The sequence below is a fragment of the Pseudopodoces humilis genome, chromosome 4 (assembly GCF_049639895.1).
Source record: "Pseudopodoces humilis isolate 2021_Gansu_Grassland_sample_001 chromosome 4, ASM4963989v1, whole genome shotgun sequence".
Lineage (NCBI taxonomy): Eukaryota > Metazoa > Chordata > Aves > Passeriformes > Paridae > Pseudopodoces > Pseudopodoces humilis.
The window spans coordinates 9,931,150-10,063,972 of record NC_142203.1 but is presented as its reverse complement, the minus strand read 5'-3'; the positions used below and the strand labels follow the sequence as shown (position 1 = coordinate 10,063,972).

General features: G+C 39.1%; 2 protein-coding genes across 4 annotated transcripts in view; one reads left to right on the top strand and one right to left on the bottom strand.

Moving 5' to 3' along the window:
• Positions 1-7,214, top strand: part of RGMB (repulsive guidance molecule BMP co-receptor b) — a 16,018-nt gene extending 8,804 nt beyond the window's left edge. The window contains exons 3-4 of one of the 2 annotated variants that reach the window (XR_001332157.2): positions 1,610-4,964; positions 6,217-7,214. Coding sequence is in view for 1 of the 2 variants with exons in the window: in XM_005533040.3 (XP_005533097.2) it covers positions 1,610-2,278 (669 nt within the window). In the remaining variant the exon portion in view is untranslated. Of the gene's footprint in view, positions 1-1,609; positions 5,150-6,216 lie in introns of those variants that run through there. The other variant, XM_005533040.3, reaches the window with a different exon arrangement.
• A 7,408-nt stretch (positions 7,215-14,622) lies between these two features.
• On the bottom strand, positions 14,623-69,153 carry CHD1 (chromodomain helicase DNA binding protein 1). 2 transcript variants are annotated; one of them, XM_005533043.3, is made up of 37 exons: positions 69,056-69,153; positions 67,029-67,238; positions 50,176-50,380; positions 49,130-49,234; positions 47,759-47,826; positions 46,372-46,521; positions 45,787-46,064; positions 43,269-43,494; positions 42,300-42,400; positions 41,850-42,028; positions 40,687-40,814; positions 39,886-40,102; positions 39,158-39,247; positions 38,105-38,295; positions 36,829-37,017; positions 36,349-36,511; positions 35,787-35,939; positions 35,225-35,296; positions 33,380-33,529; positions 32,679-32,827; positions 32,350-32,446; positions 32,160-32,255; positions 31,048-31,224; positions 30,747-30,907; positions 29,381-29,422; positions 28,528-28,658; positions 28,003-28,141; positions 27,136-27,286; positions 26,014-26,136; positions 25,507-25,644; positions 23,040-23,303; positions 22,494-22,634; positions 19,604-19,782; positions 17,852-17,948; positions 17,586-17,643; positions 16,468-16,678; positions 14,623-16,259 (listed from the first exon to the last, which is right to left on the bottom strand). In XM_005533043.3, exons 2-37 carry the CDS (start codon positions 67,079-67,081, stop codon positions 15,896-15,898), a joined length of 5,436 nt encoding a protein of 1,811 aa, XP_005533100.1. In that variant the 5' UTR covers positions 67,082-67,238; positions 69,056-69,153; the 3' UTR covers positions 14,623-15,895. The 2 variants fall into 2 exon arrangements, with proteins under 2 accessions (XP_005533100.1, XP_014117038.1); XM_014261563.2 differs by lacking the exon at positions 23,040-23,303.
• Between the last annotated feature and the right edge of the window lie 63,670 nt (positions 69,154-132,823).

Genomic DNA, 132,823 nt, shown 5'->3' with positions numbered 1-132,823 from the left:
AATCACAAAGCTGTGGGGGATCTTTACAGCAACCTGGGCACTTGTGCTTTTTCTGGATTTTGGGCATAAGCATTCCAGCTTAGCTCTGGTTCACGGACATCACTTTACCGACTTACTTGACTACAGATGGTTTCAAGCTGTATAGCTGATACATCTCATGCTGTATAACTGATTAATTAAAGAAAAAACATTGAAAAATCAGCAGTAGTGAGAGCATATGAAGTCAAAATAGTAAGTATTGTCTGTGTTGTGAGACAAACACTGACAGAGCATCAGCCATCTGGGATGAACCAAGTATTGAAAATAAATGTAATATTGTTTAGGGTATGTCTGCATACTCCGAAGAAGAAATTGTTGCAGTGGGAGGAGAGAGGTGGGAAGACTCGTGCCTTATACAAGTGGTATAGAGAAGTGAGGCTAATGAGGACAGAGGTTTAATTCAAACTGTTTGTAACTGCCTCCTGATTTAACTTCTCACTCTTACTTTAAAACAGGCAGAAATAAAAGTTGTGCCAGAAGTGTGATGGTTAACTGAAACTAAAATCTGAGGTTGCTGATTTTATGCCTAACGTTGGTTTAAAAATCCCTTCTGATATGTTTTGAAGTAATCTGAGTGTCTTAAAAGACTACTTAAATCATAGACTGTACCTAATTTGCTATAATCAATCAATGATGAAAATAATTATTAAAATATCTATTCTTGTTGCAGAATGTCTTTTGACCTTTTCAAGAAGTCATTCTCCTCTAGTCACTCTTCTTCTAAAGGAAGTAGCATATCTGTTTGTAATATTTAGATGTGAATTCTCATTCTGAATTTTGTTTTAGGAAAAGCTGCTAGACACTCCAAACTTGGTCTGCCTTACAGCCTTAGTTATTCACTTGAAGTAAGACTGGAGGACCAGGTTTTTGTTTTGTTGTCACTTACTCCAATAAGTAGAAAGGTTTAAAAGACTAGTTCTAATTAAAAAAAAAAAAATATTAATTGCTTTATGCTAATGATTTTGATGTTGAAAGTCACTCATTGTTCAAAGGCACATCTTTGGGTATCTTTCAGTCTTGCCTTGTTTCTCTGTGGGCACATTCCTAGCACCGTGAACTTGAAGTGTCAAATCTCCCAATTCCTAGGACTAATGTATCCAGGATCCCTATGCTGTTACTTGCCTAGTTGTTGTTCTTGGTCCTGATTATACCTTCCACTGATTTTGCATTGTCTCATTCTGGTTTTGCCTTCGTTACCAGCATTGTAGGAATTACTCTGTCCTTAGGCTTCTACATCATTGCAGGATGCATGCCAAAGGGTTAAGAAGGTGTCAGGCAGGAGGTCGTTGTGATGCCTAATAAAATAAAAAGTGTTTTCCTTTCCTGACCTCAAGGCTGTTGCCACATGCTAATAGTCTTGCTTACATACCAACATGAGAACAAATTTAACGTTTGCTGTCCAGTAAAATACTGCTTTAAGCATGTGTACAATCTGTTTTCCGTAGGCATGAGTTGTGGACAGCTATCAGGTTTTAAGGTAGTTCCAGATGTATTCAGTTACAAAATGGAAAAGGGCTTGAGATGATGATTTCTTTCCACTAACTTTGCTGCTTTTTCCTCTCCCCCACAGATAACTATTATCTTCAAATCATACCAAGACTGTACAGACCAGAAAGTATATCAAGCAATGACTGATGACTTGCCTGCAGCTTTTGTTGATGGTACAACAAGTGGAGGAGATGGGAACACCAGGAGCTTGCACATTGTGGAGAAAGTCAGTGGCAAATATATTGAGATTCATGCTAGGTACATCGGGACCACGGTGTATATCCGCCAGCTTGGGCACTACCTGACCTTGGCCATTCGCATGCCCCAGGAGCTGGTCATGGCCTACGAGGAGAGCCAGGATCTGCAGCTGTGTGTGAATGGCTGCCCTTCCAGTGAGCTTATTGATCAGAGTGGCCACCTGCCATTGCCTGTGATGGGAAAGCTGCTTCCTTGGGGTGCTGTAGCTCATCCCCGGTCAGGGTACACACTGGAAGCAGCTACCATGAAATGCCATGAGAAGATGCTTGTGAAGGACATCTATTTTTACTCCTGTGTATTTGATCTACTCACCACTGGTGATGCCAACTTCACAACTGCTGCTCACAGTGCCTTGCAGGATGTGGAGGCACTGCACCCCAGCAAAGAGCACTGGCATATCTTTCCCAGGAGTGGAAGTGGTAGTGTGGGCAGGGATAGCAAATTCTTCGTCAGTCTTGGACTTCTGTGCTTGACTGTTGTTGTGTGTTTGTAGGATTTTTTTTGTTTAGACTGTAACAAAATTTTGAAATATATATTGTCATAATATATTGAGTAAAGATGAATATATATGTATATACCATGTATATGAAGGGATGTTTTATCTTGGGGCATACTCCAGATTGGATGTTAATTGTTTTCATGTATATTTGATTCAGTATTCTCTGTATCTATTTGTTTTACAGTTGTTGAAAAGTTTTATAATGTCCCTGCACTGGGACCTGATAAAAAGCACTTTATTTTTTACATACTAAATATCTAAGTGTGTATCTGAGTAACTATGTATTATACATGAAATACTCAGTGCTCTCTCTTCTCTAAGTACTACTTTGATTTAACACATTTTTTTTAACTGAATTAGCTTGTGGGTTTTCCCAAGAGACCTTCAGTTAATGTCAAACGTGTATATTTTGAAGCTAGTGAATGGTCTCTGAAGAGACTGGAGAGAACTTAAACTTAAAGGGAATACCTTTTTTTATTATTTTTGGGGGGTTTTTTGGTTTTTTTTTCTTTTTTTTTCTTTTTTTCCCCCCTCTCTTCACATGCCCTCCAGTTGTCTGTTATAGAAGGCTACAGATTTATATATATATTTTTCATGCTTGGAAACTCCACAATGTATCATTCTTTGCAAAATGTTTTAGATGTGGTTCATCAGTATACCAGTAAGTATTTGTGCGTATGTAAAAGAGTGGATGTGCAGTGTGTAAATATTTTAAATTATTATAATAGAAGAATAGTTGCCACCCCCTGCCAAGGAATGTCAGTAAGGTGGTATAAGTGACCCCTGGTGTGGTGCACAGAAATTGGGGGTGTAGACCACGTACTGGGCAGGTAATCCATAAATAAATTCTCAGTTTGTCTCCTAGCCAAATAGGATGGATAGGATATTGGATAGGAATATGCTGAATACAGTTGTTATACTTCTTGAAGATGCTAGTTCCCTTCTGCTAAATAAGACATGTAAATTTATGACCAGCAGCTGCAAACCAGGCCAGTTTATTGAAAAGACTGTGTGTGGGAAACTAAGAGGAGGAATCCCTCAGGATCCCAGTTGTGAAATTCCTTTGTAGTGTTTGCAGAGACGTATAAGAACTTCAACACATGGGTTTGTGTTGCTGCTGCATCCCTCTTGAGAGGCATTATAAAAATCCTCTTTTCATGTTATTGGAGAACTCTCAAACCAGAAGAACCCTGGAACAGAATTTTTTTTTTCTATAAAACTAAAGAAGAGGTGGTGAAATTGGAATATGATACAGAAGAGTCCACAAGATTACAGAACTTAGTGTAACAAGATGATCTGCTAAGTACATATGGAGTATTTCAGCTGCAAGGTTAATCACACAGTGTGAAGGTAAATTGAAAGTGCCAAAACTTAAAAGAAGTTATGTCAGATACATTTCTGAAAGAAATTCAGACCTAATAAACCTAATCACAACTGTGAATGTTGCTTTGCTTGTGTTACAGCTAGAAGTTGAAGTGTGTGAGAAATAATCTTACCTGGAAGATGTATCAGTGAAATAAGTTGTGGAAATTGCTGTAGAAAGTAAAAGGAGTTTTAAATGTTTATGTTTACTGTGCACAGAAGGCAGCTGTCATACCTGTGGGAGCTTACTCAAAAGTGTCAGTCTCATACTACAAGCTCTGCAGAAGGCTGTGTAATGTATTCACAGCCATTACTCATGCTGTCTGTTTGCTGGCCTTTGTCTTAAGCTGCCCTTGGATATTAGTGGCTTACATAAAAGGGTTTTTTAAGTATCTGCTAGAGCACTCCTAACCATATGGTAACAGCTTTGAACAGATAATGATAGTTCTCTGTGGTTATGGAGTCTGACAACTTCCTTAGTAAGCATGTTGCAGGACTGGCAAAGACTGCCTAATTTTTTATTTTGTGTGTACAGAAGGCTCCTAAATAAGTATATTATAAAAAGAAATAGTAGGCTTAATTGCCTGTCAAACCAAAAATTCCTTTTTTCTTCCTGGAAAACCTATCTGGAAGAAAAACCTGCATAGAGCGTCTGTTAAGTGGAACATAACCAGAGAGTACACCTTTTGTTCTTATGGTCAAGCTACAAACCATCATTGCATTTCCTTTCAGATTGCTGCTATACTGCCAGAAAATAGAAAATTATTATTACTACCATGCATTTGTTTTAAGAGTTTTGAGGCTGTGCAAGTGTCTGTTTACTTATATATGCTCCGAAGTGAAGCAAGCAATTCTGCAAGCTTTGTGCGGCCTAATGAGAGTTTCATTAGTGGACATGTTTTGAAAAAAAGCCCAGGAGTCTCATGGCTTTCTTCTCTTCTGAAAAGAGAAACACAGTGCAGTTTAAAGTCTTGCATTCATTTTCTTCATGTAAGTTCAGCTGTGGTCTTTTACACTGAAGTTTTCATGCTTTGGTTATTTAATACCCATCTATGTCTTGACTGATATAAATTCTTTTCTGTCTTGCCCTGCCAGCTGTTGAAAACTGCCATCTATACAATGTTCGAACACGACTAGTAATGATTCTGTTTTTTTAAGCAGGTATTCCGTGTTTTTTACAAGATAAGCATTCTCTGTATTGTGCTGCTACTTCACTGTATTCAAAACAAACGGATTGTGGGGATCGGTGTTGTCGATTAGGTTTTATAGTCCGTATTATGGAGAGCAACACAGCCACAGATCAAGTACAAGTATACAGGTAAATTTGTGATGCTGATGTAAAGCAATTGCATCTGATCTGATTCAGAATTCTTTTTGTTTGTAACTAAACTTTGTTGAAACTAAAAGCTGCTATTAGTAAATTAACTGTGAACAAACAGTAAGATTGATTATAGTCTTTGCAGGGGTATATATCAGAACTCATTAACTATATATAAAAAAGTATGTCATGGAGTGTGTCAATTATTTATAGGAATTATTTTACACTTGTTTTAAAGCTTAATTTCCACTTCCGTCTGCACTGTAACAATAAGAAGAGTACTCCTTTATATACACAAAATATGTACATGTAATTGATTTAGCATGTCCTGAGGGCTGGATCCACAAAAGTTCTGTATGCCTAGTTTGTGTGTGAGGTATCCAAATCCAAAACTGAGACACACAGTAAAGCCTTTTCAGCTTGAGCCCAGATGTTTCTCTAGGATCTCTAATTCTCTTCTTAGTCCAGTAAGCCCGCTTAAAGAATCTGTATTTAACTACTGAGCAGAGAAAATGAAAGCAGTTCTGAGGTTTGTACCCTTACCCCAGCCAGAGTCATATGTTGGTCATCTGCCTGGTTTACTTGCCGGGCTTTTTGGGCAGGTTCTTGACTTACTCACTCATGTTTGGCAGGTGATGGTGGAGTTGTTTAGAGTATAGTGGTGTAAGCATTTTGGAGTTTGTGAGAGGCAAGTTGAAATTCCTTTCTGCCTTGGTCTTTCACATCTTGTGAGAGTAACAGCTGGGAGCTGTTATTGAATAAACACCATTTAGTGGGGGTACAGGGGGATGGCTTTATCCAGACTTGGGTCCAGAGGGTCTTAGGCGCCTCAAAAGAGGCTGGAGGCATACTTCAATGCTTGAGAGGTATTTCACCTAAATTCAGCAAACTAAGCCTGCAATCTGCCTCTGTAGTTGTTGGAGTGAATGGCAACATTTTAGATTGGATTGAGTTATCTTCTGGAAATGCCTATTGTTATTGTCCATGAAAGGAGGAAACAGCTATTTGAACAGCTGAAGTCGGGTGAAACTGGTCCAGCCCTGACGGGTACACTTTAAATTCCAGCCTAGGTTCATACCCAGGGGCAACATATGTTCACTAGAGACAAGCTGCCTGATCTAGCACTTCCTGCACAGCTCCATGTCTCCCAGACCTGGCTGATGGGATCACCTCGGCCTGGGAAAGTCTCACACCAAAACTAGGTCTTGCCACTAGTCTGAAACCTACGATGTTTGATTTCTCTTGCAAGTAGGACTGAAGAAGGCAATGACACCACCCCATCCTTGCTGTATTGGCCCCTTCTCCCAAAGCACTCCATGTGGGTTACATGAAGGGTGGAAAAGAGAAATGAAGATACTGAAGTCAGAGAGTGAAGAGGAGACCAAGTGGGTAATGTCTTCGTGGTAGTGCTTCTAATCGTAATTTTGGTCTTTAAATCCCAGACTGTTTACATTTTCCAGTGAATGATGTAACGTGTATAACAAGTGTGCAGAGGAACAAGGGCTGCATATTCTAATTAGAGTATTTAATCTTGTAGGCTTTTCTTGGATGTGTCCTTGCTGCCATTACCATACAAATATTTTACAGAAAGCAAAACAGTTTCAACAGCTGAGGTTGGCAAAACCCTTACAATACCCTGCAGGCATATTGTTAATGCATTTGACTAGAAAGAGACAAACTGTGAGAATGAGATGTGTAAACAAAGGTTTTTTTACCTACTTGGGTGACTGCAATAGTTACCCTGCTTGGCTTACCATTTTTATCTGGCAGTGATAAAAGAGCAAGTTGCTGTCCTTTCTCAGGAAAAATCTCTTGGAAGTGTATGAGACCTGACTTCAAAGAGTGTATAGGAATTGAAACCACTGTATAGGTGGGGTATGTCAGAGGAATAACTTTCTGTAACACTGCCTGTACAGACATCTCAGTGGTGGCAAACCCGTGTGGGCAGGTCAAGTTAAAAAGTGATACACCACCATCTGTGATACCATCTCTAATCCCTTACTTCTGACCTTTGTTGTGCCAGTGGTTTGGCATGAGCTGCCTTCATCTAATTTTTGCTCCTTCAGGTGCTGCCAAGCATCACTCCTGAGCTTGCTTAAAACACCATGAACTAATTCTCTGTAAAAATAAGTAAGTTGATACCCATCCATGAGAGAGAACTGTTACCAGAACAGGCTTTTTAGGGGGAAAAAAAAATTAAAATGCTTTTGCAATTATAAATCCCATAAAAAGGCCTTAATCATTAAATTGTGCCTTGCACAGTAGTGTTTGGGATTCTTTGGAATGCTACCATTTCAGAATGATTTTTTTTTAATGTGCATGTAAAAAAGTCTCACCTTCTTGCAAATGAGATGAACTTTATGTGTGTTAAAGAGATCAATAAATAGTCCCATTGGGAAAGCACAAACACCTATTCCTTTATAATAATTGGTAAAAAATCAGATGTGCCTGTGTTTATGGAAATTACAATCTTCTGCCCTTTCTCAGCAATTAGTCAAGGCTTCTTGGCCAAAAAATACAAAATCCTGTAAGGAATGACCCTCTGTGTTTGAGTCTTTGAGAGCTTTCCACAAGTAGGCTTCTCTGTTCATTGACAGAAGTGCTGGACCATCAGCTAACTCCTTTTAAGACAATGGATGACTTTCTGACTTTCTCTGGATGCATTGTTTTCCAGTTTACTCTGATCATAAAATCTCACAATCCTGATGTTGCTGATTTGTGGACAGAAAGAGAAGACCCCTGAAAGTGGAAACACTTTCTACTTCAGCGTTTAGACTCAGATAAAAATCCAAATGTCATAATTATTAAAACAAAGCCAAATAGAGCTCTTTCCAAAAATGTGTTAGGATGTTGCTTCTACATTGTCTGCTGAGAGCAGAGTGTGTAGGGAAATCTAGTTGTGCATATATGAGAGGATTTTGCTCTCAGTTTTCTCTAGCTCAGAGCAAACAGCTGTCAGCAGCTGGAGTACATTACATGATCTTCTGAATATTTCTTCCCATTTAGTTCTACCAGGAAGGGTTCATTTCCTCCAGTGAGAGATGTGAACCAAAAGCTGGGTTAGAGGGAGAATGAAGTAAGGAGGTTCACTTCAAAAGTGAAAATCTTACCAGCTCTTTCAGTATTTAGAAAAGATCAATTGTCTGATAATTATAATGCAAACCTTTAAAATCAATATTCTATGTACTATCCCTGTGGGTAAAAAATAACCACCAGAACCCTGCAATCTAAAAGCAGTTCATTAGTCAAATGACAAAAAATCTCTCAGCTTCAACTTTGCTTAGAGGATATTTTTACTGGCTAGTTAAAGTGCCAGTAGTTACATGGCAATTGGTTTAAGGCTTCTGGTGGAGGCCTTAAAGCAAGGGCTGCTAATTGCAGTGTAATTGTGGGCAGTAGGATTATGTTACGTGTTATGTTACCGTGACAGTCATTAGTGAAGCTTCCCGAGGTAACAATTTAAGCAGGGGTTTTTACCACTGATTTCCTGTCAGTGGGGTTCTTTATTACATAATGTATATGGACCACTCTGTACATAGAGAGTCTCCTTGATTTTTAGTTTGTGGATACAATTTTCTTCTGTGCCAGAGTGTTCAGTGGTTTAGAGACTAAGAAAATTAGGAATTTCTCCATCTCGCCTTTTCACCTCTGCTGCTTATGCATAGAGTCAGCCTTCAGTATTCCACTCCTAAATGGGGAATACAATTCTTCCATTCTTCATTTATTTGACCCTTACACATAACTTTGAATATGGGATTATTGTGTATCACCTTTGAAGCACTGCATGCATGAATCTCAGACAAGCTCTTTCCCCTACATGTGACTTCCAAAGCTTTTTTTCAGACTCACAACACTCACTATTAGCTGCATTTGTCTACAAAGGGACACAGCAATGCTTGTCACTTCATTACTGATTGTCTTATGCTACCAAGGGGCAGCTGAGTTGAAGTTACCATTTCCTCTCTAGGTATCCAGCAGTGGGCTTCCCACTCTACACCCACAAATGTGATTTTAGCAAGCAAATAAGCATCCTACAAGAGAAATTTCACGTGTGAAGTCAACACAGCCTTGTGTTCTCACTTTTCTTATATTGATTTTTTTCCTTGACAGAAAAAATCCACAACATAACCTTCTACACATGGATAAACCCATTTCTGGGATTATGTCAAGAAATACAAATACAAGAATTACAAAAGGCTATTATCCCTGCAAATTAACAAACTCCAGTTTTTGCAGATGCGCTTTAATTTTGAATATCCACAAATCCTGGGACCTAGTGAGTTGCATCTCAAGATCCTCATCTTTTGTATTTGAAAAGCCATGGCTGTCAGGTGAAGTCTGTAGTGACTACATGCTCCATGAATGTAGAGAGACACCCAGTTTTGATGCTTTTGTCTTAAGGTGTGATAACCTTCACCATAATGCACAAAAAAGTCCTCTTTGCACATCCTTGTTTGTGTGGGCTGGGCCCCCTTCTGCCCTGTTTTGTTGGCACAAGGTTTCTCCTGTCCATGTCAGCCTGAGCCCTTCACACGTCAGTCCAGGTCACAGCTTCCTCTCTTGATGCTTGTGAGAAGTACTCTCTTGCTGATAAAGTTGAAAGAGGACAAAGCCAGCAAAGAAACATTTATTGATGCAAACAAGTCACCTGAGTCAGATGCATCTCACTGAGGAGGCACACCTCTCTCTAAAATGCACAAAGGTCTGTACCCTTCCTCAACCACTGGTGTCCTGTCCCTTTTTCCTGTCAGGGAAATTGCTGATTTAATTTCTGACTACCCACAGTGCTCCCTTCCCCTCCCCTTTCTGTCCCTCTAAGTAACAAGCACTGATTAACTCCCCTTTTCCTTGCCTCCCACCCCGCTCAAGCGACCTAGGCTCCTGCTAGCTACATCTTTGTCTAAATTACATAGGTATATATTCTTATGGCTGAAGCAAAACATTATTTTATCTCTCACATGGTGGATCATCATCTGCCCACTTGCTGTTTCTAGTTCAAAACTCTTCTTACCAGTTTGCGCAGACCTGACAGACATGAGAAGCTGTTTTGGCATACTCAGTCACATTGGACCAACTACCCAACTTGATGTTCAAAATGGGCCTGTGCTCAAAAAAGCTGAAGCTTTAATCAAGACCAGCTGCAACAGTGGTTGTTGACCTGTACCATCTATCTGCTCCTCCTCAATCTCCTCTTTCACTGGCAAGTGGCACCTCTGGGCCCTGGCATCCCTGGTCCTCACTTCCAGAGCTACACACTCATTCTTGCTCTGCTCCAGGTCTCCCCTGGTATAGGGAAGGAGTGAAAAATAAGGAATGTTTCTTATGTTTTGCCTCTTAGAAAATTAAGGTTTGAAAGTTGAAGTGTTGAACTGCCTCTAACAAAAACTTTAGAAACTGCTTTATTTTAGAAAACTAGGCATTCTGCTTCAAGTCATTCAGAGAACTTGTAGTTGATACATCAGCAGAGCAAGTAATAAGCTTTGAAACATCAGACCATCCTGCACACCAATGAAGCCACCTTCAAGGAAGCAAATAAAGTCATGATGGATGTGACCAACCTGCCCCCTTGTCTAAATTCTCAACAAAGTGCCATAGTCTTTGCTGTCCTTCACTGTCCTGGCTACTCCTACAAAGCTGTTCATCCCTCCCCGTCCCCACCCCTGCTGGTCTGGCCACCTGGCTCAGCTCTCCTGCTGGATTGCTGGCCAATTCTTGGAGGAACTCCACCAGGGAAAGACCTATCATGCCTGATAAAGATCTTCCCCATGCACTCTGCAAGCCGTGCTGGACGCCTGGTAACCACTTTCCTGTGGTTTTCATAATTATTCTTGGACATTTCCTATTTTTCTATCTCCTTTCTCTCCTTCCTTCATGAGAAAAAAAGTGAGTTATCTCTTTTTTTCCAAACATCCAACCTCGTTTGTATTTTAATCTCACTTTAAGATATGTCTAGAACCTCATTCCTTTGCTCAGTTGTGGATCAAAGCAAAACTCACCTCCCCTCATCTTAAGGAACTGGAACATCTGGCTGTATGGTTCTCGAACTGGCCAAGAAGTAGAGAAGCCTTACCAGCCTCCCCACAGTAGTGCTGTGAAGCAGCACATTTCCTTTATCCTGACCCAGGCCAGGTGAGGTGACAGGAGGGGACCTCTGCCGCCGTCTGTCATATTAACAACTTCTTTGCAAGCAGTATGAAAAAGAGATGGAACAGTAAGTTCCAGACAAAAAGACTAAAGAGAATTTAGGACTGAGGATCTATAACAGCTTTGTTATGGAGAGTTGGTGCCATGGTAGTTTTATGTGTTGCTCAGTCTTTTACTACATTTCACAGTTCCAAGACTGGAAAAGGATGATGATTTAGTATGCTTATACAAATCAGAGCTTTCAAGTTTGCTGTGCTTCTTAGTGATTAAAAAGAATGTCTAAGTGTCATTTGGTTTATACAATATTGGTAGCCACTTATTAGTGCTAGAATTAGGGAAACCCAAATCCAGTAGCTAATTTTAAGTGATGAGTGAGATTGCCTTCCAAATGCTTCAATTACATCAGCAAATACTAGCTCTGTTGCAAATAAAACACAGTGGAAGCCTAAGAGTACTGCAGTAATAAAAGCTGATTATTTTCTCTCATGTGATCAATGTCACATGATTTTCTGCTGTGATTTCTGGGTGGTTTTTTTTTCAGAGAAGAGACTGGCCTGATGAAAAAACCTGTGTCAAGTAAATAATATGTAATGTCCAAGTGTGTTACTCAGGCTTCAGCCTTAATGCTTGAATTCAATATAGATCTAAAGTTTATATGTTGAAATGTCTTGCAGTAGCAATTTCCAAAGTCTTCAAGAAACACTGAGGGTGAAGTTGTGGGGTGGAAATTTGGGGACTGCACTCAGTACCAGGCTGGGCTATTCTGGTTTGAATAGCAGGGATCAGAGGGACTTTCAGCACCCTGGGGCACCATTTCCTTCACAGTCACCAATCTGGCATCCAATAAATACTTAACTGACTCCCTTCATAGGCATCCTACACAGCTGAGGCTGCAGCCTTCCAGCAATGCCCTTCTTTTTGTTAGTGCAAACACGGGCTCAACTGTGGTAATGCCTCAATCTCAAGAGGAGTTTTTGAATAGGTTTCTGAATATGCTACAAATCATTTAAAAAGCAGAATTATTTTGTTATGCAAGGTTCAGAAATAGTTATTTTCTTTTCAACAGGACAACAGCAATTCTTATGTCTTTATGCAAATTAATAATCACCACTAAATTTCATCTTTTATCCCAAAGCAATTTTTCACTTGCTAAAAACTCTAAAAATACAAAAAATAAAATAATTACTAATAAATTGGAAGGGCTATGGGCCTGGAAAATACATGCTAGAAATACTGGTTTTGTGTTGGCCATATCCAGATACACCATGGGAGTTTAAGGGAAAGGTGGAACAAAAGGTACTTAACCATTACTCTGGTGTTCTCAACTAGTATCTTAAGATAGGTAATGGGAATGGAGGAAAATAGAAAGTTTAAGAAACAAACAATTCCATGAACCTTATCTTCACTCTGCTCCCATCAGTGTCCCACACAATTATATTCATTAGCTACTACTTCTGGACTGTTTCAGAAATAAAAGATTCAGCATAAAATTTTAAGAACTGAAATTTAAGGTGTGGGCACATATAGTGTTGGAAGAATGAAGACAAAGTGACATACCTGTCCCAACACTAGAAGACACCTTGTTTGCTACAAATGGATAACTCATACCAGGTATTGCTGGTTTTAATATTATATACTACTCTCTAACAGAAACAAGGAATTGTTTACATTTATTTCTGTGTTAATTCCTGAGTAACAGTGATGTAAATTCCTACAAAAAAAGAGCTTTTGCCACTGACCACAACACTAGGCACAACACTGGAGATGGAAACAGCTCTTTAAAACTGCTTATACCAGAGTACCTCCCTGGGATTTTATATTTTAAGTGGAGCCCTGCAGCTCCCCTACACAATTAGGGCTGTGAAACTGACAAGATGTGTTTGTGGATGAGGGGCTATCACACAGGGACAAAACAAACCAATCAAGCTTCAAAAGAGCAAAGATACTTATTCTAGCGAGTCAACGTCTCAAAGGGAGGCCAGGGTACACTTCTTTCGTAGGAGTGTCATGTTATCACCTCAGGAACTGCCATCCTTGGTGCCCTAGTCTTTTCCAAGTCCTGCTGTGTATGGTTAAAGACTCTCAGAAACCAGCAACTATCTGAATGCTGCTCAGACACCACCACATCTGCAGAGAGGATCAAAAATGGGGGAAAACACAGAGCAACCACAAAAAGGTAAATGATGAACACATCATCACCCTCCACAACTAACAGCAACCAGAATATGCATTTCTCTGTCCTTAAAACTTTAAGAGCAGTAATATGGTTTATAAACTGCTTTTGCATACTTAACAACAGTCTAGTGTTTTTGGGTAGGACCAGAATGATACACTAGAAATACGTAACAGGATTAAGATGGAAGCCTTAGACTCCCATGCATGGTAGATGGAAATGCTGAAGCCTTTATCAATAGCCATAGGAGGACTTCTCTTGCAGTCTTCAGAATTACTTCCAAAAATCTTTGCTATACAGACAGTGATAGTATCTGATGGATGCTTTAGAACTGGACACACTCCCCAAAGACTTTTTATTACAAATGAGCCAAGGAAGGCTCAAATCTCCATTTTGAATGAATGACATTTGCAGAGGATATGGGATTGAAAAGTAAGATACACCATAACAGGTGTTACCAGTTGATGAAGGTACTTTCCATCATCAAACTTGAAATACTTACAACATAATGGAAACCAGAGGGGAAAAAATTGAACTACTGCAAATGTGATTTGTGTATCTGTCAATATGATTGAATAAAAGTTACAGTTACAAAGCGTAAGTAGACTAATGTCCAAAGATCCACATCATGAAACCAATCGTCTATTTCAGAGACCTGAGGTACCTCAGACCAGCCATATCATGTGAGGCCAGTGCTGTATCACAGCCAGCCACACTGATGGAGAACCAGGCTCCGTGGGAACGCCCTGTCTATGCTCTAGGGTGCATCTGTGTGCTTCCCAGCCAGGAAGAATTGTGTCCGTGGCTGGAGATGCTCCAACTTCTGTTTCCACCTTTGGAAGTGGAATGTGCATGGTAGTAACCACAAATAACCTTATCTGCTACCTAAACACTGTTCAACAATCAAGCTTGAAAGCAGAACTACTCAAACCCCTCAGATCCTGCCAAGGTGAAAAGTTACGAAATGAAGCAGCATTAATTAACCAAGTCCCAGCCTACACTAAATGAGCTTAATACTTAATATGCAGCAACTCTGCCTATAGTAAGATCCTGAGGGATACTCTGTGGACAGATCATGGCTCTATGGTAATGCTTTCATATAAACCTGCTTAATTAGAAAAAATACTCCACATTGCAGGAGCAGAGAAAAACTGGAGCAGCATATGCAGCTCCTGCCACATGATGCCAGACTAGGTACCTCCTCTAGTTATCACCAGGATTAAAATTCAGTACTTTTAATGTTTTTATGATAAACCTGGGGGAAAATAACACTGCATAGAAAAACACAGCAGAAAACTACAAGACCCGCGTATCCTTTTAGTTTAAATTTAATTTGTCAGATAGAAGTTATTTATGTACAATCAGTGTGCATTGTAACAATTCTGTCAATAAAGTCATAATTCAAATCTTCTAAAATATTAACTACCTGCATAGCACATTTGACATTATTGCCCATGTTGTAGAGGGAACATATGAATTTACAATTAATTTTGATTGATTTAGATACTGAAGTGTTCAGGAATTTGACACACCTCCTTTAAAACCAATGCACCTGAAAAGCCTTCCAGAGCACAGTTTAGCTAGATATTTCTTACCATTTCATTACAATCACAACACCAACAGTTTAATACGGAAAAAAGGCCCCCTCCAAAAAAAAAAAAACACCAAAAAAACAACCCAAACAAATAAAAACCCGAAAAAACAAAAATAAACCCCACACACAAACCCCACCACCACCAACAAAAAACAAAACTACAAACCAAAACATGTATCTAAAGTATCCAAAAAAGGGAGTACTAAATGGAATAAAGTTCCCTTTCCCCATTTTTACATTCTGAGCAGTGACTCCATCCAAATCTTTTATTGAAACATGTAAGTACACTGATTTTGTTTCATAATTGTGACAGGAAGTCCTGAGTTGGTGGGGAAAGGAACATTAAAAAAAAAGCCTGAGGGGGGGGAAAAAGCTCATTTAATAAATTTACAACAATTTACAGCCATTGTTTGTGTTTTGCTTTTTTTATTTGTTTGTTTTGTAAAAAGGCATTGTAACTGATCACAAACAGGAGAAATCCTGACTATTTTACAGTTATAGGTACAGAATTTAAATATTCAAGCTTGTGATGAAAAGCGGCAAGGTGGTCGCAGTGTACAATGTAAACAAGTAGCTTTGGAAAGTGAACAAAGTCCTTGAGAGTTCTTTACTAAGAAAAAAAAATATTCTCCCCATTCCCTCCTGAAATATGAGCACAGGTCAGTGTTTAAAAGTTCGTTTACAAACATAACTTAAAACATTATCAGCCTCAAACCACTCTGACATGAAGTTTTATAGTAAGATCCAGTCTGAAATGGGCAGTGTTGAGGTCCCTGTAAAAGTAAACATCTTCCATTTCTTAAAAAAAAGTGCCACAGCATTTGCAGCACAGTGCAGCATAAACTTTAAATACAAAAATATTTTTCTTCTGTTGGGATAATAGACGTTGCATCCTGGAAAGAAGTAACAATACTGCTACTGATAGAATATCCCGTCTGTATCTTTCAAGTCATGTAAGGCAATTACTGTGTTAATTTACTGTATATGGCTAAAAGAAGGTCCAGAAAATATCAGTCTTTGTTATGTTTTCCGGCTACTCCATGTATGTTCAGGTGTACTTCTGTGATCTGATGAATGTTCAAATGGAGATCTGTGACCTAGGGGAGATCTTGAACCGTAAGGAGACCTCTGATCCAGTGGTGACCTTGGGCCACTACCTGAAGCTCTGTGGTCCATTTGCCAGTCTGAGTGGTATCTATAATCTCTGGGAGATTTATGATGGCTGTACTCAGAAGAGGAACGGTGATCTGAATGTATCCTGTGGTCTGAGTGGGAACGGTGATCTGAATGAACCCGGCTGTCTTTTAGACTCCCTTCCAGGCTTGACCTGTGGTCTCTGCTCCTGTAGTCATCCAATTTCCTATGTTTACTGTCACTGTAGTATCTATAAAATAAGAACTTATTTGTATTAGAGTTACTAGTAACACATCAAAAGCCACAATTATGTTAACTTGTCAGATCTGTATTAGAGAAAGCTTACTTGTTGCAATTCTGCATCACTCAGAAAATATTCTTTGGTGCTTCCTACAAGCATAACTACAAAAACACAAAGGGAATTCTGACCAAATTTCGAAATTCCTCAAGAAACTCACCTGCTCTCTTGTTTGTAATGATCCCAGTCTCTGTGATCTTTTCCATTGCTGAAGGCTGAATAGGGCCTTTTCCTGGAGTCACATTTCTTGTAAGCATCTCCCTGATGCCTGTCCTTATGGTGATCGTGGTATTGTGACAAATGTCTATCAGAGGAGTAGCTGTCCCTGCTACTGTCATCATGGTTTGTATTCTCCTTCAGTCTTTCCACATCTGTTTAATAAAGCAGAGGTTAAAAGCAAGCATCGTAACATTTTTACTTCACCTAATTCAAACACAACTTCTACCTGTCAGCCGTAAACCAGTGTTCAAAAGAAACAAGATCTAAACAGCTGAAAATCAAATGCAGTAATGCCAGTGAACAGAAGAAAACCTCAGAATTAAGAGGAAAGCAAGCTAGAACGTAGATGCATAGGACTTGGAAACTGAACTTCTCAACCTGTCCATCCAGTCTATGAAGCTAAGTGTCCAAATGAGCAGGGAGTAGAGGGTTCTTTGAATAGAGCAATTTTAGACGGAATGGCAGGAACTGCCTCTCTAAGAAGGGATGGACTTAGTATCAGTAACAGTTCTAAAGATACACCTTGTTAGCAAAAGAATTGCAGTGGTGCTCCTAAATACCATGATTGCTGATTTTAAGTCCATGACAATCAGTAACACAAGATGAAAAAAAATCACTACTTTCAAAAAGGCAGGTGTGGGAACATGTGGGGAAAAAAATCAGTGCTATTGTCAACAATAAAAGACAGCCCCTGTAAGCAATAACAGACTGTGACTGACTAATAAAGTGCTTTCTTACACCACAGTAATACTACAACAGCTATGAACAGTCATGGAATTTCCAAGAAGTTTACAGGTTTTAAGTAGACCTCTTGCCCTCTCCAAAATTTAACACAAAAATTGTTTCTTTATTTTTTTAAAGGACACTCAACCTGGTAAGTACCAGCTTCACTCTGCTGGATTTCACCAGCAAATTAGTGAAGCTTTTCAAATTAGCCTATCTCTGTGGTGATAGTGTGGTGATTAGCAGTGTGGACAACAGACCCAGGAGACACATGAACTGAAATAAACATGAATACTTAAGGTATTTAACACAAGAATATACTTGGAAGTTTCTTACCTGGATTTCTAATTACATGTGTATTCACATTGCTGCTAATATTCTGATCGTTGTGTTGCTAAAAAAGACAAATACATTGGTAAATGTACCTACTGGTAAATCCCAAAGTTCATTTGAATACACTGGAAAAATACTCTAACATATACTGCAAATACAAATACTACTTGAAGTGTATTTCCATGTTCTTTATAGTCCTCTAAATCTAATAAAAGTTATAATAATTAAAATATATATTTGTGTATTTTGGAAGGATGTGAAAATACTACCTGAGACTCCTGACGTTTTTTGATTGCATGTTTATATAGTTTGTGCAGCTTTCTGGCATCAAATTCTGTAAACTTAGAGACAAAAATCCACAAATTTCTGAAGAAGAAGAAAAGAGAAGCTGTAATTCTTCTTTAAATTTCTTCACATCAGAGTGTGAAGTGCATAGTCAGTAATATTAATAAGAACTGTTAAATTTTTGTGAAATTTTTATTAAAAACATAGCTATCAGTTTATATATATTGTAAAAACATTGTTTGTTATAATTATTATAAAAATTTGCTTGAATTCTGAGTATTTACCAGTCTGTAAATAAAAAAATTAAGTACACAAAGGAAGTAAAAATTCTTTCAAACTTGAAATCTCTTACAGCATGAGACACTTGACCAACAAAACTCATTATATTAAACCAACAGCAAGAGAAATTTTCCACAGACTTTGAAAATCTGGTCAAGGCTTTTGAAACCAAGTAAGAACTGTGGAAGAGAATGGAAGTCATAGGGAAATAAATCTATGCCTAATCTGCGTGAAGGAACCAAAGAAGAACAAAGTCTTTTGCTGTCAAGATGCCAAAATTCTGAAGAAAATTCTTCCTTCCATGATCACAGGTGAAGTTTTTTTAACAGATACTGATTTTTTTATTTTTTATTTTTGTGAAAATTAGAGGTGGAATGCTTAAAAGAGCCTACAGAATAACAGTGTTCAAAAATATTTGAAGTGTGGAGGCTCAGGAAGCAACAGTATGCTTCTTCACTGTGGTTATTTAAACATGGTAATTTCTGTCCGGAAGTTTGCACGAGTAGTAAACCAGTCAATGGTGTGTCTAATGAAACCATTTTAACTTAATATAAACTACATTACTTATCAAATATAGCTGAAATTTTATTTATCTATACATAATACCACAGCATTATTACACTAACAGCTCTATTACAAGTTTCTGCTTAAAATAGTAAAATATTTGCCAAAATACTGTAAATATCATGGATCTTGTTTTTGTGTCTCAGATCACTTTATCTTCAAGTAAAGGAAGTAAAATCAGCAGAAGTATATTACACTAACAGAATTCTTCAAGAAAATGCAGCACTTAAGAATTTGATACATGTAATCACAGGATGTACCCTCAAGCATAAAGACGTTAGGTGAACGTTCTGACAAAAGTCAAATTGCTTTAAGAACTTATTAATGAAATACAAGATTAGTGTATTCTTTTTGGTTCAGTTTATAGTGCCACGATATATTCCCTCACTTTTAAAGTCCATCTGAGTACATTATGATAAATACATTTATCAAGTCATGATTAACACATAATAGGTCATTTAATTTTAAAGTACATTTAAAAAAATAAAGAATTCTGCAACTTGGAATCATACATGCAACACAATTTTAGAACTGTGTATTTTCAACACCTTTTTTATTAAAAACAGAAATGACCTGAAGGTGATAAATCAGATCTTTAAAGGTAAGAATGGTTTTAACTAAGAACAGCGATAGTGACAAGTCCCTATCATTTGCTGTCAGTGTTAAGCAGAGAGATGTCTCCACCCTCTGGACAAAATGCAGCACTTTGCATCAATGCTTAAAGTCAACCCATTACAGGTCAGAACAACATCTATTAACAGACTCCTATTTAAAACATTGGAAAGATGCAAGAAAGAGAGAACAATAAAGAGGAGAAATAATTAAAACCTATTCTTCTCAATGAAACCAATTGTCAATTTATCTTTCCCAAGTAAAACAAGAAAATAACTTACTTTCTCCATTGTTTAATTTGTTCAGGATTTGTGTACTCCTTTAGACATTCAGTAATATGATCCCCAATTTTAATAAGACACTGTCTAGTATGTTCCAGCTGTTCTCTTTCAGAAAGGCCCTTCTCTGGTCGATCCAGCTGTTTCAATGCTGCCTTAACAGGTCTCATTCTTTCTTTGCACTGTAAAATGGAAAAAAATCAATGCATCCATTCAAAAGAAAAAAAAATTTATTCTAAAGCATGATCCAGCTTTTACTGTGATATATAATCACAGGTGAAGACAATATTGTTAGAAGTCAAATGAAACACAGGACTTCCTCAGAGGTCTTAAAAACGTTTTATGTTTTCTTTGGAAGATTATCAATCCAACTGGAAAGTCACTTCTCTATGAAAGCATTAGACTGTATAAAATGCATGTATCAAGGTGCTAATGTGTGTATCTCAAACACTAGCAGCCGAATAGAAGTGAGACCACTGCAGTAGGCTTATATGGAAGGTCAGGGACTGACATGCTGATTTTCATTCCAAGTGTGTAATTGATTAATAAAACTTTGTAAGCTTTTGCAGACCCTCTCACTTTTATTGTTCCTTTACCTCACAAGTATCCAAGAATCTAGGGTGATGCTTTTCCCTTAAGGGTGGAACACCACACTAGAATTCGAGAAAGCACTGATTTAATATATTTCTGAGGAATTTCTGAGGAAACAGACTTCCTATTACTGTATTTTACAATTAAAACTTTGAGCACAATCACGTAGGATAAGACTTATACAAACTTAATGTCAAAATTAAATGTGAGAGTGTTCAGTACATTTCAATCAAATACTTTCTGCAACCACTACACTTGGCATTCAACAAAGGATCAAAATCGCTTCTCTGAGCATTTTTTAAACCTCACCCCTATGCAGATACTAGCAGAAGTTATGTAACTAGAAGTAAGCTGGTTTGAGTATAGCACCATAAAGGTTGGAAACTATCTCCAAGGATCATTAGACCCAGACTTTGACTGAACACCACCACTTCCATTAAACTATTTCAACTCCCACATCCAGTTGTTCTTTTGAACACTTCCAGGCATAGTGACTATCTCCTCCCTGAGATAGGCTGTTCACTGCTTAGTCATTTTTTCACTGAAGAAATCTTTCCTTACATTCAACATAAGCCTCCCCTGAAACAACCTGGGGCTGTTTCTCCTTGTCCTGTCACTGGTTCCCTGGCAAAGACTTGACCCCAACGTGGCTACAACCTCTGATCAGGCAGCTGTAGAGAGAGAAGTCTTCCCTGATCCTCCTTTAGGCTCAAAAACCCCAGCTCCCTCAGCCACTCCTCCTAATACCTGTGCTCCAGACCCTTCCCCAGCTCCATTCCCTTCTCTGGACTCACTCCAGCACCAGAATGTCCTTTTTGAACTGAGGGGCCCAGAAATGAACACAGCACTTGAGATGTGGCCACGGGGAATGCCTACGCTAGCCATAGATAAAGGTTGTGCAATCTTGAATTTTTGTATTTTGAATCCAATGTTTTAATAATAAATCCAGTTGGCATGGTTTAAATTGCAGACACTTGCTTAGTCATACATCAGACTCCAATAGCATGGTAAGCATGACCACATACCCTCCTTGTCATCAAGGGCACAATCAGTTACGCCTGAACAACATTTCCATTTGAATGTGCAGTTAAGTATGTTTAATTAGACTGCACCTGACCATGGCATAATGATAAACACAAATCACCTCCTTCCTCCATTCCTCCCTGCTACACACTACCAAACCTAGAAAAAACAAATACCTGGAATAGAATGAAATGGAATATCACTATTACCAGGTAAACATCTAAGGTCAACTCAGAAAAACTGGGGAAGCTGTCCCACTGCCATCTCACGCGACAAAGCAATTAAGCATCCAGTTTAAATACTGTACTCTCCACAGATTTAAAAGCTCCTTTTAAAGGACAGCTTATAGAGTGCAATTCTTAAATAAAGAAGTGATCAGAAACATGTAATTGCACATGGAAATCAAATGATTTTCTGTCATTAGCCACACAGACAAATCCACTTGCATCACTCAAAGTTGATGCTGCAAATCACATGTAAGTTACTTGGACTGTTTAGAATAAACCCACATGGACAGTACTGCCATACTCATGAGAATTCTACTGTGCTGTCACAGCCAGCACCCACAACAGACCAGACATACCCGGCTGAAAAAAACCACAGCTGTTGAAACCTGAAGGACAAAACAACCACAGCTGTTCCAAGTAACTCACTGATACTTTTCCACAGGCCTCAGCCAACATATAAAACTTCATATAAATTGTGCATGTGCATTTTTTTTCTCAAATACTAGATCTCTTCTTGTAAGTAGTAGTGATTAAACAGAATTCTTCTGGTGTCAGAGACATTACCTCAGCAAGATATTTCGAAGTGCTTTAGCATTGTTTTTTCCAGTGTTTACCAACTAAAGCCTGTAACACTTCAGAAGGGATGTGCTGAAACCTAGTTTTTCTTGCTATCTTTCAAAGAAGAAAAGCATATATCATATGGTGAAGCCAAAGACTCCATCAATTCCAATTACGTTTATTCACATCTTCTCTTTAAGAAGCAGGATATACAAGTGATTCTTGAGGATAAATCTTTAGAGCTCATTCTCAACCTATTAATCCTACAAACTACTGGATAAGTTTTTATATTATCCAAAATAAACACAGCAGAAAAACAACTGCTAGAACAGAGTCAAAAATTACTTTAGTATGCTGTCAATAACATTCATTGATCCAAGACTCAGCAAAAGATCACCTGTGTTACTGTGCCAAGTAACAGTATCAAGAATATCAGCAATTGTCCTAATTTAGACTATTAAGTATACACACTAATTTATCAAAAGGGGACTTACCACACTAAAAGTTTTCTGATCTAGTTCTTCAGATTCTTCTGATATAGGAACTGGTTCACTAGATGCAGTAATATGAACTGGAGTATCCAGCAATGGTATTTTTTTAGTTTTTTCCTTATTTTCCGATTTGATTTCATTTATCTAAGAACAAGATACAAAAATATTTAAGTACATTTTATTTTGGTCCTGCAATTATAACATATGACAATCCCCATAACTACTTCATTCTCATCAATATGTAAGAATAAAATCTATGCTGACATTCAGTGACAGTACATTTTACTTCCTCTGTGAAATGGAAAAGGAAAATAAGAATGTTTTGCATACATTCGGTGTAATTAAGAGATATGTCACTGAAGATGTACTTCCCCGTTTCAAATGCCCATCCTTGTAGTTTCAGGTAGTAAAAATAAAGCTTCAAATGACATAAAAGACTTTTTAATTAAATGACAACTGATCCAATCTAAAACACTTTTTCATCTCAAAGTCATTCACAGAACCTGCTGGCCTTCTCTAGCACTATATAAGATAAGTAAACCTAGTTACCTTCTCTTCCTTTACTTCTTTTTCTTTCTGTGTGGATTCTTTTACTTTGTTTTCTCTCTTTTCTTTAATATCCTTTTCTTTCAATTCTTTCTTATCCTCTTTTTCTTTTTTCTCCCTTTTCAAATCCCTCTTATTTTCCTTTTCCTTTGTCTCTCTTTTTTCTTCAGCTTCCTTCTTTATACCAGTATCTGGCTCAGGCTTTTCTTCATTTTCTTTTTCTGCTTTAAATTTTTTATGCAGATGTTTCACTGAAACAATCTCATCCTGCAATATGCAAGCATATATGTCACATCAAACTGAGTTCCTATCTATACAAGTTTCACAGCTATCAGATTAGAACACTTTTTATCTGTGCACTTTTTTATTTCTGGATGTAGATTTATCAAATTGCCTCTCAAACAGAACTGAATGCAGTTGGTAAAGAAATATGAGAGCTATGCACTCACTTTCTTGATGTGACAAAGCAAGTACTGATTTGGCAGAGGCAGCAGTTATGAGAAACTGACCATTTAACTTAGAATAGTTTGAATTTGGTTCCTTTAAAGGCTGTTAGACTGAAGAACTGAAATCTAAAAGGAATACTGTCTTGCAAAACTGACCTGATTGGTCAGAACAGACAATGTGAGTAATGGGAGATGTTACAAGTCCTCTGATCTAACTAGCTTCATCCCAATCCCATATTAAACACTTACAGGAGAAGGTAACAGAATCCCAACTCTGTCTTTTCCAGAACTGTTCATTCTACTAGGCTTTAAAAAAATATTTAGTTACAGACTCTCTGTTAGGTGCCCATTTAACTGTTTGGAGGTGAAAACAGTATTACTCATTGTCCTTTAAAAATATTCACTGTGAAGGTCTGAGATGGAAACTAATATCCTTTCAGACACAGAAAAATACTATAAATAAAGCATTATTATAACATAGGTGGAAGAATCATTATCATGTTTGAATTTATTTGAACATACCAGAAAGTCACATACAGAAACTGCTTATCTGATGCATAAAAACAGATGAAAGACTTCTAGTACTTGAACTGAACAAGTTGCGTAAGAGGTGTAAAGTTATCCGTCCAACCAGGGTTGTGTTTTAGTATTTAGGTATCATAGAAACCTTCTATCAAAAATCCAATGATTTAAAAACTTTGCTGATAATTCTAGCACTAAAATAGCTAAGTTCTAAATACTGAACACAGTATGGAATCTAAGTAGCTAAAGCCAGTTGTTTAGGAAGGTTGTAGTACACAGTCCAGTTTTCAGAAATTGTTATTCAGTGTCCAAAAGTACTGAAGTGATGAGTACCTGCTGTTAAAAGAGAGGACAGCATCCTAGGCAGTTTCACAAAACATAGTTAAACTGTCAATAAGCTGGTGGCAGTGTCTTCTCTTTTGAGTGGAGATGAATATTAACATTCATTTTTAAAGTAGTCTGAATTAATTTGCTTAGGTTTAGGGTTCAGTTGTCCCCGTCAATTTACTGGGAGCTCTGGCAACATTTACAGGTCTTAGTCTTACATTCTAGGCAAATTATTGTAGCTATGAACACAAGACAATCTACACTGAATTTTTTTTTTATTATCCGCTTCACATTTTATTCTTCATAGTACAATTTAAATACATACACTGAAAGGGTGTATGTACTACTATGCATGTGCTACTATTATTTTTTCATAGATTTATCACGGTTTTCTAATGCTAATTTTAACTATGTATTTCTTTAAGTATTTTTCCTTTAGAACAAGCTGTTAATTACAATGGCTTGCGTTTGCTTTAAACCAAGTAGAGAGTATTTCATTGATAAATATATAGAGAACTGCAGTGACTTATTTCAACTGCTTTCAAATTAGCTGTGACATGATCCTAAACTTCATCCAGATTTTTATGTCTACTGATTTTGCTATGTGATACATGACAAAAATAAAAAGACACAACAAAAGCATAATACTAAGATTAATAATTAGAAGTAAAAAAACCCAGCAAGGTTAGTCTTTCTGAAAAATGAAAGCACAAGCTTTCATATGCAAACCTTGAAATGTAATTTTTTATGCTGCTCATTCTAGTTGAGCTTTTCCTCAGCCTCAATAAAAAACCCTTTACCTTAAGAATCATTATCAGTATTTGTAACAAATGAGCAAAACCCAGTAGTTTTACAACTGTGATTTGCACTTTAAGTAAATACAGTGCTAATGACCTCAAAGATTGTTGAAATGGAGCAGTATCACTAGTATCATTAGTAATTAGACATTTTTGTAACAATTTGGAAAACTCGTAATTCCTAATTTACTAATTTATCATTAAATTGAAATAGATACAGTCTTCCATGTGCTTGTACTGATGCAACATCAACTGTAACGGCCACAGGAAAAGCATAACATTGAAGTGTTTTAATTTTATTAAGCTGAGCAGAAGATAAAATACAAATTGATACTAACAGGAAGAACTGAATAGACATTTTTATTGCGTGTAAGATACCTTGTTATTCTCATCGTCATCTTCATCGGATTTTTCAGAGGGTTGGGGTGAAGAATCACTTTTTATTTCTTCTTTTAATTTTGCAGCCTTTAGCACCTTATTCTTCTTAGTTCTTGTTTTCCGCCTCTTTGAATTGCCCTGAATGCAAATTGATCTCTTTAATCGTGTCAACTGACAAGCATCTTTCCATTGTATTTGCAAAGTAAGATTTGGTTTTACATCAAAGAGAGAGTTCTTTTTATTTTATTTATTGCCACTAATGACCACCACTTTACTCAGGATCAGAGACAGAGCTTAGTGCAACAGAAGAAAATACACACAAATAGTAAGAGAACAGTACAACATGAAACTTGCAATGAATATCCAGAATTCGTCTTATGTACTACCATCAGCAATAGAGTAATACTACACAAATAAAAAGTGCAGAACTAAAAAATGAAAAGGATCAGGTAACACGTCCATAAGGATATTGTTTTACCTTAGTAATGAATGCCACATTTTACTTACTGCTCCAGCAAGCCTTTGTGCTTCCTTCCTTGCAAGGTCTTTATTCAGTAATTTAATGAGGTAGTCTGCACGGGTCTGTAACTGCTTTGCCTGGGGTTTCTTATCTGGATCATCAGGCAAAATCTGAGGAGAAAATGGTAGCATCACAGTTGTGAGTACAGATTATCAACTTTTAGAAGTTACCCTGGAGCACACAGAACAGAAAAAGCTGTGTGAAAGGACATGGTAAACAATCCACTCCAACGATACCTAGTAAATATGTCAGAACGTTTAAAGCAAAGGAAAATTTCTTAAAAGTTTTCATTTCTCTCCAATGAAACCAATGCAAGCAACCAATGCAGAGCCTCAGAAATTGCGTGCGAGTTTAAAACCAACTCAAGAAACCAGCCTCAGATTTCTGTCTCCACCCTGATATTTCATCTAAGAAAATCCAGGCACCTGTACCAGTCAGTCACATAACTCCTGGCTCTGACTTATCCATTTTCTAAATGCAGCAGCCAAGAATATAAATACGTGGTTTCAAAAGCCAGACAAAATAATGAAAGGCAGGAGTAGGCATCATTTTTATAAAAATTTGGACACAAACCTAGCACCTCAAATCCCAAACCTATAGGTTGTTGGCACTGTCACAAAGTTTACTTCACCTCATACTTCTCAGTATTTGCTGCTGCTATTGCTAAGAAGCTACTGCACTAATTCTAGTACAGCCACTCTCAATGTTGGGAGTGGAAGACAGCTTCAGCTGAAGAATATGTTGATTAAGTGGGGACAGAGAAAATAAATTAAATCTCTAGAAAAACTTCCCTTCTCAAAAGATCGAGAATACAAAATTAACAGAATTGGAACATCTGAAATAAAGGAAAGGACTGAAAAAAAAAATCAAATGACACAGGGCCAACCATGTGAGAATATGAAAACACAAGTGATTGCAAGAATGCATGCTTCAAGACCCCAAAATGTAGTAATATACCACAAGAAGAATATGAAGCATGTATGAAGTACAACTGATGTATAACATTTCTGCAATTTAATTTATCATAAATTAAGCTCTTTTAGTAATGCTACTTAGCAGCATCAATACCTAAGCAAATTGTCCTTGATAAACTATTGTAGATGACATACCTTCTGTGTCAAACTGAGATCAGGATCCATTTTTATCATTTCCCAGCTGCCATAACCATATTCATAGATGCCTATTAACAAATTGGAATCATCTTCCTTACCCCAATCTATATCAAAATGGGCAGCCTTAGTGTGGCATGGGATGACATATCTAGAAGAAATATATTAGAAAGACAAATAAATGATTTTTACATCTGAAACTTAGTAGAGGGGGAAGGGAACATACTAAAAGTAATGTAACTAGATTTATTTGCTCTGTTAAGATGCTGGTATATTTAAGAAATTATTCCAAATATTTATCATAATATTTTCTTAGTATTTCTATAAAAAGTTACTGAAATTAGCACTGGAATGTGTTTTAAAGCTGATACAAGACTAAAATATGAAGAACAGATATCTGTAGCCATGAGCTGTGTAACAGAATTGGCTAGCCTCGAATAAAAGCAAAAATCATCATCCAAATGTTCTGACTAAGTGGATAGTTTAGGAACTGCAATACACAAGGTGGCAAGTTTAGAGGGTAGGAACAACTACTTTTACACTTTGATACCCCTCTCAAGCAGAGATGACACATTCAGCTCCGCAGCAAGCCTCAGTCTTAGTCCTAATTATTGGTAGTAACTGAACACAATTCATATTGAATACAATCAACAAGTTAAAGCTGTCACTGGCTTCTGTAACAGCCTGAACTTCCGGCAAATGAAAAAAAACCTAAGTACAGCTGTGGAGCAGGTTACCACTGCCAGCTCTTAAAGGGGCTAGAGGGACAATGCTTTATTTTAATAGAGTGTTTGAGTTATAATAGCTAGTAAGACTTGAAAAGTTTTCTGCACTACTGCTCCTTAAAAAATATAAAAAAATCAGTACCTTTTTCTTTCTTCTGGATCTGAAGGAATGGATTTGTGCAATGGTGCCAATTCTTCCTCATGAGAGATGACTAACTTTGCATTTACTTGCACTCCTGAGATTCGGAATGTTGGGCCTTTAACCTTCCCAAGTCTACCTCCTTAAAATAAATGACAAAGGTATTAAAATATTTACCTTTACAAGTAACATCAGAAAAATGTAAAGAAAACAATTATATCACATCACCTTTTCTTGACCAAATGCTTGAATTAAATGCTTCAGAACTAAAAAGCCCCTACATAAAAGGAGTACTTCTAAATTTAACAGCAAATAAAAAACCTACTGCACTTTTCAGTGGCAAGTCATACAGAAAGAGGAAAAAATCATCTTACTATAACCCTGTTTTTTTTAAATCATCCACTACACACCCCAACGTTTTTGTTCATATTTCCCAACAAATCTGTTTTCTGTTATGATCAGAGTGCAAGAGTAATTCATTCTTCTTGACATTTTCCACTGTTCCCTCAAGCCCCCTGAATACTGTACCTGCTCGCTCTTGTCCAGATGAATTATCCTTTAAGGCTTTAATGCATCCATTATGTACAAGCTCTCCCAAACGTCTGAGATCTGTCTCTGATTTATCAACTAGCTCAGCATCTCTAGCTACAGCATCTAACCTGTAATAAAAAAAATACTCATTTTTTGAAACTCTGAAAATTTGGCAGTTGTGAATGACTCCTTCAGACTTCAAAACTAAAGCAATGATCACATAATTTATCAGTCACCAGGATTTCTATTTGGTGTAAAATTTTGATCCAAGAGAAAAAGCCCCAAATGATTTAGGTATGAGGACAGTAAAACAAGAATTGTAAAGAACCCTACCCTAGTGTTACATTATTGCACATTTCTTCAGAAAAGAAAAGGAACCATTAAATCATACGTACATGTATATGTATCATATGATCATATGCACTACAAGTATTTCTACAGATTAGTATTTTTAAGGATGGGAAGTTTTTCTTAAAATAGGACTAATGAAAGAAGCTTAAAAATGACAGTTGACAATAGGTAAAATGCAAAATTAACTTTGACAGTCAGAGTGGATAAACTGATAGGCTTTCAACAGGCTTATCAAACATGACAAGTGAATGATTATTACCAATGAAGATTAAACAAGTCAGCAGATAAATATGAAGGAATCATCTCTCCAAATGGCAAGGTCTGTTGTGTGGCTGTCTGCACACACACCATACATGAAAAAATGGAAGATACTACACTAAAGTCACACTATATTCAAGAAGATGTACCTCCCCTACTGCCTAAAGTTTCATGGTACATTCTGATTTTTGTAAAAAAGAGATTCCAAGTTGCCACACAAATAATAATCAAACAAATTTACCTCTCAAGAGGGCCACCAAATTTCTTGTAACTCTTGATAAACCTAGTAACAGAAAATAATTTTGCCATTTAAATATATACTTAACAAACAGCATTTGTTTAAAAGTTGTATTGATACAACTGTTAATCTTAGTATAATGCTATGCGGACAATGGGAATAAAAAATGTAGAGAGAGCAGATTAGCTTCATATGTTCAGATAACTCAAAATCATTTTATGGGTTTAAGAACTGATAAAAATAAAACAATAAAGATACAGTTTACTTCAGAAATTACTTTATTAATTTCAAAAGACTGAGAACTCCACAGCTGTATGTACCTAGAAATGAAAACTGAATGTGGATTTACAGTAAATTAAGATTTCAGACATTATGTTATGTGTAGTTATACAGTTATTAAAAAGAGCAATCTCCAACAGGCAATTGGAAGATTTTGGAAAATGACATGAAAGATACTTTCTATTGAAATATCTAAGCAATGGAAAGAAACTATAGATACTTGGAGGAGAAAAGAAATTAAATAAAGTAAAAATAAATAAATAAAAAGAAGAAAGAAAACTTCCTAATCAAATTACTTGTGCAAGCACAAGAACAGTCTTGAAAAAAGTATCCATCTGCCTTGCTGTTGGATGAGATAGAAAGCCAAATAAGATCTTTGAAGTTATTCCTCAAGAAAAATACTCTGAAACTTTACAGCATTTTAGAGAAACATGCATACTTAAATTTTAGAAGCAAAGTAGCATTTTACAACCCAAAAATGTTAACCAAAATAATTCCTCCTTCTTCTACCAAAACAGTACTTCAGCAAATAATTAGCATACACAGAAGGGACTAAAGACAGCACAAGCTTCAAATGGGATTTTTAATTTTCTCAGTTTCAAAAAAGCAGGATCTAAAAATTCAATTATAGTGCCAAGAAGTTTAAAAAGAAAACGAAATCCAATCAAATTATTTCATTTGTCATGAAATAGATGTAACATATTCTTTCAGCACCAAAGGTTTTAGATAAATTGATGGAAATCAGATTATTCTGCTTGTCTCTTTGTAAAATCACTGTCAGTAATCATCCAGTGAAATGACTCTCTTCAAAGAGTGTAGGAACTAAAAAATTTAAAACTAATCATAAATATTTTTCAAACCTAATTTTATACCTCATTAAAATGGATTCAAATTCTTGTTACAAATTCTTGCTTGTTCACTATGTCAGCACCACAAGGTAAAAACATTAAATTCCTAGAATAAAAATATTTCAAGCAACTTCAGGCAAAATAGATTACCAGCTGTAGTTTTGAGACAAATAAAAACATTATTAATAAATATAATTGCAATTTCTTGCCCCTTTAAATATGCATGTCCTCTTATATCTTACCGCCTGATCTCTGCATCACTAAATCCTTTAATATTTTCTCGAGGAATAGTTCGTGGTCTTCCACGTTTTTTCGGCCTTTTTCTTTCTGAGATGGAGTCACTATCAGATCCAGAGTATCTTCTACTCCTACTGCGCCTCCCTTCGCTGCCATTGAAGCTAATCTGGAATTCCAGAGCAAACAAGCTATGTAAGTAACTAATATAATCAAGTTTTACCTGCTCTGCCAAAAAAATGCATTCAGAAAATGAAAAAAAAACCCCAAACCTCAAAAGCAACAGAGTCAGTAAGAAACAAGAGACACCTGTTTTGCACAGTTTCTCATCCTTGGAAGCATGTATATTTCTTCAAGTTCTTTCTGTCTTTCCTCCTCTTCTATTCTTCGCCTCTGGACCTCTGGAATGATTTCTTCCCAATTTCTTGAATTTCTTTCTGGTTCCAACTCAATATCATCTTCATCCATATTGGAGAAGTTGGCCACCTTGTACATCAAAACGTAAATACTTTCATCAAGTCAATACTTAAACAATTCGAAAAAGACTTATAGACTTAACTACTACTTTAGGAAAACAAAGTTACAGACGCCATATTTTATGCATTTATACATATAATATTCACATATTTTACCTATTTTTATATATGCTATTCTTTCATATATATAAAATTTATAAATACAGAATGTTTCATGAAACAGTCTGTAATGAAAGTATTTTTATTCATTTAGGAAAGACAGACTCCTTTCAGCATGGGATATGATGAGATATAAGGAGAATCACGCCCCTCACACCTGTATGATTGTTGTTTAACTTCCTTTAAAATAGGGTTAACAACATCTAAATCCCTGATTTAATGTGAAACTATAATAACATAAAACTAACCAAACAGTAATACCATGCAGATACCAAAATATGTTGTGAATGAGTGATTAGCAGGAGAGCTATTTAATAATCTCCTGAACTAAACAAATATATCATGCTCTGCATTTTTTTTTTCCCACACATAATACGTTTAACTGATAAGATTTAAAAATACCTAGCATTCCAAGTTTACTTCAGGGCTATAAGCAACTTGGAGAAATGATCAGCTAAGAATCACAAAGAATATATCGCATTTAATGATACTATAGCTGCTTAATAACAAAGGCAGTAAATAAAACACAAAATTAAAATTCTAATAATTTACACATTTATAAATACATCTCATTTTATTATCAAAATACATAATGTATTTTTAATTGTTTATATTGATGGTAAGGTACCATGTATAAGCAAAAAAACCTTTTACTAGGAAGTGATACAGAGCTGACTGACTGAAGTACCTATTTATGAAGAATGAAGAGATAGCTACACAGAAGATAAATATTTCTGTTTAAAAAGGAAGTATAATTATGGCAGGAAGGAGGGAGCAGACCCATACCTTGAACTGCGAAAGCAACTCATCTCCTACAGTTAATGGACCTGGCTCATTTTCCCGAGTTTCAGCCCTCTTCAATATTTCATCTATATCCATTTCCTAAGGATAAAAAAAAAGAAGTTTCTCTTTACAATTAAATAATTCATACATATTTTCACCTGTTTTATCTACCTAGTCCAGAAGTGCTACTTACTTGAGGCTCCTGTTCCTCTCCTTCAGGTTCTTTAAAAAGCTCCTCAGCACCAAACTTCAAAATTGCTGACAACTCCTCCTTATTAAAAGGTGTTGAGCTGAAATAAATGATATTTCAGGAAACACATTTTAACTTATTAACTTGGAAAAGTTCTTTATAATCATGGGACAATTAAGTTTTGTTTTTACTGTTCAACTCTTAATATATTTGAGATACGTATTTAATATGCAAATAAAAATCTACGAAGACTCTGCATCTTTTGTTTTGCCTTTCATTTACAAGTGAAATATTCTTAAGGGTAAGTTGGTATAAAAACAAACACAAGGTACCTTGAAGGAGTAGAGCCTGTATGCAAGACAGTTTTCCCTGTAGTGTCCATTCTCTGAATTACTAAATGATCTAACACCATCTTTTTCTTGGCTCGTTCAAGAATATCTTCTTCTACCGATCCTTTTGTGACTAGTCGATAAATATTAACCTATGCGTATTTGAAAATAAAAAATCTTAAAAGTAGGAATCTCAGTCTTCATTATATAACTTCCACTTTTTTCATGGGCTTCAAATATGAAATACTACTTTAATCACATTACCACAGTCTTTAGAGAAATGTTTTTCCTTATAAACTTCAGTTATGAAACTTCTTGGCACAAGCGTTGCCAGAGGCAAAGTCATACTTCTAACTATTACTGTATCTCTTCTGTAAGAAGGAAATCCTGCTGAGAACTAGAACATTTAAGCACCTGCGATGTGCCTGATGTTATTGTATAGAATGACATTATACCAATGAATGTAAGACAGACAAGTCCACAACTCTTCTCCCACTCTCACTCAAATATCACAGCTGCCACATTATTTCTTCCTATACAGAGACTTAGGAAAAAATAAATGAGCATTACTAACATTTCTGAACATACGCAGAAAGTATTGTTATTCTCATAAATACATGAGGACTGAATGGTGCTGACAGAGAGTAGACATCTGATGTACAGAACTGTCCTTAAGGTCTGAAGCTTAAACTGAGTGTGTTTACCTGTTTCTTCTGTCCAATTCTATGTGCTCTAGCCTGTGCTTGCAGATCGTTCTGTGGATTCCAGTCAGAATCAAATATAACCACAGTATCAGCAGATGCCAGGTTGATACCTAATCCTCCAGCTCTGGTAGACAGTAAAAAGCAGAAGTCCTGAAATCATAAAGCAGGAAATAGTTTTATATACAATACTTGTAATATTCCTAAAGGAACCAATATACTTTATGGAGTTTGTGGTGCAGACTACAAAATCATATATTACTAAATCCTTAACTGCTCTATGCTTAAAGCCACTTTAAATATAAAGTGAACACAGACTACCAATTTCTTTCATAAAGTTTCTGACTTCTCAACACTTTAAAGGAAGCAGTATGCCAGATGGGGATCACTAAGCAAGACATCCCAACAAAACCAGACTGGCCAAAAACCATCAAATCTTACTGTCAAAGCCTTTAATGTAACAAAAACTGTCTCTCACCCTCCCTGCCCCAAGACCTGGAAGACTAAACACTCATGTCAGAGCAGGGAAAGCACTTGAATCTACACCTAATTGATTAAGAGACAGAAGCAAAAACCTTCTGCCAAGTTCAATGCTGTTCAGCATATTCATAAGCTATATGAAAATGGGTAAGCAGCAAGGAGAAAAAAACCCGGTAGGCAATATAAAATTATTGACTCAGTCTTTCATAACTAGGAAAGACTGTAGAAGGATATTGAGACATGCAAGAAACCAACGTATGAAATCCAAGCTAAAGCAAAGCAAACAAACCAAATTTTCAGTACAGTTACAGCAAAAAGCAAGCATTACAATAAGGAAACAGCACTGAGAATTGTGTTAAAGATTTCCAGGTAGCCCGTAGTTCAGTAATACAAAAACTCTACAAAATCTCCTCAAAATATTATGAAATTTTAGGAAATAGAAAACTGTGAGCATTCTTGTTCTTGCTGTACAAATGCAGAGCTTGCCTCAATTTTAGAAATGCATGGTTTAAATTCCTCTTCATCTCAAAAAATGTACAGTGTAACTGCTAAGATTTCAGAAAATGTCAACAATGGCTATGAAAGAAATTCGAAAGAGAGTCAGGTTTTGTATTTAACATGGAGTTCAGTCCTTCTCCCCCCACAAAGCAGAAACAAGCTCAGCAGCAAGTAACAAATGCTATCCTCAAATACCAATTAAACCAAACAAACTAAACCTCAAAATCAATGACCAACCAATCAACCTCCCAGTCCCCCAAATCTGAGAGTGTAGGACAAAAGATTTAAACTGATTCAAAGCTATGGAATGATTTGCATAATAGGAGTGCTAAATAAGGTACAAATATTCCAGTTCAGAATCTAAAGAAATGCAACAGATGCCTACATACTCACAGGTTGCTTACAAAGAATTGCTAGGAATCAGTTCATCACTATTTCTTCCATGGCAAGTAACAGGTGGCAACAAATGAAGATAAAAGGTATTGTATTTGAAACAAATAAAATATGATAGTTCATGCAACGATATATGAAGTTAGTTCCACCCACTGCCAATGGATTTTTGGATGCTAACTGCTTAAGTTCAGCACTCCAGTAAACATTATTAAATTCTATAGAGGAAAAAAACTGGGGTTAAAATTCTGCAGCATTTACAGAGAAATCAGCTACCATTTTCCTAATTTACGTGTTTTCTACTTAACCTCTTCTTAAAAAAAAGATTATATAAACCTTATACACTAGACTGCAACAATGAATTTGCAACCTTATTGATACATTCCTCACTTTTTTCAGCCATCCTTTTTTGTGCAATGTCTTTTTGTACTTCTTGGGAAGAAATAAAACAGATTCCTCAGGAAAAAAAAATTACCATACCTCTGATCCTTCTGCATTAAAATGATCCAGTGCTTGTTTCCTCAATTCCCCTTTTATCGATCCATCAAGTCTCTAAAGAGATTGAGAACTACAGTTAAAAAGCATTTTTTATACTACATTCAATAGCAGAGCAACTTCAATTGTCAGCTGCCAAAACTGTTGTGTGAAGGAAAAAAAAAAGCAGCTCACGTAATTTTTAATTCGTCTGTTTAACTTCAAAATAACATTCATCACAGAGCCACTCCCTTTCTAGAAAAAGAAGACATTTTCTTCCATGTTTTTTTAATCAAAGGGGTAAAAGTCACATAATCACAAACAAAACTGAAAGGGACTTCCGAGGGTCATCTTGTCTAAAGCCCCTACTCCGCCAGGGACAGCTAAAGCATGCTGCCCAAGGTCATGTCCAAGAAGTAGCTTTTGGACCTCAACAAGAGACAGAAATTTCAGAACCTCTGGACAGCCTGTTCCATCCAGTGTTTTCATATCCTCACAGTAAAGAAAAGAAAAAGATTAATATTCAAGGTCAAAGCTTCTTAGCTGCTATTACCAGCAAGTTTTTTACCTGAAATGGGAATTGACGATATTTCAGATATTCTGCCAGGATGTCCAGCATCCTTACCATCTGTGAGAAAATCAGGACTCTGTTGCCACGTTCTCGCAGACGAATCAGTAGCTTGTCAAGAAGGATTAGTTTCCCGCTGCTACGTATTAAATGCTACAAAATCCAAGAAACATACATTGCAAAATAAATTAATCTCAACACTAATGCACACTGGGATACGTTGGACATTATTCGGAGGTTTCCTTTTCTTTCTATTACCGTGGGCAGAAAAATAAAAGGCAAATTCTAACATTCCTGAAGAATTTTACAGTTTAAAACATCCATACAATAATATGTAATTAAAACTGGGCATATTTATTTAGTCAATTCTCTGTCGATTATTCAGTTCCAATTAAGAATCAGAAAATACTTCACTATGAAAACCCAATATGCACATTTTATGAAAACCTGTTTTTCCTTAATACACTTCAATAAGTGAACTGCCAAGTGAATAATGAACTGCCAAGGCACTACAAAATCCTGTGAAAACTTTTTTCTTTTTTTTATTTAAAAGTGGCATTACCTGTAAGGCCTCCTGTTTATTGTAGAATTCATTATCATCTGGTGGTTTAATGAGGTAGCAATGGTTGCAACACTTCTTGAGTTCCATCATGATGTTCAAAAAGCCTGAGGTACTGCCTTTTGAACCTTTGCTAAGGGCTTTGTAATTCCTGGTTAAAATCCACCTGTGAAATAAGATGTACAATATTAGTAACTTTTAACCATACGTGTAAGCAAGGCAGATGCTAAGCTGTCAAAACAGGAACAAGCTAAAGAAAAAAAGCATCTCCCACAAGAGCATCTCAACACATCAAACAAAAGAAACTACATAAACAGACATTACACCAACGTAATTCCTGAGCCCTTGCTTCACAAAATTTTATTGCTGTGAAACCCTGTAGAAGCCTCAACTTACATACAGTATACAAACCACTGTAATTCAGTGAATTGTACATAAGACATATCATTGAAACAGCAGAATACACAAAGAGTTGGTACATACTTGTAGTACTGCTTCTGCAACGCGCTCATTTCCATCCTCAGAATTTGCTCAACTTTAGCAGGTAGAGACTTTTCTACATCTTTTTTAACTCTTCTCAGCAGAAACGGTTCAAGTTCTTTGTGAAGACTTGCATAACCATACTCTCTCCCTTTGCCATGCTCCTCTTCAAAATCTTCCCATGAGGAAAACCTTCAACATAATAAAGTATAAGCACAAAATGGTGACATGCTATGAATGACCTGATGAAGCAAAACTCAGGAAGAACAGTAACACAGATACAGAACATGTATACAAAGACCACAGAAATACATATACATATAGATTTCTTCCCCACCTCCCTTCTCTTTTATCAAATTTCTGAATTTTCATCTCCCAAGAAATCCCAGATATTGTGCCTGTAAACAGAGGAATGGAGTTTTCTAAAAATGTCTACAGAATGAAAACTTCTGATTCCACAAAGGAAATGCAATGTTTTTCTTTTTCTGCAAGCCACTTGTCCAGACGGTTGCAGAAACTGCAGAAAATTCTGTTACTGTATTTTAACAAGACAGCATAAAAAGCCATCTCCATGTTTAGAGGGTGTGCGGGAGAACAAAAATATACTGAAAATGTGTCTTGCAGCTTGTATGGTCTAGCTGATGTGTAGCTATTGTCTTCACAGACTTGGATAATGGAGTTCATGATCAAACAAATGAATAATGGCTACCCAACCTCAGTGGCTTTGCTGGCAATGTTCTGAGGAAATTAGTATAATCCACAGCTCAAACTAAAAAGAGCTATGGTGCTCGGCATTTAAAAGATGTCTGAGACAAACATGTGCTCTAGTTTATCTTAGGTTTAAACAAGTCAGTACAAAATCAGGTCAATGCAGTAAGCTTACCGTATGCAAAACATACAGGAAAACCAGCTATCTGATTGAATTACAGATTATTTCTCATCTTAACACATATTTGTTTTTATTAATAGTACTAACACAAGAAAGATTCCATTCTTCCTCCCCCAGAGCAAATCTATATGGTTTTTCTCTCAGGCTAAGACAAAATCTTTTTTCCAGGTTCTGACTCATACATCAATCCATTACTTTTGAGCACTGCTAAAATGGGAAAAGATGATATCTGCTGCCAGCATTACTTACCTAAAGCAGCATGAAAAGATATATGCATTTACTTTATATAGGATATTTAAGCTATCTTTCAGTACAATTCCCTACATCTACTGATTCTCACATCACTACTCTACTTTGCTGTAACAGACTTAACAAAAAACTCATTCTTACTTTTCTGGCATGATGAAGTGCAGTAAAGACCAAAGCTCTTTGAGAGAGTTTTGCAGAGGGGTTCCAGTAATAAGAAGACGATGGTTAGACTTAAAGTCAATTAAAGTTTTGTACAGGAGAGAGTCGTCATTTTTTAAACGATGAGCTTCATCAACTCCTATGAATGCCCAATTCAGACCACCAAGGAATGACTTGGAAAAGAAATGGAGAAGGTGTGAAACATGATTCAAATTATCACATTCAATGATTTCTCACATTATATAATCAAGCTATAAACCAAATCACTGCTTGGTTTATTGTAATAAAATAATAGCTATATGTTTTAGTGCTAATTATGGCTTTTACATTTGCCAGGTTCAATGAAATGCCGTGTAGTCATCCTAACAAAGCATAAATTAAATTTATTATTTAAAAAAAATGCACAGAAGTCTGAACCACATTTTTTTTCCATGGCAGAGGAAAAAAAATCATTATTGACTTCTTCCCATACAAACAAATGAAGTAAACAAAGTCAAGTAAAGTGTTTCTTCAATTTCCACATACTCTTAGAAGGATCAACCGTAACTCTGTGTGCTATCACTGCAAAGACAGTATTAATACATGTACACATATTCTGTATGCACAGTATCACAGGAAAACTATATGGGACTTCCTAGTTGTATATCATATTTGGGACTAAGGATTGGTTTCTGTTTCAGTTCCTTGATAGTGGTCTGGAAAGACGTAGAGCATGAAGTTGGGAGGAGATCATTACATAATGAAACTCTCAAGCAAAGTGCAGAAAATTAAGTGTTACCCATCTCACAAAATGGGAAAAGGCTGAAAAGCCTCACCACACATATGTAAAAACCGAAAGTGCTTAAAATAAAAAAAGCCGCCCCCCCCCGCCCCAAACAAAAACCAAAATCCCAAACTCCATACTGCTGCACTTCTGAAAATAAAAACTATCAGGCTCTCCATAAATTTAATGGACCATAAATTAAACACACGCAAGTCTAACAAGAATTCTATACTGGGGAAATTATTTTTGTCTCCCAACAGAAGGGCAATTACCTTATCCTTTAGCAAAATTTCATATGTTGTTAAGAGTATGTTAAATTTCAATCGTTTGGTCTGTGGATGCATCCATTCATGAGTTCTTATCTACGAAAAGAAACAAACTATAAGCTGCAGAAAAAATCTCGTGCTGACTGGAATAAATTTAAATACTGCAATAATGCAGATATTTAATGGCACAAAACAATTATAATGAAATAGAAGGACAACACACATATATGTAACATTTCTATATATCAATAGATATATACATATTAAAAGATATACATTTAATACATAAATATATATACATATATATACACACTATATATACACATACACATATATAACATAGAAGCATTTTTTTACTTTAATGGGTAAGACTACTAATATTAACAAAACAACTTCTCAAGAAATAAAATAAGATGATCACTAGGTTTCTTACATATTTATTTTCACTATATCCATGTAAATAATGACATAGCAGAAGACAGCTGGTTTTCAAATGCAAGACAATTTTTAATGCTGTTCCCTATTAAGCAGAAAGGAAATTTCTCACACACATTTACATGAGATCAAAATCCAAGCTTTCAATTCACATTTTGAAGACATAGGGCTTCAGCAAATATTTGCTCAGTCCCAATCAAAATATTTGAGACATGCAGATGATAAGAACATGAAGTACGTCTTGTTTATGTTATGTACAATATGTACAAGCCTTTCCAAAGAAAAGGAGAAATACTCACCATATTTCTACTAGTTATGTCTCCTAAGTAAACTACAGCATTCATCTGAGGAGCCCAGGTTTGAATCTCTCTTTGCCATGATGTCAAGGTAGAAAGTGGTACAACCAATAAGAAAGGCCCATACAATTGATGCTCGTGAAACAGATAGTTCAGAAAAGAAATTGTTTGTATTGTTTTACCCAGACCCATTTCATCTGCGAGAATACAGCTATTCCCTCTAAAACAAGAGAAAAAAAAAAAAAAGAAAGCAAGCTATTTAGGGGAGATGTGGATATGGGGAAGGTTTGGATAAAAAGAAATTATCATCTTTTGAGTACAAAACCTACTCAATAAAGTTTTCAAGATTTTGCTTCTATATATTTTGATGAAACTCATATACATTGTTTTTCCATAAAAAGATTTCCAATTCCTCCTACCCACTTAAATCAACAAAAAGGTTGTAAGTAGTCTCCTCCCTGGTCTAATTAAAAAAGTTTAACACTAATGTTGACATTCCAGAAATGTTTGTTTGGGTTTTCCCATTCTACTGTTTTGGGTTTGTTGGTTGTTTTAAAACTGTGACTTACTCCATTGAAACTAAAAGCAAAGTAATGACACAGCTTAGCTGGTTTTTATTGAGAACAGCCACAAAACAGTAATTTTTGGTACTACTTAGATCAAAACCAGTTCCTAAAGACCTCTACTTTGAGCTTACCGTATGAAAATCTCCAACTTAAAAAAAAACCAAAAAAAAACCACCCAAAAGAAAAAAAACCCCACATTTTAATACTTTACAAATGCTTGCAATTTGAGACTACTTACTTGCACCATGAGTGAGCAAGCCAATTCAACCCATTTAACTGATAATCTCTTAACTCTAAATTTTCAGATCCTCCAATGTAAGATGGTTGCTTTTTCAGTGCAACAAACCGTGGCCTTTGCTTTAGAACCTGAGGAAAGCAAATTGATCATCAGTCAATCATTGAACTGTAACTGATTGAAACTGCCAAAAGATCTTCCCACAGAAAAAGTAATAGGACGCATTTACTAGGCCATTAACGCTAATTTTTATCCATCAATGCAAGCAAGGCCATAGAAAATCACCAAAGTTATTTGCAATTTGAAACTAGTTTGATTGCTGATCTAAATGACACATGATGAGTGACATTAACTCACTCGAAGTCTTCTTTAACTACAACACTAAACAAACACATTTCTGAATGCCAGTAAAAATTCAGGGGACTGGCATCTTCAAAAGCTACTCACAGCAGTGGTATTGTCTGTACATCCCACTATACATCATTATTGGTATTCTAAAAATACTTCCAAAAAAAAGTCATAAGATGTATTTGATATGTGTATTAATAAATAAATAAATAAATAAATCAATCACATTTTTAATATTGCAACTGATGTGGTAGCTTGAACTTGGCCAAGAGCCAAGCTGCCACCCAACTGCTTACTCACTTCCCACCCTAGAGGGACAAGAGAGAGAAATGAAAAGGCAAAAGAAAAAAATTTTGAGTCAAAATATGGAGTGTACTAGGTGAAGGAAAAACACCTACCCAATCAAAAAAAAAAAGCACATAGAAAAAAAACCCAAACATGACAGAATGTGAGTCACACATCAATTCACCAGCAGACTGATGACCAGCAAATCTCCAGGCAACAGGCACCCCCTGCTCAGCCCACCCAATTTATTGTTCAGTAAGACACTAAATGGCACCAAGTACCTCTCTGGTCAGCTGGGATTCAGCTGTTACTGGTGTGTTCCCTCCCAGCCTACTCACAGTGGGGATAACACAACAGGACACAGAGAAAGCACTGTGCAAGTGCTGTTCAGCAACAACCAATATGTGTTACCAAAACCATTTAGGTCACAAATCTGAACCACAGACTGTAGAGGCTGCTGTGCAGAAAATTAACCCTACCCCAGTCAGACCCAGTACAACTGATTATAAATCCATTGCAAATTACCTACTCACCTTGCAATCTTTAAAGGGAGTGGTCTTGGATTGATTTCTGCTGAAGTACTCGTCAATGCGAGCCTGAAACTTTTTGGCAATGAGAGCTCCATCTTCCCAGCTGCATTCAGAGTAAGGCAGACCCTGCCACTTACAATAGTAGTCTGGATAACCAGCAGCTGATTTCTGATTTGAATGAGCTGTAAAAATGCACCAGATATCTGATCAGCATTTAACTTCTACAGTGTAGGAGAACATTCATTTTAGGTAATAATATAAGAGAAGCTAGACAGCCTAGCTAGACAGCTAGATCCATACAGACAGCCTGACAGCTCTTCTCTTTACCTGAAGTTTTGTTCCAGATTTAAGTTTGTGATATCAATATTTTACATTTCTTAACTACAAATACAAGAGCACTAAGAACATTCAGAATTCCTGACATTGATTTCTGTCCACAAGTTTGTAACATACCAATTATTCTTTCCACTATCTGGTATTGTTTATGTAGATCATCTGTAAGCTCCTGCTGGCAGTTGTAATATTCCACATCTTCTGGAGAAGCATTTTTCAGCCTGGAGTGGGAATTAAAATTTACAACACTTACTACACCATATACTTCTATAACTAAGAAAATTCAGCAGCTCTATAGCTCTGAATGTAATCATGCCATGAATCTTGCCTGGAAAACTTTTTTGAAGGAGCAGCTTAAAAATCCCTACTACAAAATGGCTGTGTCTGGCTTAAGTGCCTCACCATTAATGACTGAAAATACTTATTGCTGAAATTAAGTATTCTCCATTAGTTGCTTGATTATAACTGGTAGCTGTAGTAGCTGTGTCTCTGGATAAGCAGTACACTTTACAGTTATCTTCATGGAATAGCAGTCAGGGTGGCTCACTCTGTAAGAATCCATCTAATGATTAGTTGCTAAAAATCCCACCAGCATTCATTAATTACATTAAACATACTAATAAAACTGGACACCAAAGACTTGACTTTAAAATGTGTGTATTTCTTCATGTTTTTGTTCCCAAGCTTCAACCTCAGGTTTCAGCAAAGAAAGCTGAATTTTTCAAAGTAACCTGAAATGGCTAATGCACCAAGAAAACATTGATCCTTGCAGCAATTCCTGAAGAATTCCAATCAAAGTATAATGGAAAAATTACTAAAAGCTAAAATTTATTACTCATTTTTCAACATTACCCATCTTGTTAAAACTCCATTTATACCACACAGACACATACACACACACTCATCCCCCAAAAAACAGATTCAGAGGATTATGTTACTGGAACATGTTAAAAGGGGCTTTGTCTTTCAAAGTTTTGTTCTTCCCACTGCACAGACACTTGAAGTTATGTTCTCAAAACAGGTAACAGGTCTCAGAAACACAACAGAACACCTATAGTGTTTTGAAATAATTATCATAAAAAGATTCACCATCGTTTTGTTTCCTGATCCTTTTTCTTGTAATTGTCAAGCTTCTTCATTCCTTTAACATTTTGTTGCTTCAGTGTTTCCTCCGTTTCCCAAGTGTTATGGATGTGTGACCAACCTTTCCATTTAATAAGATACTGTACTTCTGCCGGCTCCTTTGATTTTTCAAACCCGGCATTTGGGTCACCATCTGCTTCAACTGCATATATTGTGGTTGCAGCACCTGTGGCTGAGAAAGAAACGACAACATATGCCTTGAGTAAGAGTGCATTATCGTAAGTTAACCAGCTAGAAATGTAGTAAAGTAACTGCTAGTAATTTGATGAGCATATACTTGGCTAGTGTCTACTGCACTCATGTCATTACTATTATTTGAAAGATTATGATGTATTAACACATACACAAGTAGACAAGAGAATCAAAAAAGCAACCCAAACTTCTACACCTAACCTGCAATATCCTATCTTTTCTCATGAGATTTTTTATTTGTTTTCCTGGTTTTTAAAGCAGTCACTAGGGAATGCTCCACACTAACGTTGCTTGTCATCTTCTGTTTGTTTGTTGTCCTGCCTCTGTTATCTTACAAGGTAAAAATTATAAAGTGCAGATTAAGTACACACTTTATTGTAACTGCAGCACACTAGCAGCAGCAAATGGACTTATTTTGGTGAGGACAGGTTACAGAATCACAGAATATTCTGAGCTGGAAGGGACTCACAAGCATCATGGAGTCCAACACTTAAGCCCGTATGGAGATCAAACCCATTACCCTGGTGTTATTAGCACCCAGCTCTAACCAAGTGAGCTAATCTCAATGGTGTTGATAAGGAAATGAGACCAGCAAGCTGCTGGAACAGATAAAGTCACAGAGAGGCAATGCCAAAAAGCAGCAACATCATCTGGGCAGGAAGAACGAAAGAAGCTTCTTTGACCACAGCAGTAACACCATACACTGGAGCAGGATATGGGATACCACGGGAGAGGGAATTTGAATGAAAGAGTAGTACAATTTCTGAAAGAGGTCAATAACTTTAGACACTAGGTATAATTAATGGAGAAAGGTATCCCTGAAGCACAAGGGGCTCAGCATTTGGTGGGGGGGGGGGTGGGGGGGGGGGTGGGTTTCATGTGTTTGTTTTTATAACTAGCAGTTTTTATAACTAGTATGGAAGAACTGGGTACTTGGGACAAGGAGCAGGCTTCACCAGCAAGCGACTCAGCCACACCAAAGAAAGCAAACGCAGGGAGGGAATGGGAGAACAAAGAATCATCCACTCCAGGAAAAGATCAGATTTGAGACCAGTTAAGGAAACTGAAAGTGCACAAGTCAATGGAACCTAACCAGATACATCTACTGGTCCTGAGGGAACTGGCGGAGGAAACAGCTATGCCACTACTGTAATTTTTGAGGCCATGGTGGTCCAGGGAAGTTCATACTAACTGGAAAGGAGAAATATAAACCTCATTTTTGAAAAAGGGAAAAAAAGAAGACCCCAGGCTCTGGGGGCCCCACCATAAGAAGGAAATGGACATGCTGGAGTACATCCAGAGGAGGCCACCAAGAGGGTCGGAACATTTATGGTACAAAAGCAGGCTAAGAGTTGGGGCTGTTATGCCAGGAGAAGAGAAGCCTCTGGAGAGACCTTACAGCACCTTCTAGTACCTAAAAGAGGCTATTAGAAGGCTGGAGAAGGACTTTAGTCAAGGACATGTAGTAGTTGGACAAGGGGTAATGACCTTAAACTGAAGGAGAGTAGGTTTAGATTAGGTATTAGCAAGAATTTTTCCTGGGGTGGGGTGAGACACCATAACTGGTTGCCCAGTTACACCCAGAAAAGCTGTGGATTCGCCACGCCTGGAACTTAAGTGCTCAAGGCCAGGTTGGATGCGTCTTTGACCAAAGTGGTGTAGTGGAATGTGTACCTGCCAATGGCAGAGGAGTTGGAATTAGTTAATCTTTAAGGTCCTTTCCAACCACAACCATTCCATGAGTCTATTATTTTTACTTGCAGACTCAAATGCAAAGCAGAATTCTAGATATTCTAGAATATCTAGACACAATTTTAGATGCATTTTTGTAGCCATTCCACACATGGTTCTTTATTTGTACTGCAGTAACTGAAATCACAATTTCAGTGGCACAGCCTTGCCAACACTGTCTTTCAATGCTCAGACAACTAGTCAGCTCTCCAATCTAGCCTATTTTCTCCACTGCACTGTACATAATTGGTACTGACCAAGTACCACTGAAGTGTATGAACAGTATCGTAACAATATGGTATGCATTTATGCAATACAGAGCTATCTCCACCTGACTTTTATTTTCTACTTAGGTATGCAATTTTTCTGTATTTTATTCTGCTATACTTGGAAAGGAATAGGAGCATTCTTATGAATATGAAAGCTGAACAGCATAACTTCTTCATAACCTTAAAACTATTGCTCCTTAACCTATAGCTGAGAATCTATTGAAGCTGCACCATGAGCTTAACAAGGATCTTCAAAACACTTTAAAAAATACCTCCTTTACGGCCAATTCGACTATCCATAAATTTCTCTATAGTTTCAAATTCATCTTCTTCAGGTTGTGGAACATCTTCTCCACAAACTTCTAGTAAATCATCAGAATCTGTCTTGGTTTCTTCAGCTTCTTTGTAACTAATGTTGACTGTTGCCTGGCGACGAGATCCCCTCTTATCATAATCATCATCATCATCCTCCTCCTCATCATCATCCTCTGATGAATCAAGTTGCCTCTTTTTCGGTCCGGCACTCTTTTTCCCACTTTTTGGCTTAATTCTTGAAGACAATAATGTATGACACAACAATGATGTGTCAAAAGGGACAATAATCATCTGTATTGTTTTCTGAATACATGTATTTAATGAATGTTCAATTACTCTGCTTTCATTTAAAGCAGACAGGAAAAGGTATTCACTAGAAAGCATGTTATTTATTTATTTGTTTATTTAACATTATCGTGTTATTTTAAAAAAATTACTTTTTTTTCTCAGTATTACTATTTTCAGTCACATGTGTACAAGTAGTAAATACTCAACTGCTTTTTAGAAATTGTATCAGAGCATTCAAATGCCTAACTTCTTACCTGGTTGGAGGTTTCCGGCTTCTGACCTTGTTTTTTGGCTCATAGTCAGATTCACTTTCTTCACAGCTGCTTTTCTCCCTGTCTTCCTCCGATTCAGAATCTGAACCAGTTCCCGATACTGACCCTGATCCTGACATTTGCCAGTCTTCACTATACACAACGAAAGACAAAACAGTAATTTCATGTTGTTGCATTTTTTTAGAACAGTTACTCATCCATGACGGATCTGCTGTAATTTCAAGACTCTCCACAGAAATAAAAATCTTGTTACAGGTATTTCAGTTGATGAGACAGAAAATTATCCTTGGTGTTAAGTAAAAAAAATGCCTAATGGAATCAGAGGGATTTGGACTAAGTTTTTTGCTCTCAAGATGTAGATTTAAAATCTAAAATAACAACAAAAATCTGGATTTCTATATATAAATTCCAGCATGAAGAAATGAGATAACCTGACATTAAGAAATCAAAGCACTTAACGAGTCTACTTGGACAGATACATATTCATCAGAAGGTGGACATGTTCCAATCAAAGTCCTATCACACTGTATTCTATTGAGTCCCATACTGTCTAATGCCTACTATGAGTCACAGTGAGTATGGGTCACTGTGGCCCACGTGAAGAATCAGCAAGTAGACACGAGAATTGAAAAATAACAGAGGCAGATTTGAGAAATCTGCAGAAAAACCTGAACTGCAGCAACTGGTGAGTGGCACTGGCTCCCATAAGCTCCCACTCAACTCTCACATCAGTGCTTCATAGCCAGGCAAGGTACTGCAAATAAGACAATTGTGACTGAGTAGCAAGATTCCCTAGTTTCTGCTTAACTGAGATTTTTTACTTTGTGATAGGAAAGATGATGCACAGTATCTTGATCCTAACTCTGACTTTCTACAGGAAAATTCAATCTTAATAGATTAATTAACAATTTAATAAAGCTTTTAATATCAAAACTATAGTAACTTTCAAGCATGTCCAAGGAAAGGAAAAAAGGAAACAAAAGCAACCCCAGAAAAATAGAAAAGAGACGCTTCAAGTGGCTTCAGCTAAGGGATTCTAACTTGAATTTGCTTTGAGAGTAGTTTCCCAATTCCACAGGAATTTTTATGGAGGGCCTCCAATTCAAAAGTGAACTGCAGTAAAGTATTTTAGAAATAAAAGCACTGATGAATGTTTTCAAACAATATTACAGACTCTTTTGCTGAGAAACTAGTGTAACAGAGATGTTAATTTGAGAATTTGTTTAAAAATTACAAAACTGGAAATGAAAGATAAAGACAAATGTAAAAGAGAATTTAAGCATTTCAGGAGTGAGGAAATCAAGCCTAAGTTACAAGCATCTGTCTCTATGATAAAAAATGTGTGCTATTACTTTGAAAAATATCTTACTCTTTATGTTTTTTCTTCTTGGTTTCACTGGATGAGTCATCTGCTGAATCTTCACTACTTGAGGAGTCCTGCAGGGGAAGGAAATAAACCAAAGCAAATTCATTATTACAAAAAGAATTAAGTACTTCTAACTAGTAGATTTTGAAAAAATACATCCATTTCTACTTTCAAATTGGAGGCATATTATTTGTATTTTACCATCTTCATGCCTTGCAGTTTAGCTGTTAGAATACTGCTATAGTTTTTGTATTTATCCATCTATGAGTACACTGTGCCAATACCACTCTGGAGAACACGACATAAAATCAGCAACTTAAAAAATTAACATTGTACCTATATAAAAACACTCATGGTGTAAGCTGCTCCACATTAATCAAGATGATGTGTCTGTAAAAATCTCAATGAGATCTCCTACCCTCAAGAGCTTTTTCACCTTCCGTATTTTTTCACATTAAAACACCACTGTAAAAATTTTTGAGAAGAGCATGTCCCTTCTCTCTGCACAACAGAAGAAAAAGCAATAACACTCTTAAAGTTAGATTTTCTTAATGCCAATCTCATTATCTTAAACTTAGTTTAGAGTAACTTCTATCCTGAGAAGTATCTTTCTGGAAGAGAGTACTTAACAGCTGTAAATTAATGTTTTAATGACATGTGATTAAGTCTTCTGTTCAAAAGATTCAAAACAGTCTTCTGTTAAATCAGACGAAAATAGGAATCCAACCAAATGAGTGTCTACTACACGGCAAAGTCTTTGTAATACAGGACAAAAAGACTGCTTTACAAATAAATTGTATTTCATAGTTCCAATCAATCAGTGTTCTTAAAAGATGTTCCTACTGCAAAAAGTCAGCATTTCTTTAGCCTATTATTTAGGTTTTGAAGTACTTGGAACACAGTCCTCATTCTTAAAATATAAGAATTCCTTTGTAGTAACTATTACAAGACTTGTAAAAATTAGTTTTCCACTTCATAGGGAATTTCTGAAAACTACAGCAGACACCTTTTACAATAACATACTGAAAAAAAAGTTTAGTATTTTTGTTTGTCTATTCAAAACTCAAAAAGCCAGTAGTACAATGTAAGTCAGTACTGTGTGGTTTGAAAATTTTGTCCAGACAACAAAGAATAGCTACATAAAACTACCACAGAAGAGTGTTACAATTCTGGGACAACTCACTTGAAAACAAGTAACCAGAGACACCTTTACTTTTCTGTATAAAAATGTCAGTTATTTGAACGCTAATTTTATAGACTCATCCCAGGCTTCTACGTACACTCACAGAATATAAGTTTGATCTATGTAATTTTATTGCAATGTGTGAGACAATGAGACAGGCACGTGTACATTTTAAAAATTACATTAATCACCTCTTCTGAAACACTGTCTGATGAGGCTGCCTTTTGCTGTTGTTGCTGCTTCTTGAGCACAGCTGATCTTTGCACAGCAAGTATACTTGGACTAGACTTCCAAAACTAAACAGGAATAGAGATGCAAGAGTCAGTTAAACATACTGAAAGTCTCCAGTTTACTACTTTCCTAAGCATCTTATAAATTAAAAAAATTCACTACAGAACACTGCATTAACTAACAATATCAAACAGCTTTTTAAAGTTGTAAGATTTCTACAAAAAATAATGTTATATGTTAATCACCAGGATAATTACTGCAACATGTTTAACATAGTTGTGTAGGTAATTGTTAAAGCAAAACTTTATAAAGTATACATTTTTAAATCCACATAGATAAATTCTTGCAGATTGCTTAACTGCTATGATTTTGTTTCATACATTAATACTTAAGTACATGGGAAAAGAAATTTAACAGAGAATCCTAAACAGTCTTCAGTTCTTGGTGTAACTGATCTATAACATTCTTCATAAATATGGTATACCAGTCCATAAACATGGGAGAGTGCAGGTAATTCTGGCCCACTGGATTGAAGAGATTATTCTACACCACTTTTTCCTGGATTTAGCTGATTTATTGACAAAGAAAGCGAACTATTTGTAAACTTGAAATTTTTATAAACTCTTTATTGATACAATGAAACTAAGCATTAAGAGAAACAATGTAAAAACAGAATTCAGAAATAACATGTGTATTTTTCTCTTCCATAAATTTCAGTAAATTAGTGCATGCTTCTGTATGATGAAATTTAGGTAAGCTTTTAACTCGAAGTACTTACAAATGTGAGAATTTTAAAAGCACAAATTTAATTACATGAGAAACTTGCCCAATGTTTAAGGCAGCAAAGTACATGCTTTCACTAACCCATTCAAGTAAAAATCTAATTAAGAACACTTCATTACCTCATTTTATTTTTAAAATGAACATTACTCTTTAAAATAATTTCAAAATATTTTTCTAGTATTTCCTTGCGACCCCTCATCGAAGGATTAATTTATCTGCTTACCTCAGATCCATCAACTTTTGGTGGTTTAGACTGAATTTGTTTTTTCTCTCTAGATGTGTCAGACTCTGATTCTGATTGAGTGACTGACTCTGAACCAGAGTCAGAGTCACTGCTGCCTGACTGGCTGCTGCTTCCGTCACTACTACTTCCAGAGCTTGAACCAGATCCAGAAGCTGATGCTGACCCAGAATCATCATCTGATCGGCTGCAATGACAAGTTAGGAGGATATTACCCAGCTGCCAAAGTAACACGATTAAAAGGAAAAAAAAAGAAAAGTCACCTTAGCTTCTCCAATAACTCAACTGTTAAGTTAGACCAAACAAGTGGGTAGCACACAAACGGAGGCAGTCGACTAAAAAAGTTGAGTTGAATAAAGCTAAAAATAAACACGGAATAAGAACTCAAAGTGTAATTAGATACTCTATGTGAAGCCAAAATAAAGATAAAGCAAAACCATTCAAATTGATATGGCAGTGTCACACACAGGAATTAAAAGTGGTAGAAATGCTTTGTAGCCACACAAACTGTAGAGTTTCACTCCCTTCAAAATACCTGCTTACTGCTCAAATGCCATATTAGCAAGTGGTTTAGTCTATCTCACAAAGGCCTATCCAATATTGTTTTCAATCTTCATAAATCAGTGGTAGTCCTTAAAACAAAACAAAAAGCTACACAGACTGTGCTCTTCTGTTGAAAGAGCAGCACAAAATTTTACCACACAGACAACTCTGAACTTGTCAGAGGTGGTATGACTTGTGCCAAAGCACTTGCCCTGGCACACACTTGACCTGTCTAAATTATGTCATCTGTATATTCATTTTATACCAGATTTAACTTAGTTAGAACACACAGTAATTAAATATAGTTATTTTATGACCATTCAAAAACTTCACTGCATTGTTTTTTCTAGAACAACTTCACAGAGTAGATGAGTTTGAAACTTTAGTAAAATTCCTCACTAGATTAATACTGCATTTCAAAGATATCTTGAGAAAGAGACACCATAGAGCAAAATAATTTTGAATTATGTACAAACTGACACAAATGCTTAAAAATCAGAGCAAACATGAAGCCTGAACTGAAAATATTAAACACAAAACTTTATCAAAGCCTAGCTGATCTCTGCCAGCACAATTAATCTGGCTGACAGTCAGCTGGAGGTGAGGTGAGGGAGAGGGGAGACTGATCATCTGCCCCAGAACATACTTAACTATTTCAAAACTGCAAAACAAAGCAAAACAAAGGAAAACGACTCCTCTGCTTTTGCTGCCACCAACAAAACTGTGCCAACAAAGAAATTAAGCTATTCATTAACAGACCCCTGCAGAGTGCACCTCTATCGGCCATCTACAACCAGCAACCATGAAATAAAGAGGGGCAAAGTGAACACAGTGAAGCTTCTTTGCTCTGCAGGGCAAGATGTGGAGAAACATGTTGCTACTGGGTTCCTTGCACTTGCTGAGAGGAAAGCTCAGAAACAACAAGGCTGCTCTGAAATTTCAAACTTCTTTCATCAAAGTCTTACTTCAGGCATGGTTCTGTAACACTAATCTCACTTGCCAAAAAAGCAGGTTACAGAATATGACACTACAAAATATCACTGGAGGTTAAATCACACCAGAAATTAATGGCACACAGTTAATGATTGGCTTCATAAGAGATTTTCATTGTAATAGAGTTTTTGCACACAAATATTACCTTACTCTAAATACTGGGTGAATCACACCTTTATAAAACAACCATATTTCTCAGCAAAGCAAAATGCCTTAAGTACATGTCAGGGGGACTACAGAAGACAGCACTAACTGTAAATGAAGATATATAGAGGAAAACTCAGCATGGAGAGACAGAAGTAAATACCAGTTGAAGTTCCATTCATAAAAAGTTACCAAAAATATGTAAATGCTACAGAACCTTGAAGGAGGGTAAAGGAATCAAGTACTTTCATGCAGGACAAGGCTTGCTCAAAGAGGACAGTAATAATGTGGATTACGAAATCAAAAATTTATGCAAAACACTAAGCCATATGGATGGTAATTAAGTTAGCTTTCCATACAGCAGTAAAATAGTTCACACATACTAACCAGCACTAACTTCACAGTGCTAACCATAGGCTCAATTGCACACAGAGACAGAAGCAACCAAAACAAAGTGCCTGTTTTCTAAGGTAGCATGGGGAAACCAATACTGGAATAAGACATCTTGGCCAACTTGCTAACATTATAGGAAACATCTAAACCAGATACAGAAGAGAATGGTGGAGAGATAAGAGAAAAGATGAAAAATAAATAGTTTACTTAGATAAGTAAGCAAGAATTACACTGATTAGATAGAATTACAGAATCATCAAGATTGGAAGAGACCGTCAAGATCATCCAGTGAACTCAGCACTATCACTGTAACTCCTAAACCACATCACCTAGCACCAGACTAAATGCCTTTTGGACATCTCCAGGGATAAACAATTGATGGGAAGTTTTAAGATGTTTGATGTTTTTCACAGGAATTGAGTGTAAGTTCAAAACCAAAGAGACTGAAATAGGGAAAATAAAACTCCAGTGGATAACGCTATTTGCTGTAGAGTTGGATGCAAAAAACCAGCTAATGCCAAATCTTATTATCTACTAAGAGATCAGCTAGTTATCATCTAAGGTCTCTGTTAAACAATACCAACACGTAAATATGTGGATATTGATGCAGATCATACAGTATTCAAAGAAAAAACACAGGTACCTTATCTTGCCAGCTAGCTCTCATCAAAGCTCTGAGTCTGGTAATGAATTCCCATGAGAAGGACCAGCAAAGTAAGTGCTATTCCATAATCCCTGCTTCTCAAAATAAATTGGCCTGATTTGGAGAAGAGCAGCCTAATACAACTAAATCACAACTCAAAGTAACACCTGACAAAGTAAAAATCTTAATTCAACCACATTACTGATAAATGCAAGACTACAAAACAAACTTGCACTCAGGAGTTAAAGGAATGGGGAGAGAAATTAGTGCAATTACAAGAAGAAAAAACAAATAATAAAGTTCACCACAACTGATTTAGAGTTGCCCTAATGATATTATGCATGAAGAACAACATAGGGTCCCTACCAGGGATTAACATATGGTACACAGAACAGGAAAAAACTGTCATATGAAATTCAAAGACTACAGCATCAATAATATTTACTAAGCTTTCTTATCCCACAGTGTTGAATCAGAACAAGGGGAAAAGACAAACTGAACAGCCTGAAGTCATTTTACAACTAAGGTAACGACAACAACTTGCTGGAACACTTATCGAAGTTTAATAAGCTATGTCAGTTTACATAAATGCATAAAATGTTTGAAATTAGCTTACAAAAAGCTCTACAGGAGTTCAAACACCCAAAGCTATTGTGATGAGCTTACTTCAACTATAATCAGCCAAATTAATTCAGTTGTGTGAAACTTGTATGAACTGCAAGTTCTGCCTCTGCACCACATGCTCCCAGATATCTTCATGGAACTACAGTGCATATTAAAAAAATTAGGTAAGAATAAAAAATAAGTCTTCATTTCTACTAAACAGCAAAAATGATCCCTGTTGACTTTCCACAGGACAAGTAACTAAGAGGCTCTGAGGGCTATCAAAGCAATGTTCCTTTTATCACGTACTTTCATAGACTGTTTCAACCTGAAACTTGGAGGCACAAAGACAGCATTGTAAGTCAGAAACCCAAAGCTCTTGTTTGCAAAGGAGGTAGAAAGTGGAATAATAAATAACCTCTGCATAAAGACAAATTGCAGATCTTTAAGACAGTATAGAGAAGCAATGTCTACATGAGATATAACACCTACAAATCCCTAATAGCTGCAACAGTCCATACATCAAAGGACCTTCTTTCCTCCACAGCAATATGAAGAATTTGAACCAACAGTAACAGTGATGGAGCACATAAGGCAAAAAACACACCTATAGTAAGAACTACAGGCTTAGGGCTCAGTTTGCAGTGTGTAAAGTATTTTCAATGTTAGAGAGAGTATTAATATTTTTCTTTCTATCTTACAAGTCAAAGATCCAAAAGAACAAGTTTATGCAAAGATAAAAATATTATACACTCCCAGATGCATACTGTCCCTTTGCTTTTCCTGTACTTAAAAAAAAAATATCTAGCACTTCCAATGATAATATCTTGTATAACATAGCAGTTTAAAGAGAACATTTTTGTATCAAGCAAAAAAAATACCACCCCTCTATTGTCTAACAGGACTAGCTATCTGTTCAAACAGAAATTGAATAGAATTTTTCAGCCTAAGAATTAGTCCTTAATTAGTTCTAAAGCTTTGCATCTACAAGGCAGACAGAAAGAATAGTTTATTATCAAGTTTTTTTTTTGTTTCTTGACATATCTCACGCAGAGCAGTTTTAGACCAATATCACACCCAGCTAATGATCTACTTCCAATGTAAATTAGTTTTCTACAAAATACCTGCAAGAAAGCAGCAGCAGGTAAGTAAAAGCATAAACCTATGTAACTTTTTCTAAAACTGAAGAAATCTGCCAAAATATGCAAATATTTACTTGGGACAAAGGGAGAAAAGTTACACGAAGAGGAGAATAAAGAACTAGGTTTTCCCCACACCACAACAAATGGAAAAGTGAAATCTATCTGAGGCGTTTTCTAGCCATGTCTCTTAAGCAGTGTCCATAATGGAAAAACGGGGCAGTGAAAATGAAGTCTTACTGAAAACCCAATGTAGCAGCAGTTTTCCATTTCAACTTCTACTCAGATAGATATTAGCAGTTTACTATATCGTCTCAATTTAAGACACAGAGACCAACGATTTCTAGCACTTTGCCTCTGCAGATATAACATCACTGGGGCATTATCTGCACTTTTATTTTTGTTTCACATGTAGTGCTGACCTAAACAAAACTTAACTATGAGTCATTCCTTCACAGTACCCCACAAGCCAGAGTGACCCTGCTTTGGTACTTAACAGAGAAACTACCTCTTAAACGCAGCCTTCCTAGTGATAAAGACACTCCATACTCCAAACCCTTGGGAAGAATACCATTAGTTACCTAAGGGCTTTATCATGCGCTAAGGAGACAGCCTTTTAGCTGCAGTATTTGCTGTAAGGTGTTCTTTGAAAGAGAAACAGCTTCCCCCTCTCCCAGCCTCACCACACGCCTGAGGAGACAACAGTGGCTCACGAAGATGATGGTTTTTAAAGAGAAGCACACAGAAGGTGTGCAAGACAACTCGTGGGGGTATGTAAAGAGTATACTGAAACTGGTATTTAACTTATTTTTTTCTAAGACAAACAAAAAAAACCAAAACAGAGCAACCCATAAAATAAAAAAAAAAAAGAAAAAAAAGAAAACCCCAAACCACAAATTCAACTCTATAAACATTCAAATATTTCATATGTGGTTTGACACTTGTAAGCTCACTCAGCCTATATGTCTGATGGGCCAGTGTCACATAAGGCAGTTGAGGGCCCTGGGGGAAGTATGTGCTCCACAACCCAGATGGGTGTGAGTGCTGTGATCAATCCATTCCTTCTGTATGCAGTGAGACAGACTGCACCTGGTCTCTGCCTGATAAGGTGGATTAATGGATAGTATTACTTAGTTTTAACTAAACTGACGCTTACAGAATGGAGAAGTACTTTAAAGAGTCCTGTAAGGAAACAATGGACTGAAGGTACTGTGAGTGCATGTGAAAAGAAAATGACAACGCTGACACTTCTACTGCAGTACAAGCTCTTCATAGGCTATATTCCAAGGTAACAATGACAATTTAGTGACATCTGACAAGAAGCTGGATTAAAGAAAATTTCAATTATCAAGACTATTCAAAATATTACTTACCAAAGTTAACAATTACTCTTACCCTATCTTGAGATATTAGCCAATGGTACCACAAAACCATCAAAATTAGCAAGACATCCAAAAACTAAAAACTAACCATCCAGAACACAAAGATAAACCTTCATTTTTTCCGGCAATGTTTAAGAAAATGCAATAGTCAATCCTGTACTTTAAAAAATGTCCCTTAATTTAATGATAAATGTTTAGCAGCCTGCACTAAGGCTATCCTACTTAAGATCAAGGGGAAAAAAACTACATGCCATAAGAAAATTGAGTTTTTGTTGCTTAAAAATAGCTAAAATGATGCATGGAAAACTACAGTGACAAACTGAAGCACATTTTTTTGTCAGCAAACAGTGCTGAAAGAAAACATAGAAAACATTCCTGAAGATTTGAAGAAACAAATTAGTATTAGAACAAATCATCCATTTCAGGAAGTTTGCTCTATAGTTGGATCAAAGCACAGATGCTCCTAACATGTCTCAAATTCGGGACTTTCAATAGCGAGGTACGGAAAAAATTACTTTTCCTAAATCACTAAAGCAAAAGTATTAGAGAAATATTTTTATCAACAGTAAACTACTTCTTAAATTAAAAAAGGAAAAAAAAAAAGGTTTAATGAAAAAAACTCTGTAAATGCAACTAGCAAAGTGTAACAAAATAAATTCATCCACTCCATCAACAATAGGCAAGCTATTGCAGCAAGGAATCTGGAGCCAGAAGAATGCAGGAAGCCACTGATGTTCCTAATTTTATGAAAACAAGTCCACTAAATAGTAAAATATTTTCAATACTTTGTAACAAGATAGGAAATGAACATAAAAAATATTTATACCATAAGAGATTGAACTGCTAAGAAGCGTTGTTGACCAGGAATATTAGTTTTGGGTGTGTTCTGAGGGTGTTGTTTGTTTGTTTTAAAAAGAAGAGTGTTTTGAATATACTGACCATTTCTGTGGAAACAATTTGTTACCAGTAGTATGCTACCGAGCAGATATTTTTGAAAAAATAAACAGACTTTATGTAACCCTTCCAAATGAAGGTGGCATTCTAACAGTGGAAAAGCAGCTGCTTTTCAAAAGAAACTCATGCCATAGAGATAGGATTTTGAAAACAGATGTTTGGAAAGGTTTCCATCATTACGTGATCCTATTACTAAAACCAATGCACATCACCTAAAAAAAGCTATTGTATTAATACACATTAAAAGATGGGAGATAAAAATTTCCACCCTTTTAAAAAAGCTTTCAAGACATTTCAATGGGTTTTGAACGCATTTGTTAAACACATGAAAACTGCAGTCCCTTCACTTTAATATGACGAAATGAGTGACAGGGTAGTTTGAAATTTCCTAAACAAAATTTAAGAAAAACCTTTGCATAATTAGCTGGTGGGTTTGAAAAAAGTAGTACTATGACTCAGTAAATGCAGTAAACAATGCACTTCTTCCCTCTGAAGCCATGTATCTTTGCTAGGTATGTTCTTCAGATGTGCTAGTCAGTAAAATAAACTTAATGAAGAACTGTACCTTCAAACCACTGTGTCACAAAATGTTAAACCAAGATATTACTAAACAAGAATATTCTTAGTATTTTTTTAGTAAGTGCTAAAAGGGTTCTTTTACCAATAAAAACCTAATATTTTCAGATATTAAATCCTTATCTCATACTTTTAAATTTTCTTTTTCTTGTGTAGGTTTTATAAGATAGATTCTAGTACAAGTATTACTACATGTATATACTTCATGAAAGAACTATATATACATTGAAAAGCATGCTGAAATATTGACAGGAGTGTGCAACCAACAATTTTGGAGACCACTACACTAAGGGATAAAAAAAAATGTAAAGGAGAGATGTCCTCCTATCTCCTTAACCCAGATATATTAAGCAAGCCTTGGTTATTAAAAATTAATATCAATCTGTAATCCCTTTTGCAGAGTTAACTATGACCCTCTTCCACATGTAATTCAGAAGTAATTCAGATTAAATCCTAGTATGCCAGATGCTAAACTTAAGAGTAAAAATGGAATTACTTAAGAAAAGCATATACATTAACACACAAGCACTCAAGGAGAGCACTTACATCTGTCATGTCCTCATAGTGAAAGGGGAACACAGAAACAAGAAACACAGAGCTGTAAAATTTCTCTTTAACTTCTCCTGCCTTTGCTCTGAGTTACAGAAATATTTACACAATTCATCCTGGTAACAGTATGCACTGCCACACTCTGAAAACACATTCAGTCCTCACCAATACATTCACCTAATGGTGAGGGTATATAAAAATAACTTTTTCTGACATTGATACTGCTGCCCTATCCAATGTCCCCTATGGTGTCAGTACCATCCACAGAGAGAATGGACAGAGCTTTTCTAAACACCCTCTGCCATCATAAACACTCTCAAGCATCTATGAAGACGTGGAAAGAAACAAACAGGAATGATCAGGCGGTATCTCTTGAGACAGCTGTTCTTTAACTGAAGCATAAACCAGTGGAAATCAACATAGAATCCTGGAAAAAACCCTAAACCAATTTCAAATGAAAAAGGTGTCTTTTGTATTGTTCAATTTTAGCACATTTACTACATACCATCTCTCTCCTTTTCTATGTCACATGGCAGGGATGTGACTAATAAAATGGGCAACAACATAGAGAACTTGTAGCACACTGCAGTGGCTACCAGCACCACTGCAAATTTACAGCCTGTTTATCAATTTTTTAAATGGAATTGTTTGAGTTTTTGAAGATCATAGGAAAATACATACAGAATTTTCAGACAGATTTTTAGTAGCTCAGCTGACATTTTCTTCATCTGAAATGGGGCACTCCAACATCCAGCTATAACAAGGCAAAAATAATTATCAGCTGGAGAGAGGTCTAAAATCTTTTCAGAGCATGAAGACAAGGTATCTCGTATTTTAACAAGTAATCTCTGATTTAAACAACTTGTATTAGCAGAATTCCAGAAATTGTTTAATCTTCCTTGAAGTGGAAAAGGAAAGGATATGTGAAATAAGAAGAAAACATGTATTTTCTGAAAATACTCAATGGAAGCTACTACTGCAAACCAAATGATAAGTTAGACTATTTCATACTGTGCTAAAATTTGACTTTTAAAATCATTGCTACAATAAGGACCAAAATCTTTCTGACAGAAAGGCACTTTACTTGCATTAAAGAAATAATGCAACAAAGTTCTGCAAAAACGGTATTAAAGTAGACATAATACCTGGTTGCTTTCTTTTTCATGTTTGCCTGTGGGATTCTTTAACTTTGAATCTTCAAAGGTACAGTCTACAAGCGATTTATTTTCTAGCCAAAGAACTTTAAGTGTCAGCTGACGTAGCTTAAATAGGGTCCGTAATTTGACCAACTTTCCTTGCAATAAGCAATGCCCATTAGGGCAAGGTAACACCACTGACTTTCTCAAAATTCATCACCTGAACTGACATTAAAAATTACTGAGATTCTGGTGTCATATCTCTAGGGGGAGGATGCAAGGAACATTGAGTATTTCCTCAAACACTGATTGGAATACTGTCATAATTAGCTGTCTGTTGCTTTATCATGCTACAAAAATACTGTCTCAGGAACAGGGCTTCTGGTTCCCTCTCTTAAGAGTTCCTTTAACAGAAAAAGGGATGCCAAGTGTTATTTCTTGACAATTCTTCCTATACAAGCCAGGGTCTTTGCTTTAGTTGCTCTGCTGGAAACAGTTCAGCAAAGCACAAAAGTGGATACCTTACCCACACTCCTAAAGTGGAATAGGACACATGGCCTAGATACAACTTAAGCAGCCTTTTCCTTTGCCAGTGCATCTGTATCTACTTTTTCTTTCTTCCTGATTAAAGCCTGATTCAAAGTGATAACTTAAAGAAAACTCCACTATTTTTAGGGCAGCACAAATTAGGATCTACCTCTCTCCCTCAGCCTTTCCAAACTTAGTCAAGATTGTCTCTCTGCAGGACAGTAAAAAGTTGGAACTCATTTTTTTCACTCAAGTCTCCTGGCAGAACAGTCACTTCACCTAACATAATCAGACAAACTATTAGCATTACAGACTTCATTCTCAGTTAACTGAGAATGTTTGTCATGAATCAAATTCATCCTACTTTACCATGTCACATTATCTCTACCCCTTCCTTGCTCTGGTCTCATACTGTTGACCTCCTCTAACCAATTTTACCTTATTGTCCAACTTGACTTTTTTTCTTGCCCTCTTCCCAGACGACTGGGATTCCAAGGAGCCAAATGGCTACAGAAATTCTAAACACTATCAAGACCAGAACAGGAAGTGCAGATGCAAACAGGGAAAAACAAGTTATGCTACATAAAAGAGGTATTAATATAATAGATACAGTAATAGAATATTTACTAAGATTAACCACTGAAGTCCATTTATGCTTTTAGGAACTTAACTCCATTAATCAAAACAAAATTTAAGTCTGTCTTCTGTATCATATAAGCCTTCTTCCCTCCTCCACCTCCAAGCAAATGATATGTATTACTTCTTTTTTTAAAAGGTAATATGAAAATGTCATTATGTGTTTATAAAGGTGCTCCTGAAAAAAAAAAACCTTACATTGCATTCACTTTGCTGAACTGAAAAAAACAAACACTCAAAAACCGAACCTCCCCTCTTCAAACTAAACAAAGACAGTAATATAAAAGACTGTCTAACAGTGGACCCTCATAAGGATACGGAAAATAGAAACAAACATGATGGATAAAGCCCTAATGATGATCTCCTTAGTACTGCTGAAGTTAGACTATTTATTCACTGTGCAAACAAACCCCAGTAACAATGAAAAATTCAGCAGTCAGCAGTAACTTTTAGTAGCAGGACACCAGCATACTCTGAAAATGAACAGCAGGTCTCAGGATGGAAGTTCTACAGAAAAAATTAGTTTCATGTATGTTGACAAACTGAGGTGTAAAGTCTACAAAAAGCGATTTCCAGGATATGCCCCTAAGACACCTTTTACCTCTAGCTCTTAATAGTTCCACCTGTACAGCAGCATGTCAAATCTGATTTGGTATGGAATTTACACACACTGAAGGAATTTGTCAGGGTTTTTTTTTTATGAACGCTGTCTCTGGGTTCTCCCTAAAAGTTCACAATTCTATGCCTGAACGCACTATTTATTTGCAAATTCTTTGAAATAAAAGCAACATAGGTTAAAGAAGATACCAAAGCAGGTAACAGGTTAAAATAAATGTGGTATTTTTTTCCAGCTCCCCCAAATAAATACCTATGCAATGAAACCAGGGAATGCTTTAGGGAAATGATGGGCTTAAAACAAGTATCCTGCCACAGAGCCATGTTTAGCTGCTTTAAAACCAGGTGCCCCGGAGAGGATCATAAAATGAGAAACTGGACACTAGGAATACAAATCCTAAAATGGAAAGCTAAACAAGTCACATTGCAAAAGAGCTGACAGAAAATTTAGACTCTTGTCTAGGGTAATAACTGATCCAAGAACAGCTAATTTAGTATCACTGATTTCAAGTGCATTCACTAGACAATGTGACCTGACTGATCTTCTGTTTCAAGGCTAGCAAGACAGTGAGTACAACTTAAGCAAACTAAAGTACAACACACTAAAAAAGAAAGAGATTACTATTGGCAGAGTCTTTGAAATATATCTGAGATGACAATGGACTGTGTCCTTTGCTGCTTGGTTGTTGGGTTTTTTTTAAACAAGACGAAGGAAGAAAAGCACTGGAATATGAAGAGCAGATTCAAAATGCACAGAAGTAACAGATACTAAATGCCAAACTCGTAAAATAGCAAGTAAGTTTCTACAGGCAAATGCTTTGTAAATAGTACACTTTTCTAGTTTTATTTCTTCAAGAAATCTTAACTATATAACTTAATTATAATGCATAAGGTAGATTTATCTTATTTGTCACTGCCAGTAAAGAACAGAGGGCACAAAGAATATAATGTTCAATCTGCCAATTGTTATTTCCTGTCCTCAGCTATTAAAGAGTATGAACTCAGTTGAGTTTTCTTTCACATTGCATTTCCTGTCCTGCAGACTGATTATCTGCTGCTACTGCTGTAAACAAAGCAATGTTACCAAAATTAAACTGATTACCTACCAGGTTTCATGACCCTATGAGCTACACTGCAAGTCTTTATTTGAAAAATGCAAGTCACACTTCTTAGGAGCACAAGGAAGTTCCAGGAACCCTCCACAGGCAGGAGGTATCAATGATTACGCAGGGGTCTACTACTTTGTTGTGTAATGTGAGCAGCCTTTAACACACAGCTGGATCCAGCAGCAACACAGAGATGTCTTTACCAGAAGCTCCTTAGAGACCAGCAGCAAAAAAGTGTTAAATGGAATTAAAAAAAAAATAAAAATAAAGCCAGTTGAAGCCAGCTGAGGGGCCTCATCTGGACAGGCCTGATGCATACACTGCTGGTATCACAAAACTTCAGTTTGTCTTGAGGAACATGAAAAGCTTGCATCAGTTAAAATCTTGAGACTCTCAGAATAGAGGAATTCAATTTGAAATATGTGGCACAGGTATGTGGTATCCAGTTGGGTTAGACAAAAACCACGGATAAACTCAGCAGAAGTTCAAAACCAAACTTAAGATCACATGCAGATCAAGAGCCAGGCCATGAATTTATATTTTTTTTCTTTTAGTTGGAAAGGTTTCTAGGAAAAAAACCACTTGGGTCTGGATACATGCACTATCTGAACTCTTCCGAAAATAATTGAAAAGATGCTTTTAACTTGGATTTAGACACCTTACCATGCTTTCATATGCTTAATTCTGTAAGAGATTATTCCTGATAAAAATAGTAATTTGTTAATTAAAGAGATTTGTTTCTATTAATTTGTTAATTAAAGAGAAAATACTGCAAAGAGCTTGCTTTATACACTATAAAGTACATATACATATATGTATGTAAAGAGCTTGCTTTAAACACTATATAGTACATATACATATATGTATGTGTGTCTATACATATTTATGTATGTATAGATATATATATACTATATGCTACCAACAGTTTTCTTTACCATTCAGGTGCTTTTGTTGATCTGAGAATTCCTGTGCATTAAGTATGTATCTAAATATATATTATTTTATATATGCTCCCTCTTGCTGTATACAGATATTTTTACTAATATTATCTATTAAACTCCTACTAAAAAGTAGTAGTGCATGTGAGTAATTCTGCAAATATGCTTGGTCAATTTCTATTTTAACTCTCACTTAGACTGCAGGAAAACGAGAATGTGAAGTCGAAGCTTTCAACAAATCTTTTTTTACTTTCTATGGAAAGTATGCATTTATATAGTAAAATGAAGCCTGTCGACTAAGTCCTTACTCTTTACTTAATTATGTGGTCCACAAACTACACAATCCACAAAACTAATTAAACACACTGAAATTACTATCTTCTCTTAAAATTAATTTTCAAGTGTATAATGACTTGTAGAAGTCTTTGGTATTAAGCAGCTGCTTCCTGCTTACTGCAAAAATGGCCAGTTACCTTCCACTCAAGCTACAGTGAGAACATGCCTTTTTCCCTAGGAAAGGAAGGTATGCTCAGGTCCTTTATACCTTGTTCTGCAGAAACATATAAGAGCAAATATATGGGAAATCAGATTGTTATTCAAATAGTGCCAACATTTCATTGCTGCAGTCCCTGTTCTACCTGGCACTTGTCTTGCAGTTCAGGTACAACTGCCCTTCCTTGCTGATTAAGCTTTCTTATTACTATGTAACTCAAATGTATATATTCATATTGAAGTTTGTACCCTGAATTGTTCTGAATGCTGTCAAGAATGCTATACAAACATGCTCCTCTTGAGTAAGCTTCTTAGTGTACTGCCAGTAAGTACGCTAAGAAGCGTACTTTGTGTCTTTGTGTCTACACTCACTTGCTATCCAGATGAACAGTAACTGTGATATTTTAGCTTGAGCTACTCAAAAACATTACAGAATACTTATTTCAAGTAAAAAAGAAGCTGGAAAGTAGACTCCACTGTGATTACTAGACAGGCATTGGAACACCAAGCAACAAGACTAGTTAACAATGTTTACAGTAATTTCCACCATGCTCAGTTCTAGTACTGATTTAGAGCTTCAAAGGTTGCTGGAATAGGAAAGGAAAGTCCAAATGGTCTGGCTGTGCACTTCTCCACCTGCAGCAAAACAATATCAGGACCAACACATGCAACCACAGAAAGTTTTCTAGTGATCTAGCAGACAGATTAATAGATGCAACTCTGGAAAGCTATGAAGCAGTGTGGTAAACTGTTCACTCTTCTCACTTCAGAAAAAAAAAAAAAAAAAAATCACCTTCACAACTAGACACAGTGAATAAAGGACAACTACAATCCCTTACCACAGTGCATCAAGTCAAAGGTCTATGATCAGTCTCTTCTCCAGCCCTCCTACTGCTAAGAATACCACAAGCTTTCCACAACTTTTTCAAGTCATGGTGTTTCCATAACACACCATGTGCTGTATCTTTTTAAATGCAGCCATGATCCACTGCTTAACTTTCTGAAGTAATGATGGTGACTCCCCTACATCCCATTGTTATTATCACTCCAGAATGACAGCAACTGAAGTTGACACCATACACCAAAGGAAACGGCTTTACTGCACTTGCAAAGTATCAAATTTGCAAACTGACACAAATTTTCAAAGACTTCTCCTAGTTAACACCAATGCTCCTGGTAGATTATCACTATTCACTTCTTTTTTTCCTACTAATTCTTGAATTTGATCTTCTATGCAATTTATTCTCCAGCAGCAATTCTCAATTGCTTTCTTCACTAATTTCACTTCCACCCTTAGCATTCTGAACGGAATGGGATCACTATGAGATTAGTAAACATATTCTATTGCCAATTTCTACCTCCACTCTCTGAAATTCACATTTCCAGATCTAAAGGATAATTACAGCAACACTTCCCAAGTTACAGTTAACTATCTGTCCATAACTGCAGCTTGCTAAGGCACCTCACCTCACAGTGAAAATCATCTAGAGTACCAGAAAACTACAAATTAAAGTAAAAAAAACAACTCAGCTATAACCCAAGGATAAGTCATATAAAAATATACTGTATTATTTTAATAATGGAACTAGGTTAGACAGAGGAGGGTTCCACGATTTAAAATAGCAAGTTTTCTTGCTTCACTTACATGAACTGCTTTCTGATAATGAAAACAAATTTTCCAAGGCCTGCCTGTGAATTAGACTACGGGGTTATCAAGTGATACAAGCCTAGGAAAAACAGTTGTTGCAATTTTAAATTTTTTTTAAGTTTTAAGATGTGCTCAGCAGGACATTTAAGATGAAGAATAAAGTCTCACTTCCCAGGCAAATATGAAGTTTTGAGTACTGTGCATCCTCCTGATACTTATTTTTCATTAAATTCATGGGAGCTTTATGACATTGAATTGTTTTAGGCTTATGAACTGCTACAGCTTTTGAATAACTTTGATATACAGATATTTATGGGCAATCATAGTTCAATACAAAATACTTTCTCCACAGACCTTTAGCAAGGTGGTTTCTTTCAAGTAGTAAGGAAATTCACACACTACCTTGTCCCAGGTAGGTTCATGTTTGTTGGAAGGTTTTGCTTTGTCTTTTTTAAGTAACAAACAATATTTTGCCCCAGAAGAGAATCCAAATTTGGTTGTTAACTGTAACAGTATCAACTTCATAGGAAGCAGAAAACTTCAAAAATTACTGTATGTTAGAGCTTATGAATTATTCACAAAATTGAAAATCTACTGTCTTTCCATGTTTAACTACTGTTTCCATGTATAACAAGAAGTTTGACATAAATATACACAAGAATTTTAAAAGTCTCTAGTTTCACTGTTTATAAATTTCTTTGTGATATGCACCCAGGGTCACCTAAAACAATTCTCTCTTCCCTGCCTTTCCAGTCCATCATACACTGCACAAGTTTGATGGCCAGCACATGCTGGTTGATTAGCTGGTAGGTATATGCTCTTCATTTCTTCTCTTGAGGCAATCATTCAGATCTCGCTCTACCCAACTAGAAGTTTCATAGTCTGCAAAATGCAGTCTTCGTTATGGCCCTCTGACTGACAGAATTAACTAACCAGTTCAACAGGCTGTAATCTGACAGGAAGAGGGGCAGAAAAACAGCACAGTCACAAACCACCTCTTGCAGGAGAAGTCTAAGATTCACCTTTTATTGCCAAGTTGATTATTAAACGTCAAGGTTCATCGTATTTCCAGTTTTAGAAATCTAAACTTTGTAGTGCAGGAGGGGCTTTTTGAACTTGGAACTGTTCTAGTAAGTGAACTTTATTCCACCCCTACAAACAGGCTGTCACTCTGCAGGGACGCAAGGACATTCTAATCAGGCTCTTCCTTGATGGAAGGAAGACTTGATGTAAGACTATAATTTGACATTAGAGGACTGATTTTAGGTTTCTTTTTAAGTTAAGAACACGGCTGGAAAACAGTCCTTTCACTTCCAAAAACAAATACAAAGTTAACACTTTCAGCTATACTAGTCTGACAGTTCTGAAGAACAACACAATCATAAAGTATTTCATTTCAAAAACCAGAGCAAACCACTGCCCCTTTAAAGACACCCTAATTAGGTTTTTATACAACACCTATTACGCATGTGTGCCTTGCACTTTACAGAGGATAGCTTTAACCTTTTAATTCAATGTTTTTGATACTTCAGGAACTTTTTTCCTCAAGAGAGATACTATTCTGCTGGATGCTGACATGGCTTTAATACTACTTCAGCTTTATTATGTAAGACATACACATGATCACTCCCATTCTTAGCTGAAATGATGTGAAAGTAACAAGCAGATTAAGCACCTGTGAGAAAGCAAAGCCAGTCTTCCTAAGTATGATCTGCCTGCTAAACACCACATATAAGCATTCAAATATAAATTAGTTTTAGTAAACAAAATATAAGAAAATACATAGCCAAGAATAACTGAAATAATCAAGTGCTTACCTTGACTCTCCACTACTGTTTCTTACACTTTCTTCATCACTGTGCCCATTCATTGTAAATATTAAAAAGTTTAAAAAAATAAATAAAAGTCCACTCAAGTTACAAGGTGGATATCACGAATCCACTTCTTGCTACTCTGTATGTTTTCCAGATGCTGTACGTGTTTGCTTTAGTGTTCTCAGTGGGTACTCAAGATTTCTCCCAAAATACCTAAAATCGGAAAAGAAAACATTAACACAATTCTAAAGCATGTGTGCAATTAAAGACATACCAAAAATAAACTGGGCTTTTTTTCCACTAACACTGAAAGGGGGTATGTTTGACATCATGTCTGTAACTCAAAAATAGCGTTTTTGTGTGTGTTACCTGTTCATGGCTGATCATTTTATCACCATTTCCTTTTCTGAGAAAAAAAAATTCCTGCTCTCTGTGAAAACAACAAAAAATAATGTCCAGAGAACAACAGGTCATCATATTAGTTATTTTTAAAAAACTGCAAGATCTAAATAAAATACACAAAATGCAGGGAAAATGTCTTCCATTTTGACTGCAGTGGGGCTCTAGCATACATTTTTTTTGCCATCAAACTTCTTTATGCAACTTTTCATGGATGGTGCTATAAAGATGGCAATTTCTGCTGAACTACTAGCTGCAGAATAGGAAAAATTACAGAAATTACATTTTCTTTAGTATTGCAGGGTGAGAACAGTTTACTGGCTATCTGCACTGTATGTCATGTCTTAACTTTGGGCATACTACTGAATTTAGGACAAAACAGATCTAAATATTAAAGAAAAAACGCCTACTTGAAGAGAAAGGTAATAATAATGTTCTGCTAAGATCTGCTTAGCAGATCTTAGAGAAATGTATTCCATGCACAAAACATAGTGGAACATGCACAAAACATTTCCAGGAACACACGTAATGCTACCCACTTGCAGTTGTGGGAAGGAGCAGGAAGATAAAAGACTGTACTGTTTAACACGAGCTCCCACTAAATCAAACCAGCAAGATCCCTAAGATGGAATGATCATTATTCCATATACATCAGTCTCCTACTCCAGATCACTGCACAATCAGTATTCGATTCAGCCAGAGAAAGTTTAGGCGCACGGTAAAGGGGCAGCAAGTGTAAGCTCAGTGATAATCAAATCAACTTGCGCCCTCACAGACTTAGCGGAGCGAAGGCGATTAGGGTCTTGCCTGCCCCGGGGTGCTCCCTAGGAACAAGCCACAGCCCAACTCCGAGCCCATCGAGGCGGTGTTGAGGGAAGTCTCGCTCTGGGGCGGCCACTGCCCTGCGCTCACACGGCCGGGCCGCTCCGGGCCGCAAACAATGGCGATGATGGACGGGATCGCGATCGGAAGGAGCTTCGCATCCACAGCGGGGCCGCGATGCGTCACCGGGGACACCGCGGGAGAGCAGGGGGCGCGCCGGGCGATCCCGCGCCGGCACGAACGGCCGCGCCTTGGGCACCCGGTAAACACCGCGGGCGGCGGCAAAACTTTCTCCCCGCCGCCCGTTCTCTGCTCCAGGCCGACCCGATCCTGACTCTCATCCTCTGCCGCCCGCGCCGCTCTCTCGCTGCCCGCCCACAGGGAGCGCGGGCAGGGCTGCCCGCCCGCCCCGCTATCGGCGCGGCCTGCACGGGCGCCGCCCGCGGGCCGCGCGCCCAGGGCCCCCGCCGCCGCCCTCCACGATCGCTTCCCCCGGCGCCCCCCACGGCCCGGAGCGGAGCCGCGGCCGCTCTCGGGCTGCCCGGGCGGCTCCGCACTGGCTCCCCCCGCAGGAGCGCGCGGGAGCAGCTCGACCGCACTGCCCACCTCGGGCCCGGAGAATCCCTCCTTCTCTCGGCGGAGAACAGGGAGCGGGCCCGAGGAGCCAGCCCGGCGCCGGGCATCCACCCCCCTCGCGACCGGCAGCGGGGCCGCATTTCCTCCGCACCGCCCACCCCCCTTCTGGCTTCCATCTCCGGCAGCTACACGGCTCCCGGCCGGCGAAGGGAGCCATGGCGGCCTCTGCCTACCTGCGGTGCCTGGGGCCCGGCCGGCCAGCCCTCCCCGGGCCCCCCCCACGGCCCGAGGCCCCCCTGCGCCCCGCGGGGCGTACTGCCGTTCGTACTGCAGCCCCGGGTCGCGGGCGGCCCCCGCGGCCGCGGCGGGCCTGGGCGGCCGCCGCTGCTCTTGCCGGCCCCGCGCTGCCCGCGCAGCGGGCTCGGTCGCTCCGCCACTCGAACAATGGGGTCCGGACCACGCTGGGAGGGGCGCAGGGAAAACAGAGTTGGCGCCGCTCCGCTCCGCCGCCGACTCCTAAGTCCTGCCGACCGCCGCCATCACGCCGCCGCTCCGCTCAGCCTCCCCCTCCCGCGGTCGGATGGAAACCCCGGGCGTGATGTCAGCCCTGCGCCCTGGGACCGACCGGCAGCGGGAGGAGGAGCCTGGGGCGGGGGCGACGAGCAGCGGCAGCGCCGCCGCCGGGCCTCGCTCTGCGGGGCGGAAGCGGTGCGGTCGCGCTGGGAGCCTGAGGGCTCGGCCACAGCTCCCGCCCGCCATCCGCCCTTACTTTTCTTCTGCCTAGCCCTGGGAAGGCTCCCATCCCGGTGTGCGGGCGCAGGGCGCTGCCCGAGGGGCGCCATGAGCTGAGCGCGGAGCGGGCCGCCTGGCACTTCGCTGCGCGGCGCAGGGGTTTTGTTGGCGGTTTTCCGTGTAAAATCACGGCCCGACGACAAACGCGACGGCGTTTCTCGCTTTACGCGGTCACAAGCGGCCCTGGGGCGTACTTAGGGAGGTTTGGACTATCCCCTGGCAGGGAGCTGCCCTTCCTCCTTGGATGCAAACATCTGCGCACGGTCTTATGCCCGCTCTTAGCCAGTGATCGGCGTGGTTTTAACGAGATGCGCGGTAGTTACTGAAAAAAGAACAACCCAACCCCGAAAAAAAAACCAAACAAACCAACAAGCAAAAAAGTAATTTGTGTGTCCAAATGTTCCCAGAGTGGTAAAGTAGCAGCTGAGTGAGAGTGTGCTGTAAGCAACACAACACGGCGCTGGAAAGTGGAAGCAGCTACTTGCCTTCTTCCCCGGGAAAGCACACCTGTGCTGTAGGGCTCTGTTACTCTGCTAGAGGATTGTGGGGACATTACTGACGTCTGGCACCGGATCTTTTGACACCCTGCAAGGGTGAAAGAGGTCAGATCAGCAGAAAAACATAGTTTCCTCATCAATGAAGGAGATGCTGAAGGAAGCTACTCACCGTGTGAGTATACGGGAGGAAGATGGTCACAGCAGTTGTTAAATGAATTCAGGCTTGAAGAGTTGTGTTGGCCAGGACCCAGATGTAAGCCACAGTCAGTCACCCGGAGACCTCTTGGTGCCATTATCTTAACTCATGGTTGCTCTTCCAGGGTGAGCAATGCTGGCTGCCTTGGTGCTCAGTGATGTGTGGACAGCTGATGTACACACCACCCTGCAGCTGAGTTGGTTAGGTTTCCTGGAGCCTACTAAGGAGCCTTCAGTGCACCAAGCATGATGGCATTGGCATCATTGGCTGTCACACTCAACAATTCCCTGTCTGAGGAGCTGCAGAGGCCAGATGAGACATACACACTGGCTCAGTTCTTAAGCATTGTATAGGAAATTACCACAAAATCTCAGTGATGGATGGCAAAGAAAAAAAATTTCCCTCTAGAGTTAAGAAAAATGCATCTAGGAATTGCTTGGACAAGAAAACAGCTTGAAAGTTTACAAGGGCATAAATTATGCTGTTCCTTACTGAAGCATTGAAGTTTGTCCAAGCCATCTTAAAGGAGAATATTTTATGATAGGTAGGAGTGCTGCAAAGAGCAATGGACTGAAGTTTAAATTGAAGCGTGTCAAAACGAAAATAAATTTTAAATTAAAAATAAAATACCTGAGCCCTTCCCACAGGTAGGTGGTTGCTCACCCATCCCTAGGGGAACAGTGCCCTATCACATATCCCACCATCCTTCCTTTCCCCTCAGTATATACTGAGCATGATGCCATATGGTCTGAAATATCCCTATGGTCATTTGGGCTCAACTATCCTGGCTGTGCTCCCTTTCACCTCCTTATGCACCTCCAGCTTCCTCACTGGTGGGGTGGGATGAGGAGCAGGAAAAGCATTGACTCTGTATAAGCCCTGATCAGCAGTAATTAAAACATACTTGTTTTATCAACACTATTTCCAGCACAAATGCAAAACATAGCCCCATTCCAGCTACTGTGAAGAAAACAAATTTTATCCCAGCCAAAACTAGCACATCTCCTTCACCACACTTAGTACTTTGATTTTTCTGCTTCTACCCTTCAGGTAATTCTAAAACATGTCCTGAAGAACTCAAAGATCACAACTTGAGGTATAAATAGCAGATGATAGCAAAGATTTTCTTTCCCTTGAGTAGCTGTTAAATGCTGAAGATATGGTATAGTTTGCTTCTTTTTATTCATTTTGTATCCCTACTGTTATTCCATTTAATTTTACATTCTCTCTTTTACTAAGAAGCCATCAGTAGTAATTTATGTGAGTTAACACATATCTTCCTTGACTTCTTTGCTTCTCACGCCCCTTTTATTTTTACCACACCCAGAATCCTGTCCTCAGTTGGGCCTAACCAACCAGCCAGCTGCACAGGGCTAAAGATTAGAGAGATAAGATTTATAGGAAAACAACAGTGTCAAAAAAACCCCAAAACAATTATTTTATAGAATTAGTTAGAATTAATTAGAATTAAATCAATTGATTCATGCATTCAGGACTAGGAGGAAAAAACTAGTCTGAATTTTTTACTAGTTTAGTCTGTGGGCCACTTTCAGAAAACTCTTGTTAGAAATCAGTTTAATTTAGATCTGTGACTTGTTTGTTTTCACAAACAGTTGATCAGAAATGATTATTTCAAAACTATTTTGTATAAGATGCAGTCTTATTGGTCTTGTTAGATTTAAATGTCAGTTATCTGCCAATACTTAAAGTACAGGTAGATTTGTCAGCTGCAGTGCACAGAAACTGGAATTACGGAAGAGAAAACAAATAGTGAATAGTTTAGATACATTGGTTAAAGCTTGACCAACTAAGTGTAGGGGTTTTTTTCATTATTTAGTTATAAATTTCTTACATTACGTGTGCAATTCCTTGAAAAAATATGTGAGTACATAATTTAAATTATTTTCAAGTTAAAAATAACACCTTTGGCTGGTAAAAATGTATGCATAAAATTTTGTAACTGTATGAATTTAATTAAATTGAACAACAAACTTGTTGCTGGACAAGCATGACTAAGGTTTCAGTTAAAACTACACATTACAATCAACTAATATTTCAACAGATTGCTACCTTATCTGAACAGAGTATCTGTACACAAGTGGACCTCTACAGAAATATTGTATCTCTGATTTGGCTGAATATCTTGCTGAAAAGCTCAAAGAAGTACTATAAACAGGGGCATTTATGTGGTTATAATGAGCCTTTAAAGTTAATATGCATCAGGACAGCTGAGAAAAGTTCACACTTTTCTTTAAAGTACTATTTTCTTTGGTCTAAGTTACCACAGATTTGTTGGAAGCATTAATTCTCTCCCAAAGAAGCTGCAAGCCTTAGGTGCCAAGTAAGTGTTATGTCTATTAGTGTTTTCTTCTCAATGTTGAGCTAACAAAAGTGCAAACTGAGTGCGAAGTATACTTTTTTCTCTTCTTAGATACTAACCTGAACAATCAAAATATGTCAGGTTCTACATGTAGGTTTAATATGCTATAACTCTTCTTTAGAGAGCTGTTGTACCATTTCTTGGGCAGACTGCCTTTTTTCAGGGTTTGCAACAGTTATATCATCCTGCACTTTTCTTGCTTTCATTGTTTGCTTGGTGGTGTATCATAAACTTCTAGAGGTCTCATTCATGATCAGTCTTCCCAAATCCAGGTGTCTGGCCAGCTGGCCTGGTTTGTTGAGCATTGGCCAGGTACACTTGGCAGGTGTTACAGCAAAAGGCATTATATTGGGAAAATCTGATGGAATATGCACCCTTGCTTAATGAACTCCTACCATAAGGCACTTCTTGTGCTGCAGGCCCTCCTCCGTGACCATGTGTTAGCAGGAACCTGCTTTTCATTTGATAAGCATTGTTATGTAGCCTTATGTAGAAAATACCAATTCTTTATAACGTGTCACTGTAGCCTTAGTTTTTCTAATTTACTGGAAGTTAAGAAGCATAAAATGGCATACTATATGCTGCTTAGATTTACACCTGGAAATTTTATTTGCACACGTATTTCAGTCACAAGCTTTCCCTGCTCATATTCCAATCTGACACAGCTTACACTACAAGTGTTTACAAATGCAGATGTTTGGAGCTTCCTCTCTGCTACAGGGAGGCCTCTCTTAGGCATCAGTTCTAGCAAAACCAAACATGTTATGCTAGTATATTGGTTACAATTGGCCAAAACCTTGTAAACTATGCCCTGGATACTGGAGTAATGCAATTGCCTAACCTGACCAACTGAAATCATTCATTACATTAGATGTGGTGCAAGTTGTATAAGATTGGTTTTTTCCCTCTGAGTTGTGGCAGTATAATTGGTAGGTCATGCTAGAAATTGTGCTAATGAGTAATCTTTTGGTACTTCTGTACTTCTAGGTATAAATAAGTTTATAAGGAGTAACAGTTTTTGGTGTCTGAATCTCTCTCTGAGAAGAGCTATTAGAGTCTGCAGAATTCAGCTCTAAACTTGGTTACTTAAGCTCTAAAATTGGTTACTTAATCCTACTGCTGTTAGGAAAAATAGACTAATTTGAAGGAATTATAGGTGAACTGTTTATTCCAGTTACTAAATGAAGGATAAGCAGGATCACTGTCTAAAAGAGCCACTCTCTAAAAAATAGCCAAAATGCATGCTTTTGTATTTAACCATATAACATACAAAACATGAAGGGGTGTTTGGAAAAGACCTGCGCTGTATTGCTGTGTACAACAAAACCAATTGATTCTTTGATGTAGAGAGTGATGGAAAGCATTGATTTTGAAGGTGAGAAGAGTCACAAAAATGCAGAATATATTAATTCCTTCAAAGTGTTTGCACTGTCATTCAGAATTTAATCCTCAAAATTTTCCTGCGAGACACAGTAAATAAGAATTAAAAGGATACAATAGCAGCAGAAGAAAAAAGACTACAAAGTGTTAACTTGCATGTACTTTACAGCAAGACACTAAAGACATAACAATGTCTCTGTATCTATTTTCTCAGGGTTAATTTTTAAACTAATTACATAATTCATTTACTGCTAATGTAAATAAAAGAAGGGCAATGGTACCTCAGATTTTTGAGGTCTTATCTGAGACAGTTCATTAATGTATTAAAATATAGATATCTGTCTCCAGCTCTTACCAACAAGATGAGATAAAAGTTCGTTCTGAAATTATTCATACCAAGTTATAATTCTTCCAAATGATTATAAAAGTTAATGATTCCCCTTAGAACTAGAGCTGAGAACTCACGTTAGTAGGAAGAAACACCTTAAGAGACAGGGATTTATTACTTGAGGCAGAAGAGAGCTTAGCCAACCCTAAAACTTTAAGAAATATAAGAGAAATACCTTTGCTGTCAGGCTTCCATTTGAGACTCCATTGTACAATCACATGAGGCAAGGAAATATAAGAGAGGGTTTACATCATGTGCTAGAAAATACGAAGGTGTGTGTGAGGGCAGGAGAAAAAAAGATAATGTTCTGTGAGTTCCTGGCAATTATGAACTGTAAAGTCAGAAAGTATCATAGACTTTCTTAGAAGGTGTCATGACTAACAAGAAATTCTAATGTGGGTTTTAACATTTTCTTTTTTTGATTCTGTTACAGTCTGTAATTTTAAGTGGGGAAATTATTTTTGTCCTTACAGCTTGTCTGTAAATGAAACTGAATCCTTTTATCTGACTTTGCTGGATTTTTCTTCATGACAAATTGCACTACACATGGTGAGTTGACCTTGTCTGCCTGCTAGACACCCACAGAGCTGCTTTCTCATTCCTCGACATCAGCAGAATAGGGAAAAATTTAGATTAAATTAATGGGTCAAGATAGAAAACCTACTAAGTAACATCACAGGGGAAACAGACTCGACATGGGGGAAAATGATTTAATTTATTGCCAATTAAAGTAGAGCTGGATGGTGAGAAACAAATGCAAAATGTCTATACTGCCTTCCCTTCATCCTCCTTCCTAGGCTCAACTTCAGTCCTTCAATCCAGACTCCTCTCCCTGAGTGGTGCCAGGATACAGGAAATGGCTGCTAGGATCAACTCGTTACAGCTTCTCTCTGCCACTTTATCACACTCTTGGTACTCCTGGGTGGGTCCTTTCCATGGGATACAGTCCTTCACAAACTGCTTCAACATGGGTTGTATGTGACCACAGTTCCATCAAGATAAATCTGCTCCAGCATGGGCTGTAGGGGAATCACTTGTCCAGTGCCTGGAGAACCTTGTGCCCTCATTCTCTGGTCTTGGTTTCACATGTTTCTCACTCCTCTCCCAACTGTTGTGCAGCATTTTTTACCATTTCTTAAATAAACTTTCCAAGATGTGCCACCACTTTGGCTGCAGGGCTCAGCTGTGATCTCTGTGTATTGAATCTGGCTGGAACTACATGGGGTAGGCACATGGCTGCTCCTTGTTGTCCTTTGAGGTTGTCCTTGTAGTCCACCACAAAGATCATAATGTTGCCTTGTAAACCCAATGCAATAAGATACCAAGTAGCTTTCATCATAACCAGATCTCCAGAATCTCCAAATGATTTCATGTTTTACCTCCACTTGAGCTGCTGAGTTTCCTTAAGAACTGGTACTCCATAATTCTGAGAGAAAGGAGTTTTTCCTGGTGGCTGACATTAGCTGGGTATGCATCCTGGCATTCCTGAGCCTCATAGGAAGTGTACAGTATTTACATTATGCTGGAACTGGATAGTCCTTCCAAGCACAGGTTGGGAGACAGAACTTAGGACTTGTCTTTGTCCCATGGAGGGCCATGAATTATAGTGTCACAAAGACATAAGTTGTGTAGAAGAGATTTAGCAATTTTCTCTTCCTTTTAATCACTCTGACAAAGTAATTTGCTGAGATGCTTCTCTGTTTCCTGAGGAAGTCCTTGCAAATTGCTATCTGCATGGCAAGATTGAGAGATACGATGACTGGAAGTGAGAACACTGAATTGCGTTCTAGGAAGTTGTGTTCTTACATCCTTGCATTTATATGTGTAAAATGCAAAAGGTCTTATAGCAGCAGAAAACAGGAGTTATGGAGCTGACTGCGAATACAAGCTGTGCCTCTCCAACTGTTCCATCGCAGGCAACTGGGAACAATTTGCCCCTCCATAGAAAATAGAATTTCCTATCCTTCTGAGGAACATACAAGGCATACAAGATCTGAAGGGAACTGGCAAAAGTGTTCAACCTGTTTAAAAACTGGGAAACATTCAGTGTTTGAAATTTTAATCAGTCTCCCTAACACAATGAAAGTAAGGATCTGGGAACCAGGTTTTGCTTTATATTATATATGTATACCTCTTTACACATACATGTAAGGCTGGACATATGCTTGCTTTTAACATGATATTCAAGATAACGAAGTAAGGAAACTTATGCGTTGGGATACTGGCATATTAGATCCTGGGCTTTTCAAATTAGGCACGTGGAATAACAGGACCTCATGTTGAACTTTCAATGGTATGGCCCTTTAGGTGGAGACTGGAAGTAAATGCACTGCTGTAACTCGGAGAGGTTTAATTGACTTAGTAAATTATTATGAAACAGGAAGATGCAATAATATTGTTTGTTAAAGAAAAGCATCACAGAAAATTAATTCTTAGGTGGATTTTATTTGGCCATTCTGTGTGTCTAAATTGAGAACATTCAGTGATGTGGCTACCAAACATTCCTCTGCACACTGGGTAAAGCAGCAGTATTATATAATTTCAGTGTGGGACTGTCTTTTAAGAGCTCTTAGTCATTTAGAGAAACCAACAACTTAAAATTCAGAAAGTGTCCAATCGAGTGTATCTAGAGAGTCTTAATCTAATCTTTTAGTTTGAAATACATCTACAGATACATAAATTAGAAATCCTACTGAAAAATACGTCTCTGTTTTTTGGAATATCCACTTGAAGAAGCTCCCAACCCCCAAAATATTACTACTGATGTAACTGGGTTGTTTTTTTTTACTGAAGTCATGGGGAATACAATATGACCAAATTAATGAACCATAACAGGTGTCTTCCTTTCAAATAAATCTCTAGTGGTCAGTTAGTTAGTTCTCCTGATCAGTCCATGGAATCATGATGATTCTGACTATAATTGCAAATGTAATAAAAGTGTTCACATTTAATGACCCACCTCAGTTTAGTTGTTTACACAAAATGCTGCTTTAATTTTTTGTTATTGTTAATTCAAGATACTTTCATATGCCAGAACTCCTACCACATCTTTCTATAAACAAAGACTTCAAATACAGAGACTCTGCTCTCCCCTCCCTCCTTCTTTTCAATGTCAAAACTTAAAGAAAAGCTAAATTCAGCTATTGAATATGGAATAGACAAAATTCTGAGTTTTAATTGAAGAAAGACGTAGTCCTGGATCAGGATAAGATGGCAATTTCTGTTTTAAAAGTCCTGGAAGTCCAATAGTGCTTTTAACTTTGCTAAGAATACCAGACAGGACAATATTTTCATAACTTTAAATATGATGGGAGGGTAAAATAGGATGAGGTCTATCTTTAGTTTATTTTTATTTCATATTGTTTACCAAACAGTTTGATAAACCATTTAAAATCTACACTAACATTAAGGAAGTACATAGTCAAAGGGAGAAAGTTACTTACCTAGGCTGTATATTACTAAATTTTATTCCTGAACTCCAAAAATAGGAGACATGTAAAGACTAGTGAGAAAGAGTGCTCCAAGATACAGAATGTATTCATATCCTTTTGGTGCAGAGTGCTCCGGTACATGCTATTTCTATGGAAAAATTCCACAGCTGCATTTATGCAAGTGGGAAGACATATAGTGGTTGTGAATTGCTTGAGCTCACACACTGTGAGACAGTTCTGGCAATTAAGCAAAATTTTCCTAGATATGGGAATGCATTATGCTTGATAAGTGGACAATAGAGATATACCTTCCAAATTACATGATTGAGGATTTCTCATACTGATTTTTAAAATAATGTCTATTTTAAAACTTTTTCTTTACTGTCACAATCATGAGGAAAGTCAAACCTGATAGAAGTTTCTTACAATACACAATTCCAAGATATGATTTCTCCTGTTGGAAAACTAAGATACGGTTTTGTAACAAGCAAACCAAAGAATTGAATCAGTTCCTAATTGAATTGTTCCTAAATAACTATGTCTTAAAGTCTTTCTTCTATCAGCTAAGAAATATTTGCTGTTGCAGTACTTTGTTTTGGGGGTTTTATTTGTTTGTTTGTTTGTATTTTAAATAGTTTTGAAAGTCAGCCCATCGAAAACAACCTTAGAGGCCCATGTACAGCTTGTAAATGAGAGTGACAGTATGTATGTCTCTAGCTTTTTTAACCTCATCACAGTCTACACTTCCTTGTGAGGTGAAGAGGAGGGGCAGGCACTGATCTCTCTCTGTGGTGCCCAGTGAAAGGACTTGAGTAAATGGCCTGAAGTTGGCTCAGGGGAGGTTTTGGTTGGATATCAGAATAAAGTTTTTGACCCACAGGGTGGTTTGGCACTGGAACAAATTCTCCAGAGAAGTGGTCACAGAACCAAGCCTGAAAGAGTTCAAGAAGTGTTTGGACAATGCTCTCAGATCCATGGTGTGACTCTTGGGGTGTCCTGTGCAAGCCCAGGAGCTGGACTCAATGATCATGATGTGTCCCTTCCAACTCAGCATATTTTGTGATTCTATGATTCTTTCCCTAAAATCTCTAAAATTAAGAGTCAAAACTTCAACTTAAAAGTCTTGACATTCTTATACTGAAGAATAAAGGTCCACAAAACTGCTGCTGGGCTTATTGAAACTGAATTTGTTAGTCAACAATTTTATTTTCTTTTTAATAGAATAAAAGATGGGAAAAATTGTTTTCTATATAATTAATTTATTCCTTCCAAGAAAATGTGAAGAGCTACATACTGATTGGCCCTAAACAGTAAATGCATTCTCTACATCAACCTACACATTCCTCTTCCCCTTGTATGGAAATTCTACAGGATGATCCATGGACTGACTAGCCATGCTGATTAAAGAGATACTTGCTTTTTGTACTAAGAAAAAGTTGTAGGTTGAGATAAGAACAGTTAAGTAATGAGCAAGAGAGGGGAAAAAAGAGCAAGTATTGTCATGGTAGTGACTTGTCATTTCCAAATAGCACATCAGTGCCCAGCTTGTGTCTGAGGATTGGCTTTTACTGGAAAGACTACACTCCCAGTTCTGACTGCTGAGCGTGTCATTCTATGTCATATGGCGATTGCATTTGTTCAGCTGGGCTCAGCTGTCCTGGCTGCTTCTCCTCCCAGGCTCCTGCTCACCCCTGGCCTCCCTGCTGCAAGGACAGCATGACAAACAGAGAGGGCCTGGACTGTGCAAGCCCAGTTCAATAACCAAAACATTGGTGTGTTATCATACAGTGTGATAACATCAGTGTGTTTTGGTCACAGATGTAGAGTGCAGCACCATACAGGCTGCTACGAGGAAACATAATGAATGCTATCCCAGCCAGGCACAGTGAAGGTACACAGACACTAATGCGTAACTATATTACTGTGCTGCAAATTACTATTAGGCAATCTTTATTTCCTTAGCTGCTACTTCCTCTTTCTGTGATTAGAGAGCTTTATTAGATCTCTAATGGGCTTTCAAACACAGTTCTGTAATGCAAAGTAAGGTACAGTTCCTTTAAAGTTCATTGAGAGAGCTTCCTTAAAAAGTATCCCCAGGTGCATTGTGTTTGCAGCAAGACTTGGACAGTGCAAAAGTGGATGGTGAAGTGAGGCTTTCATTTTGGATTCCAGCAGTGAAGGAGGCAAGGCTCTTGTGCTTTAGAGAGATATTATGGACAAGGAAATTGTGTCATCAACAGCGACAGCTGTAAGCACTCTGACACTATCCAGATCTGAAAATTGAATGGATTTTAGATTCTGAATTTGGTTTTGTTCAATTTGTTTTTTGATTAGACCTGGATGATGTTTTAAAATAAACAAATGTTACTTCCCCTTAATTCCTATCATGTGTAGGAATTTCTACTTTTATGTCAAAATTATTTATATGATTTCTTGAAACAAGACTAAAATCTTATCAAATATATGCTTGCAAGTATATGGCTGTAAGTTCAAAGCACAAATGCAGTGCAATAAAGGTATCAAAATATGACTTTGCAGTCCTTCTGCTACATTCGTAAATCCTTGAGAGTTACTTTTCCCTGGTAAAGAGTAACTACTTTCCCCACTCTCTTGCATGTTTTCCCCCTCTAGAACAATGAGATTGGGAAATAGTAAAGCTTGTTTAGGTAAAAAAAAAAAAAAATTGACTAGGAAAAAAAAAGGAACTCTCTATTAAGGATCCTCTAAAATATATTTTGATGTAGGCAATTAAAATTTCTCTGAAAACCTGCACAATAATTTCCTTCTCTATTAGAAACTAAGAAAGACATGTTGCTTTCAAGACTAACCAGTGATCAGATGCTACCTTATTTATTTATTTTTCTAATGTCATAGATTCAGAGAATGTTTTGGGTTGGCAGGAACCTTAATGGTCACCTTTTTCCAACAGCACCAGCATTTTGTCCCTTAAATCCCTTTCATACAGTAAATAATCTAAGAAAACAGCAATGTGCGATGGTGTATACAATAGGGTTGATGTGAGCTGTTGTTAGTTCTAAACATATTTTTGTAAACAAAATATAAACCAAAAGAAAATAGTAATCTAGATAACAAATGGAAACTAAGCTGTCTGGTATATTTTTTTTTTTTTGGAGGGATAAAGAGGATTTATAACTAAGAAACTGTAAATTTGATTTTCAGTAACTTAAGGCCTTAGAATTCAGAAGTTATTAAAGAAAGGGGGAAAAGGAAAGAGGAAAAAAAAAAGAAACCTGAAAGAAAATGACAAACTCTTAAGTCCCCAAATACAATTATTTCATTCTTTCTATGAAGCTTTTTGCCAAATAGAAATCCAGTATTGCGACATCAGTAGAATCATCAAAGATACACATAAAAAAATTACCTTTCTCACATAATCAAAATGATGGAGAAGATCAGTTTTTCGGCCTAAAACCCATTTTAGCATTCTCCTTGTTGCACACCATCTGTGATCTTATGAGCATGGTTAAGCCACGTTCGGTTGTGTAGTTCCCCCAAGTGCTTGCTTGGTGAATGCTGCCTTTGAGTTAATGCAAAACGTGCATGTCCTGAAGCCAAGTTGCAATAATGTTGCTGATCCTGTTCTACAGCTCCTCATCAGCTCTGAGGTCCCGTACAAAATCTTCCTGTTAGAAGGACTGCCAAAGCTGAGTGAGGAGAGGTTTGCTCTAGCTCTTTGTTGTACTGTCCCTCATACTTTTGTTCTTCCATATAATCAGTACCCCTGCTTTGTCTTGGCAAAGCTGAGCCTCAGATATGGCTGTCCCATAACAAGTATTAGCAATGCACTCTGAAGTTAGCGTATCTTCTGGAGTATCCTCTCTGTCAGTGAAAACAGAGACACTGAGACAGCCCTGTTCTGAGCATGAATTCGTGTGAGATGATTAGATGTAAAGTAGCTTCCTTAATAGTATTAGGATGCAAAGTCAAAACTTGCTTCTATATCCAAGACTTTTAAGTTCAGCTGCCAAAATTCTGTAAACTTGCACAAGCAGGGTCAAGCCAGTATCTTTTTAATTTTCTCCCTTTTCTGCTATTATTGATAATAAAAGTAATATTCCAGGAGTAGCACATTTATCTTTTCTGCTAACACAGGTCTGGATTGAAAACTTCGAAATGTGATCGTTACAACTACATTCTGAGGGATTTTGGCTCCCTCTAGTGAAAAAATGCATCAACATTACAGTGGTAGATTGGCTGAGCCGTTCAGATTTGGACTAGAAAATCATTCCAGGATGTTTGTCTAATGCATTGCAGCGCCTCAATCTGCCACACAAGACAATCAGTGCGGGACAGAACTGGATGATTGTTGTTAAGCTAAAAGATGTCTCATTCTGCAACTTCATTAGGAGGTTTTTTATTTATTGTTGTACAAATATGTAGAAGGAAAAGCTGCTGTAAGATTGACAGCTTTTGGTGTGGGGGTTTTGGTTTTTTGTTTGTGTCTATTTTGTTTTTTTAAATTTTTAATAGGTATTCCCTTTGCATTAAAGTACTTGTGAATACTCAAATTAAGAAGAATCAAAAGAGAAGAACGGTTAGGTGGAGTGTGAAAAAGAAGGCAGAATTAAAAAAAAAAAATCTGCTTCTGCAGAGAAGTGGACTCTGAGTACCCCTATTCTGTTTCTAGGTGCCTTAGACCAACTTTATTTTTCTTTTCTTCTTCCTTTTTTTTTTAAGAGAAGAATAGAAAAGCCAGGTGACGGAAGAAAATGAAGGGATATAGCAAAAGAACATGTTTCAAAGAGAAGAATAACATTGTCAAAGGAGCAAAATAATGACTGTTGTTCCCAGTGTTCAGCTGAAGAATCACTCAGATCTATCTCAAGCTTTCTTGGTGTGGCTTAAACTATTTATTTCTCCTTGATGACACAGCCCTGCTTAAAGCAATTATAACAAATGGTAGAAACACAAGAAGGTACCATTAATGCTGTTTGAGCAGAAGTCTATCCTTTTTCAAAATTTGTCAAGATCTAAAAAAAATTTCTGTTTTCCTTTATTTTCTTTTTTTCCTAGTCAAGGCATGAAAAGCAAAACTTCACTTCCAGTTTTCTGCAAAGTTCAAGAAAAAACAAGCTATTGGGTTTTCTGTTCTTTTTCATCCAACCTATTCAGAATTTAATAAATGAGGGCTTTAGGCAAGCTTCATTTTTCACAAGAAGGCATTATTTTCAAATACAACAATTAGCCATCTCTATTATATTTTTTGTTGTATTATTAATTAACATAGAGTTTAAATTAAATACAAGGAAGGAGAGTGAGAAGAAGGACATAAATCATAGTTGGTCTGAATGTTCTTTTTAATTTCCTTCAGGTGCATGTCAAATAAATCCAGTTCCTTAATGTACTGTTAATTGTCCCAAAGGCATATATCAATTCCAACAGATGAGTATTTGAATGGTAGGAAGAGCATGGTAATTTTCTTGGTAGGTGCTCAGTTTTTTCTTTAATGGTTGAGGTTATGGGAACTTATGTATATTATCCAGGTAAATTGCTGTTTAATTTGGACTCCTTTGTAGCATACATATATTCGAGTGTAATAAACTACCTTGAATTCAAACAGATAAATGTTTAGAGAAGGGGGAAAGGAGGAGGAAATGTTGACATGAAAGTCCACAAAAACATATCAAGGAGAAAAACTCAGATCTTCCTAATGTACCTTACCAACAGGCCTTTGCAGAACATGTGGAACTGCTTCCAGGAAAGGTTTTGGTTTTTTTTTTCACTTGCACCAAACAAGAGTAAGAGTGCATAAGTAGATATGTCTAGGCAAGAATTTTCTTTGGGTGAGAGAAAAAAGTTTAAGCCTGGGTTTATCAGAGAACTGGTTACCTTGTCTTGGGAAACTGCCTGTCCACAAGAGAAGGTGTCAATAAGGAAGAGTCCATGCTGCTGTTTAACTGTTTTTAAAAGGAGAAAATTTTTTCTTCTACTAGGTACTTGAGAAGGGCTTATAAGAATGTTGCAGCATGTGGTAAAGTCTCAGATGACGAACTATTCCCAACAAGCTGGCCCATTTAAAGCTGTGAAAGCAGATTTGGGAAGTTGACCATGTTTTCTTCAGGGACAGAATGAAAGTCTAGGTTTTTCCTGCTGTTAGTCTACAAAAGAGTTCAATAAAAGTAAATTAATTTAATAGGATATAAAATGGAAAACTTTGCCTGAGAAGATTATTAATTTACTCTTGCTGCTTAACAGTGTGCAAAAGTTGTTGATTGTAGTATACAAAAAAAGAAGGTTGAAAACTAAAATCAAGTTGGAGTTTGATTTCATTATAGACAGTAATCATAAACTTGTAACAAAAGTATCCTTTACTGACAGGTGAGATTTCCACAATAAATAGTAACCAGGGAAGATGATGGAATCATTATGTAGCATATTGAAGCTAGGTTGTAAATCATCTAGTAAAAACTAGAGTCAATTTTAAAACTACTTAAGCCTGATGTGGTGTTGTAATAATTTGTAATGATTTTTAAATTTTTAATAAAACCATTTGCTCAAAATGCCTAATTGTCTCCTAAATGTTACAGAAAAGACAAGTATTTTTTCTCTTTTGTTTCTTAGCTTTAGTGATGCAATTCGATCACTCTTTGTCCATAACTAAGGGACTAAAACCTTATGGGAGCTAAAAGTAGAAAAAACAAAAGCAGTATATCTCAAAATAACAAAAAGGACCAATGTCAATGCAGAGTAACAAAACATACAGTATTTGTTCACAGTGTAAAAATTCCAGATTTCTCTGAAATATTGTTAGTCACTGACCATACATATATATTCTCCATTCATTCAGAAACTGAGATGTAGATTCCATTAACATCTGCTGCTTAAGAAATAGGGAATAACATTATAAATATTATTGATGTATATAATGGCCAAGTAATTAACTGGGTGAAGATAACTCTCAATAGCTGTTGACCTCAGCTGTATGGATAATATCTTCCCTGTAACTCAGCCCAGTAAAAGAAAATACAAGGACTCCAATTATAAATTTAAATCAACTAGGTTTTCTGAAATAATCTCTTCTACCTATCCTGAACAGAAATTTCTCTTCTTGAGAAATAGGAAACCATGAATTTTTAAAATTGTGAAATGTTTTTACCTGATTTCTGTCTTTCTTTACAGTGAATGATGCTATTGTCCTATCAGTTAGAGAGTGGAGCAATTGCCCTGAAAGGTAAGATTGAAAGAGCTGGTGGAGTAGCTATTGGAGAAGAGAGATGAGAGGTAATGTGATCAAGTCTTGCAAAGTCATGAAAATGGCAGGTGATACTATTTTTGGCAAGTCCTAAAATCAGAGGCACTCCTTAAACTAGTAAGGAGTATATATGTATATATTGTGTATATGTATATGTATATATGTGTGTGTGTGTGTATATATATGTGTATATATATGTATATATGTATATAATGTATATACATTATATATAATATACCATACATATTGTACATATTGTGTATATGTATATGTATATGTATATATATGTATATATGTATATAATGTGTATAACAAAGAGACTGTTTGTTTTTAAGCCACACAAATAGCACTTGCCAAGAAAATGGCAGCAAGTCCATGGTTATTAGTTACAACATAGATGAAATTTTGCAAAGATGAATTTTGAATTGAACCCCTTTAGCTCATGAAGCCATATCAAGTTCCAGATCTCCTGCACAGAAGAAGAAATCTTCTGTGATTCTCTGACTCACTGCTAGGTAAACTATGTAAATATGTAAACTAGTAAAATAGCTAGTAAGAAGAGCACTTAAAAACAAAGCCCCACCCCCTTTTTTTTCCCTACAAAACTGTCTGTGAACATTTGCTTCAGTAGACTATAGAGATGCACAGCATCAAGAGGTTCAGAAGGGATTTTTTAAAAAATCACAGATTTTTAAAAATCTGATAATCTGTAAATGGGGATATACCCTAAATAATATCTGCTTTCTAGTGCTGGCAGTGAGAGCTTCCAGTGATGCAGATGCTGGTGAGCTTTGTGTAAGTTGTTGATTGGCTAAGAAATTTGTAAAAGACATTGTAACTATAATTAAGACATCTTCTTATGTGATGGTGTTGAATGTAATGCCTTAAAAGTCTCACCCTTCCATGAGACTGATTATGCAATAAAACACCTTTTATAATATCTCTCAGTCATTTGAGGTATCCCAATACCTCAAATCCAAATAGGTATAGGCAGAGACCAGGCGACATCTCACCCTTTTTGGTTTGAACAAAAAGAAAAGAAAAAAGAAAAATGAACAAAGAAACTAGCAACATTATAAACAATCAAAAGGATAAATAATAGGAAAATACAATACTCCATACAATCAGAAGGTTGTAATTTCAGGGTGATATTTCACCCTTTCGTTATTACAAAAAAACCCCAAAAAAACCCAGAAAAACAACAAAACTCAAAAAATAAATGAAACAATTGTCCAGCATCAACACCTGCTTGGGGATGGCTCTCAATTTGGTCACAGAGGCAGAATTCATGGCCAAATTCAAAGGTGCCTGGGAAAACTTCTGAAATGCTATGACAGCAGTCTGTAATTCTATCAATTGGGCTGATCTGGCCTCATGACTCTCTAAAACCAGCCACTCAGATCCATCCTTCCAGGTAGCAATAACATTTCCAGTGTTTTCAGTGGCCAATGATACCTGTGGAATGCAAATCTGGGAGTGGTAATGAAAAAAAAAGAAACCAGTGACATCAATGGAAAGATTAATGTAATAAACTTGATGAGCAGAAATTGCTCGCAGAACCTCCTCCAGCATCTACTGTGCCTGTGGGGTCAGTGTCAGAGGTGACTTTAAATCAGAGTCCCCCTTTAACAGACCAAACAAGGGAGACAGTTGTGTCGTGGTCAGTCCCATATAGGGACACAACCATGTAAAAGTCCATTAATATCTGGACATCATTCATGCAGTGTCTGCACTGAATGCAAAAAAATAATTGCACCTCCAGATGCGGGACTGTTCGTCCCAAAAATTATTTTGACCCTCAAATAATTTAAGGGAGGTTGTAGAGACGGGCAGCAGGAAACTGCTCACAAACTCCAGAGAGGGCTAGAGCCCCATATCATTGGCAAAATGCCAGCAAATTTTCACAAGCCTTATGGCAAAATCTCCATTGATATCTCTGTGTGGGCTCAGCATTAATTATAGCTGGCACGAGAAAGGAAGATTTCGGTCTGTCATCAGGATGCAAAGGAATTGCAAAAAACAATCCTTCAGATCCACAATGAGGACTAGCCAATCAGCAGGAAGCATGGCAGGTGAAGGCATGCTAGCCTGCAACATCCCCATGCTTTCCATCATAGCATTAACTTTCTGGAGGTGTTGTAGCAACCTCCATTTCCCACACTTCTTCTTGATACAGAAAACAGGAATGTCCCAGGGATTGGTCGAAGCTCCAGATCACCGTGATCCAACTGTTCTTGCATCAAGTCACAGATGGTGACTAGTCTATCATGAGAAAGGACAACAGAATCTGCTGAACAGTCAGTCTCAAGTTCTTCTTTGTGTTGAATGTGTCAGCATCGGGTCCAAGGGTCACTCCGGAGCCTGTCAGCAAACCTGACAATCGTGATGTCCATGCCAGTGTCAAAACCCATGGAAGCTAATCTCTGACAGCATCTCACCAAGGATGGACAGGGTGCAGACCCATTCAGGATGATCCCTGGCTGTCAGAACAGCAGTCCTGTGACCCTGGGAGGTCCAGGGAACCTGAAGCCACCATCTCCCCACAGCCAATCCTCCACTCTGTGAACACAAGACTTAAAAGGCATAAGTTGAACAAGTCTGGTTCCTGCAGCGATAGTAACAGGGGGAGCTAGCATGGAAACCATGGCACAAATCCACCCCAGGAAATCCGAATCAACGTCCCCTAGGTGAACAATGATGCCTTGAGCAGTGATATTCAACCACGCCACAAGAAGAGCACTCATGCCCTCACCCACCGGACCAAAGCATTTGGAAGCACATGGAATGCCTGATACGCTCAGCTGCACAGTCATTTGACAAGAGGACAAGGTCCACAGGCCAGCTGAAGAGGCTCCAGCAGCCTGGGACCCTCTGCCTGTGGAGGCCACCAGCTTCTGTCCCACGGCAGCACCACCGGAGCCAATGGTAAACAGCTCAGGACCTTGGTCTGCCACGGCCGCAGGAGGAAACGGGGGAGGGCTGCCTCCAGCCGCAGGCTCGGGCGATGCCTGGGAACCCGAGGTGGGGTGGGTTGGAGGCAGCTCAGCACGGCCCGCCTCCAGCACCGGTAGAGGCACAGCCTGCGAAGCCACGCCATTGTCCTGCTCCGCTGCCAGGGGACAACCCGGGCTCACAGGAGGGGAAAACCGCAGCATGGGGCCGGCAGCACCCGTCCCCACGCCCCATGAATCCGGCGCAGGGGAGGCAGCGCTTGGAACTGCCCCTAACAGTGTTTCTTCAGGGGCAAGAGGTCCAAGGAGCTGCGCCGGCCGCTCCTCCACTGGAACAGTCTGTGTGGCCGCCGGCGCGGGCCCAGGCCCGTCCCATCCCCCACCGCGGAGTACGGCACAGCCCAGCCGCAGCAGGGACATGGGACCGACCCTGAGGAATCCCCAGAGGCAGCACCACCCCCTGTTCAAGCACCCCCCCATCGGTCTGCGCCGGGAGGGCACACGAAGGAGGTGACCCCGCCCCGGGCTTCCACCACCGGGGCACTGGCCAAGGCGGCGTTACACCCCCCCCGTTCCATGGCGTCCCCGACAGCCCGTTGGCAAGGATCCAACCCCGCCTCAGGCTGACACTGCTGGGGCACTGGCTGAGGCAGGGTCATGCCCACCGGTCCCTTGTTCAACCTGCTGGGGGCCCCAGCAATCCCGGGGGAGCTGACCTCGGGATCCGACCTCAGAACACCGCCGCACCTTCGCCAGATCCCAAGCAGCTGGACCAGCCGGGGCTCATAAGCGACCAGCAGAGCCTCGAGCAGGGAATCACCTAAAGCGTCCCAAGCTGACTGCAAAAAAATCGCTTCAACCACATGGAAAAACCCCTCAATTCTCCCGTACTCACACAATCGCTGAAAGTCAGCATACGAAACATCAATCCCTCTCTGATCAAACATCTGACGCCATAGTTCCGTAACCATGCCCTCTGTCGGAGAGAGCCCAAAACTATCCATAGCCACAGGCTAGACAGTACCCTGTAACCGTCATGTGCAAGACACGTTGGAGGTCACCAGATGTTGCCGCTGAAGATGAATAGATCACATGGACACAGGTCAAGGTGTGGTGAAAAGAAGAGAGAGTTTATTTTTCCTCCCAGGATTTATAGGCTTCTGACCACGGCCAGGGATTGGATGGTCAGGATAACACTTTCTCACTGCACTGGCCATGAGAGATGCCCATCACAAGACGTGTAACAGAAAGAATGTACACATATCTATGTTTACAGTTACTGTCCTGGGAAAGTCTTTAGAAAACCATGTCAGCAAGCTCAGAAGCTGAGTTTTCAGGGCGACAGGGTTTGACTGTCAAATCTCAGGAAAAATGTGATACTGTTCTAGGGACAAATGTTGCTTTTATCACTGAGCTACAGTTCAATGCAGTGGGAACATTTTTAATATTAGCCTCATGATTTAATATTAGCCAATATGGCATCATGAGAAGTGCATTTAGTAAAGAATCTGTCTGTACTTGTATTTAAGACCAACTGAATTCAAGCAGTGCTGTAAAGTCCAAGAAAAAGTAAGTATTTTCTTATATTTATGTAAGTGGATTTATATAGCCAGATTTGGCTAGGAAGGGCATGCAGTATTATCAAATTCACAGATACTAAACTGAAAGAAAATGCATTCTGTAATGTCTTCAGTGTGTTAGAGTCTTTCAAAATCAGTGAAGCTGCTGATTTTTGAGTTGGTGTTCCCTTGCCATTTAGAAATATAAATTAATGGGGTTTTGTTGTTGCTGTTTTTGTTTTGATTTTTTTTTTCCAGAGAAGTTTTCAATATTTTTATTGTAGTTAAGTATCTTGATTTAAAGCAGACTGCATAGACAACATGGTAATTTTTGTAAATTTATGTGAGCCAATGAGTCTATATATAAGTTTTGGTGTTGTTTAGGCAGTTTAGTTTTCATCAAGGAGCTGGCTTCCTCTTGAAAATGGAATTAATATTCTGTTGCCATGCCACTGGATTTAGGAACTTATTTCCCACAACTTCCCCTTTCTTTGCTACAGTCCTAGGGCTTATTATCAACTGAGTTTTATCCATTGGTATTTGTCACAGGGAAAAAGTAGCTTTTTGCTTGGTGTATATCAAGATTTTAAATCTTTACTTCTGTCTTAAGTTCCAATGTAAGATGTAATCAAAAGATGTTAAAATCAGGTGGGGCAGTGTTCTTTATCTCTTCCACATCCCACCCTCCCTCCAGGGGTATGTCTTCTGTTAATGTCCCATTGAGTCAGTCACTGCAGGACTGATAAAATTACATCATCCCACTGTGAGATGCTCCACCTAGGCAGAAGAGCCAAGCATTCCTACCTGGACATAATCTGAAACTTGGAACACCACAGCAGCCTTTCTCCACTGGATTTCCAGAGGAAGACTGGACCCATCTACACCACCATTGGATGTTCAGAGGAAAACTACACCCTTCCACAGGATCATTGCTTCAACAGAACCACATCTGTCACTCCAGGAGGACCATTTAATCAGACTGCTATCAACACACTGACTAAAAGAGTGTCAAGTTGTATTCTGATCCTATCAGTGGTTTTTGTACTACTGCATTGTATTTTAGTTTTCCTATTGAGTTGTAGTTTGTATCAGTGATGAAGAGAGATGGGGACTCAGTGATCAGAATCTGATTTTACCATGGGTTACATTTGCTTATACACCATTTTAAGAAAGCTAGTGATTTTTTTACAACAGTGATTAAGTTAAGCATCATACAAACTGTTATAAATGCAAAGGCAAATTTGGGTTAAATAAAAGAACAATTTATTATAAAACAATTTTTATAAAAAAATAAACAATGAGGAAAAACCACAATAAAATAAACAGCGCAGCGCTGGGTGGACAAGAGTCTATACCCAAAGGTATAGGTGTTCCCAAATCCACGAAGGAGGGTAGACTGTCTGGGGTTTTTATAGGGATTTTGTGTCCTGAGGCCAAATTCCAGGCAGGCACCATTCACCAAGGGTCCTTGATTGTTGGATGAATTGATTTCCTGGCGTTGGAGAATAGAGTCAAATAGACGTCCGGGCAGAGTCTCCTCATATGTAAAGAAGTTCTGAGTGTTCCTTGATTTCATTTTCGGTTTGGGCTCTCAGAGTGAAGTATCCAAGTCCGGTGTGGAGTCGACAGATATCTCGGCTGGGCTTCCACTTATTGTCCGGCCTGTTTGCATCTTCAGTTGGGGTTTGCAGGGAGGGGTGCCCAGGTGCGGTGTGGAGTCGATAGCCATCTCGGCCTGGCTCCTTTCTTTGTTTAGCTTAATCATTCGTGTCCTGCTTTTTCTTTCAGGCTGATGAACGTCGCCTAGGGTCGTTACCGCCTGAATGGGTAGTTACTGCTGGGTTTGGGGAAATTCTTCGGCCACACTATATTTTATATACTTTTTACATTGTTACAAATCTAGTTATATACTTATTTATTCTTTCACGAATTTTTATCCAAGGTTACATTTATCACAGTCCCCCGCCTAATAATCCATCACATTAAAAATTCGTGTTATTTTATTCAATTCTATGGGGGAAGGACTATAATTTTTACTCACATTCATTTTCTTCCCAGTCCGTTAACGAATTCTCACAATATTCTTGTGACAGGTTATGTTTATTTTGTTTTCAGGGTCCATCCCTTCCTCATCTCTGTAGAAGCAGAACACTTGGTCGAATTGCAAACATACTCGGTTATCATCACTTTTTAACAAATCAAGAATTATCGGTTCATTATTAAAAGAGGCTTGTTCTTCATGTTTTAAATTTTTACCTTCTCAATACACTTTCCCCCCATGGTACACATTTTTAAGTTTGCTTTATTGTAACATAAAGGGTTAACCTTATAATATGCTAAAAAGGTGGATTGTCTTTTTCCTCTTATCCAGACAGTTTTGTTACATTGGCTGCAGATTGGAATTGGAGGGAGCATTCCCACTTCTCTCCTATACCTGAAGTGGGTAGCTTTAGTTTATTTTTCTCATAGGAGTTTTAGACTGCTCGTCCTTAAAACTTGCCCCTGAGTGGTAACACTAGACCTCCCCCTTTAATTCACAAAGATTATACTGAGTGCTGTTAGACAAACAACGTTCCGGAGGACAGTTAATTATTCGTCTGGTATCTGTGGCAGTCTGACACTGCTCACACTTCCCCAGGAGACGCTCCCCCGGAGGTACCTCGGGAATTATTCCCTCGGCCAAGCACACGGCTAGACTCAGGACAGTCAGGATTCCCCACCGGTGTATCCCTCTGCCTTGCCCTTCGCCCGTATAGAAATATACGGCGGGGATTACCATCTTCTCGGCAGCAAGGATATTCTTCAGGGGCCCTTGTAGTCCTTATGGCGTACCTTCTCTTGAAAGCAGCCCACCGAGACGACTTAATTGTGTCTGTCCTGCTCAGTACCTTGACTGTCTTTTGGCACTCAATTTCTAAAGTTTCTGCCTTGGAGTCTAGTTTACCTCTAATCCCCTTTTGAAAAAGCAGGTACCACTCAGGAGAGTCAAGTTCTAAAAACCCCGCCCGGGTGACAAGTATTAAGAAACGGCTAGTCTCCTCCTGTTCTTTAGTCAGACAATCGGTACACAATCCCTTAGGTTTGTACTCTCCCCAACAGTGGGTTACTCAAATTTGTTTACAATAAGCACATTTAAAATGTATAAATGGAAAACAATCACAGTTTGCGTTGATGTAACTTATCTGGTCTGCAGCTCTATGATCTCAGAACAATCATGTACTAATTTTTCTGAATAGAAACTGAGCAGGATTTTTGTGCAGTGGTTTTCAATTCCAAATCGGGTGAGCTGATTAAGATGGCTTCATATTTTAGAAGCCTGGAATCAGTCAGCCACTTCTCTGCTTTTTGCTGCAATATGTTTCTCACGTCGTGGGGAGTGTAAACTACCAGGGGAGGAAAAGTTATTTTCTTTGCTTCTCCCACTAACAGAGCCACTGCTACAATTGCTTGTAAACACGTAGGCCAACCCCGACTGATTGGATCTAAGATCTTTGAAGCCTATAGGCTTCCTTTCGTCTGCCCATTCCTGAGTCAGGACTCCCTGTGCTGTTTGTTTACTCACATTCACAAACAACTGGAATTCTTTATTCGTATCTGGTAGAGTTAGTACCGGGGTAGTCATAAGAACAGTTTTTAATTTCTGGAAATTAGACTCATCCTGTTCAGTCCACTTCAGCCTGTCAGTGTTTAATCTTTCATACAAAAACTTCACTTTTTCACTGAAACCCTCAATCCACTGCCTGCAATATCCCAAGAGCCCTAGAATTTGTCGAATTTGCCTTTTTGTTTTTGGTGCAGGCAATGCAAGGATGCCTGCTACCCTCTCCGGGTCCAATTTTTTTTTCCCTTGAGATATCCAATGTCCGAGATATTTTATTTCAGGCTCTGTGAATTGCAGCTTGGATTTTGATACTTTCAAACCTTTCCTTCCTAGAAAGTTTAACAAGGCAATCGTGCTTTTCCTCACGCTCTCTTCAGTCGGTCCAGCTATTAGCAAGTCATCTACATATTGCAAAAGCTTTGTCCTGTCTTCAAGAGCAAATTGGGTTAACATTTGTTCTAAAGCTTGTCCGAAAAGGTTTGGAGACTCCACAAACCCCTGGGGGAGGACCGTCCACCTTAGCTGTTGCTTACGGTTTGTATCTGGGTCCTCCCACTGAAATGCAAAATAATCTCTACTCCTTTCATCCAGAGGGCAAGTCTAAAAAGCATCTTTCAAATCAATCACACTATACCACACATCTTCTGGTGAGAGTCTATTTAGTAAAGTATAGGGGTTGGCCACCACCAGGAATCTAGTCTGGGTCCTAGCGTTTACCGCTCGTAGGTCCTGGACCAATCGGAAGCTACCATCCGTCTTTTTTACAGCCAGGATGGGGGTGTTGTGTTGAGACATGCAAGGTTCTAAAGTACCCCCTTTTAGGAGGTCATCAATTATTTGTTTCAACCCCCTTCTCCCTTCCATCGGGATGGGATATTGTTTAACCCTTATAGGGTCCTCAGAGTTCTCGATTTCTATTTTGATAGGTTTGATATCTAGCTTTCCTACCTCTCTCTTTGAATGCCATACTTCAGGGTTTATTTTCTCCTCATCTTTAGGAGTCAACTTAAATATTTTCACCACTAATTTAGAATTTTTTAATCATGATATTAATTCTTAAAGCGACAATCATGTCCCTTCCCAACAAATTGTAATCTGCTTCTTCTACTAATAGTAAATTCCTTACGCAAATTTTATTTTCAGATTCTATTTCCACATCTTTTATTACAGGCACTTCAAAGGGGTCTCCCTTTGCACCGATTACAAAAACTTTTTCTCTGCTAGCCACACATCCGTATGGCAATTTCTGCAGGGTACTTCTCTCTGCCCCAGTATCCACAAGAAAACTTACCTCCTGTCATTGGGGTCTCACTTTTAATTTTATTAAGGGCTCCTTGGATGTTCCGGTCCCCAAATTAAAGAGCCCCTGACACCCCTAATCTTCTTGAAAAATTTTCTCATCTTTTATTCTTTGTTTACAATTCCGCTGAACATGTCCTACCTTTTTACAGTAGTAGCATTCAGGGGGTTCTCTCCATGGGGCCGGGGCTGCCCGGTGAGAACCTCGACTTTTTCTGGGTAGTGTTTTAAACTTACCCTGCATCTGCTCTTGTTTCTGGACCTCTTTCACTACAGTTACTAAAACCTTAGCCTGCAATTTCTGCTTCTCATCTTCTCTCCTCATGTATACTTTTTGAGCTTCCCTTAGGAGCTCCTGGAGGCTTTTATCTTGCCACCCCTCGATCTTTTCTAATTTTCTCCTAATGTCTTCCCAAGATTTAGCAACGAATTGTGTTTTTAACAGAACCTCCCCCACAGGAGAGTTCGGGTCAGTCCCAGAGTAAATCTGTAAACTTCGCCGTAATCTCTCGATCCATTCAGTGGGTGGTTCCTCTTTTCCTTGACACTCTCTAAAAACTTTGCTAATATTCTGGCCTCTAGGGACCGCTTCTCTTATACCTTGTACAATTATGCTCCTTAAATCCATCATGTTCCGTCTGCCTTCCTCCGTCTGTGCATTCCAGCTCGGGCTTACACTAGGCCATTTCTGGTTACCTGGCGTCCCCTGTGGATTGCATCTGTCCCAGTCTCTGATACCGGCTTGTTTAATCATCTCTCTTTCCTCCTGATTAAACAATGATCTCAGGATTGCCATAAGATCGTCAAAGGTATAGATACTACTCCCTAAAAATTCATCTAACCTCTCAGCCACACCAAAAGGGTCATCTAACAACCGCCCCATCTCTTTTTTTAAATGCCCTTACATCTCCAGAGTTAAGGGGTACATTCACAAAACCGATCACTCCCGGGGCCGTCGGTACTTCCCTAAGAGGGAACAACCGGTGCCCCTCTTCACTCTCTCCCCATTCATTATCCATCATTTTCGCTCTCAAACGGGTTCTACTTGCGGGAGGGGAGTTGGTGATTGTGGGTTGCCTCCCCGTTATCAATTGTGGGAATTCTGCCGCCACCCGGCTGAAGGGAGGAATCCCCTCCGTTGTATGGGAGGGTCCCGGTTGTGGCGGCTGGACCGGCAAGGACGGATAGGGTGATCCCCAGCCTTGTGCAGGAGAAACCTCCGAGGAGGTTGCTGTGGCTACGGTGTTTACAGGCGGGGAAAGGGGAAGGGCTGCCGGCATCGCTGCTGGCCCCGAGTCTCCTGCTTGAGACACACGTATCTCAGTGGGTTGGTCTCGGGGGCCCAAGGGTGCTGAAGGCACCACCTGATCTGCAGAGGAAGGTCCCGCCGGTCCACGATATGGGGGTGGTAAGTGATCGAGGGGTTCCCAGGACTCAGCTCTCGACTCACGTTTTTCTTTTTGTTTCATTGGGAATAGCCCTACTCTGACATTTACCCAGAGCTTAGCATATTCCCTCTCCTCAGGATCTGAGGGGACCTTGTTCTCCACATAGGAGAATAACTTATTACACGTCCATTTTTCAAATGTGCCTAACACTGGCCAAGTGAGGTGACTTCTCAACTCCTGTCCTCCCCAAACCTCCATACAATAATGTATTAATTTCTCCTTTGATTTCCCCTTCCTCTGGGGACAATCTTCCCAGTGTTTTAGCATCCACCCCAAGGGACTTTCCAGTGGGATGTCTGGTGATTCCTCCCCCTGATCGGAGGAATCTTTCCCTGTGCTTCTTCTTTGAAGCTTACTCTTTTTCTGCCCCATACTTCGCAAATATATTTTCTTACCTTTCTTCGACTTCTCCAGGAGTCGATATCTGTTTCTGCGTTGTGTACTTACTCTAGGAATCAAAATTTGCCGATACTCACCTTTCAGCGAGCTGAGCTGAGGTCTCTTGTAATCGGTACTTTTTGATCCTCTCCTGGACCTCTACTGGGGTCCGTTAACTAAAAGGGTTTACCAGTTCCCGAGCTCGACAAGACGTATCCTTCCCCTTTTAGTTCCTTGCGATCAGTTCCCGAGACACCCTTTGGCCTCAGGTTTTACGAGTGTGTGTCGAGAGAAAAAAAAACTTTCACTCTGTATCGCTTCCTTCGCGGCCGGCCAATTCCCTCGCGGGAGGATGGAAACGCGGCCTTGAAGTCCACACTCGCCTCGTGATCAGATCACGTCTCACACACTCGCCCGATCGCCCACTCAACCAGCAGTACTTACAGCTATTTTCCTGCGTGGGTGTCTTTGTGCACACTAGACGTTTTACGAGCAAAGCAAGCCGCGGCTTCCCGAAGGCTCCGTGCCTTCCCGAGCTCTCTGATCCAGATCCTTTTCCTTTTTATTGTGGTTTTTATCTCAGCCTAAATTTGGTTCGGATATCGGAATGAACTACGGGGGCTCTCAACTCACCAGGCCGCCAAAATCAGCGGGGGTACCCGTCCTGGGCAGCGAGATTCCCCGCAGTTTCTCTGATCCGAGTCACAGCACCAATCTGTTATAAATGCAAAGGCAAATTTGGGTTAAATAAAAGAACAATTTATTATAAAACAATTTTTATAAAAAAATAAACAATGAGGAAAAACCACAATAAAATAAACAGCGCAGCGCTGGGTGGACAGGGGTCTATACCCAAAGGTATAGGTGTTCCCAAATCCACGAAGGAGGGTAGACTGTCTGGGGTTTTTATAGGGATTTTGTGTCCTGAGGCCAAATTCCAGGCAGGCACCATTCACCAAGGGTCCTTGATTGTTGGATGAATTGATTTCCTGGCGTTGGAGAATAGAGTCAAATAGACGTCCGGGCAGAGTCTCCTCATATGTAAAGAAGTTCTGAGTGTTTCTTGATTTCATTTTCGGTTTGGGCTCTCAGAGTGAAGTATCCAAGTCCGGTGTGGAGTCGACAGATATCTCGGCTGGGCTTCCACTTATTGTCCGGCCTGTTTGCATCTTCAGTTGGGGTTTGCAGGGAGGGGTGCCCAGGTGCGGTGTGGAGTCGATAGCCATCTCGGCCTGGCTCCTTTCTTTGTTTAGCTTAATCATTCGTGTCCTGCTTTTTCTTTCAGGCTGATGAACGTCGCCTAGGGTCGTTACCGCCTGAATGGGTAGTTACTGCTGGGTTTGGGGAAATTCTTCGGCCACACTATATTTTATATACTTTTTACATTGTTACAAATCTAGTTATATACTTATTTATTCTTTCACGAATTTTTATCCAAGGTTACATTTATCACAAAACATACATGCATATTTCAACATTGGTTCAATCTTCTCCCTGTAGGCAGGCTTGCATCAATCTTCTTGCAATCTTCAAAGCTCTGTTTGTTCCTGCCAAGGCATCCTGGCTATCAGATCTCTTATGCTAATCAAGTCCAAGGTCCTTTCTGATTTCCCTTCTCTTTTTCTATCAAAAATATTCCCTTAATGGCTTTATTAAATTATCTCTGGATACACTGAAGTAAACAAGGTATCAAAATTAATAAAATTATTATGAAAATCAATACATGCATATCTATTCTAAAAAAATCTTTTAGCCAGGGTGTTAAACCCCAGCTGCTAAACAGGTTATCTAAGCTAAGATTCAGATTCTATTCTTACTCACTATTTTTTAGTTGCTATATGCCTTTATGGAAAGATTCTGAGTTATCGATCAGGTTTGAAATGTATTTTCTGGGGATGCAGTAGCTAAGCATAGGGTATCTTGTTTTATTACATTAGCTAGAACTATCAAAACATTTGCTTTGGGTTGGTTAACAGGCTAAGATGTGCTATTAAAAGCAAGCAGTGCTAATAAGCATAAGCATAGCATTCAATGTAATTCCATGTTTTTTTCTTAACTATGTTGTGGCAAAACCTTTTTTTTTTAATTTTAGTTTTCAAGCATATCTGTTAGCACATTCTCTTTTTGTTTCTTCTGAAGCTTGTTCAGGGACTGGCCAAATATAAAGCACTAAGTTGTTTTGCTTGCACTCTACTTTGCAAATATGGTTATTTTTAGATTCCCTCAACATTTCTCTTATGAGAATACGGAGGTGAGGGCTTTCTTTTTCCTCGCGGCCTATTCCAATTAAAAATTTGATGACCTTATACCTTATTTGTAACTCCTCATTATAACATGATTGATACCATGCTTTTGCCAAAAGGGCTCTGCAATACCACCGATTTCCACACTTTTTACACTGACATAAATCCCAAAGTTCACAGTTTCTTTTACAGGTGGGACAAAAGATGTTAGTTATGAACTGTAGTCTCTTCCTCCTCCCCCTCCTTCTTCTGGGGGCTTGGTAGCATCCTGGCTTCTCTCAGCTGCTGGTAGAGGTTCCTGGAAGGGTTTCACATTTTTGGTGGGGAGCCAGGTGGTCCTTTCTCTGTAGAAACACAAGGAAAGCCTCTCCCCCACAAAATCAGGAGACTGACAGTACAAAAAGGGTTAATTATAGCAATTCAGCCTTCAGGTTGTGTAATTTGCACTAAATGTCGGCTCTGTAGGCTTTGGCTGTTCCCACCCACACCCAAGAGCATCTGAGGCAATGGCATTGGCTTTTTATTGCATCCATGACTGCTCTCCAAGCAGGGAGCATTCACAGCTCTGACTCTTGTGCTTTGTCCCAGAAGCAGAGGGTAAAAGCAGAAGAGGGAGTGGCATCGGGAAACACGCGTGACACACATGGTAAAAGTGACTTACCAAGACAACTTCTAACATAATTTTAAATACAATAAACATGTTGAACAAGAGTCAACTGTTACACTACAGACTGTTTTAATTTAAAAGTATATATATTTATTTAAACACAAGTATATTTTGTGTTTTTCCTATATTTTGGTCCAAACCAAAAAAAGTTTAATCACAGGATTTGGATGAAATTACTTAACTTACTTAGATGGAAGATAAATTTGGAGAATGGAAGGATCTCATATTTTATACAAATACTTGAAGTCTGATGTAATTTTTTCCAACTCATAATATTCAGGAAGTTAAAAGAGTTTGTGAGTTTTCAAAATAAAGAAAATTTTAATTTTTATCCCTAGTGGGTGGCAAAGGGTAACCAAATCAAAAGGTGAGATACAAGGGAAAATTATTATGCATAACAGCAAAAGGAATAAAAGGCGAAGCAAGAAAAGGCAAATATCTCAAATTGTAAAATACTAGCAACTTGAAGGCATTTTTTAGCCTAGAATAAACCCAGACTGGGAAGAAACCCTACCACTGCTCTACAATTGCTTTAAGAGCCAGCTCGGTAGTGAATCCCTAATGTGACAGTCCAGAGCTCTAAGACTGTACAAATGTCTTACACAATTAATCTGCAGCACATTTACAAATCTCTACGTGATTTCAGCTTGCTAAGAGCTGTTTTAAGGAGTAAGTTGTTACCTTTGTGAATAAATAAATTACTAAGGGACTGCAGGTCTATGCTACAGACCCCATCACTGGAGGATGGATCTAGTAGTAACTTGTAAACATATTATCTGGTTCTGATTCAGTTAAAAAAGAACCACATATTTATCCAGATATTAAATTTTCTAGCCAGGTATAAATGTTCTGATTAATATTTTATTTGACTGTATTTCTTTTTCTAGAATCTGAAATTAATGCCACCTATTGAAACACTACATTTGTTCTGATATTTAAGAAAACATATTGTTATGTAACATCCAGCAAACAAAACCATACATTACAGGCTGTCTCTTACAGGTTTATTTTGTTTCAGAGGCATATTTCTCCCTTTTCTATCTCTCAGACCTTCTACAACATCAGTTATTAGACCTTTACAGATCAAAGCAGTGTTTCCAAATCTACACATGGAATGCCTCCATATTGTGCTGAGATTTTTCTGAATTATGACTGCGAGACATAAAAAATCCTGAAAATTTTAATTATAGTGGTGTAATAGTTTAACTTTAGGTTTCATCTATTTATTTTGGTCCTTATTTTGTGTTGTGTACAATCATGTTTTAATTCTAAAATCTTATCTATGGTATCGGGCTTTCCTTGCCTCGTCAGATTTTTTGTTGCTGTTGTAGCACAGAGAATTGAAATAAATTAATAAAATTTATGCCAGGGTGCTGAGAAAAGATGCCATAAAAATATTGAAGTAATAAAACATTTTTCTTTACAGCTTTCCTTTTACAAGTCTCTTAAGTGCCTTTGTCCTTGATTACTTTTTTTTTCTGTAGACCTTCTAACAAAATTTCCACATTTGGCATATATGGAAACTGCTGTCTCTCTTTTGGCATCTCTTTCTAACAGAACCACAGGTGTTTCACATACATTTTTTGAGATTTTTTTTATTTGTATTTATTTATTTTAGCTGCATCTTGTGCAGCTAAAATAAATGCAGCTTTCTTTGGTAAGCTGATTGAATGCTGCTGCCCTTTAAATGTGCATAAGAGTGTTCTCACCATTTTCCTTACTTTTTTCTAGACTCTAGGAGAAGAAAAAATAATGATTCAACTTCAATGACAATGATTTTTATGCCCTGTAATGTTTATTTATGCTCCGTTTAATTTTACATCATGTTAATGAGAGGATGCCCACATTAAATCTTACACCAACTGAATGTCCACAGGAACAGTCAGAAGACCCTTCTGCTTTAAGGCCATTCTGCCAGGGACAGAGACAACCTCTCCCCTGCTCTGCATCAGCTTTACTGACTATGTGAACACACTGTGTCTGGAGTGTAACTTTTCTCTGAAAAACCTTTTTTTGTTTCTCTGATTCTGCTGCACTACTTCTGTATTTTTCTATTTCTTCCTGGATTTCTCAATCTCCTTTGGGCTGAATTCTTTTGGGATCCTCCCTCATGGGGAGCCCTGCTTATCTCAGTTCTCTAGTTTTGAAGAAAACTCTCGAGCTCGTTAGAATCTTGTTTCTCGTGTTTATTAGAAGGTTATCACAAAACTCGGCAGGTCTCTCCAGACTAGCTGCACAAACTTAATTCTTCACAATCTGGTACATTTCTTTCTTCTGATGGTACAACAGGGCCTTGTGGCTCACTTTGTGTCTGAAAGCACAAAATGGCCCCGAACAACGCCGTTCTTTTATCTTTATACCTATTCTTACCCAATTAATAATAGACACACATATTATTTTTCTTACTGACCCAATGAACCGTCTTCTGTATGCTGCACTGCAGCATTTTCTAACCAATCACTTACTATTACCCAAAACCCTCTAGAAGAAGAACATGAAGAAGAAAGAAGAAGGACAAAAGACAACACCCTAAATCCTCCATCTTGTCTTCTGCTCTCTAAAACTAACCTTTTCACCTAGTGACTTAAGAAAACTCTCTAATCTACACACTTACACTTTTAGCTTTTTCTACATAACTTTAACAGTTGTTTTCATGTATCACCATGAAAACATGCTCATGAATTTCAAGTTATATGAAATTCAGTGTTTTTCTGGATCTTAGAACTAAGTATCAGAAACAAGGACACACACTCTGTATCTCAGACTCCAACACGGAGAGTTCAGTCAGTTGCCTGAGAATGAGCTGAGCCAGAAAATGTTTATTTGAGCATCAGCACACTGATCTGACTTGATGCGTGGATGCGCAGCCTCTATTACTGATTCTAAATGCTGGTGGGGAAAGGAGAATATCCAGCTCAGCTAAACAGAAAAGATAGATGTAACCCTTTTAGAGATTCAGGTTAGGGAGCTGTGTGTAAGGCACATGTATGAGCTAATTTTAATATTACTATAATATTTAATATTACTGTGTACATAAATAATTCCATCTGAGCAGCCAAAGTAACCCACATTTGAACACATGCTGACCATCTGAATACTTTTTGAGGGAAATCTTTGTATAAGACTTTCAGAAGTGTCCTGGTTTGTTTTAGCTTTGACATATCAGTTGACCTTAAGGACAGTGATCACAGTTTCATGCCGTGACAGTTTTTCAGAAGTGCACAAAATACATAGGACTTTTCTAAGTGGGCCATCAAAATTGGACAACAGAAAGGGAATGGGGGTTTTTAGACAAAATTTCTCACAAGAAAGACTTTGGATTGACAATTTATCCCACTCTTGGAAATTATAAAATTGTACTGATTCAGACAGACCTCAAAATCTTTTTGAATTTGAATCTCTCAAAATCCTTTTCCAGCAGAATCAATTGAAAACCACTCCTAAGTAGATAAGTGAGAAAACAAGCATATATGATGCTTCATCTGAGTAGTCTTTAGCTTCTTCCAGCTCTGTGGGCAGTCTCCTTAATACCCAAGGTAGAAATTCAATGTCCCTTTGAACTTGTAAAACTTCTTTTCATCCACAGCACTCTTTATGTTTTTCTGCACTGTATATGTTGCTCTATTCATTTTCTTTTAATCTGATCCTTCATTACTTTGCTTGAAGTTCCCTGGAACTCATATTGGAGGGACTGATTTTTTTTGTTTCATAATACTATTGCTTGTTTACACACTTCCATCATTTTGACCCTAAGTGGGTAGAGTTTAGGGTGTGAGGTAGGGTTTGGCTTTTCCTCCCAAGGTCTGAGGGGAGTGACTAGACCAGTTGGTTCAAGGCCTTATCCAGCCTGGCCTTGAACATTGCCAGATTTGGGGCATCCACAGCCTCCCTGGGCAACTTATTGCAGGGTCTCATGCCCCTCTCAGCAATATTTTTTTCTAATGTCCAGCCTAAATTTCCCCACTTTCAATTTGTATCCATTATTCCTTCTCCTGTCCCTACAGTTCCTGACAGAGTCCCTCTCCAGCTTCCCAGTAACCATCTTCAGATACTGGAATGGTGCTATGAGGTCTCTATGCAGACTTCTCCAGGCTGTACAGCACCACAGACTGAACCAACTGACTATGTAGGGCTAAAGTAGAAAAAATTGCATCTGTAATTGCTGTTCCCTCAGAAAGTGTCAGAATTTTCGTTTTCCACTCACCAGCAATTGCCCAGTTGACTTTTTTACCTTTAATTTTTACTGCAGATGATTGAGATACTAGACAACAATCTACAACTGACTGTGCCTTTAGGTGGACTATTTTGTCGCAAAGATTTCCGCCAAAATTCTCTGTGTCTTCCTGTCATGTGGCAACAGCTGAACGACTGTGGTGAAACAGGTTAAAGCTACAGAGCAAAACCTAATCCTCTCAAATAATTTTGGTGCTGGAGAACACTATGGCTCAGCAGCCTTAAAACTACCACGTAGAAAAGGCTAGAAACACTCTGCAGGTGACAAGCTTGGCCTTCTGGAGCAACACAGAATACAGGTCACAGTCTTTTAAAGGTCAGTGTTTTATTTTTGGGAAGATTGTCCCAGAAATGAAAAGTCTTCACCATTTAAACTTGGAAAACTTATCTGATATGCTTTCTAATAGCATGCTATTACAAATTAGAAAGTTTGAGTTTGCTCTGTGATACATTTAGTCCTCAGGAAATTTCACAGTTGTACATGATTGTGTTTACTCAATATTATTTTAATGGTTTGAAAAGATGACTCTTTTCAATGTCAGTATGTTTGGGAGAGGAATCTGATTAGCACAATGGAAAGGACAGTGCTCTACATTGAATTGAATTAATTTTGTTTCAGGAATTTGAAATTATGTAGTGTAAATGGCTGCACAGAGACAGATTTATTTCACAGTGGAGATAAGCTCTGAGGTATTGGTTCATTTGATTGTATGGAGTTTTTAGGTGGCACAGAGAACAAAATTCTTGCACCCTGTCTCTCAAAATAGTAACTGTGTTCCTCATTTTCTGGGGCTTCCATGATTTCTCTTGGGTAAATGTTAAGTATTCAGCTGCTGTGCAGGTCAGTGGGAGATATGCTCCAATACTTGCAATGTTCACAACTCTAACACAAAAGCTTCTTAAGCAGCTTAAATCTACGGGCATCAATCTGAATATTTTGAAGATAATTTTTTCTTTGCCTTGGTTTATCTTCATAGAATGGGGATCTTAATTCTAAGTGAGGTACTGAAGCTTCATTTCTATTATGCTTGGATACAGGAGCAATAGGAGCAACACTTCCTAGTGGTTTTATTTGAGGGTCACTTTCTCTAAACTTCTGTAAAATTGGCCCACAGCTGGAGAAGTAGCTCATAAAAGTTAAGCACATAAATGGAAATCGCTAAGAGAAATATTGGGCTGGAAATGATAACCTAAGAGAGGTGAGCCTGCTTCAGCTCTCTGCCCACTGGTCCAACCAAGTTGCAAGACTGAAAATCTACTACCAGTGTGCACACACATACAAAAAGCACTCATGCACAGCTGCATTGGGTTTACTTGTCAAGATTTTGGTAAAAAAGGGCCCATTAGTGCTGTTGATGTGAGAAGATGCCAAAGGCTTCTCCCATGCCTGACAGAGGCAGTACCAGGTGGCTCCAAGACAGACCCGCTGCCGAGTCCATCAACACTGGGGGCAGCACTTCTGGGGTGAAAGACTTAAGAAGAAGCAAAAACTGCTTCTTCAACAACAGCAGCTGCAAGAAGAGTGAGAATATGTGTGAGAAGTTCTGCATACACCAAGGTCAGAGGAGAAGGAGGGGGAGAAGGTACTGCAAATGCTGGACTCCCCTGCAGCTGATGGTGCAGAGTGTGGTAAGGCAGCTGCACCTGCAAGGTAAGTACACATGCAGCCCATGGAGGTCCATGGTGAAGCAGAGATCTGCCTGCAGCCTATATAGGACCCAAGGCTGCAGCAAGTAATTGTTTGAAGGAGGCCATAGCCTTGTGGAAAACTGCACTTGAGCAAGCTCCTGGCATGAGCTATGACCCCACGGAGTGAGGAGCCTGTGCTGGAAACAGGTTTGCTGTCAGGAGCTGTTGTCCTACAAAAGACCCAATCTGGATCAATCTGCACTCCTTGACCCTAGACTGCACCCATGGAATGGACTCATGCTGAAGCAGTTTGTGGAGAACTGCAGCCTGCGAGATGGACCCACATCTGAGGAGTTTGTGAACGGGTGTGTCCCATGGGAGGGCCTGTACACTGGGGCAAGGGAAGAAAGTGGACTGGCAGGGACAACGTGTGATGAACTGACCACAACCCCCATACTCTTTCCTCCTGCATCATTCAGAGGGAGGAGGTAGAGAAATCAGGAGTGAAGTTTGGTAAAAAAGGGAGCAAGGCATTTTAAGAGTTATTTCTCATTATCCTACTCTGACTTTTGATCAGCAATAAATTAAATTAATTAAGCCAAGTTTGTTTTGCCCATGATGAGAATTGGTGATGTCTCCCTGTCTTTATCTCAAATCATGAGCCTTCAGCTATGTTTTCTCTCTGCTGCATAGCTGAGGAGATGAGTAACTGTGTCTGGGTAAACACTGGTCATGCAGCCAAGGTCACCCTAAAAACCAGTTGTATACACAAACACAAACCGTGAGCACACAAACACAGACCACATCAGTGGACTCTTTCTGTTCTCCTCTCTGCTTTAACAGGATAGACACCCCTGTGAGATCTGTATCACCTATTTCTATCTCTATACACATACATAGACATGATGTGTATTACCCCAGCAGCTAGGCTATCACAGTCTTCCCTGATGTGCTCTGTGCCCCAGTATCCACAGTAGTCTTTAGGACATGCATGTACCTCCATAGACACGTGGAGTCACATATAGAGAACACTGGCTAAGAGTTCTCTGGTTCAGTAATAGCCAATTTACCCATGGTCTCACCCTTAGAGGCACACACCCACCAGGTCTCACTCTTAGTGACCTTCAGATGCTGCAGTCTCTCCAGCAGCTGCCTGGGACTTCCTGGTGTCCCCAGTAATCAGCTCTTCCCATGGTCTCATCCTTGAAGACAGGAACACCACCTGGCTCCTGGGCCACTCCACCTACCTGCCAGCTGGCCCATCTAGATCTTTGCTGTCACTCATAGGCTGGCTGCACAGACACTTTCTGTGCATGTCATGGACACCCCCTGAGCCCTAACCCCACTCAGAGAGCAGTGCTTGGTTTCACTCATTCCAGTCTCACCCTAGGTGATGATGAAGTTCAGTAACTAATCTGTAGTCTCTAACACCACAGTCCAAAGATAAGCTGCCTGACCCAGGGCTTGCCTTGAGCCACTGGCACTTGGACCCCCTACACACACACACCCACATGCACACACAGATACACAAACACACACAATCTCTCTGCCTGCAAAAGCTGCTTGGGAATGGAGACTCATGAACAGATAGGGCAGACTATGATGATCACAGCACAGCCTGGCAAGCATAACAACCAGCCCAGTGTTTACAAATAAATATCCCTTGTTTTCCACTGCTCATCTCTAACTTGCCTAGATCCATCCCTTTTCCTGCCTTTGGTTCATACCCTAAATATCCCAGTAAAAGTCTTGTGCAGCAGAATGGTCTTTCCCTGCATCACATAATGTCTCTGATATGCCTAGGCAGTGATTCAGCACCAGTCAGATGCTGTGGACAGGTGGAAGATGTTATAAAAGAAAGGGCTTGTAGGAACAGGCCCTAAATTGCCAGTTAACCTGTCACTTCTAAGTGCAGCTAGCTAGGTCCCCATATGAAACAATCTTGGGAATAAAAAGTCTGTAACACAGCAACCTATTCTTGGAGAGAAAAATAAGTCTGCACCTGCATAAACAATAGATCTGTCCCAAGAGAATCCACAAAGGAAAAATGTAAACACCTGAGTCTTAGCACATACACACAGAACATCTTTTAAACAATTAAGGGGCAAGAAAACTACTAGCCAATTAGAGTTGCACATGAGGTCTGTGAAAATTCCATAAAATGAGTTATGTAATGAAGAATTGGCTTTCCTCCATGAAGAAACTGAGTCCTGTCTTCTTATTAATGCAACAGTCAGAAAGTTGCTACAGAGACCTCCATTCATGCTGTATTTCACAACCAGATACTAGAGCTGAGCCTCACCTGGGGAAACCCAAGGGTGAGCCTCAACACAGTGTACTTTCTCCTGAGCCCTGAGTTTGATTCCTGTCTGCCTGCCTTTGTGCCTGTGCTCTTTTGGGTTTGTGGTGGACCTGTGGTTGTGTATGTCTCTGTTGATGGGCCTAAGACCATCTGTGACAGAATATTCAGGGTCCCTCACCTATAGTCAGCACTCTGTGGTCCTTCATGGAAATCTTTTACTAAATAATCAGATTTCATACATCATTTACTAATAACTTTACTTTCTACCTGTATGAACTTGGTTAGCTGAAAATTTTCAGTGACACTGGAAACTTATGACTACTGTGATAAATAAGAAAAGCCTATTCCTCATATGATATTTAAGGATTTATGACAAAATGCTTTTCATTCCCACCCTTAGAATGAAGCAGCTTGGAAAAAAAAAAAAGCCAGTCACCACTGCTCCTTCCAGCAATACCCATCTTGATTACACACACTCCACTATTTATATGTTTCTAATATGGGAAAGTTTGAAGAAAGTCCTGGGAATGCACAGGAGGAAAGACAAAATGGCCACACCACCAAGCACTCATTAGAGCAGAGGTTTCTGTCCTAATCAGCCATCTACTCAAACATGGGTCTCCCAGCATCCCGGGAGCCAAAAGAGAGACATTCACACCTGGTATTTAAGGCTGTAGGCGTTCTTCTGGTATGCACCTTTCCCAAGAGAGTGTTTATCAAAATTGAGTGTAACAAGTTGCTCTTCTCCACAAGACTCTCAGTAAAACCAGGATGGCTGCCGAAGTCCGCTGCTTCTGCACAGAAGAGTTCTTTAATGTATTAACCTGACCAAGCTCATTGAATGTCTTACATCTTCCAGCCATTCAATTATCTTACCGATCTTCTATTTACTTTTTTTTTTATCTGGCTGTAATGCACCACCTTCGTTCTTAAAAATTGAATTTCCACATTAACATTTTGAAACACCCATTTTATTCTGTTTTTATTTTTATATAAGCACTGTTCCCTTTCATCTCTTTGAACAGTGTTATGCTAAAAGATGACATTTATCTGATTAACTACTTTGACTCCCAGTGTTTTACACATTTATTGCCTCTCATTTTAGCCTGCGATCTCTCTGTAAAAACTCTTCATAGTTTATAATAGAAAGAAATCTGGATCAGTGTTTTGTGTTGTTTCACATACCTTTAAATCAGTTGAAAGTATGACCAGATTCATTCGTTGCAGCTCACTGATAGAAATTTTATTGAATTCAGGTTCAAGAACAAGATCACATGGGACTTTCCTAGGACCACTCCTTAATTTCTTCATTACAGTTACACCTACATACTTAGCAACAAATTTTTCAACAATGTAGTGGGAACCAAACTAAACTGGCATTCTTTCCCCTTCTTATACAGATTGGCATAAGGATGCTTTTCATATGGAAGTGTCAGTGTATCATAGGGGCTCTCACAGTATTGCACTCATCAAGCAAATTTTTATATATATGCTTACAATGTTCATAGAATTAATCTGCTTTCTACGAATATTGATTGAAAAATATTCTCATGATAAATAAAGTTTTGTTTTATCAAAACTGGCCTTACCTTTTAATAATCACAACCTGCAAAACTGCTGTGATTATATTGTTTTGTGTCAGGCAGAAAAAGATCAATTACCTCTACTATTCCATTTATCACTTTTAAATATTACCACACTACTTAAAGTCTTCTGAAATATCCAGTCTGGTATAATATTTCTTGAAGAGAAATATTAGTGCTGCAGAGTGCCTCTCACCCAGGTATTTCAATACTGCTGTGTGCATATATCTTGTTCTAATTAAGGCTGTTAAATATTCTCAAGAGCTGGTACTGAATGAAACTGTTTCATCATCATCCTGAGAAATAACTGTATAACTTGGATTTCTGAATCCTCCAGGCTTATTAGCTATGCATTGCTGACAGAGCAACATTTAGTGCTTGTCTTTGTGATAATGTAAAAGGACTTATTTTATAGTCATGGAAAGAGTTTCTTTCTGCTCAAAGTATAAGCATTGCTCCCCTATGGTCTGACCCTACCACTCTCACTCATATTGAACTCCTTGTTGAAATTGAATTCCCTGATGCTACTAACAAAGTAATGACTAAAAGAATGATCTTAGCCTTTCAGAACATAAAAGTTTAAGAACTGTACAATGGTACCCAGTGACTTTAATGGGTTTTTTTACGGTTACTATGTTAGTAAACAGCTGATAGAATTTCCTTTAACTTGTTCTGTTCCTTGTTTTCTGCTATAGTGGCATCTTGGATATTTAAATAAATACTCCATTACCATGGATATTCCATTTTTCACTGTTAGCTGCTTCCAGGCTACTATCTGTGAATTTGACCCTAGAGAGTGTTTTAAGTTTAACTATTATTGCACTCTGTGTTTTATATACTGTGTTTTATATCTAGGTTACAGTAGATATAATAGCATTTCAAGTCTAATTTTTGGTGAAGTAACTGAAAGCTATAACAGCAGGATTCTGTAGGGTTTTCAGTGTAAAGTCAGCTGAAGAATTTGTAATTAAAACTTAAAACATTATTTACACTTTATGGTGTAGTAGTTGTATGTACTTCAAAAGGAAATTATACTTAGGCATCCTACTACTCCTTGAAAGAAAACTGTGTAATAGTTGAAAATACTTTTTCTTAGACTACCAAATTGTTTCTGAAGAAAATTTCCAACCACGTGCATCAAATGTTTTTACATGCTTTTAGCCAGTAACTTTTACTTTGAATGACCAACATTCAAAGACTCTGGACAGTCTTTACCTGTCCAAAGAGTTAAAACCTGATCTTTAATTAATTTCAGATTGTCACTCTTGGATGTTAGGCTTTTTTCCTTTTTTTTTTTCTTTCTTTCAGGGCATTTTTCTCCCATTTGTTGCCTAAAAGATGGGAATGATGGTACCCAAGAAACAGAAGATGTGGCCAGGATAGGGAAGAAGGGGGAAGAGGTGCAGCTTGCAGCAGTCTCTTAGCTGGAGAGTGAGTTCACTGACTGCAGGGGTTTTCTCTTGTGAAATGCAGAGATACTGCAAGAGATGGCAGCGGGCTGAACTGAGACTTGGCTGGGGTACAGTGGCTGGGCTCAGCCCTCTCTCTCTCAGGGATCAGAGGGAAGATGGTTGTGGTTTTGGTGTTGGAAAAATACCCTTAACAAACCTGAAACAACCCCCTGCCCTTCTCTCTCTTCCTAGGGCTGCCCAGTCCCTGCTGTTTTCTGCCACTGCTTTTGGGGGGGGTCAGGGATTGCTGCACTTTAGCTGTGTGATGAACAGGCCAGGAGACCAGCTGCTTTTAAAAAGGCCTTTATTGAACAGGACAGCTCTGGGGTGGGGGCCCGAGGGGTAGTGCACACCGCCACTGCTCCCACTTGGACACCGCAGAAGAGGAAGATCCGTGCAGCTTTGTCACTTGGGCAGAGCTGGGCCTGCCTTCCTCACAGAAGTCGCCGGGAAGACGCGTTCTCTTGGCCTCGTAGTCCAGGGTGTCATCCCAGTCGAGTCCCCTCGAGGTTATGTCAGCCTCTGGAGGGAAGTCAGGGGACTCCTCTGGGTCTTCCTTGTTCGACGGTGCTGCTTTTATTCCTTTCCTTTTGAGTGGCTTGTTGTTTCGGGGTTTTTTCCAGTCTGGGTGCGTCCCATGAGTCTCTGGTCTCTCTCATTTGCATAAAAGTCTTATGTCATCCTCCTCCTCAGGGCCCAACTGAACAAAGTACAGCAACTTGGGATAGGGATACAATGTTGCCATGTGGGAGTCTAGGAGCAGTGGGGGTAGCCTGGCTGAACACGAACGAGAAGCACAGGGTACAGCAACTCGGGAGAGGGGGCAGGGCCTGGCTGAACAAGGAACAAGAAACACGGGGTACAGTAATTTGGGACAGGGGTACAAGGTAAGTAAACCTGGGACAGGGGTACAAGGTAAGGGGTTTACAAACTGTAACAGTAACATGTTATTCTTAACAATATCCCCCCTCTTATATTTTGATCGGGCTCTAGCCCGCATCAACCATTAACTTCTGGCTCTTGGGAATATCTATCTCTTAATTCTTGATATTGCTCATATATTTCCCTAGCAGTTTTGTGCTCTTGATCCTGACTTTGAGTTTCCATTAACATGATCCTGGCCTGCTTCTTATCTTTCATTTCAGGGATCTGGATGCTAGCTTGTACTGTGGTAGTCACTGTCCTGATTATACAGGGGAGTAAACAGGGTAAGAACAGAAAACTTGCAAATGCACAGACAGCAATGAAGACTATTTTTTTCCACCACCCTCCCTTGAAGGACCAAAGGTCATTCCACCAGTCTGAGTTCACCAGAGGAGTCCATTCCTGGGTTCCCACATAAGCTACTTTTCGTATTTCTTTTGAGATGTTTTTAATTACCTCACTCTTATCATCTATCTCCAGGCAACATTCGGAGGAATTAAATTTCCCACAAATGCCTCCCTCATCTGCCAATAGGTAGTCTACTGCCAGCCGAATCTGGTAAACTACAGCCCTGGTTTGTGCCAATTGGGTGCTAATGTGGTCTAAAGCAAGGGCAGTTCTGTTTGACACTACTTCCAATACTGCCTGGAGACGGATGATTCGATTTAACATACAGACCAGGGTACGATACCCCCAGGATCCATCCTGGGCCCACGTGGCCGGTCCATATGTCTTAATTATTTCTTCAGGGGTCCAGACCTTCCCCTTCCATTTCTGATTACTTCCTAGGTCCATTACATGCCTCCTCTTTCGACTGCCTTTTTTTAAGTTATCATACAAGGGGACTCCCAAGTATGACCCTGATTCCTTGGGTAGGAGGAAAAAAGCAGGCTTTATTATCCCAATTGTGCAGCTTCCCGCCCAATCCCCTGGGAGGTGGGTATAGGCAGTGCTCCCACAAATCCAAAATAAATACTCAGGGGCCTTCCAGAAAGTGTCCTATGTGTCTGTAGGATGTTCCCAATATTTTGAGAGTTCTCTTAACCCCCAAAAAGGGTTTATTCCCTTTTCTGCGCACTCATGCAGCTTGTACCCCTCATGATAAATACAACCCCTTTCCTTTCTCCCAATGGCCCAATACCTGTTTGGTTCTTGGGGGATCCACCTGCTACCCGAGTCCTTCACAGTTAGGTATCTTTTGCAGGCCATTTTTCCCACAGGGGTTTTGTATCTTTTTCCTGTCCTTTTAATGCATTCCTCCCCGATCACCCTTGTTTTCAGATCCCATTGTTCTCGTCCCCTGTTCCCCATCTGGGGTTTCTGCTGAGTTAATTTCCACCTTAAAATGTCTAAAGGTGCCAGGCTGATCCCTTCCCAGGGCCAAATATCTGACATCTGGGTGTTCCCACATACCCAACAATTGGTTAAGTTTAACTCTCTGCTGATTCTCTCCATCAGGTCAATGAATAGGTTCTTACCCAGTGTTTCATCCAGATTACCCTTCTTTATCTTTAATTGTTTTTCCTTTATTACATCATTCAGTCCTTCTTCTTCAAAGCAGAGCCAGGATTCTCCTACAGGGAATTCTCCAAGCAGGCGCTGCCTAAATGAGGCAGTATTTCTAGTAATCCAATATGTCTTTCCCTCCTCCTGGCAGGTTTCCAATTGGATATGATCAAAACAGGTGGGATTGATGTTTGTGTGGACCCTCATCAGTGATCCTAGATCCTCTCCATCATATAAGGGATAGTAGCACTTTGTACATGCTTCTCTACTGCTCCCTATCACAAGGCTCACCAGCTGGACCAACATCAGTCCACCTAAGAGTCCGGTATGAGCTAGTTTCGTTTTAGGGAGCTTCATGGCTCACCTTCTCTTTAGCCTCACCCGGTCTTGCCTCTCAGGTTTTTGTTGTCAGGAGAGATGGGGATCAGGAGAGATGGTATGGTCCCTCTCTTCCCACCTTTTTCTTTAATTTAGTTGTCCTTTTTGGAGAATGTTCTGTGGGAGAAGTTAATGGGGGGGTTTCTTACTCAACCAACTTTATTAACATCAAAATACTTAACACCAACAACCGCAACAACTTAAAGAACACTCCCACTTAAACCAACTCACTCAGCAGAGTTCTGCAGTCTTTGTTTAAATTCTTTTTCTCTCAGTCTATTTTTGGCTGCCTCTTAAGAGTCACTTTTAGACTGGTAGGATCTGTAATGGCAGTCCACTTGGGAGAATTCGTGGGGGATTTTCCTGTGCCTTGTCCACAGTCAGGAGGAGGTGATACCGGTCCTTTTACACGGGAGATGTGAGTCCACCCTTTTTCTTGGGTCCGAATAGCAGCGTGGGTCACCAGCAGGACCTGGAAGGGACCTTCAAATTTCGGGGTTAAGGGGGTGTCTTTCCAGGATTTAATTAATACCCAATCCCCCGGATTGATCTGGTGGATGTTTGTGTCAAGTGGGAAGGTTTGGGGGAGATATCCTCTCTTTCTTAAATTGTTCAGGGTCCTTCCAATTGTCTCCAGATACTTTTTAGCCATTTCTTCCCCTTCTATATGATCTCCAGTGCTATAAGGGGTCATTAGAAAGGCGAGCCCGAACATCATTTCGTATGGGGAGGCCCCAAGGTCAGATCGTGGTCTGGTTCTGATTCTCAGGAGGGCGAGAGGCAAACACTTTAACCAGTTCATCTGGGTCTCAGCTATTAATTTTGTTAACACATTTTTCAATGTCTTGTTCATACGTTCCACCCGACCTGAACTCTGGGGGTGCCATGGAGTGTGCAGTCTCCATTTTATTCCTAGAGCCCTTACAATGGCCTGTAAGGCTTGAGAGGTGAAATGGGATCCCCTATCCGAGTCAATGGTATTCACTAACCCATATCTTGGGATAATATTTTCCAGTATTACCCGGGCGACCTCTTCTGTTTCCTTTTTTGTGGGGAATGCCTCTACCCAATGGGTTAGATGGTCCACTATCACCAATAGGTGTTTATATCTTTCTATGGGAGGCATTTCTGTGAAGTCTACTTGCACACTCTGAAATGGTCTCATGGCTAACTCTCTTCCCCCAGGTTCAGCTTTTCTCATTACTTTCTGGTTTACCTTCTGGCATATTACACACCCCTTTGTTATGGCCCTTGCTAGATCGTAAACTCCCAAGCGTAGGTTTTCCCTCAGAAAATGATCACACAACCCTTGGGTTCCCCAATGAGTCAGTTCATGTGTCTCATTTAATATTCTCCAGGCTAAAGCCTTGTTTAGAAACTTTTGCCCATCTGAGGTTAACCATTCCCCTTGTTTCCCTTGAGACAGTTCTAATTTCTTTATTACTTCCCACTCTTTCTTGGTAAATATTGGTTCCTTCCTTCCGTCCTCTTCAGTTACTACCTCATCCAATTTAAAAACTTTTACTGATTGCTTTGGATCTAAGGCCACTTCTTGAGCTGCTTGGTCAGCAAGCCTGTTCCCTCTGCTTTCTAAGGAGTCTCCCTTCTGATGCCCCTTTGTGTGGACCACTGCAATCTCTGTGGGTTTGGTCAAGGACTCTAATACGGATTTAATCAGCCCTTCATGTGCCAGGTTCTTCCCTTTGGAGTTCAGGTAGCCTCTCTCTTCCCAGATCTTACCAAAGGTATGGACTATCCCAAAAGCATACTTTGAATCTGTATAGATGGTTCCTTTTTCTTTCTCTAGCAAATCCAGACCCCTCTTTAGAGCATGAACCTCACAGCACTGAGCTGACCAACTGGGGGGTAGTTTCCCTTTTTCTAGGACCTCTAGTTTTCCTTCCCCTGCCTCTATGACCACTGCATAACCTGAATATCTTTTCCCCTCCACCACCCTGGAGGAGCCATCAGTGAATAGTACCTTCCCATAGGGCAGGGGTACGTCTCCCAGATCCTCCCTCACTTTGGTTTGGAGATTTACCAATTCTAAGCAGTCATGTTCTAATTCGGGCAGAGGCTCCCCCGATAAAAACTGTGCCGGGTTCAAGACCTTGGAGGTTACTAGCTCCAAATTGCTAGTATCCATTAGGATGACCTCATATTTTAATATCCTGGCATCTGTCAGCCACTGCTGAGCCTTTCGGCTCAAGATTGTTTTTAAATCATGTGGTGTGTGGACTCTGATCTTACCCTGTAGGGTTAGTTTTTGAGCCTCTTCTATTAGAATGGCAGCAGCAGCTATCGATTGCACGCAGGTGGGCCACCCACGAGCTACGGGGTCCAGCAGTTTAGATAGATAGGCTATGGGCTTACGACATCCTTCCCATTCCTGGGTCAGAACCCCATATGCAGTCCCTTCCTCGGAATTGACAAACAAATCAAATTCCTTCTTTAAATCAGGCAAGTTTAAAACTGGTGCTGAGGAGAGCTTATGCTTCAGTTGGTTCAATTGCTCTTCATCTTCAGCTGTCCACCTTATGGGTTCACAATCAACCCGTTTTTCATAAAGAAATTTGACACTTTGGGTATATTGTTCTATCCATAGCTTGCAATATCCAAAGAGGCCTAGTAGTTTTCTTACGTCCCTTTTTGTTTTTGGTGCAGGTATGGCTAGAATGCCTGATACTCTCTCTGGGCTCAGTTCTTTACGGCCCTGTCCTATTATGTGTCCTAAGTAGATGACTTTGGGCTCTACAAACTGTAATTTATTCCGGGACACCCTCAATCCCTTGGCCCCCAAGAAATTTAACAGCCGCACACTGGTTTTTCTTACCCTATCTTGATCTTCCCCTGATATCAAGAGATCATCAACATATTGTAAAATTTGGATGTCACCTTCGGGATCAAATTGGCTCAGTAATTCTTCTAACGCTTGCCCAAAAAGGTTCGGTGACTCTGTAAAGCCTTGAGGCAAGCGAGTCCACCTTAGCTGTTGTTTTCTTTTCTTTTCAGGATATTCCCATTCAAAGGCAAACCAATCACGGCATTCTTCTGCTAGGGGACATGCCCAGAATGCATCCTTCAAATCGATAACTGTGAACCAAGCATGCTCATTAGGCACTTGACTCAGGAGGGTGTATGGGTTTGACACCACTGGGTGCCTGGTAACAGTTCTCTTATTTACCTCCCTCAGGTCCTGGACCAACCTGTATTTCCCTTCTGCCTTTATGACAGCCAGAATCGGGGTGTTATGGGGGGGACATGCACGGCTCTAAAATGCTTTCTGTCAACAGATGATCAATGACCAGGGCCAATCCTTTTCTGCCCTCTAGGGACATTGGGTACTGCCTGACTCTGATAGGAGGGATTCCTGTCTGGATTTCTGTCTTTATTGGGGAAATGTCTAAATATCCAAACTTTCCCTCTTCTGCCCAAACCTCAGGGTTAATCTCTTCTATATCTTCTGTTGTTAGCTTCATCATTTGGATCACCATCTTTCCGTTCACTGGTATTCCCACTCCCAGCTGCACCTGCAAGTCTCTTCCCAGCAGGTTAGTCTCCAAGTCTGGTAGATACACAAAGTCTGCATGCCACTGCCGAGAATTTCCCTTCACTTCAACATTCTTTATCACAGGAGCCATGAAGGGTTTTCCCTCAGCTCCTGACACTTCACAAACTTTGTTACTTAAAAACATTCCAGCTGGGAGCTTGTTCAAACTTGAACGGTCTGCTCCCGTGTCTGCTAAAAATTCAACCTCCTCACTCTGGGGACCTACCTCAAGGTTTACCAGGGGCTCTTCTCGGTGTTTCATCGGGTCCCCTAATACATACAGCCCCTGACACCCCTAATCACAACCTTCCTCTCCCCTTAAGATTTTCTCCATGACATCCTGTTCTCTAGCTATTGCCTCACCCAGAGATAATTTTTTGCAGTCCCTTTTGAGATGCCCAGTCTCTCCACAGTAATAACACCTCCCACTCCCTCGAGGGTTCCCAGGGTTGGTCCATGGAGGCAAAACGGATTTCTTCCTATCTCCCTCCAACTGGGACTTTGGCTTTCCAGCACTTGGCTGATCCCTATCTGCCTGATTCCTGACAATCTCCCTGGCCACTGCCACCATGAGCTTTGCTTTTGTCTTTGTCTTCTCCTCTTCTCTCCTCAAGTAGACTCTTAGAGCCTCCTTCAATAACTCATTGATCCCCTTTTCTTGCCAGTCGTCTAATTTTTCAATTCCTCCTGATATCAAGGCCAAGACTTAGTAACAAACTGGACTTTTAGTAGTACCTGGCCCTCAGGACTGTCGGGGTCTATGTTTGAATATAGTTGAAAATTTCTCCTCAACCTATTCAACCAGGTGGCCGGAGTCTCGTCCTTCTCTTGGGTCCCATCAAAGGCTAGTTTTGTGTTATTACCCCAGGGAACTGATTCCTTAATACCCTTCACTATTAGGGACCTGTAGTCCCTCATGTTCCGCCTTCCCTCCTCCCTGTTAGGATCCCACCCTGGATCTACCTGTGGGAGCTTATACTCTCCTGGGAGTCACGATCTATTCTCCCTTTCCCAGATCCGTATCCCTGCGGTACGGATCATGGCGACCTCTTCAGGGTTAAATAAGATGTTTAAAATAGAGTTTAACTCCCCCCAGGTGTAAGTGTTTGGACCCAGGAACTGGTCTACCTGGTTGGCTATCCCTACTGGGTCTTCAACTAAGTTCCCTAGCTCTTTCTTAAATCCCTGGACTTCCGAAGCTGTCAATGGGGCATTGACAAACCCCACCCCTCCAGCTACTCCTCCCATAGGGACCTCTCTTAGGGGAAGGAGCTCAGTTGTCTTAGATCGTGTGTGACAGTAGGGTCCATCTCCAAGATCCTGTTCCTGACTAGAGGTGGTAGTCATAGGGACCTGCTGGTTGTTAGGAGGAGGATTAACCTTGGGGGTACTCAGCTCCCAGTTGGGAGGCGGCAAAGGGACAGTACTAGGCGAGGGAGAAGACACTTGGTCTGATATAGGGGTTTCTGAAGGTAAGGAAGAGGTAACAAGTAGATTAGAAGGGACTGGGGCCACCAATGGTGGTGGGGTTGAGGAAAAGGGTATCGGGATGGTAGAGGGGGCTGAAGATTGGTTCGGGTGGAAAGGGTTTGAATTGGAAATACATGGGTCTCGTGGGGGTGATGCAGAAGAGGAAAAAGTCAGGGAATTAGGGGAAGAAGTCTGGGGTGCTCTTGGGTATGCAGGAGGAGGGGGTAGGTGATCTAGGGGGTCTCATCTACTACCCGTTTCGCTAGCCTCCTTTTCTTGCTTCTTACTTTCTTTCCCTTCCCCCTTCTGTTCCTTTAACTTACATACCCTCACCATCCCTGTGTCTACTCTTTCTTTCAGCCACATGGCTGCATAACTGATCTCTTCTGGACTCGAGCCTCTTCTAGTTTTCAGATGCTGGTACAGTTGGGAGCACATCCAAGGATCTTTAGTACCGTACCAAGGCCACTGTCCTTGCATCTCTAGTTTGGGCCAGACCTCTATACAGTAATGGATCATCTTGATCCGGTCTAGGCCCTTGGCAGCCTCTTGTGCATCCCAGCAATTTAACATTTGCCCTAGTGGGCTATCAGGGGGAATGGTTCTGGTGGCCTCTTCATTCCCCTTGGGACCTACTCTCTTACTTAGACACTGTACCATTACTCTTTCTGTCTCCGGGCCTTAACTTAAAACTTACGGTGCCTCTACCCGAACGAAACTAGAACTGGCAGGCAACACAACCTCTAAACAACTTAGAACTGGCCCTTACTTAAACTATACTTTATAAAGGTGCCCCTACTCAAACTGAAAATTTGTAATGACGGGCAACTGACCTTTCAAACTTCAACAAAAAACCACTTACACTCTAGGAACCCACTCTCTCTCCTTTCACACTAGGGAATACACTCAATCTTCTTGCACAGGAATCCGCACCCTTTCCTACACTCAGCCGGCCTTCCACTCACACTTCGAATTTTCTGGGGCTTGCAGTCTCTGCTTGCCCCTGGGGTTAGGTCCCAGTGGGGCTTGCAGGTTCCGCTTGCCCCTCCCTACACCCCAATCCCGTTCCCCTCGCGCCTTGCCTCCCTGACCCCCTTGCCAGTGAAGACTATGAGCACTCCTGGGTCGACGTCGAGGGGACCCTAGCACTAGATGCTCCTGGGACCTTCCCCCATCCCTGTCTCAGTGCCGTCCACAAGGTTTGGTCAGCAGGGCTCACCCTGGAACCCCCTGCCCCTCCGCTCCCTGACTATTCCCCTTCCCCAGTGAGAACAGCTTCTGCGCGAGGGCTGAGTGTAAGTGAGTGGTGGGAAAATTCCCCCTTGCCTCCTAGCCACTCCACCCACCAGGGGATGGCTTCGGCTAAGGGATGTGTGAGTGTATTACTCTAGCTGCCTTGCCCGCCCGCGCAGACTACCTGCCCCTATGCTCTCCGGCAGCAGGTTGACGACCTCCCTTCCCAGGAACCCCCTGAGCCGAGACTGAGCCGCGACAACTAGAGCCTTTCAGCACGTCCTGTGTCACAGACCCTGGGAAGCGAGGGCCCTTCGCTGACCGCCTGGTGCCGGTAGGGCCTGGGGACCCCCAATTCCAGTTCCCCGGTCAGGTCGTCTTGAGTACCCAAGCGGGTGGGGGGGGGGGCTGTGTTCACTCGCACCTAACCTAGGCACCCCCACACACCACCCTGGGAGTTACCTAGATTGCCTGCGTGTGACTCTTACCTGCCTAGACCTTCCACACGCCCAGAGCAGCCTAGGCCGTTTAGCCCTTTTCAGTAGGGGGGCCTACCCCTATGTGCGCCACTCATGCACTTAGGTACCCTCTGCACACTCAGAGGGGGGGCTTTTATCCCCAGGAGACACCTCACTTGTTTCTCTGGGCCCAACTGGGCCTCTTTCGCTTCCTGCCGTTCCCGGCCAGCCCCCTCACGGGAGTCTGGAACCGCGGTAGTGGGCAGTCCACACTCGCCCCAGGGGTCCGAGCTGCCAGCCCCCCTCTCACACACACAGCCACTCACTCGCCTCCTACTCCTGCCACCGGTGGCTTACCCAATCCGGTGCTCTTCTGCGCTGCCGATCCCAGGCTGTCCTTCCGGGTCCAGTATAGCCAGCTGTCCCCCGGAGGTCCGATAGGGCGGGCAGCCGTCCTGTCCTTGGTCCTCTTCAGGGCGTGGCTATCCCAGACGAGCCCCCAAGCTGTGTGATGAACGGGCCAGGAGACCAGCTCCTTTTTAAAAAGGCCTTTATTGAACAGGACAGCTCTGGGGTGGGGGCCCGAGGGGTAGTGCACACCGCCACTGCTCCCACTTGGACACCGCAGAAGAGTAGAATCCGTGCAGCTTTGTCACTGGGGCAGAGCTGGGCCTGCCTTCCTCACAGCAGTCCCCAGGAAGATATATTCTCTTGGCCTCGTAGTCCAGGGTGTCATCCCAATCGAGTCCCCTCGAGGTTATGTCGGCCTCTGGAGGGAAGTCAGGGGACTCCTCTGGGTCTTCCTTGTTCGATGGTGCTGCTTTTATTCCTTTCCTTTTGAGTGGCTTGTTGTTTCGGGGTTTTTTCCAGTCTGGGTGCGTCCCATGAGTCTCTGGTCTCTCTCATTTGCATAAAAGTCTTATGTCATCCTCCTCCTCAGGGCCCAACTGAACAAAGTACAGCAACTTGGGATAGGGATACAATGTTGCCATGTGGGAGTCTAGGAGCAGTGGGGGTAGGGCCTGGCTGAACACGAACGAGAAGCACAGGGTACAGCAACTCGGGAGAGGGGGCAGGGCCTGGCTGAACAAGGAACAAGAAACACGGGGTACAGTAATTTGGGACAGGGGCACAAGGTAAGTATACCTGGGACAGGGGTACAAGGTAAGGGGTTTACAAACAGTAACAGTAACATGTTATTCTTAACAGCTGGACACCCAGCATTGACTACTGCTGTTCCTACCACCACTTCACTATTTTTGCTACACTTCGTTTGCCTTGCTGGTGCGCTGGCCACTGCCACTCCAGCCCACTGCTCAAGGCTACAGCTACATCCAGCTTGCCACCTGGAGCAGCACCGAGTCCAGCTGCTCCTGCCAGTTCTGCAAGCACAGCCACCTTCTCTCTCCTGGCAGTGGAGCCACCCCTGCCCGGTGGAGCGGTGGCCAAGCCCATGCTACAGTGCCCTGAGACGGTGAATACAGCAAATGGGAAGGTGCTCTGACACAGTGCCTGGACTAATCCACCGGCTGGCCTGTCCTGGACTGTGCCAGGTGTGGCCTCTCTCGGGGCATGAAATAGCCTCAAGTAGAAGTAACGCAGGTCCGCTCGGCTAAACAGCATCAAGTCTGCTTTTCAAGGCCCAGTGTGGTCATCATCAATGGTTGGGGCAAAGATCAGGGAAGGGTCTTTTGTGTAGGTTTCCAGGGAAGTTTATTACACAGAAGGGTCCAGGGACAAAAGGCAAGACACATGGATACAACAATACAGGGGAGGAGTAAGGGAGTGTACTAATAATAAACCAATAGGGAAGACTTAGGGGAGGAGCACAAGGTGGGATGCAAAAAACATTGACCAATGGGGAAGCTTGAGGGACAGGAACAGTTTATTTAATCCAATGAGGCATCAATATTGGCTGATCAACAGGGTAGATTCCAGAACAAGGGGTAGGTGCCAAGTAAAACTGACAGGGAAGGTTCTGGATACAGGGGTAGGGTTACCCTGACTGGCAGGGAAGGCACTGGAAGAAGGGGTTGGGATACAATGATTGATAGTGCAGGGTAGGAGAAAACAACTTGCATTATACCAACAAAACAGGAGGGTAACTGAGTGAACCATGTATAAGAACTTCAAACTTAATAAAAGAAAACCACACTGCAACAGTGCTTGGCAGCCGAGAGAAGGCTGCCATTGCATTCCTGTTTTGGTTTGTTCTTCCTGCTGCTGCTGCGGTTAAGAACCGTTACTCCTTTTCCCATATCTTTGCCTGAAAGCTTAGTGTAGTGGTTTTGGTTCGCCAGTCTGAGTTTCCCAGCCAATGCACCAATTAAATGTAGCAGGTCTAAAGCTGACCAAATGCCAATGCACCTACTAGAATTATTTACTCATTTTCTGCTGTGAGAATTAGGAGAGCAAAGAAGGCTCAAACTTTAAAGGGTATAAAAAAAACCTTGATTAACACAATTAAAAGGGAAAAAAAATTAGAAATCAGAATAAACTTTCACAACACTTCTCTTCCCCCCACTCTTTTCTTTCCCACTGCCAATGCAAAGAGACAAAACCTGGGACTTTCAGTCAGTTTACCATCTCTAAAATAGTCTTCAGTTCTTTTAGGGAGAGGAGTCTCTCTTGCCATGCTATGGAGACTTCTCCACAGGAAACAGTTCTCATGGCTTCAATGTCACAGCAAATCAGCGACCTGGGAAAGGAAAATCTGTTCTCAGTTTTACAAACCCTCCTCCCTCAAATTACAGCTTTTCCCACAACTGTTTTCAAGGGCTTAGTCTTTGGGTAATGGGGTACACTTTTAAGCATGAGCTGCTCAGAAGCAAAGATTCTCTTAATCCATCTCTAAGAACATCTCTATCTCTGAGAACAGAGGTTCTCTTCTTCTTCCCTGGGAGCAAAGGGTCTTCATCATTTTTGTCTCTCTCTGTTCAAGCTTCTCATTTGGATCACAGCTACTTCAACATCTGCTTCCTTCAGCACAGATGCCTTTGCTCATGTCTGTAGTTTAAATGCTTCATCCCCCCATGCTTTTTTGAGAATTACAGTTATATTTTAGTGCATTATAGTCCATCACCATGGCCTTACAAAAGAATTTCAGCTCAAGACCAAGGCATCTCATCTTCCTCCCATCTGGAATTTAACTCCTTCTTTACTGATCTTGGTGTCTTCATGTTGTTTCTTTATGTGTCTTCACCTTTTCCTTTTCTCTCACTCTAGAGAGGATTAATGTTTGCAAGTTTGTCTGTGCAGTAAAAGAGTTAGTATCTTGCCCAGGCCTGCGGATGGCCACGTGATTTCTGCTGGGCAGCAGCGGTGGAGCTGCTCGCAGTGATTTTGGCCATATAATTTCTTGTGGCGTGGGGATGATTCTTTTAGCAGCTTGATTCCTGCAGCCATGGTGAGGGGGAGCCCAGGGGCAGCAGGAAACAGCCAGGCAGAGTCTCAGCACCCCACACTGTGGGTGCTGCTGCTCCTGGGGCCTGGAGCTGCTCCTGGGGCCCAGCAGATCCCAGCTCGGCCAGGCTGGCAGCAGGGCAGGGCCCAGGGTCAGCAAGGTGTGAGCAGCTGCTCCCGGCCCAGCCTTGGCTGAGGCCCTGCAGCCTCGCGTTCCCCGCCCAGTCACCGTGCTGGGAGAAGGAGGAGAACATCACTCTTCAAAAGCCGGAACCAATCAAGCTTTTTCTGGGTTTGTTAATTTTAGAATGTGAATCTCACAGAGGCATATTCAGATCTTTAATTGGCTGATCAGCATGTTTGTTCTGAGAGCCAGCCAGCAACTGTTTTTTGCCAGGCAGTGAGGAAGCTCTTTAGCACCTTGTCTTAGAAAATCACTTTTTTTGTGGCTTTCTTTTTCAATGGTTTCTTGCCTCGTCTCCAAAAAATCAATTAATGCAAAACCAGCACATTCCACCCTTTGCCTCTGTGCATATACATTTAAGAATTATTATTAAAATTACATTCAGCATACAAGTAATTTCAACAACAGCCAGTAATTTCAAAGTTACAATAATTTATAGAAAAGGGACTAATTTTCCTTGCCAGGAAGGTTACCATCTTTTTTTGCCAGACACTTATCTTTCAAACCAAAACAGCCACATAGAAATGTATTTCTTTTTTCATTTTAAAACATAATTATTTAGAGAATAGGCATTACAGAGATGTTATTTATTTGAACTTCTATGATATATTTGATATGACAGTGCATGGTACATTATTATTTAAATGGGAGACAATGACAATTATTAAAATGTCTTGGAAAATGTATAGGAAAATGACTGTCAGAAACAATCTGAATGTGTTTTTTGAGTGGTTACTAATTAATGACCAACTGCTGCTGAAGTTCCTCAGGAGCACATATTAGGACTACACTTATTAAATATTTATATATATATATATGACTTATAGACAGGAGGAAAAAAGTATGCTAAGCCACCTGAAACATGTGAAATATTTGCATAAACTTTAACAGCTGATAACTTCAGCATCTTACTTTGAAGATTCTTTTCATAAAATTATCAGCCCATTTCCAAGGTACAAACATTTTATGAACAAACCAAATAAAAGTTATTCTTGGCTTCCAGCTTTTCTGTTGCCAAAAAGATTCCTCTGTATAAAGAAAAAGTGAGAAAGAAACAAGAAGAGGGGGAAAAAAAGTTACTCTCATGAATCTAAAATGAAACAGAAACAAAATTAATAATTCACAAGTTGCACTAATTCACCCTAGCAAACCTTGTTGATATTAAACAGATTTGTTTTGCCTATACTCTACGTGTTTTCCATAAAGCAAGTGAGATTAAAATTGCATGCAGAATCAGCTCTTCTGCCTCTATTTTGGATGACATACATTCTTTCTAGTCACTGAAAAACACTGATCAATCACAGTAGGAAGGAGGCTTTTTGGCTGTGGAGCTGTGTTTTCTGCTTTCTGCGATTTCGAAAGATATGAGTTGGTGGTGTGTTTGGGATGCAGATCTTGAGAAATAAAATAGCAGTGGTTTCTCGTGAATTAAAATAATTTGGGTTTCAGAGATAAATAATGTAACAGAAAATGCTACAAACCCACAATTTGTCTAAAATTAGGTATGGTAAAATGTGTTACCAAATCAGAATGAAATATAGTTTCTGCAAAGTAAGTTTATATTTGAGTCTATGTCAGTTACATGGATTGATGCTGTTTCCTATTCTTATCAAAGACCCATTTGATCCTTTAGGAAATTCAAATGATTGCAATGCAGGCTTCAGAATATTATTTATATAATCAATACAGAAGTCAAGAGTAAATGAGAAGGTGAGATAGAATACATTAAAGTCATGAAAGCACCTCATACTATTTGTTTGCCTAACTAGAAGTCTCATGAATTCAGAGTAATAATGGGACACTAAATAATTACCAGCTTCTAATCTGACCATCATGATTTTTGCTTTGCCAGTCATGTATTTGATTAGCTAAATGTTTTTCCTTCTCTTTTCATTTTTCCCTTCTCCCATTCCTAAGTTTGTCTCACTCCTTTTACTAAAACATATGCACACACAACAACAGAAATAGAAAAATAATTAATATACTTTCTGTCTTTTAGTTTCTTCACTGTTACAAATTTCTCCTTGGTTAAACAGTGGTCCAGGTTCCTTTTCACGCACATTCTATGTGTTTCCTTCCATGTATGTTTCGTGGTGTGCTCTCTGAACCTGCCTTCTTCTCTCACTTTGGATAATGGTCCTGCAAATGTGACTCCTTTGGCTCCTTTGACACCTCCCAGTTGCTGACCCTGGTGTCCTATACACTCAGTAAGGTAAGGGCATATCCCTGTCTGTCACCTGGAGCAAATTTCCTTAGAGAAACTTTATTTTTTTCTAGGGAATGATTTTTTAAACCCTATCCTCCTACGTAAAAGCAATGCCTCTTCAGGCTCACATTGAATTTTTTACCTTATCAGTCAAAGTACAGTAGTTACACTAAAATCAATCTGTTGATTCATCCTGTAGTCTTTGTCAATGGAAGGGGACCATTTCCTAATGTAACTTCATGATTTAAATATTTTTAAAAAAACACTCTTGTATGGTCATCCACAATTCTGAACATCTATAGTATCCCATCAGGTATCACAAAGTAGTGTATTTGGCTATGCTTCTTATACAGACATCTTTATGATAACATTGAATTTCATTGTAAACAGAATTCTGTTTCAATTACAAAAATCCATCTATTTATAAATCATCTTCATTAACTTTTCTTTTTATTTGGGCTTTCATACTTTCCTATAACACACTACTTAAAAAGCACTTTTTTTTTCTTTCAATTCAAAGGATTGGCTTTTTTTTGTATTTATGTAGACACTTAGAAAGCTCCAAAGAATATCGTATTTGGCACATTGAATTCTTCTAGTCTTCCAGTTAGGTAAAACTCAGAAAACAGGAAATATGCCTCTAAACAAATGCTACACAAACACTTGCAAGAATTCCCTAGAAGACAAACAAAACAAAAAAAAACCCCTATAGTATTTTTGTTGTGGAGAGTTTTGTTGGTACATTTATGGCAGAGGTATCAAGATAACGATGTTTTCTTTTATCCTTCTGGTAAGAACAAGGATCTGTTGTTCCTACTTCTTTTGTTATATCTAGAACTCACCCAACCACTTGGAAATTCAACACAAAGTGTTTCTTTGTCTTCATACTCTTGACAGTAATAGTGTCTGAAATGACCATTATGTACTTCTACCTTATAGTTCCAAAGTTATCCTAAGAAATACAGATGTTGATGCTTTTAGATCTTTGTACATGGCTTAAGGAATTTGCTTTTCTTACCTTACACTCTGCTGTTAACAAGTATGAATGATAAATTCAACCCCATTAAAATTAATTTGGTTTTGTTTGCTTGAGGCTGACAGGTAAAAGTCATTTTAACTTACACCACAGACTGTATTTAGTTCCTTGGAAACTTCTCAACAATCAATTATTTTACTATCTTTAAAGAAAATAAAATTTACTTTGGAACAGAAATATTTGCATCTGAGGAAAATGCACAATTATCATCAAATTTTATACCAAATGATTTTGCAATAACATAAAAAAAACATTGAGAGACTTTTTCCCCTGAAAATAAAAATTATTAAATATGTTTTAGCAAAAAAAATGCAAATATTAAGAGAACAAATAGGAAAACTATTACACAAATATTGTAAATATATAATTCTCCTAAAAGGGAGTGTCTGGTTCATCTTTAAGTACAAATTAACTTGATGACCATTTGAATTCTTCAGAGGATTAATCATCATCTCATAATTAATTCAGACACTGGGAAAAAATGGTCTTTTTACTGCTTCACAGATTTATCTTCCAACTATATTATCATTGTATGTACATTTAATAGTCAGGGAAAAACCTGCCACCAACAAAATTTAAAAACCTGGAGGCAAGAAATATGTTTCCTTTGTTTTGAAAGAAGTTGAAATCACGTAACTGGAGAAGAGAATGCTACCAAAAACTAGGTAAAATGAAAAAAACTCCATAACACAAATGTAGTGTTAAAAAGCTGGCATTCCTTATTCAGCTGGATGCACAGGGGGATAGCTCCTCCCAAAAGTGGTGCATACTGGATACAGGAAAGTTTCTGTTCATATACTTTATTTTACATATTCACTGATGGTCCCAGACTAAACATACATATGTTAATAATTTCCTCAAAACCATTAATATATTTCCCTTACTCTTTTAAAATGTGTTCACCTATTCTGGGAGTCTCTCTGGTGGTCCCTGGAGGTCATAGACCCCAATATTCCAGGTGACCTGGCTGAATTGGATGGACACTGAGGTGGGTAAACTTCCAGCTCTTCTTTCACAATGGGCATTGTGCAGTTCCATAGGCCAGTAGTTTTGGAGAAACAAGCATCGTGTTAGCTCACCATGTGTAACATCTGGTAACAAGAATATCTTATAGTATCTCAACAATAAAGTGAGAAGGCTTGTGTGGGAACAGAAAAACCATTTTTCCACTAAAGTAAAAGGATTGTCATGAACTTCATTACAAGATAAAAGCATTCTCCCATTCATCTCTTATGCTCTTACAGCAGGAAGCCAATGTCACCAAAATATAGGAATTCACGTGTGTTATCAGTACAAACTCACCTGCAGATTTATTTCAAAATTTTATTTTAAAACTTTTTATCTGATTTTTTGTGAATTTGTTGAAGAAAAATGTGCAATATATATTACATTCACATAGGGTACTCCACTAAAGGAAATTAAACTGATTGACAAGTAAATTGAAGCAGTTACAAATCTGACTATGGGAAAAGATGAGAGAGCAATTTTTTTGGAAAGCTGAACAATTCAGTTAAAAAATAATAGTTTTGTATGTTGTCTCAACTCACATATTTCACAGATCAAAAACAGGCTGTAGATGGGCTCCAAATGACTGAAATCTGTCAATTTAACTGTAGGGACCACATCTATACTGTGAGCCAAGGAGGTGTGCAGCTCCTCCATCTGAATACTTGTGCCATCTACCTGTTGAAATATTTGCAAAGCCAAGCAGAGTGGCCAGGAGGGAGCCATGGCAAAATCCCAAAGATCTTAACAGGACTACTGGAAAGCAGCAAATATAAGCCATTCTGCACAGAGAACCTGATGGTATTTGTCTAATTATTTGAGCACCAAGAGAACACATCACTGAACTATACTTTTATACATTGTGAAATAATAATAGCTGCAGTTTGTTTACACAAACCAATGTTATTTAAAGGTCTAGTTTGATTCCCAAAGGAGAAGGGCACCTCAGGGCTCCTACACTTATGGTATATGAGTGTAGGAGAAACAGTTCCAAAATTCTGGCAAAATAAATTTTAAAAAAAGCGCCAAACCAAAAAAAAAAACCCAAAAAAACCACTTTGGGGCAGATTCCTGCTAACATGCAATCATTATATACCACAAAGAAACCAAACAAAAAAACAAACAAACAAACAAAAAGCACCAAATCTAGATATGAAATAGTCAGGGAGTTTTGATAAAATCATCAGCGATATTCAGCATTTTAGCTAAAGAACTGGTGATATTTACAGTTTTCAGGAAAATAAAAAAGGTAGGAAAGGTTGTTCTAAATAGTTTCTACAGCTTCCCATCATAGTGAACACTGAAATCCAGGTTTCTGTGGCAGCTTGATCTACCCATGCTAATAGTATATGTTGCAACCCTATGCCTTTGCAAGTAATTTTGACATTAAGAAACTCCAGCATACTTTGCAAGTACATCCATTTTCTAGTTATTTTGACATGGACCTTGCCAAACATATGATCTCTTATCAATGGAAGTGTAGATTTGACAAATACGCTAACAAAGTAAAGTTACTTCTAAAAAGGAAAATAAGTATTCTTTAAAGGAGTTTGAAATGTTAAAATTCTTATGCTGATGCACAAATCATAGTTGAGAATACACAGATCTTTTGAGATGCAATGCAGTAATTTTTGCTCATTAACTCACAAGAGCTCATGAATGATTTATAAAGATCAGTTTTGCACTACATAGGCAAAATGATCACATTCTCACAGAAGAAAATCCCCTGCAACAAAAACATTAATGAGGAGTGGAAAATCAAAATGTTTGCTAGCTCAAGCTGCATCATTTAACTCATATTATGAAGTCTCTAGCACGTGCCAAATCAAAAATATAGCAAGCACAACTGTTGGTACAGCTTCTTTCTTTTTTTTTCCTTTCTGATTTTGATTAACTTCCATGAACTAGAAGAGGATAAAACAGACTATAAATAAAGCAAAGCTGTAATGAAACAACTCTGAATATGGGATGTAGAAGATGCAAGAGTAAGTACCACTGACAACTGCCCACCTAAATGCATTATTTATTCCACTCAGTAATTAATTAAATGGAAGTGTGGACACACAGAAGCCATAATAATTTTGGTTGGTACCCACTACCAGCCCAAGCACAATTTTGTAGCCACCAGTGCCCACAAATTCTTTTTTGCAGGGCTGCTTTCAATACATTCATCCCCCAGCCAATGGTTGGTAGTTGTCCTAACTCAAATGCAGGAATTTGTACTTGGAGTTACTGAACCCTGTATGTTCATTATAACCACCTTTCTGCCTCGAGTAACCCAAATCAAGGATATTTTTCAGGATTAAAGCACAATTTTTACTGCTGTACAGACACATACTTTGGATTTTCTTCTTACCATTGGGTCCTTTAAGCCATGAAAACCATCTCCTCTAATTCTTCCTGTAATACTACTTTCCAGACCCTGTGATGGATAATACTTCTAGATTTCATTTATATTCTTGCCTTAGGCCACAGCTTCTGACAAACAACACAGACACTGTATTTCAAATCAATGCGACACTTTCTAGGATTGCAAAAGAAGTGACAAACTATCCATATTCCTGCCTTGGGAGAAGAAGCAGGAACCTCCTTCATACTAGACAGTCATTAGACATTCATACTAGACATTGTATTAAACAAGAACTTCTTTTCTTTGTGCAACCACAAACAAAGGAACTGGATTAAGAAGGAAATATAATTATGTAATGGAAATCTATGGCAAAATAATAAACAGCAGATGTTGAGATATTTCTTCTAAAAGAGCACATGAAAGTGTTTTTAATGAATAAAGGGATAATATATCTGTTTAGTCATACATGAAAAACGTGTATTTTTTGATGAGTGGTGCATGTGTCTAAATTTGAATTTTTTTTTATATTTCATGAGAGTTAATACTGTATTTTTCTTACTGTACAACTACTGTCAAATGGAGGATTTAACCTTCACTTTTAGTAACATACTTAAAAGTTGGCACTGGCTTTCTAAATAAAAGTTTTATGAGCAATATTAAGTTTTTAAATAAATATCTATTTAGATATTATAATTCTATTAAAATACCGACGTGTGATTTTTTGAAATAACACGATACGAGTAACTGTCACAGTGATGCCACCCTCAAGAGTATTTTGTCTGCCAATGCACTAAAAGCTTAAATGATTTAAGATCATCATTCCAATTGGGAAAACCAAGTTGTGTTCTGGACTCCAAAGGCAGGTTGTCTCGTGAGACACCTGCAACTTGTAAGTTGCTATTGTGCTATAGAACCTACAAAAACAACATTTCATATATCGGCATAATCTGTTATTATCAGATATAATATCAGGCTGTCATGACTTCAGAAAACAGCATAACAAACAGTAATTTCTTGAATATTCCTCTTCTGCACATCTCTCTCAATTATATGTCAAATGTTTCTACCACATGGAAAGCCCTCAGCTGAAGTCTAATTGGAGACGTACTTTGCAAAATATCAGGTCACTTTTTTTACAAGTTGTAGTGAAGTCTACCATCTGCCTTTTAGAAGTATTTTACAGACTATGTAATTACTAGAAAGTAATTACTAGATTACTAGAAGTAATTTACAGACTATGGTGAAAAAAAGGAAATACATCCTTAATGAAAAAGAAGATATCTTCAGCTACACTGTGTAATATATAAATATTACAGAACTAGAAGGGAATAACATGTCATCAGAGAGGTGTATTGTAGCTGCCTCACACATTATCTATGGAAAATGTGTTTGTTTTGGGGGAGGGAAAAGTATGTATGTATACTTTATCAGGAAATTAGTTTAGTGGTTTCTGCTGCTGTTTTTGTTTGGGAAAGTTGCCATGGACAGCACAACACAGAGGCTGGTTGCATGAGAAATTTTTGGAAGACTGTTTGATACAGGCAGGGCCATGCAGGTGGTGCAATCACTGGTAGCTGGTGGGAACTGCTTGGAGACAACTCTGCCACAATTAGATGGATAAACTTACTGTGGTACCAGTAGATCTGTGCAACAGTATTGAAGGCTGTACATTCAACAGTATTGAAACCTGTACATGCAGTTTAGTGCAGTACAGCACAGGCCTGGGATCACACAGGTTAACTGAGTGTAGACAACTTGTCCATGTCTTCCTGTCAGGAACTCTACAGAAAAGTAAGAGTTGTCCTCTTATTGTCCTTTGGCCTATAAAGATCACCAACTTCTCATCCATATTTTAGCAGTTATGTGGTAAATATCTGAATATCACGATTGTTAAATTATAGACAGTACTATCGATTATTTCTTTCGACACAAAGGAGAAGCACTTGGATCATTGTCAAGACAGTCAAAAATAAAACACGAAATTTAAAAATGTTCTATTACAATTACTGTCAGTGTAAAGACTAGAAAGCTAGAAATCATGTCACGTCAACAGTTTTTACAGAGGCAAACAACTGACTTACAAATTATTTTCAGTGGGGAAAGGGAAAGCATACTAGAAGTCAAAACACTGAGGAATGGTTTTCTTTAGCATGTGTTAAGAACTCTTAAGTTCTTAAGAGGCTTAAGAACTTAAGAGTAAGGTTACTACTGCATTCTTGATAGTTTCTATCTTCTGGTTTTTCCCATTTTGAGAATTGAAGTGCACCTCTGATCATAGATGATCTGTTCTCTATTAGTCTGTACTTTAGAAAAGAAACAACCATCTAGCCTAACTCCAAGTGTATGGGGAGTACAGTTTGCATGCTCATTCAATTATACCAGCAAACTCTTGTTTCATTTCACCTAAGTTTTAAAACCAGACATTTGGTCCACTTTTCAAACTGATGCACCCAAAACTCAACTGAAGACAATTAAACCGAAACTATTTTGATGGATGTTGCCAGGGAAACCATTTGCCTTGTGACACTAAGTTCAAAGTCACCTTCTTTGTTTACACTTCTCTCTAAGCACAATGGAGAAAGTAAGTGTTTCTAGGAGATGCAAAGTATGAGAAGCACACAAGTGAAAATAAGAACCTATCTGTCAGTAAACTGCAGTAAGTCACTGCATTCTGCAAA

What these genes read in the sequence shown, in the direction of transcription:
- CHD1 (XM_005533043.3), bottom strand. Translation starts at nt 67,081, where the DNA reads ATGAATGGGCACAGTGATGAAGAAAGTGTAAGAAACAGTAGTGGAGAG. An exon ending in TCGAATTGGCCGTAAAGGAG is followed by an intron (nt 43,495 to 45,786) that starts GTATTTTTTAAA and finishes TTTCTTTCTCAG; the next exon opens with CCACAGGTGCTGCAACCACA. An exon ending in GAGAGGAACAGGAGCCTCAA is followed by an intron (nt 32,256 to 32,349) that starts GTAAGTAGCACT and finishes TTTTATCCTTAG; the next exon opens with GAAATGGATATAGATGAAAT.